This window comes from Pelecanus crispus, chromosome 1, assembly GCF_030463565.1.
Source record: "Pelecanus crispus isolate bPelCri1 chromosome 1, bPelCri1.pri, whole genome shotgun sequence".
Taxonomy (NCBI): domain Eukaryota; kingdom Metazoa; phylum Chordata; class Aves; order Pelecaniformes; family Pelecanidae; genus Pelecanus; species Pelecanus crispus.
The window spans coordinates 107,058,621-107,180,766 of NC_134643.1; the positions used below are offsets into that span (position 1 = coordinate 107,058,621).

General features: G+C 38.5%; 2 protein-coding genes across 3 annotated transcripts; one reads left to right on the forward strand and one right to left on the reverse strand.

Moving 5' to 3' along the window:
* Positions 1 to 14,428: 14,428 nt before the first annotated feature.
* DCAF6 (DDB1 and CUL4 associated factor 6) lies at positions 14,429 to 107,136 on the reverse strand. Of its 2 annotated transcripts, XM_075709455.1 has the most exons (22): positions 107,043 to 107,136; positions 88,443 to 88,504; positions 81,728 to 81,820; positions 76,250 to 76,435; positions 71,340 to 71,453; positions 70,161 to 70,296; positions 67,989 to 68,203; positions 65,333 to 65,426; positions 62,114 to 62,233; positions 61,630 to 61,875; positions 56,114 to 56,281; positions 48,826 to 48,885; positions 42,082 to 42,187; positions 38,741 to 38,856; positions 37,830 to 37,913; positions 37,346 to 37,661; positions 32,032 to 32,073; positions 25,624 to 25,762; positions 20,681 to 20,837; positions 19,062 to 19,150; positions 16,389 to 16,494; positions 14,429 to 14,765 (listed from the first exon to the last, which is right to left on the reverse strand). In XM_075709455.1, the coding sequence occupies exons 1-22, from the start codon at positions 107,134 to 107,136 to the stop codon at positions 14,701 to 14,703; spliced, it is 2,808 nt and encodes a 935-aa protein (XP_075565570.1). In that variant the 3' UTR covers positions 14,429 to 14,700. The 2 variants fall into 2 exon arrangements, with proteins under 2 accessions (XP_075565570.1, XP_075565577.1); XM_075709462.1 differs by lacking the exon at positions 56,114 to 56,281.
* Positions 107,137 to 107,961: 825 nt separating this feature from the next.
* On the forward strand, positions 107,962 to 116,334 carry MPC2 (mitochondrial pyruvate carrier 2). Its single transcript, XM_075711326.1, has 5 exons — positions 107,962 to 108,067; positions 112,302 to 112,342; positions 114,179 to 114,263; positions 115,326 to 115,437; positions 116,087 to 116,334. Exons 1-5 carry the CDS (start codon positions 107,962 to 107,964, stop codon positions 116,142 to 116,144), a joined length of 402 nt encoding a protein of 133 aa, XP_075567441.1. The 3' UTR covers positions 116,145 to 116,334.
* Positions 116,335 to 122,146: the final 5,812 nt, after the last annotated feature.

Genomic DNA, 122,146 nt, shown 5'->3' on the forward strand with positions numbered 1-122,146 from the left:
AATTCCGTGGTCTGGGGCAGGAAGATCAGAAAAGCTGATCATCCCAGTACCTTCCAGCCTTAAAATCTATTAAACTGATATACCAGTTAGGAAAACAATTAAGATATCTTCAAGAATTCCTTCCAAGACACAGGAAACTAGAATGAGAAAAGGAAATGTATCACAAGAGGTTACGTACAAGTAATTTTTTGTTGTTCCATTGATCATCTTTCATGCCACAGTAGTTACCCCAAATTGCAGTAGTCAGGTTGTTCCAGGGGGTCCGACTGAAGACCAGACCTGGAAATAGGCTCTTCACCCAGCAAGCCTAGTCTTCCAGCTACTGCAAAGACAGAAAAAGAAAGTGAGAAGAAACATCGCTGTTCACCAAGGGAAATGAGGATACTAAGCATACGGTCTGAAATGCTTTCTGACTGAAATTTAACCCTGTGAAAGAAAATGCATCGACTCTGCTTGGGAGTGGCTGAAGAAAGTGTTAAGAAAGGAACATTAAATAGTATCTTAAGTTATCCATCATTTTTTCCACAGCTTTTTTTGCAGGAGGAAATCATTAGGAGACTAAATTTGGACTCCAGCCCACCACTTATCACTGTCTCTGCTACCACCATGGCCCCAAGTTGATAGTACAACAGAAAGAGTCCGACAGCCAAAATGCATTGGGAATTCAGCTGACATCAACATATCTCTGCTGAGAGGTATCACATGAATGTCTTGATGCAGATCAGCAGTACAGACATTTAACAGTGACATTTCTGTGTAGACAATGTTTAATAGACCAGAAAAAATACACAGACATGAAGTACCATATACATGCTTTTTATAGCAGAAAGAACCAACCATAGTCATCTCATGAAAAAGAGAAAAAACCAACCCTGACTTCAGTTATTACATACATCCTAGAAGACAAGTGCCATAATTATTCATCTTTACAAATAAAACTACAGACTGATAAGTATAATCCCTTTAGACTACAATTCAACTCTGCTCGGTGCTAAGGTAGAAGATGACATTCCATAAATGTCGATACCATAAATGTAGATGTATGTGAGAAAATGGTATCTAGGAATCTAGATCACTATGTATATGCAAATCATTCTATGTAAAATAGAAGTTACAGGTTTGGGTTTTTTTTTTTCCCCAGGGAAGAATATTTAAAAAACAGATGCAGTAATTAATTGCTGAGTGATTTAGTGAAATGCTACTGTCCATGTTAGATCACACAACTGTAGCGGTCTCTCAAGTGCAGTCACAGTGTGAACAGTACAAAAGTTAGAGAGATAACTGAAGAAAACTGAAGGGTTGTTGAACTGATAAAGTGTTATATATGGCAAAACAAAACACCTGATTTTCTTTCACTTTCACTGCAGTACCCTGAGGATAAGGGCAAGTGATCTTTTTATGCAGGAGAATAGCATGTCTCCTAGTAGCCTGAAGAGTTGAACAACAGTCTTACTCACAAAAATGACAAAAAAAGGTGATCCCAGGTTTTGATCCAAATTTCTGTTGAGTAGGCAGAGGATTTTGATTCTGTGCCTTTAAAAACTGGCAATTTAGCAAAAATGTCAAGCTGCCTAATTTCCCACTGGCTAGAAAAATACTGCTGATGATCTCTCAAGTGAAACTGAGAAAAAAATCCTTATCTCATGCAAACAGTAAGTATTTTTTTTTCCCTGTGTTATATAATAAGAAATCAGGTGCATTCTTTGCTTTTCATTGTATGCCAAACTGCAATATGATATTGGGAAATACTGATTCCTTATTTCGACTGCTGATTTTTAAGAGCTCCCCCCAGTATATATCTTGGTTATAGGACTGAACATTAATCTATAAAAAAAGCCTAGAATTCAATTACTACATGCTCAATACAGATTAATTAATCTGCAGATTCAGCTACACAAAATCCCCGAACTCATCCCTCAAGCAAGGTTGTTGATAAATGAATAAAACAGGCACATTTGTCGCAGACTTTTCAGGTTGTACCACACAAACAGATGAAATGGAGCCCTGAATGAATGGACATGTCCTACAACCACCATCCCTTACAGCTCAAAGCCACAGTCTTTAAAAGCAATGCATCCATCAGCGGGTAACTGCTTCAAACAAGAAGCAGAGAGGGACATGTGTCAGATTTGAATGGTACAGGGTTTCTAATTTGAGATGTTTATAGTGGAGCAGAAAGCCTGAGTAGAGTCTTTAGAGAATATGTACAAGTCACCTTTTTGTGTCACCCCTCTCCTGCCCCCCCGCCAAGGAGTAAAAATTAAGGAAATAGGAAACTGTACTCAGCCTTGCATGGTTTAAGGCATGGACTTCTGAAGTGATTCTGCGTTGAGGACCTCCAAGCAAAACGATACTGAAATTGTAAATGGATATTGAAAAAAGAGACAGCAGAAATAAATGGGTGATCAAAAATGGCTCAAAATGGGCCTCATCAGAAACCATGGACTTGATCTCCATAAGCACACTCTGACACTTTGGCAGCTGGTACCCACACCAAGCACCATCTTGCTGCCTAAATCACAGCCCTCCTGGCAGCTGCCTAATTTCCCACTGGCTAGAAAAATACCGCCGATGATCTCTCAAGTGAAACTGAGCGGAATTCCTTATCTCATGCAAACAGTAAGTATTTTTTTTCCCCCGTGTTATATAATAAGAAATCAGGTGCATTCTTTGCACTTGACAATTTTGCTAAACTGGGAAAGAGAGACTACACTCCCCTTTCCCAGCACCTCCACTACCCCCTAAAAAACAAAAAAACTGCAATTTTTTTGCCAACACAAGACCACGTGTTGTTCATGATGACAGACCACAAAGTCACGCACACTGAATTATGCAGACAATGGAGGAAGCCTCTCCATGCTGCTGCTATTACAGGGTCATTTTTATTCTCTCACTTGGAAGACGGGCTGGTTTTAACTCTTCCCTTTCCTGCCCTCTCCTGTGTTGTTTCTCCTTTGTCCATTAGCAAAGGGACCTTGCTGGTTCATTTTGGGGCTGGCTTTCTTACAAACCCAATGCACAGACGAGAAATTTCAGGCACAATTTGGCAAATCCAGAGGGCGCTGGTGGAAGCTGCTGATACAATTCAAATGTTCATTCGTTTACTGCATATGGACTATAAGGAAGAGTAGTCAACTGAAAGGTGGTTTCTGAAGAGCATACCAAAAGTCACATCCTATCCTTGTTTCCAGCTGGGGAGTTAGGGCTTGTTTTTTCCACCTGAAGAACTCAGCTAGATCCTCCAGTTGATGTTTAATGATTGCAAAAACAAATTACTACATAAAATAAGTTTGGGATCTCTGCAGCATCCACCACAATTTTAACATCCAATGTATCACTTTTGTATGGCATATCTAATGATACTGATTTTGATGCATTATCCTGATGTTTTGCAGTCCTAGTGATACCTTGGTCTAGTTTCTTGAGCTACACTTATATTTACTAGATCCAGGAGGTCTAGCTCACCTGAAATCAGGAAGGGAAAAACCAACACATTTTATTGGTACAGTCTGTCTCTGGGCAACTGTTAAAAGCATTAGACGAGAAATGTATTTTCAATTGCTTCAGGGTTTGTGTTGGACCCCAGAGCCTAGGATGACTCTTACAATTAGGACTAAAAGTCAAGAAACGCAGTAGATACAAGTGAATTCAACCAAAAGGATGAAATGTGTGCAGGGTTTCAGGTGGGTTCACTGAGCTCTAAGTACAGTTAGAAAATTGGGAAAGAGAAGTTCACTATGCTGTTTTTCTGAGTAAACAAAAAATATATTTTGTTTTTCCTGAAGAGCCAGTTCACTTCTTCATAGTCTGCATCTTTCAGCAAGTGAAGCTGATTTTTTTTTAAATGTTCTTGTAAAGCCAGGCAACTGCATTAGAAACTGCTAACATTTATCACGTTCCTCGGCAGCATAGTTAGATACTTTGTTTAAATAAACAAAAAAACCCCGCACTGATGGTCTCTCTTAAATAAATACTTTTAAATAAATAACTGGGGCTGCTGAACAAATGAAAAATGAAAGCAGAACAAAAGATAAACCAAATATTATTACTTCTGCAAGAAAATGGTGTCCAAATTTAGCCAATGCAATTTTTGTTGGAAGAGAGAGGCTAAAATTATCTCCAGCTAAACCAAGGCTCCCATATCCTTGTCATTTAGGAAGTCTTTCAGTGAGATGCAGGCAAAGACTAGAACTGACAATTATTTACAACAGAAAAAAAGAACAACAAAACGGAGGCTATAGGATGAGTTATTTATCATGCTCATCTGGCAACCCAAATGCAATGAGATGAGGCAGAAGTGCCCAGGCACTATTTACAGGAAGAATCATCTCTTGAAATAGACTTTTAATTTCCCTTTGCTCTGTCATAATTAGGAATATCAAATTTCTTTGAAAAAACAAAGGCATGGGAGAAGAAGAGGTTTCACTTCCTATTCTTCCTCAGAAAATGAAAATATAAGTAAGAATTGAAATACCTGTCTGCAATAAATATTTGCATGCTCAACCTAAAATTTATTTACAATTTTGAAAGCCTGGAATGCATTCTGCATAATCTAGTTGTCTATAGGAAGTATATTCAGGTCTGTTAAATAAATATGAATTCTTTACCTTCAAATGATAATAAATAAATAAGTATCAGCAGTGGTGCTCTGTTGCATCCCAAAGAACCTAACCTGAGATACCAGTAAAACAGGAAAAAATTTAAGAAATGCTACAAGTGGAAAGCAACAGTGTAGCTGAGCAGCGCAGGGAAAAGGTGGCACACAGAAATTGTCCATGGATTGCGGATACTGAGGCACATTGTGTTTCTGAAAACAATCTTGGAAAATGAATTTGATATAACAACACATTTGCTATAATGGACTTAACACTGCACACGGTGTAAAGGAACCACAATAAATGCGGTTCACAAAAAAAAAAAAGACCCAAAGCCATAACTGTCTAAAACTAGGTTGACGTTTTATACACCTACGGTGCTGGTTAATTTTGGTTTTGGTTTGTGGGGTTTTTTATTCCTGATTTCTGCCCCTAGATACGGGAGCTTCCCATGTGCTCAGGTTTTGTGTAATCCATACAGCTGGCTGACAAAGCATGTACTCCCTTATGAGAAATGTTCTTGTTAAAATGTGGTCTCGGGCCATGTTAGAACAGGATGTTTCTTCTTTCCTTTTTTCATTTCCAATTGTTTTGCGTACAGAAAATTCTAAGGACATTTCGTTTTGGAAATGTTTCTGTAATGAAATACGTTGCCTGTGCTCTGAGAGGGGTTCAGTGACTCTGACAACATCAATTCCAGCTTGCAGCTGCCTGGGACCCCGAGTCCTTGGCTCCGGGTGTATCCAAGGCTGCCAAAGAGTTTAACTTCCCAGCAAAACGGGAAGCCCTCCCCATCTCAGCTGGCTGCTCTGGAGAAAGGGCTGCGGGAGCACCGAGTCCTGGGCTCGGGACAATCCGCGAAGCTTTCAGGCAGGCTTGGATTACATGGGAGATCATGGAACTCTCTGTGTTTCAGACAAAACATACCAGGTTCAGTGAGCAAATCTGGGAACCAATTAATGCTTTGAATTAAATTTTGCTTCTGACTGGATCTCCTCCCTGCTTCTCTGGTGCAGAACCTCCCACGTCCCAACTCGGCCACCCAGGGAGATTTCTGACTCTCTGGCTGTGGGGTACCACCCCCTGAGGCAGCTGAACCCCATCCATCTGCTGCCCTCCAGCCCAGAATTTAGCCCAGAAGTTGCATTTTTCATAAGCATCCCCCTATCCTAGGCAGTTACCATGGCAACCCAAGGACCGACTGTCAGATACCGATCCTGCTACAGCTCCACTCTTGTCAGGATACAGCTAACTTGCTACAGGACTAATTAGTATAGCTGGAAGATACATTTTATGGTCTTTATTTTAAGAGCTAAGGTGAATAAAGAGCTCATGTCGTATTTGCACAAAGTAACCACATTCAGAGCTGTTATTTCAATATCAAGCCCAAGTAATGACATTTTTGTACCAGCCTTTTTACATATACTGTAGCAAGATAGAGCCCTAGGAGCACCGAGTTTTGTTATCACACAGATCACCAAGCAGTGTACCTGTGGAGCAACAATGCCACTGATGGTTTACCAAGAAATACACTCACGCCCTTGCCGCAAGAGAGAATTTGAAGTTGCCAGGATGGAGGAGCATTGTTTAAGATTTTGAGTCGCCTCCTATTTTTGAAAAGGGTAATATGGTCTGGTAGAAAGGGACTCACCTCAGAAGTCCCAAAGGATCTGAATCCGCGTTTTGTTACTAGGCTGTTAGGGGATGATAGGCAACTTGTTTCTTCCTTCATGCCCAAGTTCTCCATCTGTTAAAGGGGAATTCTGAAGTTGGTTTCTCTCTTTGTAAACTAGATTTAACAGCATTTTAAAGCGAAGTTGTATATAAAGGCTAAATATTATCACCACTTACATAATCACTTCAGGTGATCCCGGAGCACTATCAGAAGATGGCAACGTTCAACTTGGAGTGCCACGTCTTGCCTGAGCATCCTGTTTGCTCTCTGGTTGCCAGCAAACTTGGCAATACACTTAAAAATGCTAGTGGGCACAAATCCAGGGCTCCAGTGACAGGCAGAAGAGATTCCCAGCCTCACTCTCCCATCTACTTTTTCTTCAGTAATAGATCCTAGTGGATGTACCAAGCTTTTTCAACCTGTGGTTTCACCAAGATGCCAGTTACGTTCTCATGGAAAGGAGAAAAGCCTTTTTCTCTTCTAGATGTGTAGCACAGTACAGTTTATTTTCCTGCATAGGTCTGCAACTTGAAAATACTTTCTTACCACAGCGTCTTGTGGCCATTACACAACACAGGAGGCCATATTAATCTGACAATCAGCTTTTAATGCAGGCTACCCCCTGCCATACTGCATGCAGGTCGTGTTGGGGCGTTTTTCTGCAGCTCAGGTACGCTTAACAGTCTTTTCTGTAGCATCCCTCTGGCTTTAGACTACCTTTCAGTGAACCAAAAATCACTGCTGCATTGAATATTTTCTCCTTCCTTGGGTCTAATTCAGCTTTTCATTTATCCACACCTTGCCCTCTTTCAGCTCTTCTCTGTCTGCTTTCCAGGGAACGAACGTGCGGAGGGGAAGTGGAGACCTTTCTTCTCCTGCACCTCATGTCTGCTCTCTACCTGTCACTGACAGTCCAAAGGGCCAGGGGTCCAGCTACCCCCTGTATCTTGGGCTCACTCTCTTACACCTTCTTAGACCCTACACCAAACTGCTTGATAGATAGCCAGTGAACCAAGGAGAAAGAGCTCATGAGAAGAGGGACAAGAGAAATAATTTCTCAAATTAAATGATGAAGCTCATTCAGTTTCTCATTTCTGTATCTTTTGCCCAGCTCTCCTCTCTAAGAGGATGTAACAAACCAAATTTAGAGCCTCCAGACTGCAATCAAATCCATTCACTGCAGTGATGTGAAATTCATGAGAGGAGAACGAAGCTGAATTTCTGAGCAATCACATGGATTTTCAGCATGGTGGGGGAAGGTGCGCAAATGCCACCATCAGTGACACCCACATACCCAGCGAGCTGCCAGAGCAGGTACACGCAGTGTGGTTGTGAAGGGGTGAGGGGCAGGCACTTGCTTCTGCCACGGTGAGGGGGTGTTGGTGGAGGCAATGACCGTAACTCTGGGTGTGTTTGAGAGTCTCCCTGCACTGGGACTGAGTAATAGCTCCTGCTCTGAGGAGGGTCACACTCTTCAATGCACTCATTGCACGACCCTTACATGCAATAATAGCAGGTGCACAACATAATTAATTTTTTAAAGAAAAAAACTCACTTGTGAAAAATTGGAGAGAATTTTGAAGTGAGTCTTGTATTTTACGTCCTTGAGCCTGTAAAGCTTCTGTAGTACACTCAACATCCAAGCCAAATGGTTTTGTCACGGTGCCTAACTTTATTTTAAAAGCCATATTGAAGAAGAAACCTTCCTTGCTCTTTATAATCCTGGGTAAAATAAGCACAAATTATTTTAGAGCACAGTGTAATTCTCTTTGAAATGCTTATGAAATGAGACAGGTAGCAGTCCCAGACACTTTTTTCCATTGACAAAAGTGCTGAATCAGCATCCCACACCCTCAGAGCTAGCTACTGACAACCATGATGGCATTAAGTCAGCAAGAATTGAAGTGAGAAGATGAATTGCAACTTGGAAGGTGTGACGTTCAATTCACCATAAACAAGCATCTTGTATTAACTGTTATTCCTTTAGATGATTTAACAGTTACAGGTTCATTTTTAATGTACGTTGTTTTTAATCAAATTTCTTTACATATGCATGGGGATCCAATACAAGAGTAGATATGCAAAAATGTTATATATATAGATAAGGAATATCAGAGTCTCAGTACTGGTGAATCTTGCTCAGTGATGTATCTATCTCTAGAAACAAATGAGAACTGGAGAACAAAAAGGCCAATGAACAATTAATATACTAATTATAGAACATGAAGCAGCTGTATTCAGTTAGAAACAAATAGTCAAGTAATTACTGGAAGACTTGGGTCTATGATAGCTGGTTTTGAAGGTGCAGCGTGGGGCCAGAATGCTTCATCATGGGGCCGTGGCATCAGCAGAGCTGTGTGACATCAGTCAAGTGAGATAGCCAGTACACGCCGAGGTAAGGGTGCATTTACACTGGACTCAGGGCGGACATCAGGGTATTACATGAGAGAAGAAAGCAGTAGAGCATGGAGATGAGCGCACCTGAGGTGTCCACATGAATTCCCCCAACAGTTACAGAACTGAAGATTCGCTGGTATTTGTCATCAGAGCAGCAGGGTCCTGGGAAGGGCTGGGGCACAGCACAGTCCATTGCTGTTAAAAGTCACAATGGCAACTCTTAATCTTTTTGGCACAAGCTTCACCACCCATGTTTGAGAAGTTGCTAAAGTAGGGGAAGAGTCCTTGGGTTCGCTAGGAGACAGGAAATAAGGAACTGAGGTGAGGGCTCTGAGGCCACTGGGGATAAAGGAGCTAAAAAGGTTTTGGGCACTTGCCTTTGGTTTGCCTCATTGGCTGGGCAAAGGCAGTGCCCAGTTAATGAAAAGAGCCTTGCTCCTAATCCCCACAACCCTGTCTTCCTCCCTCCTGGCTCTCCTTCTTTCCCTACTCACCAGGACTAAAAACAGTAGCTACAGGCTGCCAGATTGCATGGGGGTAAGGGCAGGTCATGAAAGAGAAACTATTGGAAATGGGGTCTGAGCATTGTCATCCCACAGAGGGGAAACAGAAGACCTGCAGTGCTGTTTGAGAACAGCTGCAGATCCCCTGGGGTTTGTTTTTGCAATTAGTAACACAGCCCATTAACAAACTCTAGAGGGTTTTTCACTTAAGTGAGACTTTCCTAAATTAGTAGCCATCAGTTCTGACTTGGATAGTGAATCCGTCAAATTCCATGGATTATACTAGCGTACAGCCCTCCTCCCACAAAAAAAGGGGAAGCATGGCAATATGGGGAGTCATGATCAGAAAAAAGGAGCTTGCTTTAAGAGCAGCATATGCCTGTTTTTTCTATCAAAACACCTTGTTATGTTTTTTAGTAGTTTTAGTAGTAGTAGCTTTTTGGACTTCAGTTTGCTCTACCAGCAAAGGGAAATTGAATAAAAAGGGGAGAACTGATGATTTTTAAAAGGCACTGAGAAGGTAGGTGGAACCTTTTCACCAAAAGAACAAAGCAATTGCAAATAGTAAAATAAAAGCAACTTTTAAAACTAAGAAAAATAAATCTCTCTTACCCTCAAAAAATAACTGAGAGTCAACAGTAGAGTCACCGAGAAGACAAACCGGGTGCTTACACAGATCTACATCTGGACATGTTATAATTCATGAAAATAGCTTGAAATTGATCTAACCCCACGTTTCAAAGACTAAATCAATCTCTACTTAGGCAGGGCAGATGACCTCACACCTACCTTCTGTGTCATTTTCTGTACTTCAGCTGACGCTTTTACTGTTGACCTCTTGTAGGGCCGTGACTGTGGACCAGGAGGAATATGGGCTTTGCCCTAATTGCTGCTAATTGGCATTCAACAGTGCTGTCAGGTCTAGCCAATGAAACAGTGCAGTATGGAGGATTCCCAGGGATTGTTAATGAATAGCCTTTGCAATAGGCCTGAGCCTCAGAGACTGAACCTGGCTCAGTGGTATCTTTCCATACAAAAATGACTCTGTAGACGTGACCCCTCAGCTTTCCAAGGCAGCATCTCTGATCATGTCCTCCCATCCCTTACACACAACTGCACACACACTTCAATGATAGCTACTTTTCTTATGCAAGGACAGTGAAACCTGTATTAAACATTTACTTCTGCAATTTCTTCCTCAAAATCTTTTTCTGGGATGTTCCGAAAGAGCTTGGGACATACACAATAGTCTACTGTAGCATTTTATTCAAGCTACATTTATCTACTGCTTAGGTAAGAAAATTTCACAATGAAGGTGGTGCAGGATGTCATTAATGACCCTTGTCCTACCTCCACTGAGGGAAGGCATGAAGAACTAGAACTGAAGCAGACAGCAGTTTGAACAGGCTCAGTATCTTTGACATTTAAACAAGAGATTGCTTCCTACAGCGACCATCTGCCCAAGCTTCGAGGCACCAAGTTACTTACCAGGAATCGTAGCAATGCATCAAAGAAGTTGCTTTTGATCTTTGCAATGGTCTTAAGAAATATCCTTTGTAGAAGCGAGTTCAGTGACATCTGAACCCTTACTTTAGATAAGTGCTCTTCCTAGGATGTAAACATTGACAGCAAGCTGTTGCAGGACAGAAGGACCAGCTTGAGCATACGTACAATCTTCAGTCCACAAAGCAGGAAAATAAGGCACTCCACATACTCTCACTCACTGTCCTATCCATCAAATTTGGGCTGTTATTACTGTAATAGGACCACAAAAAATGATCCAAGGGCTGGAGCACCTCTCCTGCGAGGCCAGGCTGAGAGAGTTGGGGTTGTTCAGCCCAGAGAAGAGAAGGGTCCAGGGAGACCTTATTGCAGTCTTTCAGTACTTCAAGGGGGCCTACAGGAAGGATGGGGGAAGGAATAATGGATTTAAACTAAAGAAGAATAGATTTATACTAGACATAAGAAAGACATTTTTTACAATGAGGGTGGTGAAGCACTGGAACAGGTTGCCCAGAGAGGTGGTAGAGGCCCCATCGCTGGCAACATTCCAGGTCAGGTTGGAGGGGGCTCTGAGCACCCTGATCTGGTTAAAGCTGTCCCTGCTCACTGCAGGGGGGCTGGGCTAGATGGCCTCTAAAGGTCCCTTCCAACCCAAAGCATTCTATGAGTCTATGATTCTAATTAGAAACTAAAGGTTTTGGCTATGTCTTTTATTGGCCAGCTAAATCAACTGGTCATTTGATGCTTAGCAGGAGTATTATGGTCTGTTGCTTGTTGGGTTTTTTTCCTTCTCATTGGCTTACTTGAAAGGAAGAATGATGGTCTCGAGTATTGCATCACTATGGTAGTAATCAAATTAGTGTGAAGTACACAACCCCAGATGGTTGTTTCTGCACAGGACGCATGCTTCTCCAAATGCAGCACAAATGGTGGCACTAGAGGGAGCTCCTGCAGCATCACCACCTCAAAGCCCCCAACCTGAAATCAGACCCAGATCAGAAGAGTTACTTCTAAAATTGTGAGGTTTTGGATTGTGGGTTGGCTTATTACTTATTTATTAACTTCTATGCACATTTGAATAACATTTTCAGATTTTCTTTTGCTGCTACAAGCTCTACCAGCATCCTTCCTGCCAACAGCTCCTATTACTGCATCATTCTAGGAATTGAGACTTCTTAGCCCATTACTTAAATGTTTATGGGAAAAAAAAAAAAAAAAAGAAACCAAACCCAAACACTATGGATATCTTCGTTTTAGAAAAACTGCTTGAAAAGCTTCACTGAAGTTTGAAAAATCTTCCAAATATTAAACTGTTGCCCTTGTTGAGATTCAACCCTCCTTTTAATCAGTAAATCCACAGCTAAGCATCTGGAATTAAAGTTAATATTTAGCCTTTGAATAAATAAGAGACCTTTTGGGAATAATGTGCTTATTGGGGAACTCTGAAAAAAATACATTTACAAGATTGTTGCTTTTGTTTTATATTGTATACGCTTTGCTGGCACTTGCTACAACTAAAGCAAAAGTGGCGGAAGCAGCTTTTTTATTTTTAGAAACAGAGGCACCCAGAGTGATGATTTGTAAAACTTCTCTAGTGAAGACAAAGGGTATCCTCTCCATATGCTTACTTGAGAAAGAATTTGTTTCAAAAGGCAAAAGTTAATAATTTCAAAATAAAAAAAAAGAGTCAGGCTTCTGTAGAAACACCACAGTCATTCTTTTTGGAAGCAAATACTTCTCAAGTATCATCTGTAGAAGGCCTAACAACTACATCAAACATTGTTACTGCATTTCGTCCACAGAACTACTCAGGACCCCTAGCTGTGGAAGAGGCCCACCATTGCAACAGATGCCACACAGAACAGAAACACAGCTTTATTCCTCTTACTGCTAACAGCTGAAGTAGAGCAGACAACCCTACTTATATATACACTAAGTACACTATATATATTTACTGTATAGTTCTTTAAAATCTAATGAGAGGAGTACTCTGTTCTGTTATAAAAATTCAAGGCTAATTTACATGTGATAGTAAAAATATTGCTCAGTGCAGTGCTATGAGCAGCAAGGTTTGAATGGTTCTAGACCACTGTGTTCTCCCCACCTCCCCAAATAGGTGTACTACAAAATTATAAAATACTCTTTCATTTCTTGCTGGTCTACAAATGCTTACCCAAAGGGTTATATCATGAGGAGAAACTAATGTTTTGCTCCCTTCTCCAACAAAAAGGCCTTCTCCTTGTGTCACCAGGAAAGACAAATATCAGTATCAGCCGTTACTTTCACTCAAACCTTAAAAACCAACCAACCAACTTACCTTGACTTCTTTCACTCTCCCTTGTTCATGGTAGATACGTTCTCAAATGCTTCCCAGGTTTCCATCCTCTGTTGCACCGACCTCCTCTGGGTGAGAAGTTTCCCGTCTTACACAACACTCCAGTGTTCCGAGACCTCCCATTTTTCTCAGCACCCTCTGCCTCCAAAACCTCTCCCCCACAGTTACTTTCTCCTTTCCTAGATTCACTTAACTGGATCACTTTCAAAGCTTCTATACTTTGCTCTTCCTCAGTAATTCCCTATCTTCTCCTTTAAAAAAAAAAAAAAACAAAAAAAAACAAAACACCCAACCACCCTATCCGTCTCCTCACACTTTTCCTCTCCCCTCACATTATTCTTCCCTTGCTCGAGTATCTTCACTGTTACTGCCAGCTGAGCTCAATATAATTCCCATTTCTCTTCCCTCACAAATCTCTCTTCATCTCCTCAGTTTTAGTTTTCCCATCTCCCTCTATTTCTGTGATTTATATCCCTTCCCCAAGTCCTTTCAGCCTGCCTGCATTGTGAATCAGGGTATCAGAATGTCGCGATTATGTTATTTTTCATTCGGTGTGGGGAATTCTTTCTGTTGATGTAAGCAAAGTTTGTGAAGACTGTGTGATGAATGTGTATTTTAATGATAACAGGGTCATGATGACTACAGTACCCTTGTCCACCTGGTGTTTAGACTTCTTCCCAGCATTCTGTAATTCCCGATGGAGCCTCTCAGTGTCTGTCAACCTTGGCAAGAACAGCCAAGGGGCAAAGCCGCTCTTTTCCCTGCTGCACTTTTCCTTCCTTCACTTCCTCCACATGTTTTTGGATGGCAATGTAGAAGAGGAAGCGTAGAGCCTGTTACACAGACTGAACTGCCCTCCTTCCCAAATAATTACTCCTAGGAAGTAACGCACAGGAATTTTCAAATTGCCGTTCCTTTGCCCTACATTTTCCCTGTTCCAAATCCAATGGAAACTAAGGTGTATCTGCTGTTGTTGCAAAGAACACATACTCATGGATCTATTAGCGAAACAACTATTTCACCAGCACTACAGATTCAAGCGTGGAGAATGTGAAGTGGCACTATAGTAAGACTGATGGGGAGACAATTTTGCATATGTATGTGTGGGTTTCACTACAGCCATGGAAATGCAAGAACAAAGAGGCATGGGGTCTCAAAGTCACGGAGAACCCAAGTGCTCACTGTAAGAAATAACTGTATTTGTCACTTCTCAAACACTGTAAGAAAGAATGCAAATGAAGGCAGTAATGGACTTATAGTTACAAGGTGAAAAAAAAAAAATCAATGGTTGCACAAGGAAAAACCACAAAACTACTTAAAACAACCAAATCTTTTAATTAGAAAGCAACAAACATGCAAACAGCAGGTATAGAAATTTATTTGAACCAACGTTTTTACTATAATGAAAGTTACTTTAAAACATTGATCCAAGCTCCCACATTTGCAGGTTAAGGAAAATATTGCACTTTGCATCTTCTAGCACCCCTCATACATGGCAAAACATTTTAAAAACATTTTTGCTTATTTTACTTGCACACTCTCCCAAAGTCATGCACACAGTCATTCAAAAACAAAAGGTTAGGTTATCCAAAAGCAATACCTTAGAATTGCACTAAAGCTCTGTAAGGAAAAATATAATTAATGTCTTATACAAATTCCATTAACGTCTAGGTGCTTGCACACAACTGCCGGTTACTCTTCATCTTCGTTTTCATTTTCCTGACCAGATCCTTCTGATCTGTCACCTTCCAATCGATCTGTAAGACACAGAGATGTAGTAAAGAGAACCTCCAAAGTTTTCGGGTTTTGATAAATATTTATAGTGTACTATCTCCCTGGGCTATTACACAACACACAGTGGCTGTGGGTTATACAGTAGAAGAAACTCTGCACAGAGTGACAGCAGAGATCGGGTAGAAGGGTTACCATGGGAAAGGAGGACAGGAGAAAAGCCCTAAAGGATTTCCAGGCATAGAAGTGAAATTTGTGCACAAAAGGAGAAACCTTGTAGCTGCTGACTGGCTGTCAGCACAGGAAAGATGAATGCAAGCGTAATACTAAAAAGAGAGAGTAAATACAAGGGATTGAAACACTGTTTTGGGGAGCTAAAACTAGAATAGATGCAGTTAGAAATTTGTATACTCCAGAAAACTGGGGAATCACTATCTGTCACTGTGTACAGCAGAAAAAGTACCTTCTGATGTAAATGTTTACGGAAAGGCAAATACAGAAATGCGTGAGGGAACATGATTGGCTCAAGACATATCACTTGAACAGCATGCACTGTCAGGTTAAGAAATACTCCAGCCAGCCATAACACTTTTTGCTGAAACTGTTGTAACTCAAGTGTTGGGCAGTTCTTTGAGTATTTTACTCCAAAGAAATCAGAACAAATGAAGGAAAAAACCAAACTAATATATTCATTTCCAGCAGTGGTGAGGCACACCACGGGGCTGGATACAGTGGCATCCTCTGGGCTCTCTAATTCTCACAGATCAGCGGGAGGTGAAAGAGGAGCAGCAGCTGCTGCCAGGCAGAGCTTCCCTCCTTCTTCATCACAATAAGCCCACTGCCCTTGTCAGCCAGTGCTGGAGTCCCTGTAATCAGTATCTACAGTCACTTTCACCCTCATCTACAGTTCTGTTAGGTTGCCACCCTATACGTCACACCAGCCTCCCAAAACTTCATCTCCTTGCTTCCTACCCAGTATGATGTCTCTCCGTTGCCCTACATGTTCAGTATCAACCCACTGCAGTCAGCTTCTTCAGCACTAGTATCCAGGAACACCACTTCCCAACAACGACTCTCCATGCAACCCTTCATATCGCTAGCTTCAGTCCCTAGGGAACTGCTCCTTCACTGAAGGGATGTCCTAGTACCTGCTGCCCCAGGAACACCTGCCAGCAGCCTCGTGAATACCTCCCACAGTCCTGTATCTTCACAACTTCCTTTGTCCCCAGACAACTCCAAGCCCACAATGATAGTCAGGTTATCTTATGACTCATTCCAGTAATCCCCAACAGTTTTCCCATCACACAGCACTCACCTTAAAGATAATTCCTTAGAAAACAGAGTATTTTTCAACGTCTAATTAGTACTACATTATGAATAAACTATTTCAGGATGGATAGTTCGGTAAGATCTAAAAATATATTTTGCTCTTTTCTTGCTCTTTGTTTTGAGGTAAAAATTAACAGCTGCAAAACGTTGCACGTCTCACACTAAAGAAGCAATTCCTAAGTATTTCTATTAAAAGATCCTTGAACAACCCTTGAATCTTCTCGCCAACCCCAAGTATAGCCACAGACAGCTGAACATCTTGATGGTTCCCCAATCCATCTGCTATTTCATAGACCAATGTGGTGGACAAGCTCTCTCACCTGCTCTTATATGATTCAACGAAGCCAACATCCGTAACATAAAAGAAGCTGGAACAGTAATAGTGTTTCTGGTCTCTTCCAGCATTAATTCGTTACGTGTTATAACCTGGAGGCAGGGAAGGGGAAAAAACAGCATCAAAAATAAACACAAAATTGTACTGCATCAGTATTGGTTTGTAGATACAAAGTTCCTATGCAAAAGGCATTTGCAGAGTCCAAAATTACAATATTACTCTAGCCAAGCAATATTTTAATAATTACCATTGAATACAGTTATACCAGTTGCATGTGGTAGGAAAAGTCAGAGAGTGGACTGCCTACAGATATGTAATTGTCTATCTAAACAATATTCTAGGAAGATCATCATTCCGTTGTCCACACACATGGTAGGTATTAAGATGAGCAACTGAGAAAAACTTTTGGAAATGAGATCTTGCATGAAGTAAGGAAGAATGATGGAAGAAAGTGCTGTTACAGATGGCAACTGTTGTAGAGAAAGTGCTAGCACCAGTGCTGGCCAAGGATGTGGGAAGGAAAAGAGATGAGGTTACCCTAAACTCCTACCTTCATGCTGCTTGAAACTTTTGGAGAAAATCCAAGGAACACAAGCAATTACCCTATCCCAGTTTGGGAACATTCTTCAGCTCCATAATTCTTTCTAAAAAGATCTATAGCTTGGCTCTAAGTGACTTGAAAGAGCCAGCTCCTACTGTCTTAAATTCAAGGGTGAAAAAGAAAAAAATCACTAGTGAATACTTTTAGCTCTTTTGCGTCCTTCCTTCCTTGTGGTAGTTCCTTGCCATCCTTCTTGTTGCCGTCAAGTTCTAATTCCAGACCTTACTTGTCTCTCAGCTTTCAGACTGTGTTCTTTCACTGTCACTAAGCATAAAAATTTCTTTAGGTGGAGACAAGTTCTGAACATTATTCAGTCCTTCCTCCCAGATCAGCTGCTGTAAGGCAGGAAAATAATGCAAGTCTGTTTCTCCCTGAGACTCCTTCTCAAGCCTGTTCCTTCTGTGAGACACATGTTCTTGCAAATGTCTGCAGTGGCCTTGTCCTAGCCAAATCAAAGCGCCTCTTTTCTGCCATTCTCATCTGTTTACCAGGAACTTTGCACAGCTGATCACTCCCTAAATGAAGCAAACTGAGAAGACAGCAGGCTGCCACTTTTTTCCTCTTTCGCCTCCTATTTCTCCAGTGCGTCATCAGTAACACCCTTTTGACAGTCTGCTTCTGATGCTTTTTCTCTATTCAGAGATTTGTTCCCAGCCCCGCTGTCTTTTCCTATTCACTAAGGCCATGGCCTCTCTTAATTGTAAATACAGTTCTATATCTATACTGAACTTCCCCCAAACACAATGCTTCCTCCCTAGACCTTCCCTTCTATGGAAAATTCAGTTCAGGTCTCTTGCACACTTACTCTAGCCAAGCTTAACACGGTGAAAACTATTTGATTGCTATAAACATCTCCTGTCCTCTACATAGGTACTTCAATATGAGGATTAAATTAAAAAACAAAACAAAAAAACCCCATGTAAAATTACAAGCCACACGGCGCTCAAATTTTCAGTAAGTTCTAAATTTTTTTATTAAAGAAAAAATAATTAGATCTCTAAATAATTTTTTATTATTTAAAATTAAGTGACAAAAGCATGAGTACAATAATTACTTTTAACACACGTTTAAATTTAGCCGTATTTCTAAACTCTGAAAGCTCCAAAACACATCATAGATTAAAATTATCATACAACATACACAGAAGTGTCACTTCACCCAAGGCTTACTTCTGCTAAAATAATGGGAAACGTTCAAAAATCACAAGTGGATGGTTTGGGTTTTTTTAGGTGAACGGGGAGTGGGGTGGCTAAGGGTTGTGGGTTTCTGTTTGTTTTAAATATATGTAGCACTAATACAAAGAAATGACAACAATCTAAAAAAAAAAAAACCCCCAACAGGCTACTATATCCCTGCTGTCCAAGAGTTTGCATAAAAAAAACAAACCCAAACCACCCCACAACCAAATTTTCCCTAATATATTACTTAAAGAAAAGCACCTAACATTTTAATATGTTTTTATGTAAATCACTAAAATATGATTATTCAGCAGTCAACTATATGATCATCATAGGCCAGTTGCTATATACATTGTTATTGCTTTGGGGGTATGAAAACAGTGTTACATAACTTTACATACAGACTTTTATAATTGATTGGGCTTGCAATGTTTGCTTTATTCCATGAAATTCCCAATTTGCAATCGTAACCTTAACTCCCTTTTATGCCACAGAATATTTAATAGGATTGATTTTTGCACTCCCTGTTCTTCTGTATATCATTGTATTTCCTTCAGTTTATTTGTTTAAAGACAACCACTACCTTCATTTCTAATTCCTGCCAGTTTTCCCTTTATATCTGACTGTTCATATATTTTCCAACTTCTTTCATGTACATAAAATTTGTATCATTGTATCATAAAATTTCTAGGAAGGCCAATGAAATACAAAATGCCTCTGTGTGCTGCCAATGATATGAAAGCTAGCTATTACAAAGGGCAGCTTTTTATTTGGAACTCATTAAATAACTCTGTTAATTCAGTATCAGTAATTTGCACCAAAGGCTTTTGTAGAATTGGAAGATGCAACGTTACTGCGAAAAAGGAGGAAAGGTTCTTACCTCGTCTGCAAGTTTTCTGTTAAAAATCTTGGATTCTTCCAACGGCGACCAAATTTTTATATCATAATCAATACCCGAAGAGGCCAGAACTAGAAGTAATAGTAATTCTAAATTGAATGCATTATGTCTTTACCAGAATTTTCTGCACTTAACTGGAGTTGAAGAAAAATACTTCACTTGAAGCATTTATTTGCAAATGTCAGTTCCCATGCTGAACATAGCAGCTATGTAATTACTAAGTCTCCACACAAGACCCGAGATATAGTTTGTATATTTTTGGGAAAAAAAAAAAAAAAAAGAAGAAGAAAAAGAAGAAAACACATGCAAACATCAAGACCCTACTTTTTTAAATTAAAAAAAGCACCAGGATACACATCAGATAGGAGCAGAAAGTAAGAACAAAGCCAGCCGCTGCTAATGTATTTCTGCTTACAGCCTGATAAGTGTATCTATTAATAACAAAGCCTTAGGATTTGTAGACAGAAGCAAGATAATTTCAAACTTATTTTGACATTCAATAATATCAGTATATTTCATGTAATTTATTTGATATTCAAATATAAAGAAGCAATGGAACTTCCTATAAACACTTGTTATAATATGGAAAACAAAGTTGCAGAACATTGTCTAGATCATTGCAAAAACCACCATGGGAATAAAAATTCCATAGAAAGTTCTGTACAAGATTAACCATCCTACAAGGAGGATGACCTCTGCATCACGTTTTCAGCGTGTAACAGGGAGACAGTCACACACAGGGCATTTTGAAAGGTGCTTCCAAAAGCAGTGTCCAAACTAGCCACACACTCCAAACACGTACAGGAACACAATTTCAATTAAGCATTGAAAAGTTCAAGGCTTATCCAATGTAGGGCAGTATTCCATGTTTCCACAAACTGTCCAAAAAAACCCCAGCCTCTTCTGGTATTATTATAACTTTATTTGCTTATTTATTTACTTCTGACTGTTACTCGACAGTCACGTAAGCTATGAAAAAAAGAAATAACACAAATACTTTCTTTGACTGTGTCAAAAGCTGCAGAATGGTTCAGATTTTCCATCTAGATGTCAGATGACATATGATTCTTTCTACTACTTTGGTCCATCTTTTCTATAAATATTTTCCCCTAAATATAAATTAATAGAATGTCTGTGAATTTTATTCATTATTCTGATCTCACAAAGCCAGTGACACTGAGACTCCCACTTTACTCAATTTTTTGAACAGAGCCAAGTGGAGACCCGATTCCAATATCAATTCTGAAAGCATTGCTGGCATTTCAGTAACCCCATATTTCCCTCATTAGCGTCATGGAAAACATTTAATGTATTGAGGGGAGCAAGAAATGGAGATTCTTCTTACTACATCTTAACTTTCTATAAATAGTATATCAGTAGCGTTTTCATTCCAAGACGTTATTGAGTAAAGAGGGTTTTAAGGGCCAAAGGTCACTAAAGACAAAATGAGAAGTAGCATTATCTAATTTACATGGAAAAAAATGAACAATAGTTCATTAATCATTACAATGATCTATTGAGCAAAGAATTAAAGACTGAGCTTTAAAATGCTTTACTACAGATAACCTGAACACGCAGACTGTGAAAAATTATCATCTTACTTGGGTCAAATGGATGAGGCTGAAGACAGTTCACCACATGATTATCAGCTTCCAGCAGCATGAGATGTTCAGCAGTATGTCGATCCCATATAAAAATATGGCCACAGTCTGAACCACTCATGACAAAGTTAGATCCCCAAAAATTGGCTTCCTTTATCTGCAGTAAAAACAAAAATAACAATTACTTTTATAAGACTAGCCTGGAAAGCACATCAAAGAGTATACTCCCATTTCTGCAATAACACTGCCTCTGAAGTAAGAACTCTGCAAATGCAGAAAGAACACTTCAGAAAATTTAAAGGAAACATTTAAAGAAAAATTATCACAGAAAGAAAATTCAGAAGGTTGAAGATATCCAGAGCAAAGCAGCTGCTACCAGAAAAAAGGAAAGGAGTTGGGGCAGACTGAGCAGTTTGGAAATAAGTAAGGTGACAGCAGATTTGTCACTTTCTAAAGCAACTGAAGGGTACTGCAGAAAGATCCAAGGTCCTTGAAAAGGCATCCAGAAAACCAGCCACCTCTCACCGCAACTGTAGGGTTTGTTGCAGTGCCTCACAGCTTCTCCAGGAAGCTCCAGCGTTAATGGAGGCTGACGGAAGGCTTCCTTTGGAGCAGGGGGAGATGGCAAAGGCTTCCTGTCCCATTCTGCCTTTCTTCCCCTGCCATCAACGCACAGCCTCTGCTCCTTCTCTCCATGTGATGAAGAGAGGAACAACATCCTCTGGGTAAAGGGAAAAGGGGGGTTTTAGGGAACAGTATGCTCATGCTTTAGGCTAGTATCCCATATAATGGTTTAGTACATCATCTAGTTCCCTTTCCTTGTGTGAAGTGCTGTAATTCAGTAGGTATTTAAATGCCTTAAGCGCCATAAATATTCATGGCTCATCAGCATCATCGTTTTGGATACGTGTTTGCTAACAACACTGAGAACACTTTTCCAATGAAGTGACCATCTCTCCCCTCAAAAGGACTAGACTGTCTTGTCCACGATTCAGAGAATTAAATAGCAGATACAGTCAATGACAAGATAGCTGGCTTGACCTGTTCCTTGACTTGAAAAAGTCTTTGGGAAACAAGGGAGTAGATAAATCTGAACTTTTTTCTCCTCTTTGTTCCCATCCTTCTCTCCAAAACGTGGTAGTGTCATAGGATCATAAGAATAATGTACTATCTGATAATCATTTATACATATTAGTTATATTTTTGTATGGATTCATATATTTATTATTTATATTAGACTATACGTTTTTTATTTCTTAAATGTTATTTATAAATAATTACTTGTGTAGTAAATGCTGTGTTATTTATTAGTTGTGCATTTACTAATTCAGTAGGAAACCCCAGATTCCTTGAGTGTTTCACAGATCTGCGATCTCATGAGTTTTGGAACTGAAGGCAGCTGAAGCAGTCTGTCTTATCAAACAGAGAAGCATTACGATGAAAATGATCATATAAATGACATGTAAATTGCAGGCCAGGAAAAAGCAGCAGTAGTATCAGGTATCCATTTCCTTGAAATATAATGTTGATATTATTCTACACCTGTTACATTCAAGACACCCTTATGATTACAGCCTGAGAGAATGTGGGCTTATTCAATTTCTGAGCCAAAAAAAGCCACCCTAGAATATTTTTTTCAAGCAGCAACTATTAGGTTTGTTAAACGTAGAAGAATCTTTCCATGCCAAGGCTTCTCTTGCCCTCCCTTCCTACAAAGATGTAACCCAAACGAAGCCAAACAGTTAGTCTGAGCAAACAAGAATGGGTCACTTCCTTCACTAATGATTAGAATCTTCTTCAGAAATCACTTCTGATTTTACTTGGAGTAGGACATCAAAATAACCGTGTTAAACTTCTTAAAATAGGAACAGGCTAGGCAGCAGTATCTTTCTCCACTGCTGCCCTACATCACCTATAGGGTGAGAGGTTAGATGGGGTGGCAGAGGGAGGAGGGACATTGCTTCAAGAACAGTCAAAACTCAGTCACAAGATGTGAGCTGAAAGCTCCACAATAGTCTGATGTTTGTGCTGGAGAAAAGAGTTTGGAAGTTAAAGATGTAATCCTATGCACAAGATTACATTTTAAGCAGTTACCAATACGTCTTATGAACTCTTTAAATTGACATATTCTGGGCAAAAGTGATACCTATGTAAACAGAAATTTGCTACGCAGCAGCTTTCAGACTTCACACAGATGATGTCCAATGTTTGAAGTTTAGCATAAAATAATTTCCTAATTTTTGGTATTTAAGAGTATCTCCAGCATAAGGGACAGAATCTTGAGTTTGAGACCAGTTACACAGAATCCTACTATGGAATTATTTTCCAAGTAACACATCATAATAAAGCTCTATAGAGACAGTGCCTGTGTCCTTACCTTTCTTTTTTCATAGCTTTCTCAGAAAATGCACTGGAGAAAAGGAGAGACATTGTCTTGCTCCATGCCTTGCCCCAGCTATCTTGATTTAAAAAATCACCATGATAAAGAATCATATTAGTAAGCTGAACCCCCACCACTGTTAAAAATATGTGCTTTATTTCCAGCATGAGTACGTCCAGTTTTAAATTTCAGGCTTGCTAGATCTTTGTCTATAGAACATGTACCAATGATTGCAGTCAGTGCAATAAAGCCATCCTGATATCTAAAAATAAGCCAGAGAAACTGCATTCCTGGATTCTGTAGTGAAAGACGTGTTTCCAATATATTCATCTTTCGGCAGCTTTTATCTTATAGCTCCTCTTACTATATATTTTTCATTATCCTGTTATAAGTACATCTAAATTATCTCCAGTAATAAGTAACTTCATATTTTAATTCTCACTTACGACTTCTTCCTGCTTCCTTTGTATTCTCTTAACTAACTGCCGATTTTACATTTCTAATATTCATAAAACCTAATTTTAGCCAGACATAAATCAACAGAATTGAAATTCACATTTAAAAATTTTGGTTTCAAACTCATATACACACTCTATTCTACTGTATGCATATACAACTTATCCCATTTATTAGGTACACACAGATGCTCTACTGAGGACAAGTTTTTTTAAAGTCAATATTTTAAAAGGGGGACTCAAGACTTGGGGTGAGTGGAATAGAGGAAGAATGGCATATATATGAAAGGAGGTAAGACCAGGACTGGATGGAAAAATAGTGAGGAAGAGACAGGAGAGACACAGAACTGAAGGCATGTGGCAGAAGATGCAATCTGAAGAAAAAGAAAGGAATTTGGGTCTCACAACAGCATTTTTTTCCTCCAAGAGCTAAAGAGAAACAAGAAATCCCACCCTCCATCATTCCACTACCATGTCACCCCCTGCTGCCATCCTTTCAGGTCTGTTTCATGAAAAAAAATAGTAACACCCACTACTCTAATGACATCATTAGAGATGTGACATGGCAGGGATCTGCATGCTGGACCTAAAAACGTTCCAACCCTGCCAATGTTGCAAGCAAACATCAATATAATGCTACTTATCTTTTGCTTTCTAACAGTACAAGAATCACACTTAAAATATGCTTATTAAAAAAATTGTAAGATTGCCAAATTAAGTTCTCAAAAGTAAGGAAGTACCAGAACTATTCAATTTGCCTGCATAACTTTAATTCATTCTCCTTATATATATATCTATGTATCAAAATAGTTTATCTTCATGTAGTTGACAACACAACTTTATCCCTGGGTTGCTCAGGTGTGTAGGAAACAAGACATCTCTAAGCTGTCTCCTTCACAAATTTAAAAGGGAAATACCATGAGCCCTCATCTTGCAGGAAAGAGGCTATCAATCAAAAAAATAATTAAAATGAAGTTTGCCACCACAGAAGCTGACAGGGAAAAATCACATCATCTTCTGTTGTGTGCATTCCTCAACATAGGTGCTCACGGGAAACAAAAGCAAAAACATCAACCCACATCCCAAAGAAACCAAACAACAAAATCCATGAAATAATCTGTATAATAAGATATATGCAGATGGAGACTGAATTAAGACCACTTAGGTCTTAGTTTTAATATCACCTAACTACAAAGTGCTGGATGCTATGACTTTTAAACTAACAGGGTTTTGAGCAATTAAAATTAATTTCTGAAATACAGTGCAAAACTCCTTGTCATTAATTGAAGTTTATTCTAAGCCTTGTTGCTTATGTAGACTGAAACGTGCTTTCACTGAAGCCTTTTCCCCCAGCGTAATCAAAGCCATTCACACAAACTCTAGAAAATTGCTTTTGGAGGTAGAGGGACTACTCCTCAGATCATCTGCAAAATAATACACCTGCTACTCCTACAAAATACAACCTAGTACTCAGAACTTCACATCTTCAAAATACTGTAAAAATCAAAAAAAGAAATAGCAAGGAAACAGTTTCTCATGCACCACTGCTTTACAAACACAGTAACTGCATTTTTCTTAAAACACAGTATTTTGTATGAAAAAGACAGAATATCTAGTAGTTAGATTATGATTCAATAACTAGCACTATTTCCTCTTTTTAATTCAGAGATGTCAAAGCTCTTCAAAATAATGATTTATTCCTCACTTTCCCTTCCAAGCTGTTCAAAATCATTATTTAATCTTTACCTTTAAAGAGCTTGGAAAGGAAAGTGAGGATTAAATCTTAATTTTGAAGGTAGGCACATTTTATACCACTTAAGCTGACAGACAAAATGAAAAAGTTAAGAAAAATACCCAAGATTTCAAAGGAAGTTAAGGGGAGACAGCCTTAAAATCAAGAAAACTTAAATGCCTAACATGGTGACATATGAGTCACACTAATTTTAATTTTCATTTAGAGCAAATTATATGGCTTCCTACTGAACATACAAGAAAAAGTGCTTACAATACATTACAATAACCTTTTTGGCAAGCACATCAGTGTGGCAGCTATACTGATTCAGTACATAAAATCTCTACAGTTCCCAAAACAGACAAAGACTTTGTACCATTGTTCGGGAGTTCCGATGACCTTTATAAACCATCTTTATTAAAGGACGTCTAATATTCAACGTTTCCAGTTCTTCCATTTCTTTTCTTTCTTTCCTCCTTCTGAAGAGCTCCTGAATGCGGGCAACAGCAGATCGTCTATAAATTGCAGACAAAGAGAACACTACTGAAAGTCCATCTCTAAACACTGAAATGGGCTATCAAAAAGGACTATAAAATAGTAATTAGGCACTCAAATGCACTCTCCATAAGTTTGGAACAGACATCAACAATATCCCAAATGTAAAATTACAGACTTTAATTTTTTCCATCCTGGCTTAGAACAAGAATAGCATGCAAGACAGTGGAATGTCAAGTGATGCAACATTTTACTCCCTCTCTGAAGAACAAACTTCAGCTGTTGGCAAAATTCACATGCTATTTTATTTTGCAGTGCTCAAGATATCCTCCACCCATAATGAGGTAGCAAAATTCCGAAGTGAAAAATCTATGACAGGAGTTTTTAAAATGTAAAAAGTTACTAAGGACCTAGCACACCTTCCAGTGTGATTTGGTTTTTTCCACAAAATTTTGTTAAATGTATTTGTCTTCACTATTTCTGTATGACAAGCTTCAAGATTTAGACAGCTTTAAAAAAGTTCCTACTAAGGCAAGAGATGATTTGAGATCAATTATTGTAGCAACTATCCCATATGTTAGCAGTGAGGGATAAAGCTGAAGATTTCCTAGAGTAACAGAGAAAAATTAGCTAAATTATATATTTCATTTTGTCAATGTTTAATTCCAGGAATCTACTTTTTGATTAATCTGTGAAAAGACCCTGGTGCCAAACTTTTCCTGCTTAGCTCTTAAGTTTGCAGATCCCCGTAATTCCAGCTATAAGCAAACTGTCATATCCAAGCACCTGCACCTAATTCTTTTTCTTCTTTTATTCCCTGCCAGGGCTGCTATTAGCTTTGAGGTCCTGAACACTGTCCAAGGGGAATGTCACTCTCAAGAAGGAACAGGTACAGATTTTAGCAGAATGCAAGAAGTCAAAGTATTACAGCTAGAACTGAATATATTTGCAACCTCAGTACACTGCTACCAGAAAGCTAGTAACCTGAATTTGTCCACAAGTAATGTGGTATGGTGTTTTAGTCACTGATCCTGGAGACTCTTGCAACAAGTCCTCTTTTCCAGAAAGAAAATCCACCAGATCTCTCTCATGACTAATTCTCTCGGCCATTGGTCTGCTTAGCTTTTTGTTTCATTGGTGTCATAGGAGAAAGCTGGACCAAAAAAATTAATGTAAAGTAAATGTTACCCTACAGCTAGGCAAAGAAGAAAAATGAATGCAAGTAGTGAGGCATTAATACAGATCTTTTTCGGGTTTGTGTTTTGTTTGGTTTTTTTTTTTAAAAAAAAAAGCAAACCACAAACTGTCATACTAAGACAGATCATCTAATACAGCTAAGCTTTTAAAAGCTATTCTAATACTTATTTTTTATAGAAACTAGAAGAGATTTGTAAGCACTAGCCAGTAGATCCACTTAACAGTGGACTATAACACATTTCTTAGAAGTTGTCTAGCAAACAATCCCAGAAAAAAAAGACTACTACTGCTTCCTTTGTGAGAGTTTTCTATTCCCTCAAAATCTCATATCTAGGCAATTTTCTATTTTCTCCTTCTTATATTACACTAAATAAATATACTGCATTTGTTAGTTAGTCCTTATAATATATGGAGTCTCAGCTTTAATCTTCAACAGATTTAAGAGGATTCTTCACAAAGTCTTCATACAATGGAGAAAAAAAAGAAGCCCTTTATTTATATATCGTTATTATAAAGAGATATATATCTTTATTTACTGTGCTTTAAAGATCACAGAATTATTCTCCTCACCAGTTTACTTCTATGTGAAGGAAAAAGAAGGGTGGCATGTATATGATAGGCTACCTAAAACACTTACAGAACCTTTAAACAGTTATTTGTATATATTTGGTTTTGTACTTGTTTTTAAAAACAATGGGTTTTGTGTGAGAAAGTAAAAGCAAGAATCTTGTAATAACAACTGCTCTGCGACCAACCCCATCAGTGATCACGCAGCTTTGGAAACAGCACACACAGCTCTTCAGCACCGTAAGACCCTTTTGGTTTCAGAAGCCTGTGTGCTAGCCTTACACATATAACTTACTATGACCGCTGTTTGTATTTTCAGTGTATTTATCCACATTAATTAATTAATAAAAGATGTGCAGTGAAAAAGCTTAAAAGTTAAACATCATTAGGATTGACAAAGCAGTAGACTTGTCTAGCTCTTCCAGAAGGGTTACTTGCTAGATAGCAGTGACCAGTCTTGGGATTAGAAGATGGTATTAAAGTAACTGATTGGTAACCCGAAGTAGTTTATTGCATGATTTTTCATCTTAGCTTCTCTAGAAACATTAATCTCCTCCTCTAAATTCCCCTAGGCTTGAATGCAGACATTACAAAAAAAACCTCAAGACTATTCAGCAGCCAGAATTTTTAAATAAAAGCAGAAGCACAGAAGCAACTTTTGGTAAAAACTGTCTTTCAACTAAATTCAGCTCTGAATTTAAAATCCTGGTTTTGCCTCTTATTTTAAAAGGCATGAATGGATTGATATTTAGTTATCTTGTAGAGTCAATGATTACCTTCAACAGGGAGAATGCAGCCAACCACTCATGGCTGTAACTGTGATACTGTTATCGGGCACTCCAGTAACATACTGCTAAAAGCAGGAACCTGGCAGAGACAAGTCTTCTCCACAAAAGATAAATATGAGCCCAATCTAATGACATTTCAGAACAGAGAACATTACAGGGAAAAGGATTCTCTCTGAGAGGTATTACTTTTCTGTAACTACAGATTTTCTATAATTTTTTTAAGTCACACAAAAAACAATTTAAAAATCCAACATATTTGTTTTCGTGGCTTTTTAATTTTCATTTGTATTTGTGATAAGCAATTCCTGTCTGGGCCAACATAAATTTAGTAGCCTAATCACTCAAAGCATCAGCAGATACAGAAGTGCACTATGCAATTCGTACTGTTCCTAAGTTCGGCCTAAACTAAGCCTGACTGTGAGCTGCTGCTTCCCTTCCAAACTGTGTACTCTTCCAAGCACAAAATGTTAGATAATGAAATTTATGCATATTGTGTAGGCACTCCTCAGGCAACTCCATCAATTTATAGTGGTATTAGTTATGTATTCACATTCAGGCATCAAATAATGAAGATGCCTGAGAAATGTTGGATATAGATTAATGTTATTAAATTTATGGTACAGAAAATGTTATGTCTTGTAAAGCCAATGAAACCAAACTTTGTTTTAGTTATGCCCTTACACTGTAGGTAGCACTCTGACTTTAGACTAATTCAGTGCTATTGTCTGGTCTGCAGGTATAAAGTCTTTTTAAGAATGTTTTGCCGAATTTTGTGGTACCTTAGTGCAATATCTTACAATAAAGTTGGTGTGTGTAGTCTTAGTAAGACTGAGCCCAAGATGATGTATGGTACTTCCATTACTTCAATGGAGTGTGCCTTGTGGAAAGGTAATTTTTAAATATTACTTCCAAAAGTAAGAATATAGACATGAACCAGAGCACAACTTCCCCTTATGATCAGCCAGGTTTGAAGTCTTCAAAGTTGATTGTTGTAAACATTAATTATCAAAAGCCTGTTTAAATTAAGCCCTAGATTAGTGGAATAGGGATTTAGAAGTGAAGCCATTATATTCTTTCAATTAAACATAGGTTCAAAAGAAAAAAAACAAAACCCAAACCCACAAAAAAACTGTGATGCAGACTGATCCACAGCTATGTATTATACATATAGAGAAATGGAAAAGATGTAAACGTGTACGTTAAGCCTTAAAAAAAAAATTGTCACATAGGGCATTTTCTGTATGTTTAGAAATTCTGAAGTGTAATAAGGAATTTTTTAAATGGTATTCTATGCAATTTGCACAATTAAATAACTAGCTTGTTTCTTAAAGCACAATAAGTCACGTATTGCTCGTCAAAAAAAAATTTTTTTCTGAGAGAGCTGCAAACCTCAGTTCCCAATCTACGTTACTCAACAATTTCTGGCTAACCAGCATGTTTTAAAAACAACTATGCTCATCTACTAGTTAGAAAGAGAGACAGTGAAAATTAATGTGTTTTTCAAAAGAGGGAAAACTGAACAATTATCCATTAACTGAATCTGTAAACAATCTACAGGAACTCTGCTACAAACTTTGTTCCACTAGAGGTGCAGATGTAGCTGCTGCCTTAAAATTACTCTGGTACCCTAGATAACCCTGCTTCCTGCAAACACCTTTATCGCAGACCGATTATCTCCTGAGCTAGGCTGCAGCAGTTGGCTGTAAAGTGCACGTGTACTTGCTTCCTTTTTCCATCCCTCTTGTCTCAGCTCTGTATTGAGTATTGAGCTCAGTATGGATTCCTCCAGTATTAAGGATTTTTGTCACTTCTTAATTTTCCAAATTTACTTACACTCAGACAAACATTGACTCTTTTTGCTAAGTACCAGAAACCCTGGTTCCTTCTCTTCTGCTCTTATTTTTCCCCTCCCCTCTTGTTGCCATCTTCTCATTTGAACTATTTTTCCTATCCAAAACAACTGCAGGGAACCTAAGGCTTATAACCATTAATTTAGAACCTATTTCTCTGATGCCTTATGGTCATTTCTTCACTGACCGTGTAGAGTAATCCACCTGCCAGCTACCATGCTCCTGCCCAAGAACTGTAACCGCATGTCTTAACAAGCTGGCTATCATCACCAAAGTCAAATCCAGCTCAGGAAGGTGACTAATTAATAAGCCATTGTACTGGTCTTTACCTCAACCCACAAGTTCTCTCACTATTTTACCTTTCCGATTTTCTCCCCATCCCACTGGGGGAGAATGGCCGAGCAGCTGCATGGGGCTGAGCTGCCTGCCGGGGTTAACCCACAACCACCATATTAAAATAGATCCCTTTTCTAAATACCAAGATTTGATTATATTTCTGATTTCAATTACCAAATAACCATGTTCCTTTAGAAGCCTATGGAAGAGATTTACTACTGCTGTCAAATTTCAAGCATTAAGATAGTTCAAAAACAAGGGCAAAACCATCATGTTAACAGGACTCTGATTACTGTAAAGCCCAAGTTATTTCACTGCTGATCATATAAAAAGAAATGTCTACTGTAATGCACTCCTAAGTCATTTCCCGACCTTCCAACACAATCAATGTTTCAACTGTTCTCAGCTACAAAACATTTTTAAATTTTCATCTGATATGCTGCAGAATGACTATAAAAAGCAAGAGAAAAATATACTGATAAAAAATTCTATGTTGAATGCATCATTCATTTTTATATTAAGTTTATAGCAATATGAAACAAATATTTCCATGGGCTGTGCTGAAGAGCTGAAGAACTCCATGGTAAGCATGCTTATTAGAGAAAGAATGCCTATTGTGAAATTTAAAGTACAAGATACACAGATGACTGAACCTTTAAGAAAGTTGCCGAGTTAAATCCATGTATTCCAACTGCGGCTAAGATTGGAATATAAGACAAAGAAATACACGTCTGCACTATTTTCCTGTAGGCATTTATAATGTAGGACTCAGCCTAAGTCTTTTATGAAACCACATCCTGAGTCTTTTCCTTTCCAGCCACACAAAACCAAGATGTTAATTTTCATCATTAGAATTATTTTGTGCCATTTCCCCTGTATATAGCCTTTGGCATTAAATCACAGTAGAGAGTTTCTCCCTCTTACAGCATGTGGCCAAACACAATTGCCCAAATTGCCTTATATATTCTTACAATTAATTCAGTCAAGTATTTAAATGAGGAATATGAGATCAAATGACTTTTTCATTTAACTTCATTAAAAGAAATAGTTATAAGATTTAGCATGTATCTTGCTAAATATGCATTATCAAATACAGCTTTAATAATTATGCTCAGCTCCATAACCTTGTTCAGGCAAAAAAATATAAAGAGTCTTTGACACATGTATTCTTATATTTTTGTCCAGAACTGGGTGTTCTCTACTGCCAGACAAAGCAAGTCAGCAGTGGCACATGCAAATGTAACACGTTCCTCAGCAGCTGAATAAAAAAAGGTATTTGCTTTTCACAAACTACACACTTTTCAAATTCCATTAATTTCTATGGCACACAATAAAAAGGTTAATAGGTTGTTAAACATATACACTGCCATTTCTTTTCAATTTCCATGCAATACATGCAGCTAAATATAACTCAAGCAATATGCTCTGTAATTCATAGCATTTAAAGTATAGCAATTCTTAAAATGCCAGTTAGATATGAAAAACAAGAACCTGATAAATCCATTATACAGCAGTAAAAAGGAGGAGGGGAGGAAGAAAATAATTAATTACCTCATTATTCTATCACCTATCGCTGTTCCTCTGATATTATATCTAGTAAAGGGAACAACAACTGAAGTCATTCAAAAATGCCGGGTATCAGGTTTGTAAAAGGTTAGCATCTATTACAAAATGTGCTCTACATATTCCAACTGAGAAGACTCCTTCTCCTCAATGTGTTAGTATATGAGACTACTTTGATTTCAGCAAGAGTTTTCAGATTACGTAACAGTACATAAAGTTGATCTTATAAAATGCAGTAATTCCTCATAGATCATAGCAGAAGTGAAAGCAGCTGCATAATCATTTCCATTTTACATTCATATTTGTTTGAAGTTTTAACCTAGTAGTTTAACATTTTTCAGGCTTAGCCTCTGCTCATAGATAAGCTTCTGTCGAAGTCCAAACAAAATTAATTCGGTCATTTAAGTAGGAAAGCAGTCCTCAGAGAGTTGTTTTGACTCATTTGTGAAAATTAAGATCAATCCATTAAAACTGCACTCTCTGTGCATGAAGAACATACATTTTGCAGAGATTTTTTTTTCCCCCACAGATTACAAAGGACGGTGCTAAGGCAAGCCATATTATCTATCTCTGTTCCAACTAAATTTGCTGGACCTAGTAAGTTTTAAAGAAGATATGCAATGTGCATACTTCAAGACTGAAAAACCTGCATATCTCCTCATATTTGCAAGAGAAGGGATCTTTTCTTGTGGATTCCCTAAAATGCCCAGGTTATTTTCTCTGTTGAGTATCTAGCTAAACTGCTCTGCTGGACAAAACAGGTTTCATTTTTTTAAATTTAGAAATATTCTGTACAGTTCCTTATAAATTTTGTTAAAAAGAGCATGTATTGACTAGCCCAATGACAATAAAAAAATTAAATTACTATTTAGCTTCTTTTAGTCACTGATCTTCACCTTTCCTATAGTGATGCTCAGTGGCTACAGAAAAAAGTCAAATGTCACATTCTCAATTGTTTCTTTCAAAGAAATGTCCTTCTATATCAAAACTATTCCTAGCTGAGTCCTAGCCAACATTCAGCTGTCTTAGCTAATTTATCAAGCAAAGGATCATGCTATTTCTACACATTTTGCTGCTACTATTCTAAGTCCTTTTCAAAATATTAAAGCAGGTGCAAACTTCGTGTTTCTGTATCTGTTGCATAGTCTTGCCTGACAGTTCAATTTCAGGTTAGTTGGTGAGAAACTATCTATCCTCATTATGTTTTGAGATTTACAAGTATCCACAAAAAAAATATTATATCCCTTGTGCCTATTCTTAGATTATGTAAGAGAGAGAAGACCACCCAATCCTCGGTTTGAAAACGTTAAAAGTTGGATTTGTACCCAAACAAAATTCAAATAATTGAAGCTCTGTAAACATTAGGTTTGCAAAATGGCCAACATTCTACTCATAAATCTGAAATCTACATCCATCTTACTAAAACTAAACTGAGACCAGCAGAGTTGATGCAGCAGGAAGCTCTCCATTTATTTAACTGCAGGTACTGTCAACAGAGCTATCAAAAGGGTATTTCTGCCACTTCTTTTCCTTAAGAGGAAGTTTAAGATCATGATTTCAGAGTACAGAATCAGAAGTCTACCCTTCCTTTCTCAGTGGAGAAAGTTGCACTTTACAGTAGGAGAATGACTCTGAGACAGTTTCCTTTGTCTTCATTTCCCCAACTGCATAGTTTCCCCTCAATATAAATAATAGCTAGTTATTAGGTATATAAAAAACACAACCTAAAGAAACCTAAAATTTGTTGTAGTAATGCTATATACTGGAAAAGGCTTATTAATCAAACAGCTTTTAGCATTCTGTTTCAGAAGGCTGCAGCCTCTTTTTTACTTTTTGTCCTAGAGAAAAATTAGAAATAAGCATTTTTTTTTGCCACTGCATAAAATAGGTTCACAAAAGGTAGGTTATTGCAGGCTAGTCTTACAACCTTCTCCAGAAAGAAAAGAAAAAAAAAAAAAAACCCAAACCCCAAACAAAAAAGCCCCAAAGCAACTCCCCCCTAGATAGTCTAGAGAGAAAAATGTACTTTACTACTTCTATATTAATGCCATTAATTATCTTACAGGATGACACATTGGAAACTAAATTATTAGATAGACTTGAGAAAATGAGATTTAGTAAAGGAATTGTTAGGTAACACAATTTACTAAGTGAGAAAAGAGAAAACATAAGCCTATAGGAAGCATACTGGTGGAGTTAAGCACCAGTCTTGCAGGCAATTTTGTTTAATATATTGCTAATAGTTTTTGAGCAAAATGTAGGAATGTACTCATGCAGTGCATTGAGGACACAAGGTTGGGTAACTTTATGAATATAGGGGGGACTGTAGGACCTTGAGAAAAAGAGGTGGGTAGAAATTCAGTAGTATAAAATTGACAGTCATACACTTCTGAGCTTCCTTCTGGCGAAAGATAAGAACACATTAATTAGAAATGACAAAGTAGGAAAGACTTCAGTATACTAACTAATCTTGTGTCTGACCACAAGCCACCACTATGAGACAGCCATAAGCAAGAGAGGAGAAGGATATAACCACAGCTCACTTGTGTCTCAGAGAATCTTCTCCAGACCAAGAGTAATAGTCACACCATTAATCCTAGCAAAATCCAAACAGTGCAGTGTGCATAATTCTGGTCTACCATATTGAGAAAAGAAGTGGAACATGGAGGAGCACAGACAGGAATCAGCATGATGGCAAAAAAATCACAAATTTTTACTAAGAGTGAGAAAAACTTGGCACTCTCAATTTAGTGACACAAAAGCTGAAAATGGACAGGATGAACATCATTCAAGTGATAAGCACTGGGCAAGAAAAAATTATTTCAATCAAAACAGTATGTTAGCACAAAACAAAATGACCAATTTTAATCAATTTATACCTATTATAGCAGCAGTGTTTTGAGGTAACTTCCCACTAGTTAAGGGGCCTGGGGGGTTTTATATAAATTTGATCAGTTTATGAAAGGGATTATATGCTCTGACAACTGTTGTAGTACTAGTAGAGAGGATTTCCAGTTCCTTTCACTCTATTTCGTATGAGGTATAAATACTAAGAGGGCTTATAGACCTTATCGCTCTCTACAACTACCTGAAAGGAGGTTGTAGTGAGGTGGGTGTTGTGGGTGTTGGTCTCTTCTCCCATGTAGTTAGTGATAGGACGAGAGGAAATGGGCTCAAGCTGCACCAGGGGAGGTTTAGGTTAGAAATTAGGAAAAATTTCTTCACGGAAAGGGTGGTCAAGCATTGGAACCGGCTGCCCAGAGAGGTGGTGGAGTCCCCATCCCTGGAAGTGTTCAAAAAACGGGTAGATGTGGCACTTCGGGACATGGTTTAGTCTAGTCTACCCTTGACTGGTTTAGTGTGGACTTAGTAGTGTAGGTTAATGTTTGGACTGGATGATCTTAAAGGTCTTTTCCAACCTAAACGATTCTATGATTCTATGATTATAGCTAGCCCTTAAGACCACCAGTGCCTGCTTTCTCTCTGGAAATCCAAATTCCTTTGAGCACACATACGATGTCTTACTTCAGTATCTCAGAGGGCATTTAGAAACTCCTAAAACCAGAAGAATAGGAAGGAACGCAATATAAACGTATAGCTGACTGCTCAGAAGTTAAACTAGAAAACTTCACTGCTTGCACACACACAAAAGCAGAACAAAATGAATTGGTCAGGCATTAAACCTGAGTAATGAAAGCCTGGAGGCAATCCTAAACCGGTATCGACTACACAACTTTTGTCAGATTTTATTTGGGGAAGGAATAAGGGAGGAGGGGATTACATAAAGAATTTTAATTATATAATTAATTTAGTTGAATGATCTTTCCTATATGATAAATTTAAACTGCTACAGGAAGAAATCATGCAGCACACAAAGAAGGAAAAAAAGCATGTCAGATGAAGTGTAACTTCATTTAAGGTGTCCCCACTAGTGGGAAATTGTAACAGCTATATGATACCTGGAAGTGTCCTTATTACACTACTACAAAAACTATTACATCGTAGAGACAACATAAAGTGCATGAAGAGAAGCTAAGAATCCTGCTCGAAAACACAAATGGGATTAAAATTGCAGGGCTTTTCACAGCTTGCTCTTCAATCACTAGATCGTAATGAACATCAGCTTTGCAGTGGAAACTATTTCTGCCATTAGGTATTTATCTACCGTTACTTAGTATTGCATGGAAAGCTAATGGATGAAGACAGAATCTGTATATATTGGCTTTTTCATAAAACCTGTCATTTAGTGAGCAGAATTACTCATGCTATGTAATAAGCAACCACTGACTTCTTTTTGTCACTACTGACATTGTGGTAGCTTATGACTTTTTTTTTAACTGCAAATTATTCAAAACCTTTTCTATACACAACTATTAAATTCTTTCTGATTTCTTAATGAATACATATTGTAATGCTTCCTGTAAAGAATTTGCATTGCTAGCATAAGAAACTAATAGCAAGATAATGCTGCCTTTGAACAGGATAGGAGTAAAGCTAAGGCATCTGACACTAGGTTAGATAACATCTAAAACAAGTAAAAAAGGTATTTTCTCAAGTCTAACAATAGAGATGTTGCTTAAATAATTATTACAGCTTTTAAAAGGTCCAATAATTTAAATTAGTGAACAAAGGTATTAAATCAGCAATACCAAACTGGGGGCTAAGTTTACTGAATGATCAAACAAGTATGTACAGCTGTTTATATTTTACAAGAAAAAAAATACACAAAGCTTACTAAATGCGTCTTTTAATAATGACAACTAGTAATCTACCTTTTTTTTTACTGCTGTACATACTGATATTCAATAACCAACAAAAACAAAAGGATTACAGAGTTTATCCTTCAGAGAAAAAGAAGTAAGAATGAAAAATGTATGTACTACAGACAAACACAGCATTGCTGAACAACAACAGTTAAAAGCTCTTGCTTTGCCAAAGTAAGAACACCTAAAGTACAGTTGAAAGAAAATGTAGGTCCCTGTGCACAAATTTAGGAACTTTCTATACTTATGACTACAGGGAGAATAATAAAAAATGAACTGCAAATATTTATCACTGGGGTATTCAGCAGGCAAGAAATAAGCACAAACAGGTACTAGATCTGTAGGAGCTTGGCTGGCTAGGAGGGAAAATATAGCTATACATATCTTACATATAGGCAAATTAGACTCAGCCATCAAGCTCTTGGCTAGTTGTCAAAGAATAACTTACTTTAATTAAGGATATGAGATATGGGTTTCTAGATCTTCCATTCAAAAAAATGCATTTTGCCAAGCAATAGCAGAGATAAGCAGTCCCCTACCTGTGTCCTGGTCCTCCTCGATACCTTGCCCCTGGGATCAGAACAGGATCATCATCACTATCATCAGTTTCTTGGAGAGCTGAGGTCCTCGTAGAGGACTCGTCTGGAGTTGCAAGACCTGAGGATTCTGGGTGTGGCTGAGGTTCATCGGTTGCAGCAAGCGAGTTGGCAGTGGATTCAGTACTTTGACTTGAAATTTCTTGATTCACACTTCTTTCACAGGAAGCTTCCTCCTCTACATTGACAGCATCAACACTGGGGCCATTTTCTTCTGGTTCGATTCCAGAATGCTCAGGACCAGATTTATCTGATACGGCTAACAAAAATATTGGGGAAAATAAGTCACAGCATTAATAATTATAGCTTATTTTAGAAGACATTATAAATGGTCACAGAAGTTAAATTATGCATACTGAGTTTATATTTGGAATTTCATTTTTCATTCTCTATTTCTTCATACATTTGAAACAGTACCGATACATACTTGCTTCTGTTGTCTCTGTAGTTTCATCTGTAGCTTTCAGTTCTTCAGCACTTGCATCTTCCTCATGAGATTCATCAGGAACTTCTGAATTAAACAACTTAATATTAAATCACATGATTTCATTCAGATGCACATCTATAATGTAAGCAAATCTAAACAATACTAGCACTTCTAGATCAAACCAATCAAAGCAATCCCCTCCAAAGTCTACATGTGACTTTACTGAAATCCCAGACACTAATCACATAAAAGTCAGTATATATAAACCTAGCTAGTTGCCCAGGTCAATACATTAACAAGGAAAAAAGTATTTCTTTCTTGTTCCTTAATATACTGAATATCCTATGCTATGAGAACTTTAGCTGCAAAACCAGCATTAATACTCTTGAAACAGATGATCACTTACTGAAAGCTGTTATTTCTGAAGACAGAAATTAAGTTATCCCTGTATTAAAAGGGATTTTTTTTTTTTTTTTTAAAAAACATGTTTCTCTGGAACCAGTCATTTGACTTGCCTGCCCTTTTGGAAAGGAATTGAGCAAGACAACCACATGTAACAAAATACAGTGAAAGCTTGAAAGAAATGTAACAAAATACTTGGCACTCACTTGTGACTGCAAAGTGCAGTTGTTCTATTTTTCGATACAAATTGGGGCAGCATATGTCCTTACGAAAAAAGAATAAGGGTTTTATAACTAACAACAGGATAAGTTAATTTTGTTTATATTTATTTGCAACTATCTCAGGTTGGTATCTCTTTCTTTCCTAAAAAAAATTAATTTTCTATTATGGCGGTATTCTGTCTTCATATGCGTGTGTATGAGACTCCCATTGCGTTCAGTGGTAGTCATGAACACACACAAGAGCAGAATTTTTACCTTAACATTACAGAAATAATGCCGTTATCTTACTTGTTTTTTCATCGCTAGGCCCTGGCTCTTCTGAGGCTTTTGTTTTTACAGAGTCTTCTTGGCCTTCAGTTTTGCAATGACTTCCACTCCCTCTAGAGCTTGAATTTGTGCTGCTCCTGGCAACATAACATGTAAAAAAAAAGAAAAAAAATTTAGAAATAATGTAAATAGAAAAGATCATTGCAATGGCACAGCCTGTCCATCATCATCTTTCTCACTGCAATCTCACAATTCAGTAGCTCCTGGCAGGAGCTACAACTAACAACCTTCGCAGCAATTTCAAAATTCTCTTTTATTATGTCCATCGCCACTCATCCCACACTATTCCTCTGCATCTCAGAACCCTGTTCTCTCCTTCCTATCTTTTTTTTTGAACCTTTAAAGGACTTCTTCATTGCTTTTCAAAATATTGTGAGAACTCCAAAGAATTTGCTCTCTTTCACTATCTACACATTCTTTACCTGTATAAGTGATCAGAGATCTTATTAAAGGTATTACAAGCTGTCAGTTGAGCACTAATACATAATCTTATCCCATCCAATTAAAAAACTGATTCAGATAAAATCCTCCAGGTTCTTCACCATTAGCTATCATTCCTGTATATTTTGAGGCATGGACTTCTGATGTCAGCTTTCAGTCCTCAAAGTTTTGTTATTTCTCAAGACTTACTATAAGCTGGTACTTGAGATTTACTCCCCATTCACATTCAGATAATTGTTGTGGAACACCAATTTCTGTTTACAATAAGGAGAATTATTCCTCAGGAAACATGTAACACTGCTGTTCTGAATGTCATCAAAACTAACGTTTTTAGACTCTCTAGGAAAGACCTTATTTTAGGAAACGCAAAGCCTTGTTCCTGAGCTCTCCCATTCTCTCCTGTCCCACATCTGTGTTGTGGCCTCAAACTTAGGTAAATCACTGGACAAAAGAAGAAACAAAGATGAGTTATGAGAATTATAAGCATGATTCTCAAGAATTTAGACTGTATTGTTACAAGTATCTTCTTACCTGTATATGTTACTACTAAACTATTTTATATGCTACGTTGCTAGAAGCAGCACAAATCATGCTTAGTCTAGATTCTTGAGAATCTAGTCTAGACTTCAGTACTTTTATATTTTACAGTAGATATGAGGGCTTTTACTCATCTTGACGATCAACAGTCTGTTTCACAGCTGTACTGGATTTGAAGTATGTAGAAAAATTTTGTTAGCCCTTACAGTATTTCTTCTAAATTAAGAATTTTCAGGATTGTTTCTGAATGGACAGACAAGAAGGGTACTGCTAGACACCCAGTTGAGGATTTTTGCTATTTCATGCCTCACGTAACATAATCACTTTTATGAACTTAATCACAGTCTAAGCACTAAGATTTTCTTTGACTCTTAGGAATCTACTTTCTAGTTCAATGTTAATTTACATTCATGTATTACTCTGCTTTAATTTTTACTTCAATGTTATTTTTCACACCAGCAGTTACATGAAGAGGATGTTTTTGAGAGAGCAAAATAACACCCTATGCTTTCATTACATTAAGCCCTACTATCTGCTTCCAGAGCAGGTTTTCTGTTTCCCCAGTTCTCCACATAACCCTTCTCTGAACTTCTGCCAATGTGAATCACTTTTCTCAAAAGCATGACGAAGATTGCACACAGCATTCTAAGTCACAAAGCAAAGCAGAGTTGAGCAGCAGTAATTCTCATCCTTGGCTGAAGTCTCCCAGCTGGTGACATCTAGGATCATACTTGCCTTTCTAGTAGCTGCATTATATTGAGAATGAAGTGACTGGTAGGTCCATGTCTTCCTCCATTTCATTTTCACAACACTCCCAACTTTCAGATTAGGTTTTTGTTATTTGTCCTCAACTGCATCATTTTGTTATGTGGAATTGCATCCTACTTCTACTATTCCATTCTTTGGCACAATGTTTTTAGTTAGCCTCTGAACTGACAATGCCTTGCAACTCTGTCCCGCTAGGAAATGCTTCTTCCTCTCACTACCCACACTATACTACCCACTACAAAAGCTCCACTAAGTTAGCTTCAGTTTCTTTATTGATCTATCTGTTGCACCTTGAACAGAAGTTTCCATCTTCAGAATCACTTAACTGTTTGAAGTGTAAAATGCATTTTGTTTTAAAATAAACACAGAAACAAAGTGTTATGTTGTGTAATAAAATTTGTTTTCTGTGATACAGTGGTTGTAATATTTTATTATTACATTAAAAAACCCACTAGAATAAATGGACAAAACATTTGCTAATGCTCTGTTCCTCTTGTGAAATTTGCCTATCCTAAAACATCAGACAACTACAAAACTAAATGCAGAATTAGTTCAAAGCATTACAGCAAAACTTATTTTTTCAAAGTTTGCTGGATTTGGGCTCTAAATAGAAATATAGTCTGATAGATTGGTTAAACATAACTGTCACAGTATTTCAGATTCACATGGGCAAAGTCTTAATTCTTGTGAAACCACAAAGATCACTGTTCAAAGTTTCCAAATCACTATGGGCAAGGTGTATGTTTCATGTTTAAAGCCACAGCACTTAGGAGTAGCTAAATGTGGTGGTGGTTTTTGGTTTGGGGTTTTTTTTTTTTCCACTCAGTAACAAATGCCAGCAAGCATTTCTACTTGCTGTCTTCTACAATAATTCTGAAAACATAAGCAAAGGAATAGAAGAAAGAGGAGATAAAATAAGGATTGTGGTTGTTTTGGGAGATCCTGACATGCTCTAGTGACAGACTTCAATACAAAACCAAGTAAGTCAGGCCAGTTAGTATGTGTTTATTACCTGAAAAGGATGCAATCACTGTAATATCTAAGCAGCCCACAAAGTTGGTATCTTAACCATATGCATTCACCAACACTCCTCAGACACAGAAATACTGATTTCACTGTTTTACAACTGAGGAACTGTGCCACAGAAAGACTAATTTGCAGAATACCATATGAGAAGTCTGGTAAAGCAGAGAATTAAAACTTAAGCACTAGCCCCGGACCACCTTTCCACCACTGTACTACCCTGCTTTACTAAAGACAGTGAACACTAATATTATGTTAGGGTTTGATGAAGATAGCATGTTTCAAATTATGTTAGCATTAAAAATATTCAAAGAAAATATCACAGAAAAAGCTCTTGCATTAATTTCATGTTAAAGTACGACTGTCTTTTACATTCTGAATGCATTAAGGACTACAGCCATTTCAAATTGTCTGTATACACCTAAAAATATACATACACCATTCAGAAAAATAATTTATCTGTGTCTATGATAGACGAGTGTTACTGATATGTGCTGATCAATAACCAGTAAAAAACAAAATTAACTTCTTACCACTCATCAGTGAAGTCCAGTTTTATTGTGCTTGTAGTTGTTCCTTCTGTACTGTAGTGCAAACTTAAAACTGGTTCACCTGTTCCTGTTCGTGGCTTATCACTCTCTGTAAATATGGGGTTGATAAAGTTTGGATGGGCATCAGTAATATACGTAAACCTGTTATAATTCTGAAGATTCATTTAATTATCCTAACAAAGGCCAAATGTGGTAGTAACATGTACAATGTCTATTTAAGATCTCTTACAGCCCAAGCAAAAAGTTAAAAAGTTTCAGAGTAAACACAACACATTTGCAATGCTTTAAAAATGGCCTAAAATTATTTGTATTTGTAAGAGCAAAGAAGATGCTGTCCTTCAACATGCAGGTAAATAAAATTGCAGATAGGTATGTGTACACAGAATATTATCCTTTATAAGCAGATCCCTTTTCTATCAAGTATATTAATAATAAGAATATAAAATGTTTTTGGAAGTGGTGTTCAGTCTTTTTTTGCCTCAGTAAATACACATGAAAAAAAGATTATGAGATCTAGACACAATCAGTGGTCTAGAAAAATCACCATCCCCTTTACTTTTTTTTCTACTTCGAACCCAGTCAACTACCAATATCCTCAGACCTGCTGTAAACTGCCAGCTAGTTGTCATAAAAACACTGTAAATTCATGTTCCAAGAGCTTCTGGTTTAAAAAACCTTTCATATTATAATAACTGTAAGCAGAAGGGGAAGTACTTGCAGAATGAACTATTCATGATGTCCAAAAGCAACAGAAGTGAATCAAATTGAAAACCACTGCAAGTCTGCCAAACATCTGCTGCATATATAGTTTTAAGGATGTTCAGGGGGCTCCTCCAAAACAGAACTGCTCAATGACATCCATCCACCCACCACTCTTGAGTAAAATTCATGGTCACAATCTATCTATACACATGGCACAATTGCCATTAATACTGAAGGTGGCCTTGGGCAACAGTAAAAAGTTCATGGAAAGTACCATCAGATTAAGCCTCACCACAGAGGTGCCATTCTCTCAGAACTCACACGGGAGTTTACTGAGTATTAAGCACCACTCGAAAACCCGCTAAGTAGCCTATGTGGTCTTGCTTTTCATGAATGCTGAGCTTGTTATCTCAGGACTGTATTGTCTTTGGTGTATAGAGTACAGAACTTTGACTATAAGTATACTTGCAGTATTGGCAGCAGACTGACACTTATAATAAAGTAAAAGCTTCAGATCATCTTTGGGTAAACATCAATTAAAATCTAACGTTCAATTCAAGCACAAATCTACAAATTCCACCACTAAAAAGGCTGTTATTAAAACAGTAATGGCTACAATACTGCCACAGGATATTTATTTTTAAAAATACAATTAAGTTATAGGAACTATGAAATAACACATAAGAATTTAACCTAATGATCAAAGCTCGTATTTTTAAACTGCTGCCAGGCAGAAGCCCACTCACAGGATCAGAGCAGTGATCAGCTGCTCCAAAGAACTTTAAATATGTATTTCTACATATTCTGAAAAGAAATTAAAAAAAACAAAAACAAAACACAAAAACCCTGTAAGAAAAATTGAAATATTTTTACGTGAAGGAGAACCAATTACAACCATGATCCGAATCACACATAAGGCATGGGCCTCATTCTATGCAAACAAAAGCTCATAGCCTCTCCAATTTAAAGGTTCCAGTTACACTCTTGTTAGAGTGGAGCAAGGATAAAACTGATCAAAAGCAAGGTTTCCAGTTCCTGAAATAAACTGAGTAAGAAAAGAAACAAATGTAAGAAAATACTTTATAGTGGCATACATAGATATTTTGAACAAAAATGGCATGTTCTTTCTTAACTAAACAGGTGCTTTCTCTATTTTTTGGCAAACTATCAGCCAGCATCTCTTAGTATAGAAGTCTGTTCAAACTTTGAGCATCCTTTCCTAAGCAAGTAGAAATACTGATCGTTCCAACATACTGCACAAGTCATCAGGAGCTGGACACTGAAAGAGTGAAAAATTACATAGCTGGAGAATTCTTTACCTTCCTTGCAATAGGTACAAAAAAGACATATCATTGAACTGGGAACCCTGATAAGTAAAGAAAGACAACTTACTGCCTTGAATAGTCTGAGACGGCCACCAGACAATGACTATACGGTAACTTGATACTGCTATGCAACATTTGCTTCCACACAAAACTAGTTAATACTACTGACCCAAGTAACCAAACATTGCTATCCTGTAATGAACCTAATTGAATATTAGGCTTGAGTTATAAAGCTCTGATCATACTATCATAACAGTGCTTTCCTGTCTTAAAATCTCAACATGAAAAAATTTAACCAAGATGTATAAAGACTGTCCTCTGACTGTGCTTACTGTGGAAGAAATGCTTTTATTTGTTCACAAATTTGTTCAATAAGTTGGAAGAATTGCTGTAGACTTATCCAAAGAGGGTGCTGGCTAACTGAGAAATTATTTTTACAAATTTCTGGAGACAGATAGCTGTTAAACCATATTGTGTAATAGCTTTTTCTTAAATCTACAATAACATGAGCTACAATTTGGATTGGGTCAGTTTCTTCTTTAAACTAGCTTTAGGGCATGAAATTGACACTAATAAGAACAAGAAACTTTTAAAAAGACAGATGAGACAAGAATCTGATAATAAACTGTACAGAATTAGTTGTGTAGTTCACTATATTAAACTCACACTGCTAATGAAAGCTGAATGGGAGCCTCTGTGAAGAAAGCTAATAAGCTTTGCCTAGTACATAATTGAACATTCTTTTAGAGAAGCGACATAAAATCCAGAAGTCGTGATCTCTTTGTTTTCAAGAAGAACAATGCGATTGCCGAAGACTCACTAGATCAGAATGAAGCACTGTTCTCTTTCACTACTATGTTCATCCCACCAGGCCAGATCTACCTCACATTGATAAAAAATGAAGAAGAGGAAAACTTGTACAGTTTCTGTGACTTAGGGGGGGAGCTATTGCCAAAACTATTAATCTGATTACAAGCTCTAGGAGGGTAATAATTGCTCCAAGAGAAAGTTGTACCTTTAGTCAACACCTTACTAAACTCTATTCCAAATTCCTAAAAAATATCTTGAAACTTTACTTAGATTTTACAGCCAAACACATTATACTTTAAAGATACTATCAACAACTTACACTCTTATTTCATAAGCAACCCTGTCCTAGAACAGACACTCCCACGAAGTAGTCCATTCTCCAGGTGCCTACAGGGGGAAGGTACTTTTAAACTACCACCCTTAAAACTGAAGATGAAGTTTCATTCATAATATTATTTAAAAAAAAAAAAAACAACCAAACCCCACAACTGAAAGCAATGCCCCTCATACACACTTTTTGCCTTAGAAAATGCACCTGTGCAAGTGTAACACAAAGATTGGGGCTCTTAACTATGAAGTGGTAATCGCATAGAGACGGGTTTACAGATTGCACCACCTAGCTAAACTAGCACTGTAAAGAACTTCAAGCTAGTTTCCCACATCTCAAATGCTGCCTTATTCACCGGTCTATTGGCAACCCCATGAGAAGAGGACAGATGACTTTTCATGAAAAACTTCCAAAATAATTCCGATCCAGCACTAATCATGACCTCCTCGTAAGAAAATCAGCTTTGTACATTCTGAAGATAGGGTTATATTCTGGGCGAAAACCAGAGAGTTACTGCTGAAGGGAGAAAATTTGATCCAAAGAGGAGAAAGCAAGTGGCGTATTTCAGAAAATAGGAAACCCATGGGAAGGCTTAACACATGAAAATTCATCAGAAGCAGCTGAACTCAGAGGGAAGGGTGGAGATTCCTTTACCTAGTGAGGAATACTGACCGACTGTTATGCTGATACCAGTCAGTATAAGGCACAATGACGTCTAAGGGAAAACCGAAAATCAAATAATTCTTTGGACTAGCCTAATCTATGGCCCAAGGCATACAATGTCTTTGTCTAGATGATTCCTGTACTAATTAGATATAGTACTGCACTTTACCGAAGGAGGCAGTACAGACCACACTGTGCCTTACAATGAAGCACAGGTCCGAAATTCTTGAGCGTGTACCTGCAGAGCTCACTATAGATCTGGAAAGCTCTGTATGCATACCAACGCTCAAGCAGTTCGTCTGACTTGGGGGCAGAGCTAATTAGCTGGGACACAACACATGCCAATACAGTTTCAAGGACTTATGGTACTGTTTATGAGGAACTAACTCTGCCACAGCTGATACAGCAGCTTGCTCTGAGCCAGCTCAAGTATCTATAACGTGGCACTGAACAATCATATATTGACATCACCACAAGGGATTACTAAACACTCGCGCTAACTTACAAAGAACTAGAAATATCAGTAATGAGTATGGCTTCTGTGTATGTCAGAAGCAGTATTAAGATGGTATGGGATGCATACACACATTTACACTTCAAAGTTACCAAGCTAGTTCTCTGGCTTCAGGTTCCCTCTTTAATCATACCAATTCAGGCAGTACCTTACAGTCATAACACTGCCTTTACACTGCGACAAATCTAACAGCCACCCTCCATGATTACAATCACAGTAAAAAGAAAAAAAAAAAAAAATTTAAAGCCAGTATAGATCACTGTAATCCATTTGAAACCATTTTGTACAGATGGGAATGACTTATAGCTTCTGCTGGACTGTCAGAATAATGGCATTATAAATGTATGTTTGTAATAAGTAATAAGTAATATTTTGTAATATTGTATTGTATGTAATACATATAATAATATTACAAAATAAATTTGTAATAAGTATCAAAAGATCTTTAAACCCAGAAACAGTCTTAAAACATAAATATGCCAACAAAAGAGACTGATCCAACAGAAAACAGCTGATATAGGAATAAGAAAGAAAAAGCATTTCTATATAAAAAGAACTGATATGACTTCCTTCATTCCTTTCTGAGATTTCTGTTCAAATATGCAGTATAGCTTCAAAAATCTGACTGGATCTCAGCAAGTTATTCTTTCTGGTTATCATTTGGACAACAGATTTCCTGATAAATTACCTCCTTTTCCAAACTCCTAGTTTTCCAAACTAGAAGTAACATTCTGTGTCTCTTCAGGTGATCCTTACCATCACAATAGAAAAACATTGCCTTAAAACAATCAAAGAACTGGTCTACCAATAAAGTCTGGATAAACAAATGTATTTGGGGTTTTTTTGCATATTAAAAAACCTGAAGTGCTTTTATGAGAGGAAACCTCTTCACATTAGTTCAAGTAATTTCTTAACTCAGGAAAAAATTAACAGAAAAAACAACCAAGAGTCTATTACAACTATGGGTCTATATTACAACTATGCAATTAACAACAGTAATACACAAACTAGTTTTTAAGGCAACTGATCCTGCTTGAAGAGGAATCTGATGCAGATTTGGGAACTGATTCCTGGGACCAAAACTTCTGTTTTTATCTTTGTTGTCAGATGGGCTTAATTCACAACTTCATGGAACAATTTATCAGTTTTCCAAAACTTCTGCAGTTTTAAGAACTTCAGTAAACATACAGACTTTCTATGTTATTTCTAGTTTACTCTGCTCTCATCAAATAATGCTTTATTCTGAGTTCATAACAGAGAGCATAACTTGGCCACTAATTATAGGCAAGCTTTCCAGCTAACTCTGACTGTTGGAGTGATATAGATTACTGAACTATGAATAATTAGCAGATTCACACATTGAGGTATAAGGCTATTTCATCACAAAATGTAATTCCACAAAATGAATTTATTTTGTCAATATAAAACACAGCTTGATTTCTTTCCAATGTTCTGGCATCCTAAAATAAACCATAATCTCAACAGCTGCCAAACAGACTATTTTTCAGAAATGAGATTTCAAAACGGCATTCTAGTTTAGAACGTGAAACAAGATGAAACAGCCAGCTCTTTTGTGGGATTTGAGCTATTAAATCTCTACAGAGGCTTTGCTATGGAAGTAAGCATAGTGCAGAGTGTATGGAAATCTATTTTTAAATTACCATCTATCACTCATTAATTATTCAGGCATAAATATTCATTGCAGATAACATTGGTTCAGCTGGAAGAGGGTCACCTATGGCCCACTTCACTGCTCACAATTTGAAGACTGATGAATAATGGGCATAGAGAAAGCTCACAAGTGTTCTTTCTACCACCAGCCCACAGGGCATCTACAGAGAAACACCAGTACTTGTTTAGCAGAAGGGCTGTAGGACAAGGGGTTACAGAGGTAAGATGCACCTAAGTGCAATAGGTGCTCTTGAGTTACTCAAAACTGTGCCAGTATAACAAAGCTGCACATCTCTCTCACATAAGATAAATTAATTTGGCATTATATGATTAAAAATTACTTCAATCTTGGTATTTACACTTTGATCCAAGAAGAACCATTCAGGAAAAAGACTGTTTAAAGAATTAATTTTACTTTGCATTTAAAAAAAATATTCTAAATGTCTGTAGAGTACATAAGACATTTACTATACCTACATTGAGCGCATTACGAATTGAGCATAGGATGGATTTTGAAAACAACAATTAACCTTACTCTGTTACTCGTATTGATAATTAAATAATTAATGAGTTTCCAGCAGATCTGCTTACAGAATTCTACTTTATGTAGATGAACAGCATTTTTAGACTGTTTATCATCATGAAAGGCAATTTTAAAAGGAAGCATTGCAATCAACTATGGCTGGGTATAGCGCATTTCCTGTCACACGCACCCTGTTGCTCATCAAGTGACATGGATCCAAGCTGTTTGTTAACCACAGAAGAAGGAGAATCTGAAACAAAAACGAGATTTCAACTTAAAACATAAGCAGCAGAGAACTGCACAGCAATGTCACGATCATATGTTAGTTTAAAATAAAAAATAAAAAGCAGCAACATAAGGAAGCTTTGGGTTTGTTTTATGAGCAGCCAGCCATATTGCATTTTCTAGGCATGACAGAAGCAAAGCCACTTGTTTCAAATCATTATGTATTTGTTTAGGTAGTCATTGAACAGCCTGAAGCTTGCTGACATGTCGATATTAAAGATGCCTGTCCATTACCAAAGATTTTACTATGTTCTTCAAATTTATAACACGTCAGGAAAAACACTGAAGAATCATGACTCCTAAAGCCTTTGCCCAACTACCAAATGACACTAGTATTTCAAACCATGTGTTAGACGTAAATTGCAGAATATTTATACTTCAACATAAAATACTCAATGGCATACCAGTATTTTCAATATTTATACCTATGAGCATAAAATGTAAAAGATGAGACTATTTACAGATGTAACAGCATATAGACTGGTTTTAAAACATTAAAGCACCAAAATACATCCCACTTATATGACAGTTCGATAGTTCTGCATTCCTAGATGCTATACCTCTGTGGCATCTGATGACTGAGAACATGTCTTCATGAGTTTATCACAGTACCACACCAATCAGTCTTATAAAAATCCTCATCTAATCACAGAAAAAAAGGAAAAAAAAAAAAAAAAATCGAAACCCCAGCAGTGAAGTGCATTTTTTTTCCACTGGACACTACCAGTTAGTAACTATCACCAGCACTGCATTCATTATGTAGACAAATGACAGATGCAACGTTCAGTATCTTCTGTGAGTCTATTTTCCTTGTCACCTCTGAAGACCAGATCTTAACTTCTGTATTATCTTAAGATGAAGTGATGTACATAAATCGGTGAAGTATTTCAAAGATATTGGCTAGGCTACCATATAGTGGATCAGTTTGTTAATCTTCTGTTATAAACAAATTCATGCTAAGCTAAAAGGATTTAATATCCTGTATTTTAAACTGAGTCATAGTCCACCAATATCACAGCATGCTGAAGGAATTTTAACATACATTTAGATCTGATACAAGGAAAACAATGAAATAATACACTCTCTCCTACAGGAAGCTCACTTCCAGGTTTGGGCCAGAATCACCAGCATGACCTATTTTGTAGTACAGCCATAAAAGCCGCCAAATTGACAAAGCTGATTTAAATATATATCCTCAAATGATACTTCATTCCCAGCCGTTGGTGCAAGAATCACAGTGTGTTCCTTCGTTGCACTGATACCTAGTGGAGGGGAGGGGAGAAGGAGTAAAGAACAGAGACCAGGACAGTCTGAGGCAAACTCAGTGTGTTTTGGAGGCTAGCTTGTTTTGATAACTGGGCTTATATATTTTATTTCCATAACTGGGGAATGTAAAATTAGTCATGTTTTGTCTTCTCTTTCGTTCAGACATGCCCATGCCTTGCACCAAACACACCTAAGCCAGACCACAGAATTTATCATCTAGATCTAGATGGGACATAGCTCTTAAGTATGAGACTTCTAACATTAATATATTTCACTTTCCAAAACTGAAGTGTGCTTTACATACAATTTCTAATTTAGAAGAGAAGTATTTACAGTGGAGTTTTTTTTCAGCGGAGTAGTAATCCACTTTTTAGAGTGTAACTCAGAGCAAAAAGCTGGTGTAAAGATGCACCATGTCGTAAGATGATCTACCTGTATTCCAGCTGACTCAGCACAGGAATTGGTATGCCTCTCTCAAGAGCAGGCTGGCTTTAATCACCGACTCACAGTTATGAAGCCCATGACTGGGATTAACTTGTATCAAAAGCACTAAAGGGAGAGGTGGTCTTGGACAGCAAGCTGAAAAGCCTAATGACAGAAGACAGTGATTCTCGGTCGCACTCTGTTCTTGCACTCCAATTCTTTCTATAAGCTTATATGTCCTTTTTTAAAAGGCATATCATGCTGCCAAGCATTTTACTTGGCTGGCAAAGCTAATCTCATCAGCTCTTTAATTCAGACCAAGATGAACAGAAGAAATATGACTGAACTAACATTTTAATTATAAACATAAGAAATTACATTTACTACCCTTATCAGCACTTCTAAAGTTTATTAAGACCTCACATTATACAACAGTAAGTAAAAAGTAGGTATGTTTTACCCTGTGTATCATTCAATCACAGTAAGTGAAAATGAAACGTTTTCCACGTAGTAGTCCATGCCAATGTAGGCTTAAACCTCCCACATTTCACTATTATTTTGATGTCGTCTTACAACTTTGTGAATGCATTTCACTTGTAACATGAGAATTTTTAAACAACATATAGGAAGCATCCTAAATATTCCAATTAACATAGTTAAGAAAAGAGCTCAGTTTGTAGCAATTTTAAACTCACTTTTTTCCTTTTTCAAGTCCCCTGAAGCCACAGATCACCAGCACCCCTTGAAGTGGCACTGCAGTCCGGAACCCCACATCTCAGGCAGGGAAATAAACATGACCATGAAACCAGCCTAGAGAAGTTCAGGTAAATGCCTCTTTTTTTAATATATGGCTTTGTTTTGTAAAAATTCTGAAAAAGTACTTTCATCATTTCTGATAAAGCTTTTGAAAAAAGTATTACCAAAACTGTGCCATATAGTTAAAAAAACAAACAAAAATCCAAACTCTTACCTGAGCCTTCACAGGCTGGGTCTACATCCCAATGCAGTTCACCACTGGTTGTAATGTCACCAGTACATTCTAAACTGGAACACCACTTAAAGAGGGAACTGGAGACTCATAAATTTGGGGAACCTCAAACAGAAAATAGAAGATAATTTTAAAGTCAGTTATATGCTGAAGAATCTTCCTATAGTTTGGGCAATCAGCACCTGACTTCATCAAAATAGTAGCATGCCACCTCTATTGCTTTGGTTAAAAAAAATTTCCGCCCTTATATCACTATAACACCAGTTCCAGTGTGAGAGTCAGGCCTGAAGCAGTGAGACCCATTTTTAAAGTCCTAAACACGGTATATATAGTGGACCTTAATCTAAGGAATTAAATACTTGTTTTAGTAACTAGGAATAATTGCTTTGCACAGTGAATAAGCTCTCGGTTACAAATTCTGGACTTCAAATGAACACATTTCTACATCTGGGTCTTTACAAAGCATGCAAAGAATCTAGTAATAAAAAAAAATGCAGTCATCCCCTTGTTCTTCACAGAAAGCTTTAACACAGAAATGAAGGTCCAATCTGTTCCACTTTAAAGACACTGACCGTATAGACTTTTGAAACAACCAAAATTAAAAAACAAAAAAAAGAATCAAGTCAACAAGTCAATGTGCATCACAGGTTCTGCAATATGTCAGTATGCACATGTATATATCTTTATTCCACAATAAATGCTGTCTAAATAAAATTAACTCTTCCTCAAAAAAGAAAGGTTCACATTACTTCATATTTTCGCAGGTAAGGTTAGGCACACTGACTGCTACAGGAATGCCTGATGCACACTGATCTATAATACTGATTTATTTTTTCTTTTTCACTTCAAGATCAGCTGGTTCATGTGTTTCTGTAACTTCTCAAATTGCATTCAATTCACTTAAAGTTCTCAAAAAGAGGAATGGCATAGGTAATGGCAATGCATACATGACATATCAGCACTAGGCAGAGCAGCAATAACAACAAGTTTAAAAGGTTTATTTTCTTTGTAGTTTGCACATAGCATGTATATGCTGTTGTTTAAATACTGCACAGGATCTATATGTTATGAAATGCCACAAAAATGTAAGTTAAAACTAGGCTTTGTTGGAGAAAGTATATAATAATAATAAAAAAAAACCAACAAAAAACAACTTACCATAGTTCCCTAATTAAATAAAGTGGCTATCAAAAAAATCTGAATCTGTTCAATACCTAAGCAAAGGCTTGAAGACAAAATAGACCTGATACACACAGCATATACTGCTTCTAAAACTCTGCCAAATTTACACAATACTTATGAGAGATATCCACTAAAACGAAGTCTCTTTGTCATCTGAGGATGAAGTATCTTTTTCCTCAATGTCAAATCAGCCCACTCTGAATCATTACTCAGTTAACTCACTTTCACATTCAACAACACCACAAACTTTTGACCTTATTTGTCTAAATAGTGAAGGTTAACTATTACAGATACAGCTTACAAATCCTCATGTAACTATTATAAGTCCTTAGACTAAGAGACAGAATAACTACCATACAGTCTACTTTTCTATTAAACCTGTAAAAGATTTCAGCTCTTGACATTTTCTACTGGTAGTTTCTTACCTGGCTGGAGTATTTTTTCTTCAGCCTGTGTCTACAGCTATAATTGAGCTTCTGTGATTGCAAAGATAAGGATTAAGAATGAAATACAGGTCAGAAGAGATGACCTTAGTCTCACACCGAATCCCGCCCACAAAACTGCAAGTGTAAATTATACAAGTTTTGCCAGAGTAGGGATTGAGAACTTGCAGCCCTGGGCCAGAGGCTATGATGCCATTTCACATAGTGGCAGACACATTTTGGGGTATAATTTTTTGTTTGAGAATTTACAACTAGTATGTGCCTGAAAACTGAACATCTTCCTCAAGACAGAGCATCAAAGACAACCTTGCAGGGCGGGGCGGGGGGGGGGGGGGGGGGGGGGACGGGGGACGACAGAAATAGAGATTGTCTCTGTATGGGAATTTACTATTGAAAAAAACCCCAGAACTAAGAACTTCTTTTTCTCCTACCACATTTCTGAAATGTCAGCTTACCACAGGGTTGGAAAACAATCGTCTCTATGCAGAAGCAAGAGACCAAAAATCTGCAGCTCTGGTTTTCCAAAGGAATAGATTGTGGATACACATCTTCCAAAAATAAGTCTTGGGAGGTCAGAAAAAGGGAACAAAACAAAGTAACTTGCATAAGAAGAAATGAGCAAATACAGAGAATATTTCAATGTCCAGAGTGCAGAAATCTTAAAAAGTAAACAGACAATGCAAAGGTGATCTGGATTCCCCAATCAAAAGAAACAAGTTACATTTGTTCACTCCCATAACAAGGGAAGGAGGAATGCAATGAAAGAAGCTGATGAAGCACAACAGGAATTTCTAGTATTTACACATGCAAGTAGAAAGGAAAAGGTAATGTAATCTTTTATCAAATTTCTTGAGGAATAATTGACCAAACACATTAAATAGTTAAATTTGAATTCCTCATTTTAAGTCTTCCACTGTCTATAATGCTGAAGGTAACAAATTCCACCAATCAGACCAAACAGCAAAAAGATGCACATCCTAATGAGTTGGAGGTCATTGTTCCCCCTTCCTCACCCAAGAAATAAATGTTTCCATAGTGCTAAGTGAATCAATCTTTCAAAGCAATTACTCAGTAAGTAAAATGGTTAAATTTGCAAATTCATTGTCATCACACAAAGAATCAGGTAAATATTTGAATACTAGTTTCCTCCACGGCTATGTATGTGTTCTCTGATTCCCTGGTGATCCCAAACAAAACCTTCCTATTAGTTCCCTTAAAATTCAAAGCACGTGGGAACTCAAAACTCCAAGAGGCAGTAATGGGGGATCCAAACTAACTACAATACATCTCTGACTCCCAGTCAAAATAATTACTAAGCTTAAAGCTTCAAATTTGTGTCAGTATGGATCCTACAGTATGTTGACCCACAAGCACCTGGGAGTAAAGAATTACACTGCATCCTTGAAGGAGCACTAAGAAAGAGACGGGCAAGACAGTATCAAGTGAAACCCAGACCAGCAAATACTGCAGAGGTAGTGAAATATCCACAGATATACCTCCAGGTGAAAGTCTACAGACATGGTTGCAGCCAAACTTTTTTCCAACTTCAATTCAATGGGAAACAATTTAGTAAAAAATAATTTTTTAAAGTCATTCCGAAAAGAAAATGGAAGATCAAGATCTATTGACTGTAAGTGTTAGCTACGGTTCTGTCTCTATCAATACATATCTTTGAGTTAATAAATTCTGATGTTCAGTTTGCTGAAAAAATATTGGTATTTTTTTAGTATTTTTCTTTTTTTTTCCTGGCAGGAAACTGCAGCCACCTGTAAGAACACTGCTACCATTGTTTTTCTTGTTTTCCTCCTACAGGTAACAGGCACCTATGGACGCCATCCCTAGGATAAGCACACAGACCTCCAGGACTTACTGGTTTCCAAATATTCTGAAAAACCACTGCAGAATTTTCTGGTGCAGGAAGTTATTCAAAATTCAATAACTACATATTGTAACTAGAGCACTAGCCACTGTTATATCAAATTGTTCTGTAAGGCTCCAGATAAACAAACAGATTGAACCATAGCGAGTCAAGCTGTGAATGTATGACACAATCCTTCTCAGTAATTTAGCCACACCTCAACTGTCACAGAATTTATCCATAGAAGAAACATTGCTAGATATTACTTCTCAACACAAAATATGCTGATTTTTCATACAGCATGCCGCTCACTCATTTTTACATGGTGCCATGACAAAGTTTGCTACAAGTTTATGCTTTAGTGTTTACCTCTTTATTCATATGCATGTTTCTACCCTAACTTTCTCAAATATGTATCTTTTTATTATAAACATCTCCAAGGCTTTCTTGTAACAATTTTTAATCTCAATAAAACAAGAGAAAGAGGATGGTGAAATGAAAAGTCACTCTGTTCAAAAAAGGAGAGCATATCTGGGGACTTTGGCTCGTTACAAGTATTTTCACTGTACTTACTGTAGAACCGTAACATTTAAGAGTGCCAAAATTCTGTTTTACTGAATTGTTACCCTGATTTAGAACATATGCTAAACCAAAGCCAAGTCTGAAATGTTACTATCATATACAATTAACACCAAAATGCAATTTCAAGTGTGTAAGTACCTTACTCTGTGCAGGACACAGCAATTTCTTGCTCAACTGCTCTAACAAACATTGCACATACCTGATAACATGCACCTAGGAAACTTTCTCCATATAGTATCATTTAGCTATATAATCCAAACATGTTAGATAAATGAAAACTGTCAATATTACTCTGTCCCTAACCATGTGATGATAAACACCACCACATGCAAGGTAAGACAAGCAGCAAATGCATTAACTGTCTTGTTCTGAAAGAGAAGCATCTCAGCAAACAACAGCAGCACAAACTATAACTACGTTAGCTGCTTAAGAAACCTTGACAAATGACAACCTGATGTCTGAGGGTCCTGTGAGGAGCCCTTAGAGGAGGACTGATCAGAGGAGGATGACTGTGGCGCTGAACCCTCAGCTAGCTCTCGCTGTCTCTGTTGTTCTGCCTTCTTAAGCCTCAGTCGCTGTAGACCCCTACGGATTATAGCTAACTCAGGTCCCATTAACTCTGACAAACAGGGAGGAAGGGGGGGGAAAAAAAAAAAAAGTATGTAAAAGAAAGAAGCATTGAACATACAATACACAGAACAGGGAGGAGGGGTGAGGGGACTGACCAAAGAAAGAAGCAACAGATCCTAAGTGTAATTACAGTGAAAAAAAAATATGTAAATCATTTACTAACATCCAGAAATTACAAAATAAAATATTGAAACTGTTTTTCTCTTCCTAAATGCATGAATCACAGGACTTAAAAGTTCAGGATTCATGTCATGCAATACACTCCCCTCCCCATCTCCAACACTTAAACCATTTAACAAAAATAGATAGATCCTGACTGATTCAAAACACAGCAAACAACAGAAGTATTCATTTTCATGTTCCTAACACACATAACAAATGAGAATATTCATGGTGTAAAATTATGCAACTGTGGGCTACAGGTAAGTTTTCAAAATGAATGTGATAGCTTCCTGATGTGAAGAAAAAAAAAAATTAGTACAATTTTGATCAAAACAAACCCGTGAAAAAAATAAACTGGGACTATGGAAATAAGCGGCAGAACAGCATCTAACCAAAAAATACACTTTACTATGAACTGATTTTTCAATCTCAGACCTTCCCAGTGGGTGAGGATTCAAAGTCTGAAAACACTGTTAAGTGGTCCTACAGATAAAGTAATTTATTGGATCATAAACAATTCTTAGTATCATTCTCTTAACAGACTATTCTTTAAGTTCCATCTTTAGAGACTTCACTGTTTTCATAGTTTTGTCTTTATTCATTTGTCAGTTATACCGTTTTGGCACGTACCAGTCCACTGTCCGATTAACAGTATTTTTTGCAAACTGCTATAAAACTAGGTGTCCAAGTAATTTTTTATTCTTTCTATGCTCTTTGCAGATTTCCTCCACTTACACAAGTGCTGTATAGCAAGTGCTTCTCTTTATACAACACAGACTGTGTCTTTATTAGCGATAGCTGAAGCACAACATTGATCTGAACCACTGCTGAACTACTCTTATCTATAATACAGTAGGGTAGAGAAGCTAATTCAGACTCAAATATTCACATCAAGTACTCTAGCTAGTTCTGCTATAAACTGCTAGCCTAGACCTATCCTGAAAGTATTTATATCAAGGGTACTCTGGAGTATTTTGTAGATATGAGGAAATCTGCAAAGAAAAAAAAAAATCAGTACTGTGAAATGTTAGAATACTGGAGAGCATTTCAATTACATTGGCATATAACCTTTCATCCAAGCAAAAGCTTTACAAACATTCCGTAACCTTTATCCACTCAGTGAAGCAAGAAAGTTTTCAATTTTCTTTCATAAAAAGAAACAAACCCAAAGACAGAATCCAATCATTCAAAAATTAGTGGCAGGCACCAGTTAATATTGAATAGTCGTGAGCTCTAATGTTCTCAGTCTAATACCACTTCTGGGAAATACATCCTGCCAGTTTATGGTTGATGAGGTGTAACAAGAAGGAGAAAGATATACTTCCTAAAAGAAATATGGCATCAAAGAGATTTGCTGTGAATAGTTTTCATGTGCCATGAACATTTATGGCAATTAGAACTCCAAACAGTCTAGAAAATGCTTTTAAGGAAATTTCAATGATTTCTAAAGTTGCAGTTTTCAGTTTTTGCTGCCGATTCAGTTCCACTCAGTCCAGAGACAGTTACAATTTAAGATGTAACAAGAAGTACAATTCAAAATGTAAAGAGATAACTGCTATCCTGAGTATGTTCAATGACCACACCTTTTAACACTTTTCAGAATCTCTAAGCAAATGTTTATTTTGCCAGCAAATGGAGTGAGGAAATAGAAATGGAAAGGAAAAAAGACAGATATTGCCACTTTCCCATTCAAAATGTAAAAGTAAAGAACACATATTAAGATTAAGCTTTGTCCTAATTAGTCAATTGCCTGCCCCCCGCAATGGTACCAATGTGTATCTGGAATATTATTTATGGAGAAAAAAAGCATTATCATATTTTACAGTTTGTTGTATCTGATGTTTATTCATGGTTTAAAACTACAGTATCTTAAAACTAGTGTAAAAAATTAATTGTTTGCACTGAATGGGCCAAGCAGGGCAAGAAAATAGATTTGTTATTTTTTTCCTTAGTGACAACTATGAAAATCTCCAGCAATTGTTCTGTTTGATTATTTCAAATAAAAATAAATAAATAATCAAACATACTGACAAGTATCTCAGGCCACTGAGATTTTCCACTGATCTTTTTGATTATTTGCAACTTACTCAAATGTTCCAACTGTATTCTTCTAGAACATACAATCTGATAAAGAGACATCGCAACAAGCTCCAGCACTGAACCATTTTTGTACTGACTCTATTTTGAACCTGTACTTTTTTAAAACATTAAGAGATGAAGTAAGTAATTCAGATGTAGAAACGCAAATGCTCACCACATGGCATATTTTCCAGAACACCATACCAACAATATATTTGAATTATAATACATATGCAGAGGTATTGCTATTTCAAAGACAGGATTACCACCAGTGCCTGTGTTCAGTACAGAAATCTATAGAAATGATTTATGGAAAGCTGTTTATAAGCCTGTTCCATTCTGTAGTACGAATACGAGTAGTGCTCCAATTCTAAAGAAGTCATTACCTGAAAACATATTCTTCATTTGCTAAATCTTTGCTACAGTATTCAAACTTGTATCTACCACCACTTTATGCAAAACAATGGCTGAAAGCCTCTCGCTTTCCTTCTTCCATTTTCCAAAATGCTTCCCCAGTCATCTGTCTTTTACAAAACACCTCTATCTGGTCTTCCTACTCAACCCCACTGTATTTAAACAACTATTCCTCTTACCACTTTCCCTATCCTGTCACCCCAAAAAGCAGCAGGTTTTATTCACCTCTGCAGCTAAACAAACTCAGGGAATCCTGTTCTTGAGGCAGAGTGCAGGGTTTTCATGTTTATAGACTAGATAACGTGAGTAAATAGAGAGCACCCTCGTAAGTTACAAAAGTATACAAACATTGCAAAAAGGAAATTCCCATTCAAGCCTACCCATTCATAAACCCACTTCTACTGTTCTGCCATGACCTGCTCCCTCTGCCCAGGAGCCTCCCCTCTGCCTGAAATTGCCCACGTTACCCAAAGACTTGTTTTATAGTAACTTAAGTCTTTTAAAAGCACTGCAAACTAGACAAGATGCTTACTAGTTGTGCAAACGTACAGTACTATTAAGTTTACTCCTGCAGGAGTCCTGCAGACAATTTAAAGATGACACCTGGCCTGGTCTTAACACTAAAATCTGCATACAGCAATGAAGAATACCAGATAAAGTTTTGTTTGTTTGTTTGTTTCTGTGGGTTTGGAGTTGGGGTGGGTGACGGTGACTTTGATTTTTTTTTTTCTTTTTTAAAGAATCAGCAGCCAATCTGACACCCTGCTTAGGTGTAGTCAAAGAACCTATCAAACATTATACAGTAAATTAGAAAGTATCCACTGCCTGTCAACAAAACTATCACCACTACCCCTTTCAAAACTGAGTTTATGGAGAGTCTTAAGTCCAAAGTAACACTGGGAAAGAGGAAATGCTCTTAAGAGAAGAGCTGGATTAAGAAATAACAACTTCAGCTTCATGCTAGCAGAATAAACTTTTACTTAGAAATTCAGAGATTCAGAGAAGAAGAGGAAACTCTAGTCAGGATGCATTCTTTAAAACGCAGGATAGAAAATGCATCGTAATTCCAGAAATGCTCTCTAATGCATTATCATTATGCAACCCACAAAGTTTCAATAGCATAGCGTGAAGCAATTATTTTTAATATGGGACATCCTCTCCTGGCCCGTGTAAGCTCCAGAATACACCATATACTTTAAAAAAAATCCAAATGAACCCTTGGTAATGGTTTGTGTGTTCTTTGGTGGCTATCCCTCTGTACCAAAGACAGTGGCAGCTAAATTGGGTTACACTGAATTAGAGTAGACCCCTTAATCAATTTTTTGTGTGTATATTGTGAAAAACTTGAGATTGCAGCAAGCTGACACCAATACTAATAAAAAACATAGGTGACTAAAAGCCTCTGCCACTAAACATGCTAGCATTCACTTATTCTAGAATTAGTATCTGGACTGTGTGTATCGTCATGCTTCTACTCACTGTTTATTTCCTCTAAATAAGTATTAGACTAGTTTTAAGGTTTGAAAGGGCGAGAATGATACATTTAATGAATTTCAACTTAAGTGTTCAGCTTCCCTGTCTTTCAGACAGGGACACTAGATACCTAATCATTTCTCACGTGTCCCAAAGATTTTGGCTGCAGCAGCCACAGTATGCTGAATGGCATCCTTTTACCTGGGAAATCCCCATCTCTTCTTTACTCCAGAACATCCAATTTAGGGCCTGAAGATGCTATCAGTCATCTTTTCCAATAACAAAGACACTGATTTTTTACAACAGAATTGGTACAAGACAAAAGGTGAATTTAGACAAAAAACACGGGATTTTAAAAAAATCAAGTCTGAACCTGTAGGTGCTTTGGATCACATCAGCCTTTCCACCACAACTGTGAGGCCTAGAAACTCACTTTAAAAAAGTAAAAAACAAACTCTTCTGCAAATATCTAAGTCTAAAGGCTGTGGCATCTTTTCCTGCACAGAGATGGAAAAGGACAAGTCAAAGCATAAGGTGCTCTTTTACTACACAAATAGGTTTCTGACATTGACAGTGGAATATACTTTCTTCTTTTTCCCCACAATAAGAATGTAAGTCTGTATTCAATACAGATGAGTTTCTTCAAGATACACAAACTTAAAACCCAATATGTAGTATAATTTATTAACCAAGAATGGAATATCATGCAAGGCAAGCCCTGTCTATCCAGATACTTTTGAGAAGCAAAAACATAACATTGCTGACTGAAATGTTGAGGATGTAGATTCCTACTGAAGGACACATTCTCTACCTCCTCTGACTGTTAACAGGCTTAGGTTCTGCTATTCACTGCACTGATGCTGCTACAGCCAAATCACAGTTGAAGAAGGTATGATGTTACTTCTACTCCATGAAAAGAACAATAAGTTTAGAAAAAAAGAAGCAATAATTTTTTATTTGTACTTCAAAAGACAATACTGGTTATCCCCTTTGAGATTTCTTCTTCAGACAAACATACACAGTTAATGGCTTTACTCTTTCTTTAAACCACAGCTGCAGGCACTTGGTAACTATAAAATACCTAGTCTCATTAAGGATGTGCAAGAAAGAAAACAGATTGAGATCAATTACCCAAAAATATCCTAAAATAAAATTGCTTCTTATTGAAAGCATTTTTCATAAACAATGACAAGATGGATTTCTTCTCACCAGACTGATGGAGCAGAGGCTGAGCTGAGGCCCCTAAAGAAGGCCTTTGTTCATTATCAGGAGAGGACAATAATGAAGTCGAAGGGGGACTTTCTGTTGAAGACGATGTTGAAGGAGCTTGGGCTGACATTGTAGAAGAGGAAGATGATGGAAGTTGTTCAGAACCATCTACTTCCATTGCAGTTTCTGATTCTGTACTAGGTGGCACATTATTAGTAGCAGGAGCATCTGTCCGGTTAGCCCCACCTTTGATTAAAAATAAAAAAAAAAGGCAAGAAAAACAATAGCCCAAAGGTAAACTTACTCTGTCTCTAAAGATCCCTTTGCATTACCATTCATATGGCAAACAAGTGTGCTCAGTTCTTCAGAGTGCACTAAAAATTTTTTTAGTTTATACCTCAGAAAGGCTGATACTCAAGGCCTGTATATCCAGTACAAACATACTTTCTGTTGTAATTACTATTACTGAAAAGAAAGAAGTCACCTCTGGACCGTGATCTTCCTCGTCCTCGATTGCTTTGTGCAACTTCACTAGCTTCTTCAAACCATCTTGACAGCATGTCTGACATCCTCTGCATTAGAGAGACATTAGGACTTTGCTCCCCTGTAAAACAAATAATGCTAAAGTTTCATCTACAAGTTTACAAAAGTATTCATTTTTCACCCCATTTCTTCTTCCATAAAAAACCCCTGTACTGTAAGCTACGTAACTAGTAATGCCCTGAACCATCTCCTTTTTTCAGCACAACAGTTTAGCAAGAATTGCCAGCTGAACACGGCACCACATAAAACCCAGCAGTCCTTCCCCCTTTTCTGTTTTATAATTAACTGGAGCTTTTGTACACATGACATTGTGAAATGTATGTCATTCAGTTTTAAATGCTGGTTAAATAAGTTAAGAAAGCCTAGATTTTTATGGTTTTCCAGCTAATTGTAAAATAACTAATTTTATCATTAAAAAATGAAAGAGCAAAAAGGCTAGCATAAAATTAGCACGTGCTGTTTTTAACATTTCCAAAAGGCTTCTTCATGACTTAATTTTCCTCATAGGCACAATTTAATACAACAGCAGTGTTCTTTTAGGGTTTTTCATTTTCACATTTTGGATCAAGTGTCAGGATTGCAGTCTCAAGCAGCAAAATCACCAACATATTTTCAACATAACTCAAAACATTTTCTTCTCATTTTATTTCTGGTTTTATTACATATGAAACAAAATTTGTTTCAAGAGAGAAGATAGGAAAATTCCATTTGTAATGGGCTGAAGTAGAATATTTGAATCTTTAAGTGTTTTTTGTATTCTGTGACGTGGAGTTTGGGGTTTTTTGGTGGGTTTTGGTGTTTGGTTTGAGAGGGGTTTTTTGTTAACACATTGGCATCTTCCAATAGAAGACCAATTCCACTGGACTGGACCATTCCACTCATACTGAAGTAAGAGCTTCTGCTGGCCCCTTAACCACTTTGGAAGTATGCAGTGTTTAAGCAACTTTTGGAAAAGTTTTGTAATTGAAGACCTTAAGAAATAGAATCCCTGTGAAGTACAATTACTTATCAAAATACATGTGTGAAAAAGTATTTTAACACCCTGCATACAAAAGCTAACACTGAAAGATTCTGGAGCGTACTTGGAAAGAACATGTACAGTGAGAATATGCCTCTCAAAGATCACTGCTGCTACCCACACAGATGTTATAAAAGCTGAAAGACTAATCAAATATCTGGAGCAACTGATTATCTTTCAGGACTGCATATAATCTTCACTGCTAGGACATAGCTTGAATGTATCAGCACTAGACCTTGCTTTTAGATTATTTGCTTGAGTTTAAAAGACATTGGTGGGAATGGAGAAGGGAAGGGGAACACACCTACCTAACCCACGCCCTCCCCCAAAAAATACCCCTCAATCTGACCCCAATGCCCTTGTCTATCCTCATTTCCACACTGCAGGTCTCTGACCCCTCCCGGGATCCCTCATTTCCTTCCTGTACTCCAGGCAGGGGAGCTCTGACCTCAGAAGCTTAAAACACAAAAAATGGAATGCAACAGCTGAAGAAAACAGACAAAAGGTGGTTAATGATGGGAAGAGAGGACAATGAACAGTTAACAGAAAAATAAGTCACAGGTCATCACATACCTAACTAATGCAATATAGCTATTCTCTCTCAATCACTATACAGTTGTATTAAATAACACACAGTAAAGATACGGAAGCTTTGTTTTGAGAAAATAAAAATCTAGCCAATGTCTATGCTGGAGGAATCCTTTTTTCAGGCTTTATTTTCTCCCCAGCAGATTTACTTGATATTATGGGGAAATGACAGACAGAAGGACACTGAAGATATTTAGCTGAAAAAGAATTTAGATAAAAAGTAACTTTGTACAAAGGCAAAGCTGCAAGTAATTTTCATGGGAAAAACCTGCAACAAAAATTACAGCAAAGCGTCCCTAATATGAGGAGGTATACAAATAAGGTCTGTGGAATGAAAGCACCAAGTAAGCAGAATGTAAACCTGTTAATAATCAAATCCTGTGATATTAGAATAAAAAGGCACATGATGAAACTAAGAAAGCAGTTTAATAGAAAAGAAAGAAAGTATTCCTTTACACAGTGGGCACTGAAGTCCTGGAATTTTTTGCCATAGGAAATATTACCAACAGGTTCAAAAAAGGATTACAGAAACTCTCAGGCAACAGAACCACACACAGATTCTAAAGGAACAGATGGGAACATACCCTCTAACATTTCTAATCCAATAATTCCGAATACTGGAGGAGCAACAAAGACAACAGACTCAGGTAAGAGGACAGGCTCATGTTCTCTCCCTATGCAGCATCTCCTATTGCCTGTGTGGATACAGACTACTACTCTACATGAATCACTAGTCTGATAGAGCTAGACACTTCTATCCTAGTTTGGGGAATTAGGAAGATGAGAAAACCAACACAGCAAATCTGGAAAGGGAAGTGGTAGGCAGAAGAGGGAGACATTTAAGGGACTAGAACAAATTCTTGTACCCCCCAAACCTGTCAGATTTAAACACAAACACATCATTAGATGAAGAGTAAGATGAGTGACAAAGCACCCTCTGTCCTGCTTTGGTATCCCATTTTCTGACATTAAAGCATAGCTTTGGAAATGCTCTATCTACTGAAACCTCAAGTAATTGAGCAATACATTAGAAACATGAAAATACAAGCACAAAAATTTAGTCACTACATGTGTTTTATAAAAAAAGTGAAAGATACAATATTAGAATCCTATTGCTTTGAATTCCAGTCTCCTAATGTAACTATTACAGAGCATTTCATTTGTAACTTTGATTGCATATGAGGCTTCACTACAAAAAGGGAAAGACGTATGTGTGTTACTACATGACCAATGACAATGAAGTAAGCTCCCCCTGATTTACATCAGCCCAACTGAAGCAACATAATATTTATAAGAATATTTTCAATTTTGACATTTTTTTAAAATCACTGTAGAATAGCAGTTCTGTGTTAAATTCTAAGAAAACCATCTTAAGAGCTGGCTGATTCTTAAAACATGGACAATTTCATCTGAAGCACTTACATATTTCAGGAATACTTAAGAAAAATTGGAAAATAAACCCCAAACCAAAACAAGAAAAACCCAACAAAAAACCAACCAAAACAAAACACACAAGCAAAGACAACCACCCCCCTCCAACCGCAAACACTTTACCATCTCTTTCTCGTTCACTCTCAGGCCTTGCTCTTGGTCCAGTATCTGACCAATCCCCTCTTAGCCGCAAACGTTTAACAGGAGGTTGCCGTAACTGGGGGCGGGGGGGGAAGAAGAGAAAGGCATTACAAAGCTATTTATGTTGGACAGTACAGAATTCTAAGTCTAAATATAAATGCAGTATCTCAATTTTCTTAAGTTACATAAATTTGTATCTGTCACAAAAAAATGGAATGTCAGCCATATGTTCAGATCAGCTATGAATAAGCACTGTATCAACAGAATGCAAGAGTTTTAGCTACACAGAAGTTCAACAGTCTAAATCAATGACTCTCAGAACGACAGCAGCTTTTACTTTATGCAATACTAACTACTATGTTAACTGAGGCTTTCCATACTGAACAATAATAATTAAGGTTTTCCAGAATTGAGCCTGAATTCTGCAAAAGTATTCACCTCTTCATGTTAAAAACTATATGGTAGCTTCAGTTTAATGAAATGCGGATTTGCAATTAAGCAAAAGGAAAAAACAATCAGACATTAACAAAAGAAAGAAATTTTATTAAAATAAACTTTGGTTTTTTAACCTGTTTTTTAAAAAAGCTTTTTTTTTCAGCAGGAAGTATAAAACAAGTCCTATATAGGTAGTGTTACTTTCAGCAACTTGAAGAGAAACAGCTAGTGCTTTGAACATTCAGAAAGACAGTTCAGAGTTTTAAATTAAGTGTATTGGCTGGATATTTTGGGCTTTTAAAAAAAAAAAAAAAAAAAGGTGAATAGTTGTGCTGATGATTTTAAATTAAATACAAAACCCCTGTGGTGAAAACATATTAAAGTGATAACTTTCAGGAGCCAGCAGATTCAGGAAGAAAGCTTTACATTTCTTCTACTCTATACAATTTAAAGTCAGGCCGAAACAAAAATAGCATTTAAGAAAAATCATCCAGCAAGAAGAGATTACAGGACAGATTCTGTGCCTAGAAAAGAAAAGAATACATAGGATCTCTTAATAACAGGTGGTCACAATCTTCTCTCTCTACAGTAAACAGGCAGTCAATTTTCCACCAAATTACTTCACATGAGATTAACATTACATAGAAAAAAGGGAGAAGTGCAGAACCATTCAAGCATCACAATTTTTCTGGGTTCCTCTTTGCTTTCTCCTGCTGCAGTGAAGTAACAGTGTCACTCAGCTGGACATTCTTCCTCGGCCCTACAAATCTACACCCCCTCCTGATCGACAATATTTGTACTAGTAGTAGCAGCCTGTGGCCCAGTAAATGCAGCATGGTCATTGCTAGTAACAGGCCACAGGCTCAATATGAAGCTAACACCACAAGCCTCACATTTGTCAGGCTTTGTCTGGACTTCATTTGCTTGGAATGTTCTTTTAGCTCATTTAGCTGCAACAGTAATTGTCTAGTGACCAGGTGATTATCACCTAATTTGCTTTAGTTTTGCTTAGATTTGCATAGATGTGTGGTGTACAGCCTCTTGTGAACAGTTTTGATATACGCAGGAACACCAGCTAGCTAAACTGTGCAAGAAAGAACTACCTATGACTACAGGATATGATGCAGCATAAAGTAGTACAGGCATGGGCTGACAGCAGATATCTTGCAGGTGTGGACCCAGGAGGATATCAGAGACACCTCAGCAACTCACCCGTGGTGGTTAACTGTACTGTAAAGGTCGGACCCAAGCAACAACCGTTTTAGGGATAACAACAAGGACAAAGAAGCATTTAAAAGCAAAACCATGCCATATTGGCCAACTAATAAAGAAAACACATCATGTAAAACATGTTGGAAAACATCCACGCAGATTCTAACAAAAAGAAGGAAGAAAACATCATCATGCTTCTCCCAGCAAAGAGGAGGAAGACATCACCATCATTATCATCACACTCATCCTCCAGGTGAAGACAGCAGGATGCTGACAACTCATAGTAACCTTCCTTGAGGCCCCTGTCTCAGACTAAACGTAATGAACTCGGGATACAGAGGAGCTTGTGAAAGCGTAAGCATAATGCCACAAAAAAAAGGTAGTGGATGGCTGGGGGAGTGCAGGGGGAGAGGGAGAGACATACAGAACTTCACTGTAGTTAAAGAGATTCGTTTTATATTGATCAGAAAATTTAGACTGGAAGGGTCAGCATCATTGTGGCTGAATTGATAATAAACAACTGCTTGTGTCTTGGTTACACTACCGAAACTTTTACTGCTGCTCAGTAGCAGTGGCTTACCTCCTCGATCTAAACATAATCTCTGTCATTAAATGATAACTTTTAACAGAGAGTATTTATACTTGATTTCAAGGAATATGCTTTTGGTGGCATGGAAAATAACCGAGAATACACCTCAATTACAAGAGCGACCTGCCACCCTTGCTGGTCTTATAACCTGAGGTTCATGTAGGTGCCTTGTCATCTTTAGGAGAGGGAAACCAGGCAAGAAAGAAAACCAGAGTGACAAAACACTGTAAATAAATAAATAAATAAATTGTAAATATGCAAATTTTGTAACACAATCTACTTGTCACATCTCAGTCTATAAACAACAACATTAAGATTAATTTAAAGGGAAATACAACTGATATAAGAATGCCACAAGAAAAAAAAAATCAAACATGAAAACAGGTCGTCTTAATCACTTGCCTCTTCCTGTCTCTCTTCAGCAGAAGGAACTTTAAGTTCTCGTGCTGTGTCATCCTTGGGATCAAACAAGTATATGTAATCTGAAGAGTAGCTAACAAGGATCTCTTGACCATCTTCACTATAACATAGAGACGTTACTCTGCAGGATTTGTTATTGAGATGGGGAGGAACAAAACGTGCCACCATTCCAACAGTGCCCCTACCAGCATAATTCCCTATATTAAAAAAAAAAAAAGGGGGGGGGGGGGGGGGGGAGAGAAAGAAACAACACATTTACTATTGCAAATGTTCAACAGTTTCAATATACTCCTTATTCAACATCCAACAAAAGATGATCAAAGCTAAGTATCCTGTAGCTTCTGCATTAAATTGGATCTGAATAGTGACATATCAGATCTTACTAGTATTTTATATTTTTGTTTACAAACACTACATACATTATATATATAAAAAAAAAGATATGAAAACACACAAAGATATTCATATATCACATACCCATCACATGGCAGTGTGTGGATGCTATCTGTCAAATGTAGTACAAACAAATTTTGGAACCTAAGAACATTTACACAATAATAATGCAGATCTGTATCTACACACAAACTAAAAGGAATTCATTATATGAAACTGTGAAAATTTAGGACATACATCTCCTCTTTTCTACGCAAAATGTTTTAAAAAAAATACTAGTTTTTCTTCGAGACATAATACTGTTACTTTGAAACTGCAGAACTATACAATACATTGGATTTATGCTTCCCTGACAACTCACCTCCATTCCACACACTAAAACAGTCTTAAATTCTAGAATTACAAGTTTGTGAGCAGATGAGAGTTACCTATAAGAAGATCTAACACTGAAAAAAAACTGTTCCACAAACTCATGATTAGCCACCTAACTGTTTCCCGCATGGCATATCTGTTGTGGCTTAGTATGTGCAACAGTCTGTCCTTGACCACAGACAAGTTCAGAGTTTATCATCTCACACTATATAAGGACTGAGACAGAAAGTTTTAAATTAAAATCAACAGTTTGCTCACTAGTCATAGAATACTTCACATCTTAAACCCCCCCCCCCCCCCCCCCCCCAGAGCCCCCAACCCCCCCAAAACAAACAACAGAACACTATACCAATACACCCAGAAAAATTACAATCTTCAGAATTTTGTCTCTTCTCTCCTTTACTCTGTAGGCCAGCATACCTGAATTCATCTTATTCCTGTATTGTTACAATACAAGAGCAGGTACATAGTACCTTTTAATCAACCGCCCAGAACCTGTTCCTCAGGCAGTTCTCACAGAATTTTGCTGACCACTGTGATGAAAGGAAGAGATCTTAGAAGAACGTTAGCCTGATGAGAGGGGTATTTTTATGTTTATTGAGTGATCTTTACTGTTTCCCTTCTCCTCCATCACAATCATCTACAGGAAAATACCCCAAGAAATGACAGATTTTGTGACACTGATTATTTGCATGAACGTGTATGCACAGCTATGTATATTAGTTCATCTGTGTCCAAACAAACACTGAGCATACATTATAAGAAAGAGATACATTAGAACTACATAATGCACTTCTGCTTGTCACCTGAAATTTTTTTATAAAATCCATAGGTAAGCATCTGAAGCATGCTAGCCTTCACCTGAAGAATTTGTAGCTTTTCAGTGAAATTGTGTTAGATATAGCAACAACTATGGCAAAGGTAAGCATATTGCATGACATTATAGAGTTCATAAGATCCCTTCCCATAAGGAGCAACGCATTCCAGCACAGCAGAGTACAAGAAGATAAGACCTTAATTAAAATTCAGGTGGACCACTGCAGGCTGTAATCACTAACTTTTTGGAATCTTGGAATCACATGTTTCAAGACGAAAGATGAGATACTACAAAATGTCTTCCTCTGCGTTCAGTATACAATGTATTCTAAGATGGATGAAGAGATTAAGTTTACCTACTTCAAGATTTCTGTATTAGCAAATATTAGAGTGAAATGCCTCTATTATTACAAAGCATAGTTCTCAGAGAAGAAAGCTACACTTCATTCAGTATTACACTTGAGTTATCATTCAGTATTACACTTGAGTCATTCACCATCTATTTTGAAAAAACGAACCTGAAATTGGAACTGCAAATGGTTAGAAAAGCTTACTGAAAGGTATGGTTCCTACCTGTTGCTCTTGTACCAAGCATTCGCCGATCATATATTCTCACTGAGCTATCAGAACAACCCACAGCAAGATAGTACGGGATTGGTGGACAGATAGCAACAGAAGTGGCAGCACGCCGACAGTTTATTAAAATATCCTGCAACAAACAAAAATACAGCATTCAAATAATAGCTCTGAACATTTGAAGTATAATTCTGTTTTTTACTTCAGGACACAGGCCCAGTAGTCAGGGAGGTTTTAAGAAAACTAGGTCTGGCCCTGTGAAGACAGACTGTAAATATGTCAAAACAGAAAAGCCACTGCAGAGAGGAAAAATTATAAGAGAAAGAAATATAGCAGGAGATCAACTAAAAAAGAAAACAAACGAAACAAAACAAACCTCAGGAACAAACATCTAAGAATAGATAAGTATAACAACTATAGATTCATAAACTAGCTTACACCTTGGATTTTCCTATGGAAACATAGATAACTGTTGAGTCAGAAGAGTACCAAATACACAGAAACAGTGTAAATTAATTTAAAGGATCAGAACAGATTTCATCTATGGGAAGATAATTGGATAGAGGAAAAGAAATAAAGAAATCCCTAGAACTGGTAAATATGCACACAGCAGAAAAAAATTAATCAAGAGTAGCAGTACATACTTTGGTGTCAGTTTTTCTCCAATATTAAAACTGTTTCTGTAATCCAAACACAGTGGACACCACCAATACCTTACCTCCTAGGGAGTAATACCACTGACTAATTTGATCTAGTATAATTCATTACCGAATCTTTTCTTACAGAGGGACAAAGGATGCTTAAGAACACAAGGCTGCAGATGATTTTCAAAGCTCATTTTTTGCCTCCAACTCCGCACTCTATAGTAACTAATGTAAACCAGACCAAGAGATTCAGTTTCAACATAGAATCTTTTCTACCATATCTGAAGCCTCACACCAAAGTTCATAAACTAAAAAATGCCAAAGGAGATATTAAAATAAAATAAATTAAAAAAAAAAAAAAGAAAGAAAAGACTCCCCAAACTTTTTTTGTTTCTTGGGAAACATGTTGTCATCTCCACCAACGACCCTGAAATCTATTATTTCTAAAAGCCTTACCAGAATTCATATCCTATGTTTGTATGATGTACAGCTCTACATTTAGGTCATCTTTATTAAAAGATTTCACTCTTACATCTTTACAATCTTCCTTTGTGCAACTTGTTTTGATTCGAGTATCAAACCATCTTACAGTGCCATCTTCACCACAAGAGAGGAAAGTATAGGGATCATTTGGTACTGTCATAATCTGCTCAAAAAAAAAGAAAAAGTATTAATACTTCCAGAAGTACCATTAATTTGAAAATAAAAGCATCAACATTTTGAGCAGCAGCAAAGACTGAAGCAATTATGACTCAAGTCAAGCTTTCTATTGAAATAAAGAGAAAAACTGCAAAACTGCTTATGTTTCATTTTCAAGAAAAAGTGTGAACTACTGAAAACAAACTGTAGAATGTCTCATAAGATTAAATATTTATAGGTCAAAGCTTACAGTTATTTCTATTATCCTTTAATAACCAACACACATTTACTGCAATCAGTTTTCAGATAAGTAATCAATTTGCTGCAATAATTCAACAGAAGCTCAGTTTATTCTCTATCAAGTAACAGAAGACAATAACAAACAAAACCCTCAGAAGTCTGAATGACATGAAAATACTAGGCGGCTTTTATTCCCATTGAGCCATTCCTTTACATTCAAAGTAGTCCCCTGAAGATCTGCACTAAAGGCTGTTACTAACCTACCCCCTCACTGCATTTTTTTTTTAGTTCTTAAGAGAGCACTGTATTGCACCATTTTCCTGACCTCAGCCCTACCCATACTAGAGAAGACTCAGATGGAGTCTCACATGTATGTCTTCACTCAAGAAGGCCTCCTTAAGACAAAATAAAAAGGCAAGCAACCATAATGTTAAAGCTGAATTCCACAGGTCAATGAACGCACATGAAACATCATGTTTTTACACGCTATCCCTTAAATACAAAACAGAAAATGTTGTAGAAACTAGCAGTATTTTGCTTTTCCTACACTACTGCTACTATAGGAAACTTCATAGAAATGTATAAAGCTACAAAAAATCAGTAATAGTGTAAGACACTAAACCGACACAGAGCAAATGAGTGATTCTTTAACACTTTTTATGTGATGATTTATTCTCCCACACCCCCCCTGCCAACTCTTAATAAAAGTAACCTATGGATATCTGTAAATCTCTCTACCTAAAGTGGGATTGCAAAGGTAATCTCTGCAGGATTCAGCATTTCTTCTTGTAATGCTCAGTACTCTGAGACAGTGTGTGCTGTGCCAAGTCTTACTGCTGACAAACAAGAAGTTTAACGGACAGAACAAAGCCAAGGTTTTGATAACAACGGAACATTATTTTGTTCTGAGCTCTGATCATTATTCCTCAATATGTTAGCATAACATATTGACAAGAGTGTTTTTCACTACCCGTTCACTCAAATTAATTTTATCAGTGTAGTTATAAAAGCCAGAACTTGTTCTTCAATCCACTAAACCCTTCCAGCATTTTTGCTCTATTTCGATGCAGAGCTTTCATTGAAAACATTTACTTTGTTCCAAAAATGTTGCTGAAAATGGTACAACACAGCAAGCTCTTATTTGTAATAGCTGTATTTTATTTTTGTTCACACTGATACCATTTCACAATATAAAATCCTTTTTTACTAACCAAAAAATCGTTTTCTATTTAACTTTAAAAACATGTAGCTATATGATCATTTTACTGTATTGAAAGTACGAAAGAGTTGTCCATAAAAGTACATTCTCCTTCTGAAAGGCAATTTGCATGAAGGGCAATAGAGAAAAGCATTTGGCTGAGTAAAAATAAACTTGTAATGGCCTTGAGTTTCAAGAACTTCTCTCTCCCTCTCTACTTACTCTATTCTCCCCCAGAATTAAAAACAATTGTCCAAATATCTCACAGTTCACAACAACCTACACAAATTTCCACATTCCTCTGTTTCAATGGATGTTTTTGTAATGTCTTGAACTGTCACAAACTCCAAGTTTAAAGTGCAGTATAAATTCAAACCACATTCAAATTTAGATACCTCAGGGGCAGATGATGTTAGCTTTTGTTATTTAGAGAATCCAATGAGTCAAAGTTCTATATTTAATACGATGATGTGGTTATATACAGCTGGGTAGTAACGTCACGATATTTTGAAATTATTTTCCCACTCCAGAAACCTCTCAGTGACAAAGTTGCATTATGTCACAAGCTGAAGCTGTATCTCAGCCATTTGCTTAAAAAACCCTATTTACTCTATTATACTTTCACATGCCAAGGTTCAAAAAAAGGTCTGCTATACCACACAATAATACATGCATTTAATGTTCAAATACTGGGTTTAAGACACAGTAACAGAATTTATAGTCTTTATAAAAATTACCTCCAAAAATATTTTATAAACCTATCTTTTCAAAGACTTTTTGAAGAGAGCTCAAATTTAGGTATGTTAAACCTCAATGCAAAACAGGCTGAGAAAAATAACTTCAGAGAGACATAGTTAAAATAGTCAATGTCATATAGGGCTTTTTGAGATTCCTTCCATTAACTGTGTTTAAAAACAGTATAAACAAACAAAACAGTATCACACTACTGTCATTCAAAACAACAATAATTCCCTCTTGTTAACATTATTTGCTGAATAAAAATCATCCCAAATACCACCGTTTTGACTGTGCAATACAGCAGTCAAATGTCCATACTCTCCATACTCTCTTCAACTAATGATTTTTGAAGAAGTTTACTATATTCTGTACAACTAGTTGCTGTTCAGTTATAGTCATTCTATATGGACAACAATAAAACTTGCATCTTGATTTGTTAGACTGTTGGGCTCTCCATATTTCTTCTAAAATATTTCTCAAACTCTTACTGTTTTGACAAGTTTAACTGGTTGTACCTATCAAATTTATATTTATCATCTGGTTTAGTAGCTTGCAATGTACATACCACCATTACTGATGACAAACAAGACCTTGCAAAAGACAACCAGCATCTCCTATTACAGGTTAGAGGTGTTACGTTCTAGCTTCCAGTACGACTGCCCCACAAGCACAACTGGCAACTGGTTTCACTGCATTTTCCCAGTTTGATCATTAGTTTGCAGCACCACCTGGTGTCAGTCACTTCATGTAATCAACCAAACCATTGGTCAACCCAAGCTCAGGCAGATCAAAACTGAAGACTGCCACAGTGACTTCTCATGCTGATTTTTATGCTGCCACTGTTTCATTTGCAGCACTGAGCAGCCTAGCCCATGACCCCAAACTTCATGCACCCACTGTTAATGATACTTCTTACCACTACCTTCATGTCTCCTCAGCACAGTATCCACAACCATTCTCCTATTCTCAGGCTCAAAAATGTTTTATGTAATACTCACAGCTAGCTACCCAGGAAACAGAGGTACCAGCTGAGCCAGTAACTGGCCGCTCCTCAAGCCTGCAGCCAGCCAGCCCAAGGGAGGCTCTTATTTCCCCAAGAAGTCACAATGCCATGACCTGACAGACCTCCTCCTCAACAAGGACATTTCAGCTTTAAGAAATAGCATCTCGGTCTCCAGGTGTTCTTATGAAAATGCAGGTTTTACTTGCAATACAGAGAACATCCAATCAATTTGCAAGATCCACAGACTAGCATACAGACTACTATATACAGTAAACTTTAGTGAGAACTGAGGCAGTTTAAGCACTGATGGGGGGCCATAAGGACTGATGCTACTCAAAGGAAACAGTATTTCTTAACCAAAACAAGTCTCAAAAATAAAGCAGAGGATGTGAGCCTGGGATCCAGAATCACGTTTTGCAGAACTGAAAGTTTAGTCTTGTATTAAACCCAGGCAAAACCAAACCAAAACAAAACCACAAATCCCAGAAACAGAGTGAATACCACAAGCTTCGCTCGACTGACCTACAAAGTTACCCTGCAGACAGGAAGTGTTTTAGACAAAACCTTTAATGGAACACATGTAATTACAACTGTAAGAATACTTTTACTACATAATCAAAAATTAATTGTGGCAGTACTTCAGCCATTTTCTTTTCTCACACAACCTTTACACACACCCCAATTTTTCTAACAGAGATTTTTAAATATTTTGTTCACTTAACATACAAAGAAAGAGATTTAAAAGCTTGCTATGAAATCTGAGCTAAATAGCTAAAAAAGCAATGGATTTGGGATTTTTCTCCCCGTGTGTATATGGTGGTAATGTTAAAACAGAAACAAATTAAAAAAAAAATCAAAAAACCTGGAACATTTACAATCTAAGAAGGAAATAGCAGTATTTCTTCTATTTTAAGCACAGTGAATTTTACAAGCAACAGATTTTGCTGTCATTAAAATAAATAGATGAACAAATCTGATTATCTTCCTAACTTAACACTTTGCTTCTTCACTTGCCTATTTATATGAACAAAACTTCCAAGGGAGGATTGAAAACACTGGCTCTAAATTTACAGATAAAGAGGTAACTAGAATACAAAACAGAAAATTTCCCTAAAACTGTAAGTACATTTTTCAGATTAAGTTATTCACACAGGCTGAAACAAGCATTTCTTAGAAGGATTTGAAATGTGAAAAAGGCATTAAACTGTTGAAAAGTTGGGGGGGGGGGGGGGTAGAGGGGGAAAATAAATTAAAAATGCAAAACATAGCCACTGCCCCCACCCCGCAACCTACTTCAGAAAGAAATTCACAGCACAATTTAAATCAGTTTTGCTCTGCAGAGGATTCTTTTAGTGAAGGTGTATTCAGCTATTATATTTGCAAAGAAAGTGGTCTTAATGACACTACCTTTTGGAAAGTCCTCCATTTAATTTAGACAGCCAACATATTTCTCTTCTAAAGCCTACTCTAAGAAAAAAACCCCAAATTCAAAAAAGCTAGAAGGAAGGTTCTTTAATTCTCACCGAAATAAAGCTTTCAGCAGTCTGGTTAAAATCTTGGCCAACACCACAAGAAAATATGTATTCTACCTATCTTAAAATAATCATATGCTTTTGTGAGGTACCTCATAGGTAGTTCCATAGTGGCACGTATACTGGCATTGCCTGTTGGTCTCCGCATCTTGTTCAACATTAGTGTAAAAAATGACTCCATCTCCGGAACAAGATACAATCTGTTTGTCATTGGTGCACGGTAAGAATTTTGCACTGAAAATATTGGCCCTATGTCCTGAGCGAATGGTTGTTAAAACCTGAGGAAGAAAGAAAAAGGAAGGCCATATCAGGTTAATATTTTCAAAGCAAATAAAGAATGGGAAAATAACACAGACTCTGGTACTATAAAACATCTGTTATGTACAGGCTGCCAGTAACATACAGTTTAATACAACAGAACAGAGAAGCTGTCTTTACACCAAATTTCTTCAAAGAACAAAGTGGTTCCACAAGAGACATCCACTTATGCACTTGCACAAAGTAGTCTGCAAAACGAAAGGACTGGAATGCAACTGCCACCTTTTGTTTATAAAATGCTAGCTACACATCACATCAGGTTTCTCAAAGTAAAATATTAATCCAGGGTGATAGTGCAGGCAGCCAGCATGTCAGTGAGGAGAGATTTAGAAGATCTGGAATATTGTGGGTCAAGAAGAATAAGGCATTGTAATCCAAGCCAACTTTATAGACTTTAAAAATTGATGCTACTCTTAAAATAAACTCACTTTAAAAAGAAGAACTGAAGTTTATAAGGAAAAGATGTTTTGAAACCAGTCAAAAATAAACAAACATTTAAGAATGTGATTACAGGGCAATAAACTAAGACTTGACTTAGTCTCAGCGGATGTCATTCATCTACAGTGCAGCAGAGAAGCATGTAATTTACTTCACCATCACAGTTGGTTTTAAACACTTTGTGATGACTCTATACTTCCTAACATACTTCTTATTAGTCTGTCAAAACTGAAAAAACCCTCCATATGCTTTCCTATGCACTAGTGAACATTCTATTCTTATCTTATTTCTCCCATCTGCAGCATTTAAACCAAACTGCATTTTCAACACTACTAATAGGAAAAAGATACTTACCAAGTTATTTACAGTATGAAAATTACTTCCAAATTTCCACTCAATTAACTTAATCAAAGAAAACATTATGCAAATGAAGTTGCTCTGTCAGTGATAGCTCATGCCTAATATTTCACAAGTGCTATTTCACATCTTTTAAACAATTCACAGAAAAAAAGATTAACAGTGTACCTGCATATTCTGAAAGATACACAAGGCTTAGTATTTGGAAAAAAAAAAAATCAAAATCAGGAGATATAATCCATTAATTTTATTTCCATAAATCTGCCTCTTCGTTTAGATTTGTTCAGAAATCTCCATTTTACTGAAAACATTCAAAACCCAGACATTCAGAAGAAATGAGGAACTCTGTATCAAACGAGCAACTCGGAACAAGAAGTCTATAAGGTGCCCTAGTTCAAATGACAGTTAAAGATGTCATCTGTCAATCCTACCTCTGATTTTACGTTCTTGCTACTGTGAAAGAAATATTTTTGTCCTGACAAGAAATCCTTTTTGATCTTCCTAATAAGAAAAAGAAACAAAAAGGACAACCACAACTAGGGGCTTCTCTACCACTTTAGATTCCCCTTGCCAGTTCTCCACCACTTCCTCCCTATTACTGAATATAAGCAGGCAGACTTTTTTCTCTTTGCTCTGCTGTACGGGATCCTTCTCTCACCAAATTACATGTGCTTCTCACTTTTCCCCCTTTTTCTCACAAACCCTAACCTAACGCCCTTGCTTTTCTTGCAGTCAATAGCTAACTTATTCTAATCTTCCACTTCAGTTTTGCTCATCTGCAGATCTCAGTTTAGTTGTGGATATCTACATTTGATGATTGCCCTCAAACTTGGAAAAACTCAGATTTTTCTTTCCCTCCCTTCTTCTCTCCTCCACTGTAAACCGAAACAGCATTCAGAAATATATACAGCTATACATTTTCAGTAAAGGAAAGAGTTTTCTCCCAGGCAGACCTAACCTCGTCTTGCCTGCCCCTCAATTTCCTGGCTATGTTGCACAGTGTTGCAATAAAAAGTATTAAAGTATTACAGCAGTCATTAAAGGCAGAAGATTTTTCCATGCCCTTCTTGACTTGCACTGTACCTCCTTTTCTACTGTGGTTATTATACTGCCTTAGAGAGGGGAGAAAGAGGTATAAAAAGTTGCTGGTGCCCGTGCAGCGAAAAAGATGAGAAAAATGTAACATACACAACCAACGCCCAAAAGCCTAATGTTAGGTACACAGGATAAAACAATACCACCACCTTACTCCATTGGAGCATTTGACTACCAACACGTAACAGGCTACAAATACTTAATAACAGAGGAAAAGGGGGAGGGAGGAACAAAGAGTTTCAGATGTTCTTCAAAGTACTTGACTAGTACTTGACTGAATTACTACCAGCTGTAGTAATTCAGACATCCTCGTAACTTTTGCAATTGCTTAAGTAATACTTTACACAGAAAATCAATTGCAGTGGCAACAAATTCAAGAATTCAAATTGCATCTCTTAAAAGTGCAGATCAAATCTTTGGGACAGGATTACTAATTCATGTAGTGATCCCAGAAGCTTGCATACAAGCTCCACCCCTAACAGTAAGTGCTCTCCTCCAAGAAAGTAGAATTCCTGGTAGCTACTCTGTTGTCTCCTTTAAACCTGAAATTTTTAAGTTCTGTATCCAAATGGAAACTCTTTACAATAAAAAGTCACCATAATGAACAAACCAGCGTTTTCCAAGTCACATTAAAAACAAAAAACAGTTTAAAAAAGTGGTTTTATTTCCACCCTGGCTTACTTTTTGAAAAGAAGCCCGTTGAAACAAATGCAAGTCAAATATCAGTGGGTTACTAAGCTTTTCAGGATATAGTTAATTTAGGGTTCCCCTTCAAGATACTCAGTCCAGAATCATTTACAGTCCAGCCTTTTCAATACTACTTCCTTTGAAGAGGTCAAACCCCTTTTAGAAGTGAAGGAAAGCAAACCTAACGGAACCCATCCTAAAGTGAAAAGTAGCAACCCTGATTCCAGAAAAGCTGTAAACCTTCAGCCCCACTAAGGACCCTCCAAAGCCTCCCCAGCACTTTCTCATGTGAGCTGAACCCTGTCACTCCCAGAAGGCAAACCAGGCTAAAGATTCAAAAATCCCGAGTGTAACTACTCATAAGAATCCTGTCTTCACACTGGTACTAGCTGAGAGAAGTCTCAGGCTCCATTTAAAGGCTCTGAAAACTGTGTCCTCAACCTGATGCAAATATATGAATTCCCATCTTTTTGTACCATACTTGTAGCGCATAGAGCTTTAGCTTTAGCCAAACTCACCCTCCTCCCCGCCCCCAGTAATGTGATGCCTACAACAAATAAAATGAGGAAGAAAAGATCCACCAGAAGAATAATTATCAGCCATCCTAAATATAATAAAGTACTCATCCTTTTGATTTAGACTTGTAATTACTATTAGAAATCACAGTAACACATTTCTCCTCAGATGCACAAACACTATAAACATTTAACCCATTCAAACTTGAGAAACACATTTAGAAAAATTTCTCCTTGAGACACATTACATAGCAACAATTAACATTTGCATCTGGCCATACATAACACCAACTGGAGTGACTTACATAAAACTCATGTAAATAAGAGTTAAACAAGATTAAATGCTTCCTTATTAAATTACATATTTTACTAACACAGGAGACTATATTGATGACTTAAGTCTATTTTTGCTACTCGCTACTCTAGCTAGCTCATAACAGAAAATATGGTGGTAAGGATATCTGCCAAGATGACATAATTACAGTAGAGTTCTGGTACCAATACCAATTTGCTCCCTTTTTGTGTATTGATTCTGTTACTCGAGCCAGAGAAAATAAGCTAACACAGTTGTAACAGTCATTAAAAATCACATCTCTAGTACATTTCAGGAACAACGCTGATTATTAAGTCTTCTTGCTAGTACCTGCTGTTTTATAATTGCATTTGCATATATTGGAGGAAATAATAATAATAATAATTAAAAAAAAATCTGCTCTGCTGTTTTGTAAAAAAATAACTCAGCTGACTGTTAAAAATAAAAAACCAAAACACCTCCTGTATTTCTCATTTCGCTTAAGTGCAGCAGTGGTACACAACAGCAAAAAAAACCCCAAATCATCCCATGAAAACATAATGTTTAAATTGCTGCATCTATTAAAATATTACAGTATTTTAATATAATAATTATATAAGATAATGATATAGCAACAATCCCATAGTGATATATTAAAATGAACTCTGCACAATAAATAATATTGGACACCCTTTACTTGCACGAAGAATGTTTTACTTTGCAAGTCTCTCCAACACCACTCACTTTGGAATATATCCTTCACCCACTTCATAGCTGTCTTGGACACCTCCTCTTCTTCAGCTGAACTCCCAGTCCAAGAGAAACCCTGGTCTAATGACACTGATCCGAACTCTGTCAGACTGACACCAATAGTTGAAAGGAAGAGATGAAGTTCGGAAGCTATGGCTCATTTGGGGAAGTGAGGAAAAGGGCCTTACCTATAGGCACAGGCAACACTCCAGATCACTTTTATTTTCCCACCACAGCTCTTCAGGAAGGCAAAATATTGCCACCTTCATAACCTTCTATTCAAACTCTCTTCCACCATACCAATGACTCATTTTGGTTCCCCCACCACATTTAATTTTTCAGCACCTCATCAGGGTTTAATTCTGAACCTCTGAGAAAGCACGGGAGAGAGGACTTCACTTGAACATTGCTGCATAGGACCTCCAGCACTGAAGGACAGAGTTCAGAGCATCTGTTCTATCAAACTATCAGTAGCTCCTTGAAGAGGAAAGTTGTGGAACACTGCTGCTACGGGATGGATGCTAGCTGTCATTACTGGAAGCCATTCAACTGTATCGTAACCCGTGTGAGTGCAGAAGTGTAAAAGCAGAAACCTTTACAGCACTTTCCTCTTCACAAACCTGCTTCCCCTATTTCAGTACAAATTATTCTCCATCCACATACAGGCACACACAAGGCAATGTAATTTCAAATGGTAATAAAGCATTTCAATCAAGATTGACACTTCAACATTACACAGAAAGACAACTCAGTATACTACATACAGGAAAAGCTAATACAATATTTTAAAACTAAAATGAAACAGAAAACAATTTATCTGACTATAAGATTTCACAAGAATTACTGAATCCTATTGCTAATTCTGACACTAATCTGTTGTGAGACCATGTTCCTTTTGTGCCAGACCACCTACCGTAAAATGGGATAATACCTATGTCACAAAGGAATTAGAATACTAAGGTTTAAAGCACTGTGAAGTTTTATTCCCATTTATAAACACTATAAAGTGCCTGATATTATCTTTGTCAGATAATAATTAATATCTGAAAAATAGTATCTTGAAAAATAATAACTTAAATCTTATTTGAAAATTACTGAGTATCCAGAAACAAACCTACCTTTCTGCTGTAGGGATTACTAATTACCAGATTGGTGTCATCCGAACCAGATAAAATATATTCTCCTGTATCATTCCAGCAAATTGTATTCACCTGCATGAATTAACAAAAATTAGTTTAGACTTACATTAATTCAATTTTCAGAATATTAAAACATCAATATTCATCCAGCACGACAGAAATAGGAGTTAACAAATTCAACTGAAATGATGTAATTTCTAAGCAGCTAACACAAAAAAAATTGTGTTTTTAAAACAAATTGATAAGGGAATCACCTATTCCACCTATGGCATCTCAGTTACTCCCTCTGCTCCTGAAGAGTCCATCAGGTAAATTAAGCCTTCCCACAAAGGCCTCAGTAGCCACAATTTTACACATTCAGGTGCTTTAATATACCAAATCTACACCACAGAGTTCTCCAAATTTGAACTGGAGAGCATCACAATGCTCTCGTTATTGTATCTTCATCATATCCAAATTCTGACCATCCATTGCTTTGTATACTTTTCAGTGACCACACCTTCTCAGGGATCATGTGAAAAGCACCACAGAATCCATCCCAGATCCCTTTTGAGAAGTGTGAGTATGCTGGGAAAGAAGAATCCTACAGTGAGGTACAGAATCGTATCGGGAGAACTTTAGAATATATTTCCTTATCAATTCTCCTTTTCACAAGACTGTGTTTAATAATGTGTCAATGAAATAAAGCTGTAAAAGCACTCAAAATCCAGGAAGCTCAGAAAGTATCCTTAGAGTAACTTGTCTTCAAGCAGCAGCTCATGCACAAGCACCAAAGACTGCATGCATGACCATCATTATTTCAGGTAGCCTCTAAAATAGCTTTAAGTGTCAAACTGCAGCCATCAACATCTTCTGTTGGCTATATTCTGTTGGCAGAATAACTGCCTTAGTGTGATGCATCAGAGTGGACTCTAAAAATCAGTAAAAAACCCACTTCATTCTGAATCCTTTTCTTACGCCTTTTTTTTTTATTCAAATGTCTCATTCTGAGCCCAAAAGACAAAAATCTTTTTGTTTAAAATATATCCATTTTAGTTACTATTTTAATCACAAGCTTAGTCGGGGTCCTTAACTTGGCAAAAACACAAAATCAGAATTATCTGTTTCAGATGGATCATATGGGCAACAACTTGACATATTCATTGAGGAGCTTTAAATGAATTTTTGCCACTCAAAAAAAAAAAAAAATATAGATCTTCGTGTTACAACAGACATGCCTATGGCAGAGTTAGCTCAATGCTTAGCAGCAGTCAAATAATGTTAGGAATCATTAGGAAATGCACAGAAAAGCAAACGTCATTCTATCAGTGTATACAACCATGCATGGCAAATCTGCGCCTTCCACACTATGCAGTTTTGGTTCATATCCCATTCCCGTATTCTCCATTTTTATTACTGCCCATTTGAAAAGAGAAATTATGAAAAAGAATGACTAGGATGATCACAGGTATCTAACTCTTTTTATTGCAAGAAGCAATTAATTTGTACTGCTCTGGGGAGGGGATATGACAGAAGCCTATGAAATCATGAATGACACGAAAAAAGAAAGAAATAATTTTCCATAGATCTTTACAGTACAGGAAATGGAAGGCTGTCAATGAAACCATCACAACACACGTGGCATTTTATTAAAACTGGAATTCATTGTCATGGAATGTCCTAAACACCAGAAGTGGAAGAACATATTCATCAAAGAAAAACAAAAAATTATCAGAAATAAAGATGCAACTTTCACCTCCATCTGTCCATTAAAGTGTGATGTGTTCTCTAGAATACCCTTGAAGTACTCCCTGTCTCAGCTTCCCTCAAAAATCAGTACTGGCTACTCTCAGGGCCAAGTTATCAGGCTCGACTGAGCACTGGTATGACCTTGCAGGGCTACTCTCATGATTTTATAAACCTGGCTGTCAATCACCAAGAACCATGCATTCAACTAGCCCCCAGATCCATCTATCATTGAAGTAACCTGTCCTGACAACGACTATACTTTAAAAATGTTGTCAAACACAGTACAGTACTACAGCTATGGCAAACACAAAACCCAAGAATGTTCATTTTCATCTACATTTTCTTTCAGGCAGCAAAATACTATCATTGCCCTAAAGAAACCAAAATAATAAAATAATACAAGGATACAAGAATAGAAACAAGAACAAAACACTGAAAAAACAAGGAAGCTGCCAAAAAATTAAAACATGTTGTGAGAAAGAAGAGCTAGCACAAAAATTAAACAAACTGGGGGAGGGGGGCATCCAAAAACAAAATCTGAAGGACAGAAAAGCAGAGAAAGCATTGAAGATGCAAAGGGGAGACATGATTACCTAAATTGCAGTGTCACAAGCCTACACAAGACATCAATCATTCTCCTCCTAAATTCTGACTTCATTGCACTGATTGCCTCAGGATTGAGCAATTTCAATACACCCTACCCAGGCCAAAGCTGGTTCAGAAAAAATCCTGAAGTGAAATGACATAACCAAATGTGTGCTAGAGGTCTGTAAGTAAACAGCCTTTTTATTCTGTACCAGATCACCTTCTCAACATTACCGTCAAAAAATAACAAAGTCTTTCAGTGGAATAAGCTTGTTTTTTTTTTTCCAGAGCACATCGACTTTCCAGTAAGTGATCAGTCAATACTCTACATTTCTCAGTGTTCAGTACAACCTACTGACCAACAGTGAATAATCCCAATTAATATGCATACAGATCACTAAAAACAGATGCTTGGTAAGAGCAGATTAAAAAAAGTTCTCATGTCTCATTCTGTGGTAGCAAACCCATTATTAAAATACACTGTAGAATGAGGACTAGCTAGAAAATTGGTCTGTATTTCAAAACCACGTAGAAAAGCCACGTATATCTACCACCTTCACAGCCACTCAACACCCAAATAAAAGCATAATGTAACAGTTACTACACTAAGGGTTTGCAATTCTTGGAAAAAGGTGTTAGAGCCAAAAGGAACACAAATGACGGACAATTACTAACATGATGAGAAAAGTCAAAGTGTGTGTAATTAGCTTTTTTCTATTAAATATTCCACATTATCAGCTGCATCTAATTTTATTTCAATCTATCTAATCTAATCTATTTCAACTAGCCTTGAAAGGAAGCAGCAGGCACTTTTGATTCATTAGTGAAATAGTCAAACATAAATTTACTATCTCTGTGTTTTCCTCAAAGACAATGCAGGAGGCAGTACAGCCAATCCTTAAAAAACAGATTAACAGAATACAAGAAATAGAAGAAAGGAAATAAAAATGACTGTAGATATCCAGAATATCAGATCTCCCAAGCAAGGAAGGGGGTGAAAAATGCACTACTTCTCATCTATGGAGGAAAAGGTAAAAACTGCACATTCTAACAATATGCAAACAAACTTCCTATACTAATTTAAGCACAGCTTTGAGGACTACATCTAAAAATTACTTGCTCACAAGTGCCATCCTGAAGGAGATGTATGCCACACAGGATGCTTGTTTGTTACTGAACTGAATGTCTACACACAGAAATAAGAACTTATTCCTCCAGGTAATCATCTTTCCTTTATTTTAAAATGTAGTATTTGCTCATGTCAAAGGCTCTACCTATGCATTCTGCAGTTCTACCTTCCTCAGCTTTCACAGGACACAGGACCAGAACTGGAAGAAAATAAGCAATATTTTTACTCCAATTCAATGTGGTTCAGAGATGCTTTCTCCTCTACTTCCCTCACATTTCATCACTGCTGGTCCAAATTGATTTTCTTTCTTTAGCCACTTCATAGAGAAAGCATCTCACCTAATTCTATACATTTCCTCATCATCTTAAGCTCCCTTTAGAGTTAACACGGAAAATGGCAACTTCTGGCATACATATGACCTCACTCTGAAATGGGCAATGTGAATCTTGTTAAAAGAGGCAAATCATGCCCTGGAAGGATGGTAAGGTTACAAGCAGACATCAGTGATTTGGTAGACTAATTCAATTACTTCACATACTACTGCTAGAAACTGTGTCTTCAAACAAAGTGGAAAATTTCAAAGACAATGGGTACCTAAACTCTGAGATGAAAATACTCACATACCAAACAAAAAGGTGCTATGGTAATATTACTTCTACAAGAGCATGTATACTTGAGGTAATTCCTAGAACTATTCCCTTCTTCAAAGATACTGTACCTGAGTATGATTACACACGTCTTTCCCACAATATCTCTCTTTGGGGTAACATAGATCAAATGGTAGGTAGGAACTTGGACATTACTTTTATCCTCAATTAGAAAAAAAAAATCTTGCCTTAAGTATGTTGTCCACCGTGTCCAATTACACAGCATGCTTTATATAGAAAATACAAGTCACAACTTATTCCACAGAAAAATGCAAACGTTCTTAACAAAAACACAACCAAAAAAACCCCAAAAGCAACCCCCCATCCAACCCTCCAAAAAACCCCAACCACCCCCCCAAAAAACCAAATCCAGAAACACCCTTAAGACAACGATGGCATTCATTTCTCACATTTGAAATGCATGCTGATTCAGCAGTTGTGGGGGGAAAAAAGAAGACTATCATCATCATTTACCATTGATGGTATTAAGTATTTAAGTAAGGGCATTGTAATTTCATTTACTTTTATTTCACAGAGTTTTTTTAAAGCAAGTAGTAACAAATTATACTGAATGGTTGTTAGCCATAAAAGATTATTCCCTGCAAAAACCCACACAGTAAACAACATAAGAATTCCTAATACTCCATTCTTTAAAGGTGGATAATTCTGAGCACATTTAATTCTAAACACATTTTTCAAATTGTAGCAGATTTTTAAACACCTGCATATACTGCTGTAAGTTCATAATTAAAACATTTTCCACCCAGTTAGGCCACACGTTAAACCATACTTTAAAAGCTAACACAATAAAATCAAAATTAATTTTCAAAGACATATAAATCCAGGCAACACCAAATAGCCCACACCAAATTTGTAATTTATGTCACATGACACAGAGGCAGTTAACTAAAACAGACATCAGTCACTATTTTTAACAAGTAGTGAAGAAATACTATTTTCCTGTCCCCCTGTTTTATAGGCAAAAATGACTATTTTTACAAGGAAACAAAGAAAAATATTTTAAAAACCCCAACCAACTTCAGGAAAATAAACTTGAAAAATTTCATCTTAAGTATATTAGAGGAGATGAAAAACTACTAGAAAAGAAATTCCAAAGTAAAAATCACTGTTACAATCTTGAATACAAAAACTGATAAATTACACATTGATTCATAGACTGGTTTGGGTTGGAAAAGACCTTACATTGTCATTCTTATAACATTCCTTGAAAAAAATGGGGAAATTAATGCATTTGTTTTTTTACGTCAACACAATCTGTACCAGAACATTAAACCTACAATGGTAGTTAGTACAGCAAAAGTAGCCAACTTTTTATATACAGCAGTTCTAATCCTTGCCTTTCCCAGTCTTTCTAGTCTCTCAAAAATACACACAAGTCAAAATCATACTTCTGATCTCAAGCCACAAGGCTAGATTTTATTAACACTCTTTAAAATTACCACTTAGAACAATTATAACACTGCTTAATTTAAAGGTACAAGTGTAAGCAACTCAAGATAAAAAGTCTTCACATTTGAACAGTTTTTGAAATACACGTGTTCAAGTATAAAATTTACACTTACATTTTCACTTTTTATAGCACATCTAGTATCCCTTCACTTTTCAGATATCTTGTACAACAAAGACAATGCTTTAACAATCATAGAATCGTTTAGGTTGGAAAAGACCTTTAAGATCATCCAGTCCAACCATTAACCTACACTACTAAGTCCACACTAAATCAATCAAGGGTAGACTAGACTAAACCATGTCCCAGAGCGCCACATCTACCCCTTTTTTGAACACTTCCAGGGATGGGGACTCCATCACCTCTCTGGGCAGCCTGTTCCAATGCTTGACTAACCTTTCCGTGAAGAAATTTTTCCTAGTATCCAACCTAAACCTCCCCTGGCACAGCTTGAGCCCATTTCCTCTCATCCTATCGCTAACTACTTGGGTAGTTATGAATCATGAATTTCTGCTCTGTTCATCAAAGGTAATACGGCAATCTCTTTGCCCTGTACCTAGTTTAAGTAAAATCTTTTATTTAAAAGACTATGACTTAAAATATTTGGACCACTTTCAAAAATTAAGTATTTAAATAAGCAATATTTCAAGTTATGTTATTGCCTTTCAGAAGAGGCTTATTTTTGTTTTTATTGTCTCTTTAAATAAGCATGTAGCACTTGATCATTTGCTTCTTAGACTTGGAGAATAAATCACTCAAAACACTAATACAGCTTCAAGTCAACAAAACATATCAGCAGAGCACAAAACTACTAAAGATTCCATTTAAAGGTTTAAGATGAGTTCTAACTGAAAAGATAAGCATCTGTTTTCCTGGCATAGGAGATTAATTCACTCAGCAGTAGGACACAGTACTAAAGTATAGGAATGGGATTTTGTTTTGCTTCAAAGATAAAGTGTCAGATATTTAAGAAGAAACAAATACCTAGAGAATTCAGGTGTAGATCTCAACAAGTGGAGGTTTCCAGTTCAGTTTTAATACACCGTAGGTGCATTTTTAAGTTAAGGAACTATTACCATGGCAACAAAATCACAATTTAACATCTTTTAACAAACAAAAAAGCAACAAGTGACTTACACATCCATCATGCACATTCAAGGTTGCTTCAAGTTTTAATCTTTGGATAAATTCTCTTCTCCCTGTGAAGACAAATACTAATTAGATACTCTTTCAAAACAATAACACTGAAGAAGTAACTAAGACCCTGCTAATGGGCACTAACAGGCAAAAACCTGAACAATAAAGAACCAGAAACCAAATGTAAGTCTTGAAACTTATGGTTCTTATTTTACAAATGCTAAAAAACCCCAACACATTTGCTAGCTCTTCCACAACCTTTAATAAGAGTGCAGAAACAGCAAAATGAACATTTCACAGGTTCACAGGCTGATGCTTCCTCTAAAACTAATAGCTATAAAGTAAACCACATAACCACAGGGTTATTTTCAACTTAGCTGAAAGACAGCATACTTGCTAACATAGTTCAAGAAGTGACCTTTGTATAGGAATATAAAGGAGAATGTGTTTAGGTCTCAAGCAGAAAGTAAAGGATGGTCTTGTAATTTCAGCAAAGAACTGGAGGCTGATCTTCCAAGCATTATCTACAACTCTACATCTCCTCTTAAACTAGAGAAAACTCAACTTCAATTTCGTTATTACTGTTGCTTTTTGAAAAGTAGCATTGAAGTCCAGTACCATTCCATTTGATATATACTTTCGGGATAAAACACAAAGGAAACTTTTGGAAAGGTGACGTGAAAGGAAGAGATGACAAAGAAAGAAGACATCTATAAATGCATACCGAGTAAGGCAAAGTCCCAGGAACTTTATGTCCTTATTCCCTATATACAATCTGACGACCACTGCACTTAAAAACACTACTGTTCTATACACTTTATTCTTCCCTCTTCATGTGTATTGAAAACGTGGTCTCTTCCTGAACTAGATGTTTAAACAAATAGCTCCAACTTTAATTTAGAGTGCCCCCGTTTATGAAAACAGCTTATAATGAACCTCATAATCCCCAGAAAGCACTTTCAGAAACGAATACCTAATATTTTACCTAAATCCTGAAAGCACTTAAATTCAAGGACCATTATCTCTTTTGTCCTGTAACTCTCAGAACAAAACTCCAGGAAAGAGCATTAGATTGTAGGCCTGTGTTAGGCTACACTGTTTTCAAATATGAAACCTATCGAATTCACTCAAAATTAACCTTTCTGGTTTCCTTCAAGGAAACTATGTAGTCAGGGAAAGAACTGCAACAGAACCCTCTCCACATTTGAAAATCATTTCTGAACTTGTTTTGGTTCAGGTCAAGGCAGAACCATTTCAGAGCCCAGTGCTGCCTCTGGCACTGTAGCACAAATTTGGAAAAGCAGCTTCTCCTCTCTCCAGTTGTTTCCTCTTAATGCCTTTTATTCATCCCATATGCTCTCCAGCACTGAAAAAGAACACCTGATATCCATACCCGGTCCCTCACAATCACAGACTGCCACAGAACAACCATCCGACTGGGAAGCAGGCACTGAACAACCCTGCCACACTCCCTTGAAGACCAGGAAACCCTTCAAGCAGTACCAACTCCCACAGGTACACCTGCACCTCATTCAATGTTCATACCGCTTTCCCTCTATGAAAAGGTTATGTTTTGGTACCTAGTTTTTGCTGGAACTAGAAGTCACTTCCAAAATTCAAAATTGCTCATAACACAGCTCAAGTACCACATTAGATGAAGATATACTTTGGCAAAATATTTTTTCTTTTTTAAGAGGAGGTACTGACTGGGTGAAATTATTATAAATGGCTTGCTTTTAAAGCACACCTAAGCTAGCTTTAAAAAGATAAACCATACTCTCTTATGCCCCATTTTATAGACACTGAAATTGTGACATCTCAGAAGTGCTACAATTGCCATTAACCAGGAATAGCCATCATTAGAGAGAGATTAAAATAACAATGTTACGCACCATGTACTACTAGCAAGAATGTATGTATTCCTGAATTGGTAATACATCTACCTAGTTCATTATTCTTTCTTTACCACTGTTTCTTTATCCATTTTTTCCCCTAGAGGAACAGACTTTGAACTTAGGTCCTTAATGGTTGGTTTATTGTACTTTTCAGTTAAATCCTATTATTTTCTCAACTCACTGAACGATACGTGTATTTTCAATGATGATTCTTATTCTAAGGTTAATTTGATTGCTACACTTGCTTCTAAGTAAATGTGAATACTGAGGTGGGAAATATCACTTGCTGTACACTTATATATCACTTTGCATAATAGAAACCCAACAATTTGCTTCTAGGGTGCTACTGTAATGCAAAATACATCACAATAACATGTTGACTCCCAATAGGGTAACTTCACTAAGAAAGGTATACTCCACAGGCCAACACAAAAATCCAGCGTTTGGTAGTCCCATCACATTTTCACTTCCAGAACAGAAAAGTTTGATAGCAGTGGATGATTCTTGGGCATTGCACTATATGCAAGTAACACAGCTGGAAGTAAGGTGATGTCTGCAGATCACTACGCAGGCACTTGCTGAGAATCCGCTGTACAGAAACTCTGAAGGAGATTAACTCGTTTTTAAAAACAAGCAGAGCAACAGATTTTCCTCCTTCCCGTATGGTCTGGTTTTAATCCAAACCATTCAAATTTGCAAGCAAGAAACAGTAAACGTGTTCTAATCACATCTTCAATTGCAATTTTTATTTCCTTGAAGAAGTCTATTGACAAAATTAGATATGAACTGACTTCTTGTTATTGTTAGATTAGGATTTTTTGGTCTTAGTAAGAACACAGTAGCTATACAAGTTTCAGTACATGTTTAACTTGAGATAGAGACATATGGTGTCTCATATACTTACACTCCCCCATTTAAAACATTAAAAAAATTGCTAGGATTGCACATGCTAGCATATGTGATTTGTTATATATGTGACTAGTTATTCATCATGTGCTCACTATTTATCTAAATATTGATTTGAGGGAGGAACTAAATACAAGCAAAACAACAACACTTAAACAGTTAAACAGAGAAAACAGTTAAAATGTTTTGCCTCCAAAAATCTTCCTATCTGATAGACTACTAAACACAATAAGATAACTGAATGGATTTTTTTCTAGTTTCTCTTATAGTTCAAAACTAGAACCACCAGATCCTGATTTTTTTTTTCTAAAATAAAAACCAGAACTACTCAAACTGATCTGAAGAAAATACTGTCCCTGCATTTGCTGTTGTTAAAAGCTGAGTTAAGTCAGTGAATCTGTGTTCCTTGTACTTCAGCAATGACTTCCACAAGTTCATTGGTTTGATAAAAAAAGCTCAGTGGTAAGTAAGTACTAGAGTTTTCTGATATTTAAGTCACTTGAATATTTTTGTCATTTTCCCATTTTTATCACATTAAAAAATTTAAAAAACAATACTGTTTATCTGGTTTATTAGTAGGCTACATTCTTTTTTTTACTCTTCAGGTGCATCACAACTCTTATTGCTAGACTTTCTAACAGTCAAATTCTCCACATCAAGGACTCCGCTCTCCCAGGTGACAAAAATCTTCACAATCCTTTAATTCTCATTCATCTAATCCAATGGCTACCTGTTCCCTCCACCTTCCAATGAAGGCAGCCCTCCTGGTTCTCCCTTCAGCTAAGATGATGGAGGAGACCCAGGCTTTTGACAAAAACCCACAGAGTACTTTTTTTCTTATAAAAGCAGCATCAAGACCTCTGTCAAGTTTTAGTCGTCCCTCCCAATACTGTGTACAGGCTCCATAAGAGCCAGAAACTGTTTCTTTTTCCCCTTAACAATGTGCCACCAGAAATTGAATAATTTAATTCTGTGAGGATGCTTCAATATATCATTTCTTATATTCAAACAAGGCCTGTTTAAGACAGGAATCAAGTGATCAAGCTGTCATCACCACAATCATCTCACTGGACAGTGGAATATACATGAGGTTTCCTTTGAAACCGCTAAGGTGAAACTATCAACAAGAATAAAATAAAAACCGAAAAAGCACTGTTAAATTTCAAATGGCAATGATGACCTCTGTTTGAAGTGTTTACATAGCTGAAATTTGGAAAGCTATCAAGCTAATGCTCCACCCACCCATTTTCACCAAACACGATGTGCTACTGAAGCCTCAAGGTACAGTGCCACCGTTAATACAGTGATCAATAATTTTTTTAGTTTATATTAAGCTAGAGAATAGAGGACCATTTCTAAGGCCACATTCTATGTATGGAAGAAGCACCACTTTGAGTCATTCATAATATGAATTTAAATACGGAAAAGCGTGCAAAAGAGAAACTGCAGCTGCTTCCTTGTAACTTATTTCTTCAAAATGTTCCGTGGTGCACATCATCAAACCAAACAATGCCTTGCCACTCCCCTCTGGAGAATTACCTAATGTTGGTGTTTGGGCACATATACACAGCTGTAATCTCACTTCAGGGAGCAATACCAAAATACCACAGTCCCTTGTATTCCCTGCTCACAGCAGTTATGACACCATTTAGGTCACAATCCTCAGTTTAGGAATTGCCTGTCAGGTGCTTTCTATGTGGCTATTTTGGCAGAGGTACACATACCTTTCCTTTGGAAGCGACTTAGTCAACGCTACTTCAGAGCTGATGACAGCAGTGAAGTTCAATGCTTCAAGCATGTAAAACCTTCATATATTTAAAACTGTACTCGAGAATTTCCCATTGAAAAAGTACAGCTCATTTCATGATGAAGGTCTAGCTTTAAAGTACATTTGTGCTCTACAGAAATATAACTAAACTTTGATCCAAAGTGGCACCACCATGGTATGAGACATTAAAAGACAACCCTTATTCAGAAAACCAGTAATAGATCCTGTTTGTCAAATGAACACTCATTTATGTCAAGCTGGCTCTTTCCAAGGCCAAGTCCCTCAGCGCTAGCTTGCTGTGACATTTGGAATGCCCTAGTTTAAAACTGAAACAGAGCCAGCATCTGTTCCCAATGCAGAGCACATGTTATCTTGCACTTTCAGCTCATTTAAAAACTACTCTTGATTTTCCAGGGTAGAGTTTACGTATTTCTGAAGCCAATCCATGAAAAGATGGCAAGTCCAGCTCATTTGTATATAGGTTATTTTGCTGGATTGACTACATCAAACTCTGCATAGTAATCCAGTGTAACTTCTAATCCACGTCTCAACACGCTGTTTTTCCAGCAACCAGAATTTTCCATATACCATACAGTGAACAGGTCTATACACAATATGCACTGAATTAACTTTGGTCGAGGTATGTTAAAATTTTTGAAGATTAATTAAAATCTTGAAAAACATTTGTTAGCTATGTAGACTGACAGTGACCCCATTTTATAGACACTGAAACTGTGACACAGGAAACTGAAACAATTTATCAAAGAAGAGAGTGGATCAGCAGTACTGCCAGAAACCAAAACTGGTGTGACCTCCAGTTCTTTGATCAAGGCCCTGCATTATACTTCCTTATCATTTTGTACTACTGTGTAAATGCTAAAAAACGGTAACTCTTGGTTCTATCAATGTTTAAAAGATTACCTTTTAAGTTACTATGAACAACTACTTCATTATGGTTTAAGTTCAAAACAGATAACCCAAATTCTTCTCTGCTCTTAATGATACATCAAGCCTGAAGGTCTGAACACTATAAAGAAGACACAAAATACTTTAATTTCCATGAAGAGGCTTACTTGCCATTTTAATACGGAAGAGCTTTGCTACTAAACACCCAGCAAACAACTTTGCATTAATCAATCTTGCACTCAAATCCTAAGACATGCTTCAGAATAAGCTTCATGTATTAAGAACACACAACTTCCATATATTAACACTAAGACAGAAACTACAGAAGATAGGACACTATGCCCTGAATTACAATCCAGCAAGCCTGTATCTCCCGGTGAGTATATTGATACAAAACCTGATCTCAGAAGAAACACAAAAAGAGACCTGCTGAACTAATTTTAAAAAAAAAAAAAAAAAAAAAAAGTTCAGCGCTGTTACATACTTTAGGGTAATTAATAAGCATTTTGGAAAAAGACTTCTATTTAGGTTTGCTTCTACCAAATCTGCAAGAGTAACTTACTATAGGCAGCAGCACAGGTAAGATTTGTTTGCATTAGCAGCAATGTCTGTAATCAACTTTCAAACATATTTCGGATTCTAAAAGTATCCACTCCTGAATATAAGCCTCCATTGGGCTCCATCACTGGTAAGGCTAGAAGCATTTGAGCTTTAAACGAGTGTGCTTAATTTCTGTTTGATATTTACTATGTTTTACCCTTGAAAGATACTTAATACATAAAATTCAATTGTATTAATATCAATTTTTTAAAGTGTTCTCAGTGGCAAAAATGTGGCATGAAATACAACTACCTGCCTTAGAGAAGGCATTTTCTCTGTATATTCTAACTACTAGCATGTGAGTGTGCTATGCTGACTAGTACTAAGTGGACTTCATTCCTAAGTACCCCATATTCTGACAGCTATCCTGGCCCCACTTACACTGTCCATAGTAAAGTCTTCTGTATTGTTCTTGCCACAGATTGCAGCTGAGCAGAAGATAAAACGAGCGCGGTTTTGTGACAAGAGAAAAAAATGCCGGTTTTCAGCAATTTTGATATTTGTTCAATCCTTTAAAGTAGTCCAATGATCATATACAAACTACTCACTGAGATAAAAGGCACTTGAAATTTTTATATTATGTCACGAGTATTTCTAATTTCTACAGAGCAGAGCACAAAAATTCATGTGATAAAACAAAGAGAAGCTCTATCTATGTAAAAGATGACCAAAGGCAAAAAGATAACATATACCACCTTACTCTTCTCAACACAAAACTATCTGAAATAGCTTGTGTGATTAACTGATGTATGATTAACCAAACACAAAAGCATTTTCTGTTTTCTCCACCAGCACTAAAATGTCTCCCAAGTAAACAACTTGAAATTCTAAAACAAATACCAACACAAAACAGAATAGTCATCAGATCAAGAAAAATACACTTGAGCCCTGTTTTCTTCTCATCAAAGGAGGCTTCCATTAACTGAAGGCAAAAAGAAATATTATGCAGAGTGTTGTAAGTTGGAGTAAACAGCATTACTGTAAGTTTCAACATGTCTTTGGAAATGCTCTTCTCTGACTTTGAAAAGTCTTCATCTGAAATAGGATGTGGAACAGTAATGTATTTTCAATATTTTCTTGTAAAAATGATATTAACATAGTAACCCAGACAATCCTTATGACACTTTGGGAAATACACATCACATCAGGTACTCTGCTTTATTTTCTCAAGTACTACTTATCTGTGTAACACCCAAGATTAATTAGGAGCTCTAATTTGCAGCAAGAACAGACGATATCTAAGAAGCTGAAACAGGGTTATGACTCTACCGTAGTGCAAAAGTTAAGACTGCTAGCAGCAGAACCATGATCTATCATCTCCAAGCACTCAGACAAAATGAATACCAGAGCATGGAAAATCACTAGCAGAGAGAAAGAAAGCTATTGGAATCTGCTCTTCAGAGAAGCATATTCCTAGCAGGCACGTCCTCTTACAGCTGAAGATGCATGTACCCAATACTGCTGCCAGTCCTTCCATTACCTTTAAGTATCTGTCAGAGGCTGTTGCTTCTTCAAATCAGCCAGCAGGACTAATGACATGAATATCCGCTAGCCCATTTTGGACAAAGGTGCTGGGGTAAACAAAAGCCTACTATTTAAAGTTGTTTAAGCTAACTCAATATACATTTTTTTTTAAAATAGATTAAGTAGTGATTATATAGAAGCTTACCAGCCTATCTAAAGAGACATGTCTTCTAGCAAAAAAGCAGAGCCTGCCTTTCCCACAAGGATGTCTCAGTGAAACTGAGAATTCAGACAGGGTGGAACAGAATTAAAGCATTTACTATTCTGCATGCCTACCTAATTAAACATACCATTTAATCCTGGGTAGTATAGGAATTATACACTGCCGAGTTTGGGGGAAGATGTGAAATAGATACAGATATACACACGAAAAGAGATATATAACCCCATGAGATTACAAGTGTAAACACTTGGAAATTGCCCCGGATTAGAGTTTAAAGACAGATGACGTCAAAAGTTGAGCTAAAGTAGAAATCTGAGTCTTGGTAGTAGATGACTATTAAGTAACACTGTGACATAAGCTGAGTTATCATTGGGCATTTAAAAACAAATGAAAAAAACCTACCTTTAAAAATTACATTGCTTTGTAATTTAAAAATTACAGTTGCTAAACTGTATGTATTCATCCTAGATGACCAAAAAACCTTGTTGTGTTTAACTCAAGAGACTCTTTTTTTACTGAAGAGAGTTTGCAGGACATAACAGTGTTTCTAAAATAAAAACAAATTAAACAGGAACCACATTTTTCCTCATTTCCTAGGAAAGGTAAATAATGTGAACACACTACAATAAGAACAACAAAGCCATGTAACCTAAATAAAGAGGTGGTTTTGGTTTTGTATAATAGTTTTCTACATTGGTGACGTTTCAGTGGTTGAATTAAGGTTGAACAAACATCACTGATGGTTCAGAACGCATTCAGTTCACAGGGAAGGGAAGAATGGATCCTTATCTTCCTCATGATATCTGCTAAGTAGAGAGCAGCAGTATTAATGATGCATTCAATTTTCCTGAGGAAAGCCATCAAATCCTTCAAGAACAAAACGAGGAAAATAAGGGGATATTAAAATTCACTGATGTGACTCAAATTCCATCTCACAATATTCACATTCGATATTTCATGACTCAACACATACTAAAACACTTGGGACATATCCGAATCAGCAACTCGCTAAGCCCCAAACACATGAAAACGCTGAGACTTGCACTTAATCAGTGAAAAATCCAGCTTTGTTTGAAGGCTGGCATACTTTATATGAACTGATCTTTTTCCTTACTGCTGGGACAGGACTAGTCTCAAGTGTCAACAAGTTCTTGATACATGATCAGTTATATCCCACTAGACTATTTTGGGGACATTCAAGGATAGAAGATCAGGAATCACAAGCAAAGTCACAGGAACTCATAGTATTGCACTGCAACAACTTAAAAGTGACTGAACACAGATATGCTTAGTGGTCTACCATAATGCAGTTAATGGAAGCAATCCAACTGGAAGAAGGCTACAGGAAAAAAAAAAAAAAAAAAAAAAAAAAAATAAAAGGAAGAGATCTAAAGTGATCTCCCACATCACTGCCTCATCCTGAAATACAAATCCAGTACACGCAGTACATGACTTGTTTTTGCAGCAAGAGACAGCTTTTATGTATCTGAAGCTCATTATTACAAGATCAAGGTGCAAGTTAACTATGAAGCTGTGTGAAACACTCAGTATCAAGACACAGGCAGTTATTTACAAAGCAAATACATTCTTTGTACAAAGGTTGTCTTTAAAAGCATGCTGTGTAAATTCACTGAAATACTGCAATCAAAAATGAAAAGATATTTGAAGTGCACACAAATCTTTACAGTCGCCAGCTGTTTGCATGAGAAGACTGAGACTCCAAAGAATATAAAGCAAATATATTTGCATCCTAAGACCGAGTATAATTCAAATAATATAATTATACATGCAAAGCCTTGGGAGTACAGCACACTTACATACACTTATACTTCTTGGCAACCATTAACACACATGATTAATGTTCAGTGTACAGACATTACACGTAATGTTAATCCCTTAAAAACAAAAAGTACAAGTACATCTGCATAATTCAGCCCATGTCAAGCAAAGCTGACAAAACTGCTGGCAACTTAAAAGACCTCTTGAATTTCTGAAGGACAGAAAACGAACAACCTGAAACAGTTGTACCAATTTTTGATCATTTCCTTCTAGCTCCACTTAGGCTGGACATATTTGTATGCAATGCCAGAAATCCCCCTTCCATTAATGTTTTTATGCTATATGTCAAGATACAACAGCAGCAAAAAAGTTGGTGATTTAGAAAACTAAAACATCAAAACTCAGTAAGTAGGCTCATAGATAACAACATCTGATCTAGACAGTACTATAAAAAAAAAGAAAAAACAAAACCCAAAAAACAAGCTTCAGCAAAGTAGTCCCACCAAAGAACATAATAACGTGATCTGTAAGGGTCTACAGTTTTTCACAAATTGATGTTAGTACATAAAAAAAACCCCAGAAGTTGTACTCCTATCAATCCCCAACATCCTAAAAAATAACATTGGAAATTATTCTCTTATTTCAGGACAGAGTGACAGAAGGCACTGAGTAATCCCAGACCCCACATACCGTGTTTTTTTGTAAAAAAAGCAAATACACTAAAGTGATTGTCAACACTTTATCACTGAGTAGGAACAAGGTTGAACAACACTGAGGAGACAGAAGCAGTAACACAAACCGTAACAATTAAACCACAAAACACACAGGGAAGATGTAACTGAGAAAAGGGCAATGATATTGTTCACTACAAGGAAAGATTCCCGAGACAGTAGCAAAACAAGCTATGAAATTTACATAGTGCAGTGCTATGTGGCTGTACCACTTGCAGGTCCAACTGCCTTCTGCACCTCCACTTCCATAGCTCAGTCAGTCTCTGAGTGAAATAATCCCAAAGATAACAGAAGGCTGATTAGACTGAAATTAAAACTAAGTATTCAGCACTCAGACACCAGAAATACTCACCCAACCTTAATCCTGCCTCCCAGCTCACATCTCTTTCTGGTTTTCTGGTATGTACCAAATTATAACCAGCTAGCTTTTCTTTAGTTGTTGTCTTGTCCAGATGATTCTGCTATACTATGTTTTTATTTTCCTTTCCTGATAGTGTGCTACTTTTTACAAATTATTCTATAAAAACATTTAAAATGGGTGTCTATTATCTCAGTTGATTTACTTGGAACTAGGGGGGGGAAAAAAAAATCATTAAACTTTATGTGCTAGGATCACCCCTAACATTTTTTCCAAAAGCTGTTTTATACACATGCATTGTATTCCTTGGTACCAATTTAAATAAGATGGTATCAGGGAATTGGTTATAGACATAGTCTCTTCATTAAACTCCTCCAAATTCAATTTGTTATCAACAGGTTTTGATGACATGTTGCTCTTTCAATTGCCCATCTATAATTTTTTAAGGACTACAGTTGCTAAGTCTTGCTTTCATTAACAGGGGAAAAAAACCAACATATCCAGTTTAAGGCAATACCTGATCACTGTACTCTCTTGTGCTTTTTACAATTCAAAACTAACATTCTTTTTCTGCAATGCTTTTATACGTCTTGAGCTTTTCTATACAACTGAAAATCCAACGACACTACCAAATTTCCTGCCTGCCATATACTAGATTGAGCACGTTAAAGATGTTTGGTTTTGTTTGAAAGATGTATTTTCCTCTAATTCATTCATTACACTGTGAACTTCAATTCTGACTCTGCCTATTTCTATTATTCGGAAAACATCACTAATGAAAAAAATGTGGGGAGTTCAACCGTATCTTTCCAAAATCTTCAGTTAGTCTGGTTTCACAAAGTATTTGCTGTGTGCCAGAACATGACTACAGAACTGGTTTTCTGGGCACACACCAAAGTGCAGTGGAAGATGCTGCACATCAGGAAGCTACACTGTTTACACTAAAACAGCAGTCAATCATTTGTGTCCTTGTAATCAGACAACCATGTAAATGTAAAAGGGTCCTTTTTCAATCAGCAGTTAATTTGCTGGACTTGTAGAAGGAAAAACAACATATAACACCTCTACCAATTCTGGGGTTTAGCTGTGACAGATGAGTATTTTTAATTCACGCTGGAAAAGAAAATTAATGCCCAGAGGTTTAGGACATGAAATGTAACAGTGCACCTGAAAATAACTAAACATCAAAAGTATTATGCAAAGAATTCAAGAAGAAAGGCTGATTAAATACTCTGTGACTATCACCAAGTCTACAAGAGCACCAACTACAACGCTGATCATTTTAAAGCTGTCTGACCCTTCTTACTCTGCATTATTTTCAAAGACTAAGAGACCATGTGTTGAAATATAGCTGGAGCAGTCTGCTGTGCCTGGGAACACTTTGATGACAGCAGTGGCCATGTGCCCGGGCTGGCAGGTGGCCAGGGCATCGCTGCTGTTCCTGTGTTTGGACAGGCTGGAACTCCAGTGTGAACTCGAGCCGAGGGGACTGTGACCTGTGGATAAGTCCACGTGGGAGCAGGACGCCCCAAAGCGTCTGGGGCCATGGATAAGCCCACACACGCCAGAGCAGGTACATCTTGAAACGTCTGTGGCCATGGTTATGTCCATGCTGCAGCAGATGTACCTCTGAAGGGACTGTGGCCCAAGGATAAGTCCGTGCTGGAGAAGGTACACCTCAAAGCATCTGTGGCTGCGGGTAAGTCCATGCTGCAGCAGGTACACCTTGAAGCATCAGTGGCTGTGCATGAGGTCATGCTGCAGCACCTCAAAGCGTGTGACCACGGATAAGCCCATGACAGAGCAGGTACACCCCTGGAGGGACTGCAGCCATGGGTCAGGCCACATTGGAGCAGGTCTATCTCTGAAGGCATTGTGGCCCATGGAGAAGGCCACGCTGGAGCAGGTGGACCTCGAAGCCACTGTGGCTGTGGCTAAGTCTATGCCACAGCAGGTATACCCCTGGAGAGACCGTGGCTCACAGATACGGCTCCACTCGGAGCAGGTACTCCCCTGAGGGGCTGCAGTCTGTGGATAAGTCCAAGCCAGAGCAGGGGCAAGGGGAGGAGTTCATTGCTACGTTAAACCCAATGGTCTGGTCCAAAGGGACCAGGGGTGGAAACTGTAGTGGAAATACTTTCAAATTGTTGTAACCCGGGGTTTGAGTTGCATGTTGTGGACGTTACTACAGCAAGAACCCCTTGTTGCTAGCCAGGCTAGGAGCAAGGGGAGGAGTTCATTGCAATGTTAAACCCTGTAATGTGGTGCAAAGGGACCAGGGGTGGAGATTGTAAGGGATGTACCTTCAAATTGTTGTAACCCATGATTTGAGTTGCATGTTACGGGAATTACTATAGCAGGAACCACCCGAACCAGTGGAGGACAAGCCTTACAAGAAGCAATGCGAGTGCAGCAGTGACCCGACCTGAGCTGGCTTTGGTGCCCAGTAACTCCACACAACAAACCACCTCTCCTGTCCTGAGTGACCACCATAACAGATGGAGCCCAACGTCATGGACTAAATGAACTCAGTGGACATTTTTTGGACATTTTACAGACACTTTAGAGGCATGGTCCATAACCTATGGGAATGGTATCTGTGTATTGTAACAAAGAATGTGAAGGGGTGGTGGTGGTTAATGAGGATGTATTGGATAGTGTGAGACCTGAGCATGATGTAAATGGTATGGAATAAGGGGTGGAGAATGTGCTGGGTTTGGCTGAGGTAGAGTTAATTTCCTTCATAGTAGCTGGTATGGGGCCATGTTTTGGATTTGTGCTGGAAACAGTGTTGATAACACAGGGATGTTTTCATTATTGCTGAGCAGTGCTTGCACAGAGTCCCAGAGAAGCTGAGAGGAGACACAGCTGGGACAGCTGACCCCAACTGACCAAAGGGATATTCCACACCATATGATATCATGCTCAGCATATAAAGCTGGGGGCAGAAGGAGGACGGGGGGGACATTCGGAGTGATGGCATTTTGTCTTCCTAAGTAACAGTTACACGTGATGGGAGCCCTGCTTTCCTGGAGATGGCTTAACACCTGCCTGTCAATGGGAAGTAGTGAATGAATTCCTTGTTTTGATTTGCTTGCGTGCGTGGCTTTTGCTTTCCCTATTAAACTGTCTTTATCTCAACCCACGAGTTTTCTCACTTTTACTCTTCTGATTCTCTCCCCCATCCCACAGCGGGGGAGTGAGCAAGCGGCTGGGTGGTGCTTCGTTGCCGGCTGGGGTTAAACCACAACACTCCCGAACATTCAAATTTCCACCTCTGCTGTTTTCCGTTTGTTTTTTTTGTCCAAGGAAAAAGCAACAGAGAGAGTGAAAGTTTTCAGTATTTTAAGGAATTAATTTCACTCTCGCACCCTGGGCAATGTATTTTAGGAAGAACTAAGTGTTCAACAGCAATACCCAATTCTACCTACATTCAGTGAGCCACTACTAGTTTTATAAACTAATAAGGTAATGAAATTAATGCACTCAATATCAAAACTAATCGATTGTCCATACACATAACAGCTATTTTTGCCTATCCTGTTTTTCAACCCTACCTATGAACAGGGCAATTAACTTACTTCAAAACTGTAATTAGTTTTGGTTTTACTATGGTTCACCTTGATAAAGAGGGGCGCTACTGACACCCGATTAGTTTAGTAAATTCTCCCTACCTACATAATAATATATTTACAGCTCTCTTTTAGCAACAGCTGTTGAAACTTTACAAAATTTGACCTGAATGAACCCAGCTACTGGTTTCCTTACAGTTAATGCATAGGCTTCAAATCTTTCTCAAATCTTAAAAAACAGGATGAGAAAAACTTTGAAAGATAGGAAACAGTCTGTAAAGAGGGAGGGAGCAGAAGCTCAGGAGACAGCATCACAACACTACCTCTAAGAAATCTGGTAGGCTTAAAAACTTCATATCACAAGGAAAGAAGATGTTAGAAAATAGTATGTGAACAATGATATCAGCGATTAGGGAGAACTGACTTATTTTGATACTTGCTTTCATTGTTATCAAGCACCACAATTTCCAACAATCACTCTGAACTGAAAAACAGAATCAGTTCCTCTCTACAAACTATTTCACACTAACAGATTTTCTCTGGATAACCTGCTATGCCAGATAACAAAAAGAAAAAAAGGAAAAGTCTTCAGTGTTCCTGGCTCAACAGAGCAATCCTCAGCAGCATGACCCTTCACAGAGAAGCAAATAAACCCATCACATTAAATACTTCAGAGGAATTATGGACTCGCTTCTTTCTTGCAAGAAACCCATGCTGCTATTTCTCTAGTCCAATCAAATTATTATATGCTATACTTCATCCACAGAGGCCTTTATTGTGATGGCACCGAACACTTTACCTGCTTCCAGAACTGATATGTTCATTAGTCACTGAAATGTCACCATAATGATACAAAATTGCAACAAAGATTTGGGAATTCTTGGGAAAGTATCATGAATGATTACATTTGCCAGTTTCGAAGCAGAATTTAAATTGGATAGTACAGTTTACTACCAATGTTTTTCCATGTAAAAGCACTGTGATGTTTTTAACAACTGAAACTTGTTAACTGTTAACTCAGTTTCCATCCATGATCCAGCAGCAGGACTCCTCCCACTAGCATTAGACTAAGATGATGCCCAAACGGAATCAAAGAAAAGAGCAGTACTGACAGCCTCCCTGAGGCTTGGCTTTCTCTGGAGACTTCAGATACAAGCACTGCCTGAAATTGAGACTAATTAGCCTACAAATGCTGAAGAAACTGTAGCTAATAGACACACTGATAAGACACACATTTTCCCTCTATCATCACAGCAGGAATTCTTACCAAATGGTAACATCTGAAGGATGCATCCCAGGTACATATATATTGCCCCATCTCCACCAGACTTTCCTCTGGAACTCTGTCCAGAACTGACTAGGTTTCAGGGCAATTATTTAGAGATCTTGCAAAATCAGACAGAGTTTTGCAAGGACATAAATTCCAGGAGTGAACTATCTGCATGGAAAGGTACAGCGTGATGCACAGATCCTTCCTGGAGCAGCTGTTTTCAAAAGCTGAAAGCGGCTATAAGGAGAGTGCTGTTCAACTGGCAGTTCACATGAAACTAAAACACAGAGTAAACAGGAAACAGTAGTTAGTTCTCAGATGTCTTCCTTCAATATATAGTCGCCTTCAATATTCCCCATATTTTACATTGTAGTATAACACCACCATACAAATGGATGGTTCACGATGCAAGTACCATTCATATATACACATCCTTCTTCTGACACATTGTGAACTGCATTGTTAGTTATAGACTTGCCATAAGGGTTCTCCTTTGCTTTGCTGGCTGAAAAAGAGCAGCAGACAATGAAGAGACCTATAACCTACTTTATTTTGTACTGGTATCCATAATTGTTTTGGCAAATTACCAACCCCACCCCCCAAACAAAAACTACAAACAAACAAACAGCAAAAAACACACATGGACAATGCCTCGAGTCTCCCAATACTAAGTCAAAACAAAATGCTTGACCTACATTTGTTCTGTCTGTCAGACCGTTGAAACAGTATAAAAACAGTATAAATAGGAAGAAACCTTACTTCCCATTCAGACTAGATCAGCAATGACCGACAATCAGTGTTACCTATCTGACCACTGCAGTCTCAATCTATGCCCAAACAACAAAGCTTCTACACAGAACGCCCGAAGTCTGAAAGAGACAAGACCCACATATGCACTAAACTGCACATAAAAAGGCACAACAGGCCTGTCGTCTGGTCAATCTGCACACAAGCAATCGGACCTGACTAGCAGCAAAATTAGTGGGTCTATAAAGGCCATAAATGCCATTTTGAATACAAGCGCGATGGCTCTACCAGAAAAGCACACAATGTACTAACCCCTTTCATTAAAAGCAGAAGTCAGTAAGCACTGAGCAATTCTTGCCACCACCAATGCAGATCTCAACATCAATACAGTGGGAAGCCTCTCCCAGGTCCTATTTTCTCAAGGCTATAAAGCTACTGCACATGTTTAGGTTAAAGAAGAAACAGCAAATACGAGACCTTAACCTAGTCACCAGAGGATTTTGGTTCAATCTAAAGTTTTGCACATTTTATCAGAGTGGTGTCCAGAAAAGAGATCTTAATAAAGCTAGAAGGATGATTTCTACTGATCAAATCTTAATACTTCAACTGTCAAGAGACACAATCATGTAAAAGCAAAAAGAAAGGAAAAAAAAAAAAAAGTCTTACAGCGCTTATTCAAAATCCACACGTTACAGTCCTAATTTTAACATTGAGCTTTTCTGCTCCAACTGGAGCAGGGGAAAAAAAAAAATTCCTTAAGTATCCAGTCTGAAGGATATCCGTGTTTGATCACTAAAAGTTAGGACAATCCTCAGCTAAGACTTGGCCAAGCATAGCTGTCAAGACATAATAAAAGTCCAAAGCAGTTAGACCATTAGTTTTCAACCCTTTTTAATTTTTGGATCTCACTATTTTTTTTTTCCAAAGGACTTATGTGCACATAAGTGCTATACACACATACACCCTCTCTAGAATAGCTGGAAACCTAACAGCAGTGACCTTGCCTTTCTCAATTACCTTTTGCGGATTACCAAGCGCTCAGGGACCACAGTCAGAAAACTACCGAGTTAGACTTGGTAATGTGATATGCCACCTTAAATTCCACCAGGAAACCAAATGAAAACCAATACCAACCACAGTCTGAAACGCCTAGGAGGTACAAAAAGGTACACTTCTTACAATGCCGTAAGTAAGTTCCATCTCAAGCACTCAACGTTTCGACTCAAAAGCAGGAGTTATTTTGCCACACAAGCACAAAAGAATGCTTGCGACCGATAAGCCACCTTCCCTGGAGAGGCACACAACCCCCCCTATCAAAGTGTCATTATGATATATGCCACACCTCCGAAAACACGTGAATAAATATTTTTTAATATTTCGGGCAAGGGGGAGATGCAGAATGCGCGCAACCTGCGCCATTACCAAGAATATCGATAGTTCTGCTACACGACGGAGATCTCGCTGGAGGCTCGTAAAGTGAAACTAACACTGCTTTTAACTTAACGGCGCTTAGGAAGTGAAAAGAACTCGCTCAGCGTTCGAAAGAGACAGCAGCGAGGAGCTGGAGACGAAGCGTATTTCGAGGACCCCCCCCCCCCCGCCCCCGCTTGCTGCAGCGCGGTTGCGAACACAAAGACCACCTAAATAAGCCGGCACCGAACGCGTTCAAGCGGCTCTGCCCAGCCCTCAGCTTTCAAAACGCAGGGAACACCTAAAAGCCCGGCGAACAATCCCGCCATTCTCCCGGCATTTACGTGTTTTGTTCGCAACCTTTAGAGGCTCAGGGCCGGTCAACCCGGAGCCTGTTCAGCCCGGGGCGCAAACCACGGCCGCCGGTCTATTTTTGAGCCGCCGCCGCCCAACTTCCATCTCCCTCACGCAACAGTTCCTTCAGGGAGGGCGAGGGGCGGGGGGGGGGCCGCCGGGCCAGCGGGCGGAGGGAGCCGAGGGCCCTGCCCCGGGCACCACGGGGGCGCGGAGGGCTGCGGGGGGGGGGGAAGAGGGCGGGGAGCCGCCCCACGCGGGCCACAGGAAACTTCGGGGCCGGCAGCCACCGCCGCTGCGGGACAGCGCGGCCGGGAGCGGGAAGCGGCACCAGGGCGGGGGAGCCGGGCTCAGCCCCACGCGCGGACCCTCTTCCCGCCGCGCCCCGCCCCCAGCCTGCGCGCGCCTCGCGGGGGGTGTGTGTGTGTGTGTGTGTGTGTGTGTGTGGAGGGGTGGGGTGGGGGGAAGAGAATCCGCTGCCACCCGCCCCCGCCCGCCCCACGCGTGGGGAGGGGAGGCGGGGGGCGCCCGGCCCCCTCCTCACCCCGGGCGGCGTGGGCCGGGAAGGGCTCCCCGCCGCCCGCCTCGCCCGCCCCCGCCGCGGCCCCCGCCCTTACCCAGGTAGTGCCTCCGCAGCAGGCCGGGCTCCTCCAGCCCCAGGCTCCGCTTCCGCACGTCCCACAGCAGGTGGGGGCAGTGCCCGCGGGACATGGCCCCGCGCGGCCTGGGGGGGAGGAGGGAGGGGAGGGGTGTCGGGCGCTCCGCTGGTACCGGCCGCCCCGCGCGATCACCATGGAAACCGCCCGGCCCGCGCGCGCGGCGCTCTCACGCCCGCCTCGCGCCGAGGCACCGACGGGGAGCGAGCGGCGGCAGCGGCGGCGGCGGCTCCGCGCCCCGCCCCCCTGCATGGCGCCCCGCCCCCCCCCGCGCGCCCCGCCCCGCCGCGAGGGAGGGGGCGCCGCGCTCCGAGATCTACCGGCCTCTCGCGCGAGCTGGCAACGGCGCCTCGGGGGACCCCGCCCCGCCCCGAATGGGGAGGTGGCGTCGTGGAAATGACGGGTGACAGCAACGCGTTCGGCCTCGCCGGCCAAACCGGCTCTCCAGCCAAGCGACGAAGCCGCAAGGTGGCCATCTTGGGTCTGGGCGCATAGTCGCGGCCCAGGGTTTTCCGCGCCGGCCATCTTGAATGGGAGAGCGAGGCGGTCCCGGCGGCCATCTCTGAGCCGGGCGCTCGTGCCCTTCCCGCGGTACCTCCTGCGAGCGCGCTGGCGCCAGCTCTCCTCACGAGGCGGGGGCAGGCCGCCCCAACCAATGGCGCTGCGCGAACCCTTCCGCCCCGCCCCGCCTCTGGCAGAGGCCGCCAATCAGTGCGCAGGGAGCGGCGCTCCTCCCCCCGGCACGGGGGTGGCAGGTGGGCGGGGCTGGCTGGGGGCGGTGGAAGGACGGCGGGTCGCGGAGGGACGCAGCTGCCGGTACCCGCTCGCCCGCCGACCCCCCGCCGCCGCACGGGCCCCGCGCCCCTCTCGCCGTCCCGACATGGCGGCCGCCGTGGCGGGGCTCCGCGCCTCCTACCACCGCCTGCTCGACCGCATCGAGCTCAAGCTGCCGCCGCGGTTCCGGCCCTTTTACAACCACCCGGCAGGTAACGGGGCGTCCTGCGGCGGCCGCCCAACAGCTGCCGGGCTGCGCCGCCTCCGCGCGAGGGGCCGGGGGCTGAGGGGGCACCTCGGCCCCCGCTTGGGTCCGCGGAGGAAGAGGCGGGGTGCGGCGGGTCCCCGCGGGGGCTGCTGCGGCTGCCTGGCGCGGGGAGCCGGCGGGGGTGCCGGGGCGCTGGGCAGCGGGGTCCGCCGGGGGGGGGGGGGGGGATCCTCCTGCGGCTGGGGAGGCGGGATCGGGGCCTCTGTTACTGTGATCCTGACGCGGGGAGCACTGCCGAAGAGTGGGCTCCTGCTCGTTAAAGGGAAACTTCTTTTATTCGGGAAGAATAAAAAAAAAAAAGCGCCAGGAGCGATACTCATTGTTGCTCTCGTCTCCTGCAATGGACATGGGTGCTGGAGTGTCACTGTCACGTTACTCCACGGCTTGAATCCGGGGAACGGCTGGGCTACCTGATCCTAATCCAGGGCATGCGGTGATTTCCAAAGGGGCCTGAAGGCTTCAGCAGCCGCTTCTTTCAAAGGGACGTGCTGGAAAAACAGGGGGGAGCGCTGCAAGGATTCCTGATCTTGAAGGGTACTCTGGTTTAAGTCAAGCTGCCGTTTGCTTTATTTTCTTTCTGCGGAATCCGGCGCTCCTACCGAAGACGGCTCCTGCCCTTTATGAATCCACTCTTGTAGCTGAAGCGCTCAAGTTTGCCTGAAATGAGCTACCCTTACCTGACCTAACGCTTACCTTTGCTTGAGCAAACACGGGCTTTTTGTGTTATTAGGGAGAAACCTCTTGTAAAGTGATCTGCTTCGGTGCCATTTAGGTGATGTTTGTCATGTAAACAAATTGTGTAGGGTAGTTAAAAAGAGTGCTCGATAAAATCCTAGAATTCCATAGGCTGCTCTTCCCACTGTTTTGTTTCAGTGTGATACGCATCCTTGACTCTTCACCCACCTGGAATATGCACTGTGAAAATGGACTTTAGTTTTTAGTCAGTTGCTCCATCCTCCTATAACGGTCCTTTCTTGAAATGGAAATTATTGCTTTAAAGAAATCACAATTAAAGAGTGAAAACTGCAGTTATCAAAATGTCCAATTTGTACTGAACTCACTAGATCAATATATATATTTAACATTAATGTAATTTTTGTATATAAAGGGTCAATATGTCCAGCACTTCCATTGTAAAGGTGCCAAGCCTCTGAGTGCCACATTCATCCTGTGTGAAATGTGGCAGCTTCCAATTGCTTTTACTGAATACAAGGCATGGTGAGCTCTGGGAACCTCTATGTTCATTCTTCATCAGAACTGTAGTACTAATTGAAAAAGGCTTTGGAGGTTCTCTTACAGTGCTTTTCACTTCACGGAACCACCTGTGGGCCACTTTTGTTTGCCACTGTAATGTTGAAATGAATTTAAAAAAAAAAAAAATCCATTTTTTAGGGACTCTGTGTGTGTGTGTGTATGCATGTATACATATATATCTGCCATAATCCGTACTGATGGCGTAAGTGAGAAAAGCCACAGAGCGAGCAGGTATTGAAGCTGAACCTCTGCCACTTCTGTTTCAGCCCTGAATGTCTTGAAGGTAGGTCTGTGAGAAAGTTATGCAATAGATGTCACTCTGACTGCAAAGCAAGTAGGGTAAAAATGAAAGGCTCACACTTTATCTCTGGTGATGTCTAAGCTTCTAGTCTAATTTAGGAATGTAAGTGTCATTATCATGAAATTCTAAATCACTCCTGAGAAACAAAGAACAACGCTTACTACTTTTCTGCCGCAAAGAAAGCGTCCAGTAAAATAATTGACGCCTGGTCTGAAAAGCTGTTCCTTTGGTCTGAAAAGCTGTTCCTTTGGCGGGCACTGCACAGAGCAAGGCTGCTGGAGGAGAGCGAAGGGCCTGGGGTACAGCACGCCAACTCCCCTGGCTGCCATGGAGTGGGGAGCATTGCTCTTGGCAGCCACGGGGAAGCGTGGGCTGAGCTTGTGCTCCCTCTCCTTTGGCCTCTGTGGTTCACTTTGCCTGATTAAACTAAACTCTCCAGGACAAAGACTTCTTACATTTAATAGAAATCATAAATTCTATAAACTGGACACATACATGGATATCCAAATTAGCTTCTGGTATGTCCCTGCTCTGATGTGCTGCTGTCACATTCATCCTTGAAAAATTCTGGGTGTCAGGATCTGGGAAGAGCTCGCCCTGGCTGGGTGCTTACAGGCGTGCCTCCAGGAGAGGTGTTCTGCTTACGGTGTTTGACAGCTGTCCCTTATAACAAGCTTGGCTTGGTACCTTACTTGTCTTCAATTGTTTCTTCCTTTTGTAGTCAGCAGTTTTAAACTGTCAAATTACCTATTATTAACAAAAATTAATGTCAGTCTTCTTGAAAACTTTACTAGCTGTTTAGGGAATGTTGATTTAATAATTTATACTCATCCCACATTCTCCAGTACTCCAAATCTGAATTTGTGTTTTAGAAGAAAATAGATGATGGTAATTACAGCTACTTCTGTGGAACCTCTTTATAAAGAGCTATACTTGCAGCCTGATACTGACATACTAAGTAGCTGTCTAAGAGAACAGCAACTGAAGTTTATGTCTTTAAAGGATGACTATTGAGTTGTATTTTTTCAACAATACTAGACAGTTTTAGTGGCTGCACAACCCCATGCATCCTAAAAAAATTGAATCCTGTGTAGGTAGAAACATTCAGTTATCCAAGCAAAAAATAATGTGCTAGTAGGTATTAACTGCACTTTGAAACTTGATCGCTGTCACAAGCAGCATGGGTCTAAGAGGGCTTTATGCAAAGCTGTCAAGCCAGTTTTTGTTGCATTCTGCGTTGCAGTTGCCCTGCCCTTTTATAGGGCTTAGTTGGCTTTAAGGTGATGGAGCAACTGATATTTGGAACAATTAGTCTTATCCCCCAAACTGTGAGTTGCTTCACAGATGCTTGCTGTAGAAACCTGACAGTTAATTTTTCCCAAGTCATAGTTTTAAAGCTGAGGGTGCTTAAAACAGGGAATATAGTAACTGCAAGGACTTTTTAAGGCTGAATTGTTAATGAAAAATTAGCTCACATAAAATGCAAGCAACCAAAGTCCTAGTGTTTATCATTTATATTTAAAAACTTTACTCATAATATGTGACATATTCCAGTGAAAACTTGGCTTCATCTTGCATGTTACCAGAATGCTGACCAGTGACCTAGTGAGACCTAAAACTTAACGCGTTTTGATGAAATAGGAACCAGTGTCCTGACTGTCTCCCAGTGCAGGGCATTGATACTTTGGATCATAGTCTCTCTTTTAAGACTTTGAGCAGTAGTCCTAGATTAATGATTTCTGGCAAGGTTGGCAGTCTGCACATTGTAGGTGTGGCATGACAGTACTTTGTTTTAACCAACCAGTTGCCATTTTAGCACTGCTGTAAGATACATGTGTTTGTAAGAGAGATGGTTTCCCCCCAGATCCCATTCCATTGACTATTCTCCCTTCTGTAGATTTTCTCGTCTTCCCCATAATCCTCCTTTGCCTATTGGTAGATTACTGGGGTGTGGGGTTGATTGGGTGGGAAGCATTTTTTCTGCTGGGAAGGCGTGGTTATTCAGAGGTGCAGATTAGAGGTGCATGAGGACACTGTCCTTGTGACACTTATTGCTACTTAAGTTTGCAATTTCTACTCTCACTTTAACCATCTAATGCTGCGGTGCAGCATGTCTCCTGTAGCATGAAGAGATGGGCTGTGATTTGGGAAGGGAAGGAGGGACTGACTTGTTACAGTACCAGTAATAAAATATTTTGGGGGTGTAGTTTGCAAGATTCAGTTCACAAAGATCTCAAATACTAATTCTGCTAGGCCAGCTGCAGAGTAGCTTTTAATCATTATATAGAAACTGTCTTCACTATTCCTAGGCCTTATCCTAACTCTTTTCATTGTAAATGCATTTTGCCTGCTCTAGCGTCCTTGTTTGCTTAAAAATGGAAATACGAAATCCTACTCATCTGTTGCAGAAATGGGTGGACTGACTACACAACTGAAGGTTGATGCACTGAGTTGATGAACTATGAGTACTAGGTGCTAGAGCTTGTACAGTGGTAGAAACTGTGCTAATATACACAATTTGTTATTTTAAAAGGCAAAACAAACCCAAAACTTACTGTGGGTATTAAAGCAGCCACGTCACTGAATAATTTAACTTTTCTTTTTTCCCCTCCTCTTTCTTCAGGTCCCAAAACAGTGTTTTTCTGGGCACCTATTATGAAATGGGTAAGTATCAGATGCCAGTTGGTGTCTGGATGTCAGTCAGAGGGCAATCAGCAGCAACTCATTGAGCAAGCAATAGTTTCCCAGCAGATATCTGAGCCTACGGAAAGATTTAATACCGAGCCTCTAATTTTTAATATACGGGAGGAACAAAATTAGCCTTAGTAACATATCGCACAACATGCAGGGGATACAGCAGGGGAAGAATGCTTTGTGGAAAAATTGTACTCTTTGCTGAAAGTTTCACAAAATCTTTCTCTTGTGAAACACTAACTGTTACTCAAGGTAGGCATGAGCTAGCATATAATTCAAAACTCTTAAAGCATGTATTTCCTCTGAGATTGAGAAATTTGAAAAGTATCTTAAGGAAGTCAATTCCTAAGCCTCAAAGTTTGAAGGCAGGTTAAAGTGTGTCAGAGTGCAAGGTAATCTTGAGAAAACACAAGCAGCCGTTGCCTAAAAAAAGAAAAAAGGCAACTGCCATTTTGGCTATCAGTAGCTCTCTGCTTCCTGTGCAGTTCTGCTTCCCACTCAATTACACCCCTTGGCTATGTCTGTGCACAGGTAAAGTATATGCTTCCTCCCAGTTGTTGTATTGGTACAGATAAAATAAATGAGCTGTAAAATCATAAAGCTGTTTGATCTCCTTGTTTGACAACAAGCAAGGATATAACCTGCTCTCCCTATTGCCAGCTGGTTCGTAAGTTTGCTGTTGTGAACCCCAACTTTTTATAGGCCACAGGCAACACGTTACGCTCTAAGCTGTAGCGTGGTTTCTTTGTCAATCCAAACCAGAGCTGCAGGAACCGTGGTTAACCTTCCAGAGGCTCTCCCAGGCAATGGGCTGCCTGAGTGTGCAGGCAGTTCTTCTGAGCAGGCTCTGGTGTTGACTGCTGCTGTATCAAAAGAGCTAATACACAGATGGTTTTTCTTTTGTGAACATGCAGCTCTAAGCTTACCGTGAAGTTCTTCACTGAGAAATTAAAATTACTTTTCCCTACATGGCAAAGGCACATTTACTGCAGTTACTTGGGTGCACTGAGAATCTGCACCTCCACGGCAGCAACATCAATCCCATAAGTGAGGGAGCACACAGAAGTCTCTACCCTTGAAAACTGGTTTCTTGATTGGAGCGAAAGGAGTCCTTAGTGGCAGTCAGTGAATTAAAAGCATTAGGACTCTTATTGTGGGATTTTGGTTTTGGGGGTGGGGGTGTGTGTGAACTCCTGTAACATGAACATAAAATTGTATTTCCAGCAGAGGGCAATAACACAACACAACAAAGCATGCAGCGTGTTTGCTAGTAATGTTGTCAAGTAGATCAGCCAAGCTATTCCTCACTTCACCTGGAAGTTTTCTACTTTTACTGAAATTATATTAAAAAAGAAGCACTTTCACCTCCTCAGATGAAGCTGTGTGAAGACTACATGGTGTCACACCTACATCTTCACCAGCAGTATCTTAGCCTGAACTTTAGGAAGAAGGGCCTTATTTAGATAAGCTTCCACTTGTTGCATGAAAACCAGTTTTTTTTCAGCTGGTTTCTTAAGCACCTGTGCTTAAATTAACCTTGTTCTTAAATTAATACAAAATTGCCACTGCCTGGGATTTTATTGCAAGCCAGTTGCACCCCCTGTAACTGTGTTCTTATTCCTACCACAAGGGACTAGAAGCGGATAGTGTCCCCGAGAGTCTAATTACTCTGCTCACATAATGCATCCCATCTCCTGCATAATGCATATAGAATAAGCACTGAGCTATGAAGCAACTTCCCCTTGTAAAGCATTTGATCTGTTGCAGGAGGTCCTGGACTGGTGCTCACTGAATTTCTCTTTACAGGGTTTGGTATGTGCTGGAATGGCTGATATGACCAGACCAGCAGAAAAGCTCAGCACAGCACAGTCTGCAGTACTAATGGCCACAGGTAAGGCCAAAGTTACTTCATGCTTTTACACAGCACTCTCTCTAAAACTGTATATACTTCTTTTCAAGTCCTCCATCGGTACTAATCCACTTCTACAGAAAAGGTTTAACTATAATATGCTAGCTCTGACTATTGCTGTCGGATGCTAATTCTAGGACAGACCTATACTTGTTATTAAATCTGTAAGAGTTTTGTGATTATATAACTGTTTTCTACACGTGTCTCAATTTGGAATTGTCCAGAGCAAGTTGTTATGAATTAGGATACGAGTTTCATCCCTTAAGTTACAACAGTACCACTCATTCCACTAAGTGACCTCTTTTGCTTCAGGTCAAGTAATTTTGAAATCAGTCTAGGATATAGTGACTTTTAGAACAGACTTTAAGGGATTAAACAATGGTAGGGTCATTACACTAACGTAACTGGAAAGAATTTCCATGTGTTAAAAGAATTTGGAAGCAGTGGTACATGGACTGCTGCACTGCTGTCTGCTGTGAATTTTCACACTGGCAGAAACAATGTTCTGTATGCAAGGTGTTCCACCAGATCTTGTCAGGGGCAGGACTTATGGCAGCTAAAGCTGAAAATCAAAATCACAGCTGCCACCTTCTTCCTTCTCTGGACTTTATTGTGATACCTGACACAGTGCTGAGCATTTTGCATGATATGTAAACCCTTCTTGACTGGTAGATTCTGTGATCTCTAAGCTGGTGCAGCAAGCTGGATATACTACAGCAAAATGCCACTACCCTGCAACTGTGCTGGAGAATTAAGGTCTAGACTGCTGTACTGTACAGAGAATCTTTGTTTGATATGTAAGACTATGATTGACCTTATTGCCTGGTTATTTTGGAAAAATGCAATACATACCCATAGCTGCCCCACTGGCACTTGATGCGCTTTTAACTGAGGAATGGCTAGTTACAAGAAAAGCAGTTGTCTAACATGAAGTTGTAAAACTTGGTTAAACTGGCCCATGATGCTGTCTCCAAACTTAGGGGAATGTCTGAATATTTCACTTTAAAGACTTAACATCATTAAACTGTCCCTTTCATTCAACAGGCCTTATTTGGTCAAGGTACTCTCTAGTTATTATTCCTAAAAACTGGAGTCTGTTTGCTGTGAACTTCTTTGTTGGCTGTGCTGGTGGCTCTCAACTCTTCCGAATATGGAGGTATGTATTAAGAAGGGCTACTCTACATACTATAATTAAGCATTCACACCACCTCATCTTAACCAGGAATTTAGAAATTCGACCAGCCTCAATGTCAGTGCAACAGGCAAGAGGAACTGAACAATTAATTAAACATTGCAGAACTTTTTTGCTACATTGTTAGTTTTCCAGTTGAGTGGGAGTGAAGCTTTGAATATTTTCAGCATAGCTAGAGCACCTTTTAAGGAATGCCCTGTGTAAGCCGTAGTTTCTGGGTCTAAGGCATTCTTTAAAAGCTGTTGGTCTGACTGACAAACAGCCTAGACTTTCTCCTCTTCATAAGCTTTGCACTTCTGTCAGCTTTCAGTGTTGAATCGTGTCAGTTCCAGCTGCATCAAAGGGCTCTTAAGCAGAGCAGCATTTTAATTTTTATTTAAATATTTCTTGAGGAAAAATTTGGAGTTCTCTGGCTTCAGTGCTGACTGCCAATGCAGCAAATGTAACAACTAATTTGGAACTTCTTACATGAACTAAACTATCTTATCCTGAGTTTCCACCCTCAAGTCCATTGTAATTTTAAACCTCCTCTGCTGAACAGATTGTTAGGAAGACACTGTTATTGTAACTGGTGTTCTTTTCTTAGTCTGTGTGCTTTTTTTTCCCCCCATAGGTATAATCAGGAGCTAAAAGCAAAACAACAAGAGCAGCTGCAGCAAAGAGATGCTTAACCCAACAGTTCAAATCCAACAACGCACAAACCCTTCCCCATGGGACCTAGCTTCACTAATTTTAATGTTTTTTTTCCTCTGAGAAAATGAAAGAGGAAATCTAAACGTCTAGAGAGCAAGTGTTTTCTAAGTGCAAATAACAAAGTATCTCCACATATTTAAATAAAGTGCAACCTTTTAAACCGAAGTAAAATTGGGTGTCTTATATGGTCTCTGTAAAAGAAACTGTGGATTGTGCCTAGAACGAGTTGCTGGGCCCCACCTTATCTGACTCTAGTGAACAGTGCCAGGAGTGACACGGTACTGGTGACGGTCAGCCAGAGCCTCAGACCAAGTAATCTTCTTTCATGTCACGGTCAGACCTGGGGGTTTTACCTTACTTTCAGTAACCAACAACAGCAGCATTTGCATTTCACTCCCTGATGCTCTTCCCTGGTAGTGTAAGGATATTCTTTTTAGCTTCAGCTATGTATGTCTTCATTTGTTTCCCAGCCACCACCATCTTTAACAAGAGGAGGGCAAACTAGTATGTGCCACTGGTGTTTTAGCTTCTGTCATCCTTTACAACTAGAGGCGGAAGATGGGTACATTCAAGTACCTGGTTCTTGGGAGTGTGAAAAATAAAAAGCCAAAACTTCCATTACTCACTTTCTACCTCTTAAGTCCATACAGAGTTCCTGTGAAGGTGTGCACTCAGGAAACACGTACCTGTCAGTTCTCCAAAGCTTTGGAGGCAGTGGTCTGCTCCCATCTATGGCATGTTTGTGAATAAACACTGAAGCCTTCCCTGAAAGTCAACATCCCTCCCTACTTGCTCTCCTGTAAAGAGGAAGAATGTGCCACTGTGAAATAGCTTCCAAGCAAAGGCTTTACGTAACACTGCAAAAGCTCAGCTGTTACTGAGAACTACGAGAATTGTGCTCAGAGTGTGGCATTGATGAGCTTCCCTGGCAGGCTCTCTGAGACCTCTTCCACCAAAGCTAGGAGTCAGCACCAGAGCTCAGGAATTTATATCCAGGAGAAAACACTAACTGTGAGACAGAGTAGCTTCTTCAGGATTCAGCTTTCAGGAAAATTAAGGCCTTGAAATACTGGAGTTTTGCAAAGTCCTGTTATTAAGTCTCTCTCCACCCCTATTTTCCCCCAATCCCATTTGAGTTATCACCCCAGCATGGCAAGGGTGGAAAGGAAAGGAAACGGTTCTATAGTTACAAAAGCTACAGCTTCTTGTTGTGGTGCTGACGTACCCTCCTTTCTCACCCTGTGTATAACATTATATTATCCTGTGCGAAGTATTTGTGCAGGATACTTTAAGGAAAGCATTTTCCATTCTAACAAGACATGCACCTGATAGTCTGGCAGCTCCCCTTTTTCAGAGGCTGCCCTGCCACGAAGTTATTTCTTGCCTATGTGTATTCCACTACAGTTTTGCATTTCTTAGTTCTCCTAGCTACAGTGGTAATACAGGGTATGAATTCAAATGGTGAACTCCCCAGCTGTGTTGTTCACGGAGCTGACAGAGACTGCAGTGACTGAAGAATATTGCCAGAAAGAGAGGTGGTGTATTTCAGTCCCCCTCCCTTCCCAGTCCCTAACCAGATAAGACTCATCCAGCAAACCAGTAAACCAGTAATGGGGGGGGGGGGGGGGGGGGGGGGGAGGGTGTATTAAAATATTCACAAGATTACAATAGAAAACATGAAAGTCCATTCAAGAAAAAATATCCAAGATAACAGTTTCCAGATGAGACTGTAAAAGCAAAAGCACAAACAGTTGGTACACTGGCTCTTCATGTAATCAGGCCATGCAATGCATATCTAGCTCCCTCACAGATTATACACCTGTCTTACAGGTGTTTGTTCTCTTGCATACCTCCAAGACAGAGGTTTACAAAAGAAAACTACCCAGTCTATGTTTCCAATTGCATTTACCACATGAAACCAGCTGGCATTGCAGGGAGACAGAGAAGATTGCACAGCACACTGATCTCCAAAGGCATTGAACTTACATTTTAGAGTGCAAAAACACCTTTAAATGAAAGGGCTTATTAGCTTTAGGGCAGTGAAGAGAAGGAAAGGAGAAGCCTCAAGAAGAGTATAATTGCTGAGCATAGTTAATATGATTTTGTAGTCTCCCATATAAAAATGTTACCTAAATACTAGCACCACAGGGGTGTGGCCACAGCCCAGAAGTCTTCTCACCTTTGATGGTTTTAAAGAGAAAATATTTCCATCACCTATTATACAATAAAAATATTTTGTATTTGAGGTCCTAGGTAGATACATTAATAATGTCAAATTCCAAGACAAGATTTCAATACGGAGTGAAGGTGTTTTGCTTATAACTCAGACAGCCCACGCTTGACCTCAATGAATCCACTCTAAGGCAATGCAGCTTCTAAGTTGCATACACACATTTACTGCAGTTACAAGACAGATGGTTACCTAAACAGTTCTCACAGGTTTAAAAAAGTTAAAAACCTAATTCCAGCTCTTCTAGTCACAAATTGAAGTATCACTAAAGCTTTGAGAGAAAACAAAACCCTATGGGTCTCCAGTTATGACACATGATTCAATTAGTTACAGGGACATATTTGCCACCCTGTAATGGCTCTTAATGCCATTTCATGAACATGCCGACCATCTCCCTCCCAGAACAACTGCTGAAGTCAAAAGGGGCAATGAAGATTTGATGTACTGAGTACAGCTACCAATTTACGTAGATCGATACTTTATAATTATTTGTAATCCTCTTCTCAAAATTAATTTCTGGTAATCAAAAATAAGAAAGAATATATCCACTATTAGTAAAAAGCCAAAACTTTTCCACTTTGCAGTTCTGTTAAAAACAGGGAAGATGAATGATGCCATTCATATCCCTGGCTCTAGGGGGTGCCAGCTGGCTTAGCTGCCAGGCTGGAGATCCAAAACTACACTCCTACAACGTGTAGGTGGTCACTTTTACCCATAAAAGACTTCCCCCCACCCCAGCTGAGAAATGGATTTCAGATTGATCCCAGTTTTGTTTGCATGATGAATAAAAGAGAATTCATTGCAAGTCTTTTACATGACACAGACCTTCCCCAGCTCCACCATCCAAGAGCAATGACCCACGCAACAGTTTTAGTCATTTGCTACTGCCTCAAGAGAGGCTGCCTACCCCCCAGCAGCAGCACTTCTTTTTAAAACAGATGGTCCTAGAAAGAGCTAGCAGCAGTACTACAACAGGACAACACACTTAGTGTTCCTCCAAGTCCAAGCTGTTCCTTTCTACCTGCAAAGAACAGCATCAGAGAATTAAGAGAGCAGCAGTAGAGCAAGCAGAGTTAAACTTCCGGTCACCATAACATCAGGATATGATGACCTTGTCTGACTTTAATCTTTGCTTGCTACCCATCAAGGAAACAGAAGTCCTCTGTCTCCTGAGACTTTACTAAATAAGCCAGCTTAGCATCAGTCCCTTTCATCAGCACAAGTTATCGTATGATTAAACAAGCTAAGATAACCTCAGGGACAGAAAGTTCACAAGTGTTATCTCACATTGCCTCAAGTTCTTTTGACTTCAGCCTGAGTAAGTTATTTAATAGCTACATTGGTCATGTTTCCATGACTAAAAAAAATCCCCAAAAAGATAATTCAATAGCCTTTGCACTGGAGAGGGATTCAGACTGATTTCTGCTACTCCTGGCGGAAGGGACTTTTGTTTCTTTCTAAAAAGATATTCAGCATTTTTAAAAAACACTTCCAAGTTCATTCCGTCTTCACAAAGAGGATCCAAGCAGCTTTGCAATGAGCCTCCTCAGTATAAGCAATATGAGCATACCTGTAGCTAAACAAAGGCAATGGAAGGAGATGTTTCCTAAAGTTTGTTAGCACCAACCAGATCAGTGTGTTTCCTAAAGTTAGCACCTGCCAGAACAGCGTGTTTCTTAAAGTCAGCACCAGATCAGGATTGTCCTCAGATTCTCCAGTATATTCCAGAAGGAAAAGAAACAAACATTAGTAGCAGACTTCAGAGCCAAGGACAGCCCTATCTTGTCATAGCAGCAAGTTTTGGATCGCTACATTCATCACATTTCTCCTCTTACTCTAAAATGTCTCTGGAGAAAGATGGTGATGCACACGGATGAACACAGGCAGATCAAAATCAAGTTTCTCCATCAACCATGTCAAAAGCGTTTGTTTCTTACTAAGTGTAAAACAAATGTTGGGAAGTAACAGCCTGGTAGATAAGGAAAGTAGCAGCAGCAGTATTCATCCAGATCTTAACGAGGCTTCTAACAAAGGCAGGTGTTGTCAGGAAACCAGTGAAGTCTGATCCTGATGAAAGAATATATAGTGTTGGCATACCCAACTTTGTTGGGAAAAAAAAACCCCACTGTACACAAAATAGTTATTAAAGTTGCACTGTCATAATTAAAGGATTATCTAATGTGGTTCTGAAAGGGCCTGCCATGGCCTAAAATTATTTTTCATTTACTTGATGTTACAGTGGAATCATAGAATCATAGAATGTAGGCTTAAGTTTGCAAATATCAAGCTAAGAGTGTTGCAAGCTCACTAGAGGACAGGATGAGAATTCAAACCAAGTTTTCAACTGACAAATTGAAGATGAGGTCTGAAAAAGCCGTAACATAATTTCAGTAGAGACAAATTTGCAGACAATACAAAACAAGGAGGAGATGCTGGCACACCAGATGGTTGTGCTGCCATTCAGAGGGACCTGGACAGGCTGGAGAATTGGGCTAAGAGGAATTTCATGAAGTTCAAGAAGGAGAAGGGCAAAGTCCTGCACCTGGGGAGGGACAACCCCATGCACCAGTACACACTGGGGGCCACCTGGCTGGAAAGCAGCTTTGCAGAAAAGGCCCTGTGGGGGCCCTGGTGGACACCAGGTTGAACATGAGCCAGCAGTGTGCCCCTGCTTGCAAAGAAGGCAAATGGCATCCTGGGCTGCATTAGGCAAAGTATTGCCAGCAGGTCGAGGGAGGTGATCCTTCCCCTTGACTCGGCACTGGCAAGGCCACACCTGGAGTACTGTGTCCAGTTCTGGGCTCTCCAGTACAAGAGAGATATGGACTTACTGGAGCAAGTCCAGTACAGGGCCACAAAGATGATAAAGGAACTGGGGCATCTTTTGTATGAGGAAAGGCTGAGAGAGCTGGGACCGTTCAGCTGGAAGAAGAGGTGGCGTGAGGGGGGATCTTATCAATGTGTATAAATACTCGGTGGGAGGGAATGAAGAGCACTACTCTTCTCAGTAGTGCTCACTGGCAGGACAAGAGACAATGGACAGAAATTTAAAAAAAAAAAAAAAAAAAAAGGGAAATTCCACCTGAACACAAGGAAGCACTTTTTTTTTTTTACTGTTTGATCACTCTAAGTGATCAAACAGTGGAACAGGCTGCCCAGAGATGTTGTAGAGTTTCCATCTGTGGAGATACTCAAAACCCAACTGGGCACAGTGCTGGGCAACCTGCTCTAGCTGACCCAGCCTGAGGAGGCGGGGTTTGGACTAGATGATCTCTAGATGTCCCTTCCAACCTCAACCATTCTGTGACTGATTCTGTGAAATAGACTGAACTAGGAAATAGGTAAGAATCAGAGAGAAGGGATTATGGTAGACCAAACTGAAAGTTGTTTTCTGCTACAAAAAAGCCAACACCACATAAAGATGCACAAAACAGAAATCCTTCTACTATATGCTGCTCTGAGAAGACCTCAGCTGGAATGCCACTTCTAGTTTTGAACTCCAGATTTCAGGATACAAATGGGTCAGCTAAAGAAATATCCTCTTCAGCAGAAGAGAACAATCAGAGATCCTTAACAATCTATGAGGAGTTTAATCTAGAAACAAGAAGCTGGGAAATTATATTCAAGTAGTACACTTGAATAGAGGAAGGAAATAAACTGCCCTGCGCATCCTCTGTGCAAGTATAGGTTACATAAAAAAAAAAAAAACCCACACATCAAAAAAACTAGAGTGAAGCCCTAGATCTCCTC

Bases quoted from the DNA above. Each gene is read 5' to 3' on its own strand.
- MPC2 (XM_075711326.1), top strand. From the start codon at position 107,962: ATGGCGGCCGCCGTGGCGGGGCTCCGCGCCTCCTACCACCGCCTGCTC. The intron at 114,264-115,325 runs GTAAGGCCAAAG...TTCATTCAACAG, and splicing joins TGCAGTACTAATGGCCACAG to GCCTTATTTGGTCAAGGTAC. The intron at 115,438-116,086 runs GTATGTATTAAG...TTCCCCCCATAG, and splicing joins CAACTCTTCCGAATATGGAG to GTATAATCAGGAGCTAAAAG.
- DCAF6 (XM_075709455.1), bottom strand. From the start codon at position 107,136: ATGTCCCGCGGGCACTGCCCCCACCTGCTGTGGGACGTGCGGAAGCGG. The intron at 68,204-70,160 runs GTAGGAACCATA...TTTTTAATATAG, and splicing joins GCTTGGTACAAGAGCAACAG to GGAATTATGCTGGTAGGGGC. The intron at 38,857-42,081 runs GTAAGAAGTTAA...TTATGTTGCCAG, and splicing joins CTGGACTTCACTGATGAGTG to GAGCAGCACAAATTCAAGCT.